This window comes from Manduca sexta, chromosome 24 (genome assembly GCF_014839805.1).
Source record: "Manduca sexta isolate Smith_Timp_Sample1 chromosome 24, JHU_Msex_v1.0, whole genome shotgun sequence".
Classification (NCBI taxonomy): Eukaryota; Metazoa; Arthropoda; class Insecta; order Lepidoptera; family Sphingidae; genus Manduca; species Manduca sexta.
The window spans coordinates 8,162,910-8,307,088 of record NC_051138.1 but is presented as its reverse complement, the minus strand read 5'-3'; the positions used below and the strand labels follow the sequence as shown (position 1 = coordinate 8,307,088).

The window sequence follows — 144,179 nt, the reverse complement described above, 5'->3', positions numbered from 1 at the left end:
GGCCGAGCGGAGATACTTATTCCAAATAAATCAATAGGGCGCGCGCTAGCCACCATACTGAATTAAAACAAATAAATAAAAGAAATCCGACCGCTCAAGGAGCATCACGAAGGGGACATTTCGATCGTCCAGCTCTCAAGCTATTGTTCCGTAAGTATGTGGATGGTTGCCATAGGCATTGGAACTGTCAGGTTATTTAATGCGGTTTAGTGAATTTATTTTCTATAGATCGCCCATTTTTTTAAATTTCTAATTATATTTTCAAAGAGTGTTAATTAGTGCCGAAGGTGTATGAATATTGAAGGAAACTTTTTCTTTGTAATAAGTTTCAGTTAATAGTTCCGGCAATATTTCTTGTGCAGTTTTCCGAGGTAGGATATCATCTATATTTCCAAGTATCCAATTTCAAAAAGGGCTCATCTTGCATGTTTTACATACTTTTTATATTAATGTCATCTAAATACTCCCTTGTGAGGTAACTAGTAGGGTTATGTTTTTGAAGAAAATTAAAAAGAGCTTGGCATTCCTACACTTTTCATAGACTATAAGTATAAAGGACCAAACATTAATTGTTTCACAAATTATATAAAGCGAAAAGACATAAACGCCAGATGATAATGAAACAATGTAGATCTCTATAAACATTCCCACTTTAGCACGCTATTCCCCGACGGAATTATTCATATCTTGTATCTATAATAAAGATTTCCGCGCTGAAACCATAAACTTGTCCAATATCTTATAACTCTTGTTTCTAAAGGATTATTCGCAGATTATCTATCCTTGTTTTCCAAACAAAAGATACCGGATTCTAGCCGATAAACGCTTCCAAAAGCTATTTTGAACCCAATTCATTCGTTTCTATCCCATTGAACTTTAGACAGCTCTTGTATTTTTACACTCCTATACGGATTATATGAGTCATTGCAATGCGTGATCTTTATAAGGAAAATATCAGCTGCGCGAACAAAGACGAATAGTGACTAATTTCCTCACATTTAATAACGTTATATGAACATTTAATATTTAACAAGGGTGTGAATAATTATAAACAAATTCATTTATACCTTTTAATTGTTACAGTATTACAAAGACTTCCGACTGCGCAAAATATACCTGGGTCTAGCAACTTATAAATGTAAGAGGTAGTCATTGTTAAGTGTGCAGTGTAGGGTAGAGTCCGTCTTATTATTTATGACGTCACCAACCTAGTGTCTTTACTATAACCGTCGCCAGACCTTAATTAAATGACGTTTGACATTATAGAATACCTAAACCGGAAAAGGACCTAAAATGTAACCAATTTCACAGTCCAATTACGCTACTAGACCAATATGGCTATCTGACCATAAAATATATTTACACGAAAGGGCTACATACAAAACCTTTACAAACCCGTCCGGAAAAATATCCAGTTCCAACTTATAGTTGGTACCAATATTATACAGGCACACAGTTTGTTTAACTTTTAGGTTAGCTCGGTGTAGGTTTTTTTAGGAATACCGCAACGTTCCTACGTCACGACTATTTGCCATTCTCATTGTAAACAAGTGTAGCGCAGTACGCAGAACCGCCGGAGCCGACGAGGGAGGACAAAACCAACATCCTTCATGCCGCACCGACTATAATCTCACATGACTTCCTGTTTTTTGTCCGAAGCACGTCGCATTTAGAAAAGAAATCTTTTTCAGGTGTTAAATTGAGATTTTGGGAATTTGGAACGAATGTTTTGTTTGTATTTTTTTGTCGTACCGATGACTATCTTAGATGTTTCTGAAACTAAATGTAGCAAGGTTAAATCAAATAATTTGCAATCAAAATAATCTCTATAGGATACTTATTTATATACCAGTTGCAGATTACCAACCAACAAATGAATTCTTGTTAAATCAATTTCAAAACGAATACGTACAGAAAATACTTAACACATGACTATAGGGAATAGTTGGCAAATTTAGCGTAACTTTCAACAGAGTTGCTGTCCGCAACCGCCACTCGCCACTCCTCTCCGCCTACTCGCTCAGGCCGGATCTAGGTTTTACGTTGAGGTTCTTTTATCTATAATTATCTCATTAATAAAAGATATTGAATATACGGACCAAATAGTAAATTCGGTGTTGTTCAAAAACTACGTAGAGCTATATATTGTAAAAAAAACTCATCACTCACCCTCTTAATGACATCTTACAGTTATTGTATTTACACTATAGCATAATATCCCTAAATATGACTCAAGTAAATCTCTCTTATAGAACCCTCTGTGTAAGTGTCCCATTTTGTGTGATATTTGGCTATTTTTATACTTTTCGCCGCCTTTCAGCAGCCGTCGCACCACCCGAGTTGTCAATGACCTAATAATTACATTATTTTTCCCGGGGCTTGGTAGTTTATGTTAACAATTGCCACAAATAATACTATGCGTATATACATCTAGAAGACTGGTTTAAATAACTATTGTCTATGATGCTTATGTTATAATTATTTTTATGCGTGACAACTTCTAATTGCAACAATAAAAAATATTAAAACGAATAATTTTAAGTTATTTTCGAAAAACTTAATTTTTCACATTTACGAACCGAACGACAACCTAGTCGGAAGTGGAACGGACTACTGAGACAAAGATCCGCAAATTCAAAGCCCAAGAGTAACATACCTTTGAATTTTTAAAAAGTAATGTGTGTAATCTTTTTAAATGTAACTTGCTTTAACGGTGAAGGGAAACGTCATGAGGAAACCTGCCCACTTAGAACTTCTCTATTAGAATTTTGAAAGTAAGTATGTTAAGTCTATCAACCCGCACTAGGCCAAATCAGTGGATTAAGGCGTAAAACCTCAGTAGTATAGAAAGTTCGTGCTTAGAAGTGGACAGATATGACCAGATGGGTATTCATATCATATTATTATTACGTGGACATCAGGAACCCATAAGGGTCACCTAGATCCGGACTAGAGCGCGCTGACCACGAAGGCAACTACCTACCGCACGAGTACATTAATGAGATACACCAACATATTGCACTGTGCACAAATTTCTACATAACATAAAAGACCTCGGTAATTTAGAAAAATACTTTCACCAGCATCAAGTAAATCATGTTTCGTGCGTGACTATTTTAATAACGTCTTGGATTGGTCATACTTAAAATTTTACCTACAAGAACCTTTCAAAACATTTTTAAATGTCTACCTTACGACACAGTTAACAAGAAATTGCACAGACAGTCGATGTTGACCTAAAAACGATAAATAACCCTGTATTTACTAGCCATATATTATTTAATTATATGAGAATGGTAATGGTATTGAGAATGTCTAAATTACACTAGGAATCTTAGAAAACAATATCAATACACTGTTTTAACCACTAAATCTGATTGGAATCAATTTCTGTCCGGGTTCCGTTCAATAGGTCAACCAAATAGGACTTATTATTTGTTTTCCTTCCGAGTCAGCGAGTTTACACCAGAAGCTAGGTGCTCTTTCGCAAATTGGCCTGCAATGTAAGTTTGCGAGCGTAAAATGATATCGCGACTTCATAAGACAGGGATTTTGCTGAGATGATTTTACTCGTAGTTTAAAATGCACCTAAAGACGAATGTGTTACAGTCTCTATTTGTTTGGCATATAATTAACTCTGTTACTCAATTTAAAAACTATGGCGGAATCATGTGACCTAGAAACAGATTTTGTTATTTATACCCCGATACTAGGAAACTTATTATTATAAATCCTTTTTTCGCATACAATCATCGACATTCGTCGTCTATAACCTTCTGCGTTTTGTATCCCAGCCTGTATATAAGTTGATTATAATAATTTATATCTTCAATAAATACAACAATGGAGGTCGTTGTGCTAAAAAAAACTACTATCAATTGTGGTTCCAACGCAGCTGTTTGAGTGACAAGTTTCGACATGTTCCATCGAGTGTAAGCTTACAGCACGCGTATCAAAAGTGGTTCATAGACGTAAACATCCTCACTAAAAATTCTCATATAACTAACAGTACACAATAATAGAAAGTTCATACATGGTATAGAGATAGTAGAGGCCCCTACTTACATAATGCATGGTTACTCAAATGACAACTGAAGGAGTATATTTTATAAACACATTTATAATATTTATTGTATAATTTTATATTAGCCAATTAATTAATAAAATTAATTCACAGCTGTACTAACGTGTAAGTATTCTTCAGGAGTAAAAAACTTACGAGGGTGTGTTACCAGTATAAAAGCTGCTTAGGTGTCCAACGCTGGGTCTGGGAAACCATAAATTCTGACTGTTTTTATCCGATTGGTTAATTTTAATAACCAATCTTACGTTGTTAGAAAATTGTGACTCTACTGGGTAGTGACAAGTAAGTATGAATTTCCGGCAGATGATAGATAATTATCAAATAGATATAATGTTACACGAGAGCGTAAGAAATATCACTCCCATTTTAACATTGTCCATAAATAGTTTAATATTCTATATAAATCGCGCAAGTAGAAATAAAACAATTAAATTAGTACGATTATTTAGTACAATGTTACTAAGAACTAGACTATCATTTTTGAAGACATTGAGACCGGCAGATCTTGATGTTTTAAAAAATGATTCACGTTTCCTATGAAAAGGTTTCTTCAACTATAATACGATTTCGTCAACGAACATCCAGAAAATATGCGAGTTACATTTACAATGATAAAAATATTTCTAGTAAAAAATATTTTGACAAATAAAATACTTAAACATATTTCCGGCTCATCGGTAGTGAAACTCAACGTTTCTATAGCATACCTTTTTACATTATTGCTATGAGTCAGTGATATCGCCACAAAAGCTTGTTTGCATAGTGATAAACCACACGGCGACAAAGGAACAAGGTTGAATCGACAGGTTAATACAAGTCTCGCCGCATACCTGTGTGGTGTTCGTGCCTGGCACACATACATATGAGTGCGTACAAACACACGAGACAGGATGTCCCGCACACATTCAAATTCCTACAAAGTGTATGTATGTATGAACTGTTCACTCACTCGTGGGGACTGAGGTGAACCATGTAGAAGTAGTTCGCCGTCGCCTAATATACCAACAAATACTTACATGTATTTTATGTTTACGACAGTTTTAATGGAAACAATGTCGGCATATCTACTAATGAAATGTTAAATAAGACATGCGTAGTGTGTACTTGTACTGTGGGTTGAACTAATGTCAATATTGTATATTAATCTTCTTTGAATATTGTTTCATATCTGCATATCTAATACGAAATACAATTGTTCTAAGAAGCAATACCCTTCGCTTCGAGTAAAGCTTAATTCATTGTTACTACCGCATGCTATATACTTAGGTAATAATATAAAAGTTAACCGAGAAATGCTTTACGGTTAATCCACTCAGTACCTAAAAGAGCTTAAAAGTAAACGGGGTTTGAGACGAATTATGAAATTGTTATTCAAAATATAATCGTTATTATTAAATCTACATATCGGAACATCCAGAAAACATTAAGTAGAAGGTAGTTTCTAGCAACCATATGTTTCATATACTGCAATACTTTTTTATTCTGCTGTCAATAGTTATTTACTTACAAAAACACACGCGCAATATACTCAATAACATATTACTAAGAAATACATATTAGAAAATACTATCGGGCAAATATCTTTGACATGACTAATTACCTGAATTAACAGCTTGCTACAAAGTTTTAAGTTTTATGTTGTAACATTTTTTGTGATTTGACAATATACAAACACGATGTTCCTTATTTTTATTTTAAACATAAATACAGTGGAACTCGTCTAAGACGATTTGAAAGGAACCTAGCAGAAAATCCGTCTTAAACAAAAAAATATATAATACGGGATTGAGAAACTAAAACATAATACGCATTATGTACTAATTTTGTGTAGGTATTAAATTATTTACTTATAAAGTTATAACAAAATATTTATTATGTTATATATGTCTTTTAGTATTATTATTTATATTTACATTAAGTACTTAAAAAAGTTTATATTAGGTCCAGGATTGGCATAGACCGGGATATTCAGTCTCTCTTGTTCTTGTTTCGAGCTATCTTTACATGCTTTGCCACCATGGCATTTTTCTATATTCAAAACATAATTTATCTGGCATCAATTTCATAAATTTTGAGTTAACATGGATATAGACATAGCGTTTTAAACGAGATAACGAATTATATCAATCGTAATAAAATATAGGAAAACACGCCTCAAGGTGAAAAGACTGATGGAAAATGGTTTTCATGTAAGCAATATTAAGGATAATCGAGTGAAGCGAGTTTTACTGTTATATTATTTAGAAATTTATTGAAAATATTCTAAACCTACTCAAAAGCACATAGACTTCATTATCCTACACAACTTTTATTGTCAATTTGGTTAAAATCATGTAATTAAATAAGATGACTGAACAATTCATTTCTAACCACAAACAAATGCTTGAAACAATTATAAAATAAATATAAATATCAGGAAATTATACACGCAACTTTCTTTATAGTTTATGACTTATAGTTTTATGACTTCCTTTTGAAAAAAATGTGGTAAAATGTAGAGCGGATGTCTTTCACTTAACTACATACATATTTTGTTGGTACTTTTAAGCGTTCAATTCTGTTACTGGTGGGAAACTTATACTTATTAGTAATAAAATACATGATTGATTAGGGTAAGGTGATTAGGGTGTAGTAATATAAATAGCTCATAATTATTATTGTCAATTTACCTTCGACACTATACACGCTTTATAATAATATCAGCCCTGTATAATATACTGTCCTATTGCTGGGCACGGGCCTCCTCTACTACTGAGAGAGATTAGGCCTTAAGTCCACCACGCTAGGCTAGTGCGGATTGGTAGACTTCACACATCATATAAACTCAATTTGATACTTTTTTTACAATACACTACCGGGACTTTTATCCCAGAAAACTCCTTCACGTGGGCCAAGCCGCGAGCAAAATGCTAGTATCTCTATATATATAAAAATTAATCCCTATTTCCCTTGGTCACGCCATCACGCATGAACGGCTGGAGGGATTTCACAATTTTTTTTTTGTTTTGTTTGTTATTGTCTGGAGAAGGTTCTTATGAAAGAAAAAAAAAACAATTGCGCGGAAAATTAGAAAATTTAAAAAAACTTAACGAAAATATTACCTTTATATAACTATCAATTGTTTGAAATAGCTGTCAGCGATTGACAGAATGCGCGCTGCAAATTCATTGTTACGACGGGGCAACATCTGTCGGGTCAACTAGTTCTATATAAATGTTGCTTGGATTGATAAAAGTATGACTTCTAAAATATAAGACAAAAAGCTATTTATTTAATTTATAATTTTTATGAACCTTTAAAACTATTCTCTTAAGATAGAATATACCTAGTCTTGCCATAAATATTGTAATAAAGAAAAAAGAAAATTGTTAACTGCAAATAACATTTATTACTTTTACAGTGTGTCAGTTTAATACATAAATATAAAACAATTAAAAATATAAAAAGCTTATTCGAAGTGGTCTCCATTGGCTGCAATACAGTCCTTTAAACGATGAGGCCAGTTATCAATAGAAGCACGCACTCTTTCCATGGGAAAATTCTTCACTGCCAATCGTATAGATTGTTTTAGGGACTCCAAATTATCATGGCGTTTAGAGCAAGCTGTACTCTCTAAAACTGACCACAAATCATAATCCAGCGGATTAAGATCGGGACTAGACGACGGCCAGTCTTCAGCTCTGATGAAGTCCGAAACGTTCGATTCCAACCAAGACTGCGTGGACCGAGCTTTATGACCCGGCGCCGAGTCTTGCTGGAAGGACCATACTTGGTTATTGAACATGGTGATGTTAAGGGGCTTAACTACCTTCTCAAGAATGGTATCTTGATACACTTGTGCCGATGTTTTGATACCTTTTTCACAAAAATATGGCTCAGTCACTCCTTCATAGCTAACACCCCACCAAACCATCACTGAAGTCGGATAATGTCCACGTTGCACTCTGTCGACTAATTGGGAAGCTTCCTTAGAGCTTTGAGCATAAATACGGTCATTTTGTTTGTTAAAATGTTGCTCAATTGTAAAAATTTTCTCATCCGTAAACAAAATTTTTCTGTGACCTCCCTTTGCGTACCGCTTCAGTAGTTGTTTCGATTTTACCACCCTATTCTTCTTTAAATTATCAGTTAAGAAATGGCCAGTGCGTCTCTTATAGGCTGCAAGTCCTAAGTCATCTTTTAAAATACGCGACATGGTTCTAGGTGCTATCTTCATTTCCCGAGATAAAATCTTTTGCTTTCGGACAGGATTTCTTCGAATTCTTTCCCTTACTGCTTTGACCACCTTTTTCGTACGAACACTACGTGGACGGCCAGATCTTTTTCTGTCACAAACAGAGGAGGTCTCATTGTACCTATTAATAGCCCGGTACACAAACATTTTACTAATACCAAGTGTATGGAGAGTTTTAAAAATTGCATTTGGCTCCATACCTACTTTGTGTAATGCTATCACAGCGATTCGGTTCTCTTTATCACCCCACACCATTTTAATATCGCAAAATATTTTACAATGTATTGGCGCCAAAATGAGAAAACACAATGAACAATCGTATAAAAATGACAGATTCGAAATTCAAATGTAATATTTTTTTATAATTAAGTGTAACAGTATTTATGGCCAGACTAAGTACTTTAAAAATTTTTTTATGAAAAGTTAGATTGGAACGATCTGCAAGACCTTTTGTTTGTCTTCTATCTCTTATCAATTGAGATAAAATGATGTCGTACAACTTTTTTTGGAGATTACAGAATATCTAACTAAAAAAGGACCTAAAAACCATTGATGGCGAGGCTAAAAACATTGTAATTAAATTTCCTGAATAACAAAAATTAAACATTACCAATCGTATTACGTAATAAAAATCTTATTTTACCATTTCCACAACTCGAATAAGAATTTAAAACCACTTCCTGTTTAAAATAAGCACTCGTAAACTATACTATCTTATACGGAACTGGGCGGACGCGACAGGTTGATGACTCTAAGTGATAAAATGTTAAATAAATAAATAAAGTGCCGTCCACGTCTGTGGGCCCGGACCGTGAGATCATGCCATTGATAAATACTGGTCGCAGAGTCCGAGTTAAAAGGGAAATTGTGTTGGAATGTGTGTAGCGGTCAGGGCCGGCCTCTCTTCCACCAGCATTACCTTAATAACCCAATCCTTTACTGTTTTTATAGCTCGAGGCGTCACTTTGATTTTGCGATGCGTATTCTATGAAGTCATTCAAACAGTACAATATATATTTTGAACTACATTTTGTTTGGAAGTTTAACCGTCTCATTCGTTCCTGACTTGGCGCTTCATCCAAACCTAGCAGATGGAAAAAAGATTCTATACAACCCGATTCCGACAGCAAAAGCTCTGCCGTTTAACGGGAACGATGTTACATATCATCTCAGATCAAGTGTCATTTGCGCCGGTGTGTTACAGTTATATAACAGTGTAATCGCTTTACAAATAATATTATTATTTTCACGTAAATGTGGGATACATTGCTCGGTCTTTTTTATCAAATAATAGTAGGCTAAGGCGTTTTATATTGTGATAAGTATTTAAGAAGTCGTTCTGCCGATTTTTCGATTTAATATCACACATAAAGTTTATTACAACCACTTATTGTGAATTCCATTACCACACAATTATAACTGTGCGCAGACGGAGTTCCCACGTAAAGTTCCAGAGCTCGTACTCGTAAAGACACTGAAACATACATGTTCTAGTTTCATGATATAACAGTTGTTTGTCTTTCCCAAAATTTTGGGTAACTAATTGTTAAAGTAAGCTTTTGTGATTGTCAAATTAACCATGGGAATTAACATAAATAATTTCGATCGTAGCCACCACCTTCAAATGTAACCGGATTGCAATGTTCTATATAAAATCCCATAGAACATTATAACAATGATGTTCAAATTGTTAAAGATACCTTTCAAGGCCCAGTTGTCACATTACCATACAAGCACGTTTAGATCAAAGAGTGAGGACACTTTTACAATCACCCGCGCTGACTACAACTACTACTACTACTGTAATAAAATGTCTATATCAAACCTTCACAAAATAAAATCTGATGTACAACCAACCACCGTGTCTAGAATATAGTTTTTGCAGGTTAGTTAAATAATATTTTTATATTGTTGCGCTGTAAGTAAAAACATCCACATACTAATTATTAAATAGTACCTAGGTACACAGTCACTTGTTTAATAAATAGAAAATATTTAATTACACTATTATTCACCTTTTACAAATTCTACAGGTAATGCACCTATTATCGTGATGCTGTCGATTTTTATAAAATTAAGAATCAAAAAGTTGTATCCCACCGAATATACTTACATTTTCTTATCATAGCTAATTTATATTTATATCTTTACTCCTTAAAAGTATATTTTGTGGAAAATTACTATACATAAGTAATAGTAAAATACCACAAAAAGTTATATTTTTAATTATAAAAAACATGCGTAATATCAAAAGGAAAAATATTAAATACTGCGTTATTACCTATATATGTATCAAGACACATAACTGTGTATAAAAATACAACTTGTTTCATATTTTGAGGAATACTAAATTTATGTATATTGTGTGTCGTATATACTGAAAACTTTATATATCTTTCAAATTAAATAATTAAAATAAGCAATTACTTTTATGAATGCTTTTATAGCCGTTTTACGTTTAAAGCTCACCACGCAGCTACACCACTTTTTTTTTGTTTTTCCAACGTATTGATGTTGCAAATCTGAACACACGTCAACATTTACGTAAAACAAACATAATGTGAATCCACGGCGATTTTTATGGGTGAACAGAATATTAATCTATAACTTAATTTTCATTCTCCGTAATGTATATGCAAATGCAAAAATGTCTTTTTCTTATCGAGCTGTATTACCCTAAGGTAAGTGTCATTATTATATAAGGAATACAATATGTCGAATAGAGAACATAAACCCTCTACAATTGATTGATAAATATTATGGACTAAAAATCTAATTGTCGCTTAAAATTACTGACATACATAAAAACCGATCGGGCAACACTATGAGAATTTCTTATTTTGTGACGGAACCTTAATAAACATGTTTTGAGAACCAACCACCCTATAATTCTGTAGCGTAAATGTAAAGCCCAACTCAAAAGTGACATTGTCCCTCGCCGGCCGACTTACTTAAATATAAAGAATCAAATTTTTACCTTCATTCTCGGTATAAGCGTCCGTAATCTATATTTTCTATCTATACTTATAATAAATCTGTAGAGAGGTCAATTCTGTACATGAAATATATTTCCAAAATAACTATCAGGGGGTGATTAGGGATCGATACTGATGCCAAAAATGCAATTAGTAAAATTTTTGTCTGTCTGTCTGTCTGTCTGTCTGTCTGTATAACCGTTATAGAAACAAAAACTACTCGACGGATTTTAACGAAACTTGGTACAATTATTTGTCATACTCCTGTGCTGGTTATAGTATACTTTTCATCACGCTACAATTAATAGGAGCAGAGCAGTGAAGGGAAATGTTGGGAAAACGGGAGAAGTTACTCCATTTTTTAAGCTTCCGTCGCGTGTGCAACCTTAATGGTTAAAGCTACGCAGAAATCATGTATGACGGAAATGTTCTCCTTAAAATTATGTAAAAAATATCCCACGACAGCATTATTATGTCTAACTTTTATGGTTGACTCACAACAACACGTGTAACTCCCGATAGCTTAGCAGTTCGAAGCTTTCTCATTATATTTGTCTACTCTTACGTTTATAACACTCTCAGTCATCCCTAATTAAAAAAGTTAACATTATTAAATATTCCATAAAAAAGAATCATAGAAATCGGTATAGAAACACCAAAGTTATACATGAAATACGCTAATAAAAAGCCATCACGCGTGAATACTGAATCATGCTATAAGCTTCCTTCGATTTCACCAGGATCCCATCATCAGACCCTGACTGGACAATCGGACCACCTGCATACCACCATACATTAAAAAAACATCCCGACAAATTGAGCACCTCCTCCATTTTTGAAGTCCGAAATCCACGCGGGCGAAGCTGCGAGCGGAAGCTAGTAAACAGAATAAAAAGGTAAACGTCCAAGCTGAACGATGGCCTTGAATGCAGGATGTTGGCTCTGTAAGCTTCAAATATTTATGACATAACATTATAACAATAAAAGCTATAGCCCGCGACTCCTTTGTATAAAAACTCGATCGTAGAGAATATTTTAAACAGAAAGTCTCGTTAGTCTAGTATGTTAATGCAATGAAATGATGCCTATAGATGATGTAGTGAAACTGCACACTACTACATTTACTTTGGAAACTTCACAATCGTTGGCATATACAAGAAATAAATACCACGACAGAGCGAAAATGTTTTAAAATATACGGTAAAAACTTGAAAAAGATTTAACAATAAAATTTTGTGGCAAAATAAATATACAAGAAATAACCTTTACATTTTTATGAGACAATTCAACGGTAAAATCTTTTGAAATTTCTGTGTGTGTTATAAAAATGTACTGACGTACAGATTAAATAATAAATATTCTATAAGTAGTAGGTACACATAAAAAACTATACTACCTATCTCACCTCCGCCCACGTTACATTCTTGCCGGAACAAAAATAACAAAATATAGTACAAGTCGCTCAGAGGAGGTGTGGTTTTTATGTTAATATAGAAGTTTTAGACTCAGTTTAAAAGTTTAAAAAATGTATATTTATGAATAAACAGACAAATTTATTAACTAATAGCTTATGCTTGCGACTCTGCCCGCGTGAAACGTTTATCAGAGTATAAAATTCCCGCTACATATATGCCCGGGTTAAAAAGTATCCTTTGTCCTTCCCAGAATCGGAAACTATCTCCGTACCAAATTACATCGAAATCGGTTTAATGGTTCAGCCGTAAGGGAGAGTTATAGACAAAGTGTTACTTTCGCATTTATAAGTATGGAAGTACGGATATGACTACCTATATAGTAGTAATAATGTATCTAGATATATAGGTTTGACAGAGATGCAACTAGTGCCTCTACGCCACGGTCAGGTAATTTCCGTTTCGTGATATAAAACTTTACGAGACTGCACTCATATGAAACACAATAAGTACACGGCGTACATACGTGGCGTACATAGTCTGCAATTTTAAACCATATTTAGACAGACCAGTACAATTTGGCGTTTTAGTGAAATTGTAATTGAATTTTGTTATAATACAAAAACTATCTAAGATCAATTATTTCTCAGTGTGTGGAACTATCAAAATCTGCCCGTGCCGATGCAAATATAATTCCGAGATAGATAACATTATTGTGTGTGTATTTTGTATTGACTTCTATATACTTTATATATATAATGTTAGCACTCTACACAACGGTAGGCTTGATGTTATGAAATGCAAATCACATCATGGAATGGAAGTACCTTTAGCCAAATATGAATGAACATTTTCATTGGGCCCCTACCTGCTCATTCGAGAATACAAACGTGACGCGACGGTTTACACACAATGGATTTTGTACCCTTCTTTTTTGTCTACTTACGTCATATATTAATTAGGCGTCTTACAATTCGTAATTTTATCGCAATTATTATGATAATAACAAAAAACAATTATTTTAATTACCCAGGGATTTTTTATGAATTAAATATGTTCATTGTAATACAATGCCCGAAATTATGCATATTTTGTTTAAGAAAAAAAGTATGAAACTTTACTTTAATATATCATATTTATTTATCTTTAATTTCATGATAATATGATTTTATCAATGAAACATATCCAGACTTACTTACGCCAATTTCGAAATAAGTTTTGGATTTGTATTATTTGCCAAAATAAAAAAAAATACTTTGAAATTAAGCTATACATCGTATGTCTACAAAGTATAGATATTGGTTTATGTGACTACATTCAAACCCTACAGATACATTGAAATATTTCGTAAATGCGTTACAGTGCATAAAATGCAGTGACCATTAAAACATTAACTACTTATAACTTAAACAAAACTCATGCATCCGGCGTAGCTTGTCGCTTCAAAGTAACGGAAATAACTTATCAGATACGCCGCCATTGCGCGCACACAGCCGCATTTACATTCAACATTACGCTTGTGTTGCTATGCCGGCAATAAAAAATACTTAGCCACAGACACAGACAGTCGCAGCTGACTCAACCGACCATGCCGGCAAGATATACAAGCCACGAGCCTTTCTGTCGTCCGAGTTCCAACCGACACAATGACGACTAGCCGGGATTATTTTTTATATCACGAACAGGTATGAGGTACTAGTAGGGACGCGCTTTAAATATGTAAAGCTGTCGATTTGCAAGAAATACTTTTAAACTTAATTTAAAAGTCGGCATGGAAATTCGAAATAGATATATTTTACTGTATTACAATCGAATATATTAATAACTGTCTTGTGAATAAAGAGATTATTTCACAATCCGTAAGTTTATAAGTGATACGATCCAAAACCTTTAACGCATCAAAGTCATAAGTGAATGTCATACATAAATAGAGGTCACGATTGCCCTGTGCAAGAAGGCAAGGCATTGAAACAATAGAACGCCTGGTGAGTAATCGACAAACAGTGTTGAAATCTCTAGCTAGACGGCAATATCGCAGCGGTGCTATGTGATTGGCGCGCGCCGTGGGCGGCTGCATAATGAACCGACGGAACCTGGATGTGGGTGGAGCAGGTGGGAGCAGGGGTGAGGTAAGCCGAGCCGCCGCTGCCACCGCCGCCGCCGAGCCCGTGTCTCGACCCTCGTCTCGTTTGACGCTAGATTGGAATCCGTACGAGCTAGTACCTCCTATCGTCAAATCCGTCAACATCTCCGTTCACGATTTCCGGATCGTGACCTATTGTAGCGCTATGTTGTTGACTCATTCATGAATTTGCATTGTTACGCTGTGACTAATTTGTTTTTTGTTACCTGTTCGACAATATGATAAGTACGTAATTAAACATATACAATAAAAGCCTTCTCGACACGGGGATCGAACCCCTGCATCTATTTATGTTTCACAGCTGGCTAGTCGATCCCCGCGTAGTGGGTATATCAACATTTACAGGTCACTGCTCATTGACCAGGTACAATAAAAATATTATATTTCCAATAAATAAAAGATATTCAAATGTCATTAGTAACAATAGTTAAGTAGGCAAAGCTATTTTAAAAACTATGTATTAAACCAAAATGACTGCCTGCAATATGGGTATAAGGTTATGGAAAGGTAAAAAATAAAAAAAAGTAAATACAAAAGTAAAAATTATTTTCTTGTGTATCGTTTAATATTTGAGGAATAAATCGTACTTTTGAAATACAAGCAAAGACCCCCCCCCCCCCCCCAGCTTTTAAATAATATATACATCATAGGGGAACACGGGGCATAACGGGGACGTTAAGGGAAATAAAAAATAAAAATATAATCAGGATATTTTTATTAATTAAATGTAATTGAAACACTTAGGTAACTTATTAAACTAACATTTGGCATATAATTTGGTAGTATAAATAATCAAATAAAAAAGAAAATAATAAAATGTTAAACTCTCAATAAAACCCCATTGTGCCCCAGGGTAGGGGCAGTATGGGGTACTTAGCTAACTACGACATGTAAACTGTGAGGCAAAGTAGCAACTTTGCCTCACAGTTTACTTGGGAAAGGGGAAAGACCGTCTGCGGAACATTATACAGTTGAGAGGCTTTTCTGTAGCCTGCTATTTTACTCAAAACTTCATCAATGGCCAGTTTCATGCTCTTCGCAGACCAACTGCCTCTCGTACTATTTTTTATGTACGTTCGTACCGTTTTATTACCTAAAACAAAATAAATCTGTTATCAAATGAAAATATCATTCTTTCCACTTATTTTCATAACAGCTACGGGGCACAATGGCGTACCCTATCGTACCCCGTAGAGCCATGCCCCGTTATGCCCCTTGTTTAACACTTATTTAAATAATAAACAAAGAAAAACAAATCTATTGTTAGAGTAATTTTGTTCAAAATATATCGTAAAGTAATATCACTAGAAAAACACAATAAAAAAACAAAAGTAGTAGCTCAAGCACTTACCATTTTATGTGTGTCTTCGTATTCATTAAAAAATTAGATCAAATAATGATAAAAATGTTTTTTTGGTGTAAAAACCGATGCGCTCGGTCCTGTTACCTGAAATTGTCAGACTAAAGACTGATGCAAAATGACCATCTTTTGAAGCCAACAACACAACTGTATTGTACGTAGTTACTTGTATATGTATTGACTGCCTCGGTGGCGTAGTTGTATTGCATGTCCGGTACAATAGCGCTCTGAGGTCCTGGGTTCGAATCCCGGGTCGGGCAAAGTGATATTTGGGTTTTTCTGCTGAGTATCAGCCCGGAGTCTGGAATTTGTGCCCGATATGGCGATAGGCTCGCCCCCTATCACATCATGGGACGGAATATACTTGGCGAAAAGTGGGTGCCCTAGTTGCGCCTCTGCATACCCCTTCGGGGATAAATGCGTGATGTTATGTATGTATGTACTTGTATATGTGTGTGACCCCGTCGTGCCTCACGTCCCCGTTATGCCCCCCCTTCCCCTACTTATCACACATAATTCACACTTACTCATCAATAATATCTTAATATGAGCGTCCCAATAAAAGTTCAGTATTGGGTACCATAATAGTTACTAAAAATATAAAATTATATATTCGTCGGCTATAACTATGTCGCAGATACTAGTTAATTGTATATTAAAACTCGTTAAAGTTTTCTATAAATGTTTATGTAATAATAAAAAATAATAATAATATCAGCCCTATATTATATACTTGCCCACTGCTGAGCACGGGCCTCCTCTACTACTGAGAGGGACTAGGCCTTAGTCCACCACGCTGGCCTAGTGCGGATAGGTAGACTTCACACACCTTCGAAATTCCTATAGAGAACTTCTCAGATGTGCAGGTTTCCTCACGATGTTTTTCTTCACCGTTAAAGCGAATGATAAATTCACAAAGAATACACACATGATTTTAGAAAAGTCAGAGGTGTGTGCCCTTGGGGTTTGAACCTGCAGACATTCGTCTTGGCAGTCCGTTCCACACCCAACTAGGCTATCGCCGCTTGTTTATATGTATAAAATAAAATTTTGTTTTTTTTTATATCGGCATACGGGCTGATATCGTGGTCAATACAAAAGTCTTACAAATCCGATTGATATAAACATTAAACACTGATCTGACTCCTTAAACTCATAATTATATATTTCTAGCTTTTGCTCGCGGCTTCAGCCACGTTTAGGAGTTTTCCGGGATAAAAGTCCCGCTAAAAAGTATCCGATTTAATTATATTTATAGCTCATTATTTTGGTCATAGTGGCTTTTACATATATATTTCAGATATATTTCAGACAAACACTCCTTCTGTACATGATCTTTATCTAACTCCAACGGTTTAGGCAGCGTACGCCAAGATAGCATTTTTTTCTTCCGACTTACTTGATATGGATCGTTATATTATGACCAAATTACACAAAATCATTATAAATTGTAGCCTATGTATTATTTATATGTGTAACCTATATTACAGTAAAGATTCATTCAAATCCGTTCAGTAGTGTTTTTGTGAAAGTGAAACAAACATACATACATAGCTATATCCATACATCCACACACCCAAACATCCATACATATATATATATCAATACATCCATACAACCATACATCCATCCACACAGATTTTCACATTTGTAATATTAGTAGGTTATTGCTTTTTCGACTTTACTAAGTCCACACGACGAATTCATAAACAATTATTTTTTCTCCCTTATTAAGGATTTTTATCCCAGTGTGATAATGCAGCTCCGTAACAAGCATTAAAATTATTATTTATGGATAGTCAACATTGAAATACAATCATTGCACGATATATTTATGCGATCCTACTACACAAGCTTATAAAGAAAGAAGAAAGTCGATTAGACAAAACACAAAAAAAAATTACATCTCCTCCTCATATACGAGTACAGGAAATAGTTATTATTCGTACGATGGTAATACTTATTTTTGTAGCGAGTGTAATACTTTTTCCATAATAGTCTAAATAAAATGATGCCAGAAGGACGTACTCAATGATTCTGTAAGGGTTCCTTGTTTTTCTATGAAACCTTAAAAAAGCGAACCCATAAAATGTACGGTAAGCAATTTGTTTCATAATCCACCTTTACAATATTTTTAAACAATATGTATGCTGACTTTTTCATTTTATTTATTCAACGAAATTCAATGCAGTGACATTACATATTCGTCTTCCCAAAATAGGTGCAAATATACTCTCTGACTGGTCTGACTCCGAAAACACCTTTAATGGATATATTTTTAATGTTCTATCGATGTTTTTAATGCATCATATTTTCACATTTTATCGTATCCAAATACGAAAAAACATATGCAAGCTAACATGTCATTATATTGTAGACAAAAAGAAGTATCCTATCTAAAAACTGGACAGTTTCAATGGTATGCTTCTGAGGGTACGCTATTTTAACCATGACGTGACGTCACCATAAATACTGGCCATTTATATCAAATGTCGTCTTAGCAACACCACTAACTGAAATAAGAATAAATAAGACATCTCATAAATAAGAGTAGTTTTTATATTAAAAATACGTAAAAATGTTACAATAAAATATCCCTTGAAAGACGATTATAATTATTACATTTTTCTTCCAAATACTTTGTTCCCACAATTTTCATCCATGGAGTTTAAATCTTCCCCAGGTTGCGGGAAACCTCTCGAATCTGACATGATGCAGGTTGTTAATTTGACAAGTGAGGTTATTACTGGCATTATGAATGTTCTGTAATCTGTATACAATGGTTGCCAATAACTTATATAACCAAAAGATCGAACAAATGGGTTGCTTAGTGACTTTAATCAAATCACAATCATACAAATTTACACTACACACTAACAGTAGTTTCGAATGTCAAAGATGTAGGAAAGATTTTTTTTGACAATATATATAGAAAAGAAAGAATATAATGCTCTTTAGCATAGGTAAAGGTAATATTGCGATTTTTAATTTGATTTACAATTACAATTATAATCAATATTACTTTTGTCGTCGTTTCTGTAATTTTTTGTAGACGGGTCGCAATACGATCAATTACTGTCCAGCCGAAGCAGATCGATAGAGGACCACAATGTGCATCGATTTAATCCTTATATGTTCCCGATATTACGTAGTTTCAAAGTTAATCAGAGTTTTGTAATTATGATTAAGGAAATTTACCTTATTACTGAACTTTAATCAAAGCTTATATCTGGCCCATCCACGTCTTCCTATCAAAAATACTTTTATTCTCTAAAACTGTTTCTCATTTCTTATAATTTTTAATACCTTTTAATTTAGAGCTCCAATCGAGACATTTTCTTTTGTTATACTTCGTTTGCTGCTTGGCTAATTTCACTATAACGTGGTTTCTGTTCACTAATAATGAAACAAACTTTAATCACTTAAAGGACCAAAGAAAAATAATTGAAACGTACCTCCTTACTACATTTCCATTTCTTTTATGGCTTCAGTGTTACATTATTTGTCTATTTTTTAAATATTATTAACGTAGATTACAAACATTACGTGCGAAAGCACCATTAGCAGCGTATTCACGGAATAAATTATTTAATTGTGTATTGTTTGTAAAATATAATTATGATTTCCTTCAAACTTATTTAACTCATAATATTTGATGATAATACAATATTAAATATATAAGTATTTCTTTTTCTTCTACTTTATCAACACTAAAACTATGCACTCATTATTGTATTTAGTACCAAGATATTCAATAAAGCAAATACGAAATAGGACATTAAATATTTTTATCCTGGAAAATAAAAGCGCGACCTCGGAAAAGACCGAAATTTATTAGACCTCCGAAATACTAGCTGCCATATCCAAAAAAGATAAATTTACACAAAATGGCAACGTTTAACCTTCTCACCCGAAATAGCCTTGAGCAAGAACTACAAGTATTTTTTCTACTTTCATGTTAAATATTAAACATATATATTATGGTGCTGTCAATGTCGATAGTTAAAATCTAAGGTGTTTTTATTACAAAGATACGTTGTCCCAGCTCAATATTGGTAAGACCAAAGCAAGGTAATTGCCCCACATTCACTTAGTCTACCTCCGACCACTGTCGCGGCTAGTCGGCTTACAATTATTTTGCCTTTTTATAAATTAAATGCCGCCTTCCTGTGTTTTTATACGATGTACAAATTATACTTCAACTGTAAATGAAAAATACGTTTCATTTCATACGTTAGTAATAAGTATAGATTATGTAATTTATAACTAATAAATGCATTTTATTCGACTGTCATGGCGACGGGACGGTCGACGCTCCGGCAAACTCGGGCCCAATCGGGCTCACTCGGGCCGTATCAATACGAGCTGCTAGGACTGTATAGGTATATGACTATAGTAAATACTGCGCTGTTTTTATGTGCAATTTTGTTAGTCTATTTGTAAAACGTCATTGGTTAAAATAGTTAAAACAGTCACTGCAGTTACGCAGTTTGAATATGTGTCGGTTATGGTTACCGCCAAGCTCGCTTTTCACCGCATCCTACAATCGCATCATAACATCCGTGTCATGATGCTATTATTATTTCCTAATACGCTCGTTAAACTGTGGGTGCGCTGGTTGCAGCTTGTCTACCCCTATAAAACTATTAGCTTATTATATTAAGAGAATCATCTTTTCAATTTCTATATAAAATTTATGTGATACAAAATCAGACATTATTACCGTAATGTAAGAAATAAAAAATTTCGTACATGTACAGAAAATACAGTAAATCGTGTTAAATTTTGTTGAAGTAAGATGATACGTATTATATAAGTATACATGATTGCAGATCTAACAGAAATGCACGAGTGACCGATCAAAGCTCCCCGGACCGAGTTACTTTTCCTCTCGATTGCGGCAAGCATTTCCGGCGGTCTTCCGGCAAAATTCCACACTCGCTTTACATTCTCTATGACTTATAGCGTTAGTGGTTTCTTCCATCTTTATGCTAGATGGTAAAAATTTTAATCCGTTAACTTTGTTGAAGAAAATATAAATAAACATTTAATCTCTACCATAATTATATTCAAATGAAGTTATTTTCATTATATTTTATGTATAAGTCGGCAGAAAAATTTAACATTTACTGATTTTATACTGTCTCGTGCAAGTAATTATGCATCGTAGTATAGAAGTATCATTCGTTAATAAAACTCAACCTTTTCCTCACATTTCTATATATACATCAGTTAGTTACTGATCATTCTACTGATTCTCTTGTTAGACAGATAACGTATTAGATTCACTTCCTCTAACATAACAAAAATATTGAAATACCTAATATAAAGTTTCTATACATAAATAATTAATATTACAAGCCATAGTGGATCTCTCGTACACGGAAGGTCGTCTGGATCAATCCCAGCGCAATGACTCTCAGCTGTGCAAGTTACTTCTGGAATGCATAGAGGAAAATCACACAAACATTGATTTTTATTTATTTAGATTTAAGGACTTTGGGAAAAAATGTTTCATCCGAAGGATTCATCGCTACATTGTTAAATTTTACAGAAACATGTGTATAATTAAAAATACACAAGTTATACTAATTAATCGTATATCATGATTATTGGCCGACTATAAGCTCACAGATTTAACCAAAATCTCAATAAAATACTTATGTTTTATTACTTGCGTTGCGTAAAATAATAAAACAAGTTATAAAATTGGAATGATAACTGCAATGTTTGGTTAAATTGTGGTTGTGGCAAAATTGAATAACATTATCGCTATAGTCTGATAAATAATACTGACTTAAAACATAATATCAGCTTTTGACCAAGGTTTTTTTGTATACTTTTAAGGTGATATACAGTAATATTAAACAAGTCCAAGTCAAATTAATGAGAGAGATTATTAAATAGTTTGCACGATCATATAAGAAGTTATTTTGTCTGTGTGTATTGTTAACACAACGAATATGTAATAACATGGGCTTGCGCAAGGTTGCGGAACGTGTAATAAGTTCTATGCGACTCAGGACGCGTACTCACGACATATTATGATACGTTTTAAAACACTGCAAGGCTACCGAGTACTGATTATATAAATCCAAAAACGATAAATGATATCGTTAGCCAAAATATTTTCCACATAAAGTTACTTCCCTCCCACTCTAAGTATATCCAGTTTAACACGCCCAAAATATTTTAACAATGCTTATTGTGATAAAGTTATGTTTGAATACCAAGAACGTGATGTAAGTATTAGAATAGGAATCTTGATCCAATATTGTTATTTAAAAGGTTAAAAAAGCATTTAACATAGTAGATATTCTCGTTAAGAAGTCTTAGGTATATTCCAGTAAACATAATATATTTTGTGGGAGATATGTCGCTACAGATAATTATATGTATAATAAGATATTTGATGTAAGTTGGCAACCCCGAAGGGGATCCAACACGCGCCCGCCAACGGCTCAATAAAAAATAAATAAATACCCGGCTCACCATCGTCACTAATCGTATTGTATTCGTTATTTATCCCACCACCATCGAAGAGTACAATAACAGGTGAAACTCACAACTTAAGTATATCAATGTTACTTTAAATAAGTATTTGATTATTTAAGTGGAAGAAGAGCTTAAAACACAATTTAGTATTGTCTACTAGTCATTGACTAAATGGATAAGAAATTTGAAGACTAAAAACATTATGTTCCTCATTGGCAGCAAATTCTATAGTCGCAGAAAAATAATTAAGTTTTGAGAACATTTTTGTTTCGAATTACAAACAGACAAAAAAGTAACAGGCTTACATTTTTATTTTAAATCGATAGCTCAATCATTAATGATTCTATGATAATTACAACAAAGTATTTTAAAGTTTCTAAAACTTTCCAAATTAGTAATATAGGTAAGGTATGGTTAAACACACGGTATACGCGGAAGGAGATGTACCCCGAGTGCTCAGTGGTCGTTCGCATTATTGATGATGCCCTAAAGGTAACCGTTGAATAAATAAGCCAAGACCGATAAAAATACCGATAGAACATTCGGAGAATGCGTTACTGACGTATTATACTTCACAGTGCACTTCGTGCATTTAGTGTTTTGAGGAAGTTACGATTTATGTTTCCGGTAAGATGATGCAAATATTTATGACGTTTAACGCCATCTATCGGCAACATTCACGAACCTTCAACATTTGGTATAGCTGGAGCCAGCAATAGGTATACCTGGATTATGTATTGATCGTTTTTATGTTAAAAAAACGATAGATGGCGTTGTATCAATGCAATCCATAATTTATCACTCGTTGTGACGTACGAGCCCGTTAAGCCGTCACTCCTTATACTGTTAAACGCAGGCGTCCTCACCCGAGTCCAAGTTATAAACAGAAATTAGCTTAAAAGCATGTTACATACTTTAACAGATCACCAGCGAAGGAAAATTTGTATACTCATTTAAATCCACCTTAGTCCTTCCGAAAACTATATAACGCTTATATCACATAGCATAATGTCACATAGCATATGTCTAGTATCAGCGTATTACCACTAGGGACTGGCAGGCCCTAAATTCAATTCTCAGTTAGGAATTACTAATTTATAGTATAGATTTCGCTAACGTACCTGATATGCTTTTAACACGTTGGAACTTCCAGATGGATTAACAATAAGCAGACTACCGTTCGTAACACTACGCCAAATCGTTTCTACGTGCACAAACAAGTGATTAGCGTAAACTTCATTTTTATTTAGGACAAGACTACTAGTATAAAACTTATACTGTGTCTAAATCTAATTCCTTACCCAGGGGTATTTCAACTCTAAACTTACCTGGGTAAGAAGCTAGTATGTCTGGGAAATTTGATTTTCGTATTACAGACAGAAAGTTGCTTAAATAAGAATTAGCGGATGACTCATGACACTATTCTTTGACGCTTATCCGGTAAATGGGAAGATCCATCGCGTGAACGCAATAATACCTTTACTATGCGGAAGACCATAGAGAAGGGAGTTGTACTCGTCGTATAAATGACAACATAGACCTTTACTTTTGAAAATTGAAATGATTAAGAAAAATCACTTTCTTTCAAATCATTCTTCAAAAATAGATATAAAATAGAACATGTTCTGTTCAAGAACACAAACATAAAGGTTTACAGTAATTTGAATATAAAAAAACGTTTAAAACCCATTTCTCCGTATTCAACGGATCCACATGGGACAATAAATCCGCGCATGGGTTGTCTGCTCGCAAAACGAGAATTTTATTTGTACACGTGACGTAATTTAAAGACTCGGTCTACTCGCATACGACTGCTTGAACTTTACCATGCTTTATCTAAACCCCGAGCCGTACGCTTTCTTCATTCATCTTTTTAAGAATAAAACTGGACGTAGTCGTCGTGTGCTTACAAACGTAGAGGCCTCTTTAAAATATTCCCCTTTGTAATATGAAGCACAATGAGCTCGCTTGTATAATACACCAATCTTCAACGAAAAATAAGGATTTGGACTTTTTAACATTTAATATCGAGTGAATTAGCTTTTAAGGCTAAAAAATATTTGATTTCTTAACGTCGTTCCATTTCGGTAATGCCTCATTGCAATTAAACTGCAGAGAGTATTCAAAGTTGGCTTCATTTAATACTTTAAAAACATCCAGCTGTAAGCGTCGTTGTTTCTGCGAGCCGCAATAACAGTAACTCTTACAAACTGGGATTATACCATTCTCTGTAACAAGACTTAAATTCAAATAAGCACTTGCTTAAAAATGCTATATATTAGGGGCGCAACGTCAGAGTAAGACTGGCTGAGTTTCAGTTACTGTGGCTGCTGTTAAACGAAAAAGAACTTTGGTATGCAAGGAGCCAACGTAAAGAGCAAGAAGTATGCATGTACACAAAATCTCGGCGTCCAAGAGATTGAGAGACAACTATGTAGATTGTAGTGGCGCGCTGCTATTGTTACCCAAACACTAAACTTGAAAGCAACAAAGTCAAAAAGTAATACTTAGTATATGTGTACATAAACCTCAATACGAATGTGAAAGATCTTGCGTAATCCTGATTTACGGTACTGTGAGTGTATATGATCAAGGATATATATTTATTTCTAAGAGCCTTCCAATCATCTATAAATTTTAGGGCCAGGCAAACAGAGTGTTTCAAAGAGGTATACCTACCTATTTTCCATAACACTCCACTTACCATCAGGTGCAGTGGAATTACTTCGCCGTGCAAGTATAAAAAAATGATTGTTTGATAGAGAGATATTGCTCTCCTTCACGTTCTTAACTTAAATGAACAACAGAACATTATGTAAGAGTTTTATTTTTTTCGTTGATGACTCATCGGAAATAGTGCAAAACACACGCTAAGTAAATGTATAGTTTAAATTAATGGTAACCCTTACCCCACTTTTTATGCCAGGGATTCATATATTACATGCTTCTTTACGATAAAATGGACAACCCAATGATGTTGGAGCGCATCCATCTCTATGTACGAGAGCTATGTGTTCGGGTTATTCGTGGGCGACGGCACCATGGGCTCAAGTTCACTCCCAGTGCATTCCTGCTATCTTTCTCTAAATGCATTTACCGAACAGATCTGGGAGGTCGACATCTTGACACACTTCTTTCACTTATTACAGCAAAAAGTGTTATTTAAATTATACCTATTATTCTTTATTTCATAATACCTAATTATTTATGCACTTGTCTATTTATCTCTGTATCACTTTACGTTTACTGGTTAGTCCGGTCAATTTAGACATTGAACCTTGCAAAAATTCCCAGAAAGCTGAAAATGGGCATAGATGTTAGGGACACCATGGTTATGAAATTGTGAAAAGTCCCCATCGATCCCATGTCTGCAAAATATTTTATTCAAGGTCAAAGGTTGCAAAAATGGGTTTTTTGAATTTTTCAGCGAAACGGTTAGCTTTATGATAAAATATGTCAGACAAAAATTGTAGATCATAAAATTATCTACAAAAATTGTCCTAACGCATTTTTTCATAACACTGACCATTTTTGAGAAAAAACAATAGGGGACCGGCCTATGCTTGATTTTGTACATTATTCTATATGTAATGGTTAATAATACGAAAAAGAAGCACTCCAGCGAAAACTGCATAACAATTGGTTAAAAAATGAGCGAGTAATTCATATTTAAAATATTGTAATGTGCAGAAGTGGGCGCGATGTCCCCACATCGCTTCATCTCTTTTTTTCGCACGCGTCGTAATTCCCGATGACGTCACATGTGGATATTTCGTCTCTTTTCTGTTTCTTGTTAATTACCCCTTCCACCGAAATTCAAAGACTTATAACTTGTTGATTTTTTACCGGATTTTAATAATTCCTTCTGTGTTATAATTTATATTATGTAAATATTTGATAATAGTAAAGAACAAAAATGAGTCCGGTACCCTATTACAAAATTTTCTTACGCTGTATTGTCTATACACGTTTCCACACCACCTATGAGATACTGTACCTAGCGCGTTTTTTTTAATGAAGTTTCCCCGGTAGGCGTATTCCACGGTCTATTACAGTAAAATTTAATTAATGTTTGGTTATTCTTCTTCTTTTCAGTCGTTGTACTCTTGTCAGAGTGCTCGTTGTCGATCAGGTACAGCTCGAGCGACAAGTTCCGTTATACTTGGTTATAAACATATTTTATTCATCATTATCGTCATTAATTATTTCTTCTTCTTCGCCTCCATCTTCTTCTCTCTCTCCATTTCCTTCTTCTTCCTCATCTTCTTGAGTTGACGTAAATTTTACTAACAGCGATACATCAGTTGTTTCATCGTTGATGTGAAAATCTTCTTCTGTTGGAGATTCAATATTTGAACACGATTGGCCTTGACAAGTGGTGCACGCTAGTGAACAAAATAAGCATACTTTTTTGCAGCCGCATCTTTAGTTACACCCCTTTTTGCAGTTGTAAAAAATATAATTAAGGAGGTTTTCTGGTGCAGGTGGAAGAAGCGTGTGGATTGGTTCCAATACATTATTGACATGCTTCCAACCCCATTGTTCTGGGTCTAGTGGATTACCGAGCCACACCTTAACCTGGTAATATACACGATAAAAATGTTGGTGAGCAGAAGCCGCGGTTGGAGGAAGGTAAGCTAATTGCACACGTTTTTTATTACGTGTTTGTTTTGCAAAAGATAAGTAACGTAATTTGTCTATGGAAGTAATTTTTTTTTGGAGCACCATATACAGACAGAAGAAAGCGAATTCAGTGTATGAAATTAAAATTAGGGACTCCGTTTTTTTAACATCATATTTTCAGAATTATCGGTCAATATGAATGCATTAGGCACGCAGACTTATAGTTTTACTTATATTACAAGCCCAATGATATCATAAGCAGCTTAGCCATGCTTATTATGGAGAATACAGCGTAAGAATGTTCTGTAATTGTTTTTTCTCAAAAATTAGTTTTATGAAAAAATGTGTAAGGACAATTTTTGTAGATAATTTCATGATCTACAATTTTTGTCTGACATATTTTTTAATAAAACTAACCGTCTCGCTGAAAAATTCGAAAAACACATTTTTGCAACCTTGAATAAAAAAATTTGCAGATATGGGATCGATGGGGACTTTTCACAATTTCATAATAATGGTGTCCCTAACATCTATGTAAATTTTCAGCTTTCTGGGAATTAATGCAAGGTTACCCCTATTTTTGGGCTAAATTGACCGGACTATGGTAGGAAATACCTATGATATTAAGTCAGTATAAAGTGCAAATAAATAAATAATAATGGTGTCTTGAATGTATGGTATTTCGAGTTGAAATTATGTATTTTCTATTTCTATTCTAACATAAGTAACGGCTTATGTCTATTACGGCTTGCCATTATTTCATCTTGTAAGTAATTAGGTAAGAACTTCTATAGCTTTTGTAATTTTTTACTTAGATTATTAGCACTAATTAGTTCAAGTATTTTAGCAATTTATCAATATGTAAATATTTTGGTTTACACTGTAAACTTCTATTAAATATTAAATTGTAAATAAATAATAATAAGTTACAGTCTTCTAATATGTATTACTAAATTACGAAAAAACGTCAGTCTAAGTGTGCCCTTTTTGGGCGACGAGCCTTCTCCTTGTTGTGTAGAAAAATATCACCTGTGCGTTTTTATACAAATTACTCACTTACAAGCTCCAAACTATAATTGTTTAGATGTAACAATAGAAATAATATGACATTTTTAGGCTAACGTAGGTATTGTCTACTTGAGCCTAAAATGCCGACTAATACTGCGCATAAGCTGGACAGAGTTTCGATCCAACAGCTCAATACTCGAGAAATTGAAAATAAAAAAGCGACTGTTTACAACCGTTATCCGTAGATGTCTCCTGCTCTTCGGTCATGTGGCGCGGAAAAACCCTGACAAACTGGAACGATCTATCTTGTTAGGGAAGGTTAAGGGGAGTAGACAACATGGCCGCAGACTAGGACCATCGTTGGGCTGATCAAATAAGCAAGACGCTAGCCAGGACTATCCCGGAGGCACTGCATCTGGTGGAGGAACGTCATGCCTGGCGATCAGCTGTCCAGAATCGACCAAGTAACATGGGTCACGTTCCTCAGCATTGAGGAAACGATTAAAGAGAGAGAGAGATAGAGGTATTGCCGGAACAGCATATAATCATAACGTTTGTGTTCAGTCACGAATATTAGTTTGTTTTACTACACTTAGTTTATTTAATTAAAATAACTGAAAACCCTGGGAGGAAGAAATATTTTTGGGAATACTAAATTTTATATCCAAAATTCAGAAAATACGAGCTCTTTTTTAAAACTGTTCGCACAGTAATTGCAGATTTTCATAAAGAATGTAAAACGTCGCAAACATATCACAACTAAACGCTTTTAAAATCGAAATATAATATCGTGCACAACTGCGACATAGTAAACTTCCTCGCGAGACTTATTTACAACAATCTCCGCTCACAAATATCATTACCAGAGTTTCGCTTTGCTGAGGTGTACATGTAAACGTTATTCATGTCGTATATCGGCTTCCTGTTGATTGCGAACTCAACCACGTTTCATTTATACTACATTTCAGGATTATAATAAAGCCGAAAATGTTAACTTACAACAGACTCTCAATGATAAAGGGTACAAATTCAGATGGCTAGCTACAACATAGCTCACCTTTCTATAGAAAGTCACGTCACTTCACCACTCTTCTAGAGGCACGTACCCGTTTTACGTATTCACTCCGTTCGATGCATTTCGTGCTCGCTTCTCAGCAGGCTACAAATAAAGGAAATAGCTTCGGTACCTGTTGGTATTGCTTCATATTGACCTTATTCCGATATTATACAGGTGAAAACTTGGGAAAGCTTTCATTTATTTACTATTACACGGGATTGAACGCGCCGGACCGAAAGCTTTTAAGAGAGGGTCGACGACATTTCACTGTTCGCCCGCAGACCAATAGTGTCCATTGTCGTAATGCGAAAGGGTAATGAATATAACAATATCATAAAGCGATGTAGTCAAGTCTAAAGCGGTGATACGTGGACGCAAGCATTTTCGTCATAATTCCGACGAGTTAACGTACTCTCGGGAGTTACTTTCATTTTCACTTAGTGCCACCGACTGCTCCGTAGCCATTAAATCCTCTTGTTTACGGCTCTTCGCGGGATCCAAGCTACTGGCCTGCTCCCCTCTCGCCTAACTTATTCACAGGACCGACTAATCAGTAAACAAGGTGAAAGTGATTCAGTAAAATCTTTCTCGGATGAGATTGTACGCTATTTTATGTCGTCGATGAATAATTTACGGCAGTGTAATATTAGTAACGTGACCAGACGTCCCGTTTTGAACGGGACCATCCCTTTTTTCGGTAATCTGTCCCGGTGTCCCGGTGTGACCCAAAATTGTCCAGTTTTTCGAAACCATGCGAAAATTTAAGAGCCGACCGGGCTGCTACTTTACTACAACGCCTACGAATGTTTTCTCTAATGAATAAAATGCGGACATCTGAAAAACTCTGTTACAGATTCCAGTTCTGAAAACGATGTTGATAACTAAAGTCAATATATAAAAAAACAGCTGTAATAAAACAAATTTGTTCTTCAGACAAATGTAAATAAAACTGAACATTTACATCTTACATAATATTTTTAATTTATAATTATCTAATCTTATCTTATTTTAATAATATTATAAATGCAAAAGTTTGTAAAAAGGTTTGGATGCTTTGTATGTTCGTCAGAAGTAAACGCAGAAACAGCTGAATAGATTTGTATAAAATTTTGTATTTAGATCAGGTTTTGCTTCTTAATTTTATTTTTTTAGTTGTTCGGGAAAACGCGATTTTCCGAGTTGTCATCCGTGCAACGCTCGGCCGCCGAAATACAAATTTTCTAAAAAGCGTGTGTTGTTTTTTTTCCATTGAGAACCTATATTTGATTTAAATATACCGATGTCCCGTTTTGAGACGAAAAATAAATGGTCACGTTAAATATTACGCATTAAAAACAGCAAAAAGATACGTCTTTTTGCTGTTTAAAACTTACTAGTTTTTAACGAGAAATACATAAAAAGTTACGTTTTGCATAAAGCAAAGAATTATGATTCACTTTTTATACATACAATTATGGGCTTTATATGTTTAAGCCCCTAGTGGTTGAGTGTAGTATTATGGTTATATGTTTCGCTACAAGAACATAAAGTTTGTTTTGTCTCTTATGTTTATGCGAATATTAGACAGCGAAATAAAACTATTTCTCGAATTTTATCCTGCTTTTTGTTTAACTTTTACTTCTTATGTTTCGAAGGCCTTGCAACCGTCATGGTCACGGGCGTACTGAACATAAAGTTTTCCAATTCGCGCTTTATGTTTTGAAATCTGATATTCATCATAGGTATTCCTGACATTCCTCCCGCGACACGGCGCCTAGTGGCTCAGATACGGCGAGTTCAGATTGTAGTCTCCGTCTGCAGTTCCTTTACTCGTATCCAACATATAATACAAGCATCGTTTAAAACATGAGGCATCAACAAAAACATACCTCGCGCATGACATTGGCAGAGCAAGGAAGGTGTGTGTGCCGAAAACTGGAAGCAGTTTCACACCCACCAAGTTTTCTTACATTTTTTTCTCGTGATTAAATAACTCAGTAAGAAAGAAGAATACAAATAGAAGAATACACATGCTAACGGAATGGACGTATACTAACGATACAAAAAAACCACGAAAACCAGGTTTAGCAAATTACAGACCTGAAACGGATCCTCATGATTGAAGATACTCATTACTCGCGCATTTTCCCAGTATTTTCGAGCGAGTGTCTTTATGACATGATAACAAATATGTTACTTTATTTTAATTTCATTATAATAGCACAAATAAGTAAAAAAGTAATGGTACAAAACAACATCAGCTTAAATCCTCAGAGCTTACAGTAATTTTGGCATTGTGACATAGAAAGGTATTTCTATCTCATCCAAAATATCGGGCACGTAGCAAAGTCATAATTTCACGATGAAGCACCACATGGGCAGGGTGCGCACCCTTTGCAGTGGCGAGTGGTGATTCACTGCCATGAAAGCCTATATTATATATTCGATACAATATGGCAGTATTTTTTGTACCGTAACCGCCTGTCATAATATTGATCTAATGATAGCGTTCTTAAGCTTTAACGTTGTGGCTTCTATCACCAAGTGGAATAATCAGATTTACATAATTTATGCATACATCATAAACCACGCCACAGTGGTAACCTCTGTAAGGAGACTGCAACTCCAAATATGAATACTCCCTGTACCTCCTTATATAAACCGCTCTCATTTAAGTCACATCCAAATCCTTCATAGTCTCGACTAGCTGTTGAAAAGGATGGAGCCTACAGCCTCCCCCGCTTGAGGCGTAGCCTCGGCTCTGCTACATAAAATAGACAAGCTGCTTTATGAAGACAGTAATAAGCTGAATCTCGAACATATAAGTATATGATATTGATTTTTTTTGTTTTTTTTCCCTGATTCGCCATGTATCAACTTATTGATGATTGAATTCATTGAATTGAGTGTATATTTTCCATAACGGTGAGAAGTAGCAAAAATAATGTTACTGTTATACATTCGATGTAGTGTGTGTACTTACCTCTGCTAATAGTCAATAAATATTTATTCTAATAGGATTATTTACTCTGCCTTCGCTATTCCTATTAAAAGCTCCTCTAAGAAGCTTAAATTTCTTAAGGTAATTACTTATTTCTGGCAAATATAAAAATTTATTATCCAAATAAAACAAATATTCTTCAAAGAAACGTTTCTGCGTTGTTAATAGTATAATATGGTATCCCACAAACATAAAAAAACTTTCCCTATAATTTCAATAATTTAAAATTCACTTTGTCTACATATTCATATTTCAAATATAAGACAACGGCTGGAAAGAAAGTGTCCATAAATTAAGACGCTCTCAGTTCTCGAGAAGCAAGTCTCAGTTACCCGAGAAGATATAAATAATTGGTCGGCGGTAAAATTTATTGCGCAGACAAATTATGACAAATATTTTTCGTGTCCCAGCTATTCGAAAACTCTTTCTACTATTGTATTTTATACTTACTTTAATGAAGAAAATATTAGCTTACAGCTTAGTTATACAACAAAAATTAGGTTACCTTGACTCTCTTCTATTTAAATAGGTAACTACTAGAAATAAGATACTTGAAGCTGGAATGAGGCACGTATTTTTATTTAACAACTACAGCATTCTGTAAATGTCGTATTAAATATTTCGTTTAAATCAATCTTTAATCATAATTTTATTTCTAAATATCTCTACATCTTCGACTGTAGAGACAAAAACAAATTAGCTGCACGCTTCACCCAGAAGACGGATTGCGGTAGGAGAACCATAATGAAAACGGGAACGTATTTTGTTTATCTTGACATTATATTAATTAAGGGCTTTGTTTACAGTTTCAATACGACATGATGAGTCTTAAATACGACCTGCATGGTTGAACTTTTATCACTTTAATTCATTTATTTTTGTGAGTAGAGGGCTCAGAGTAGAGGGCAAATTACTTTGATTGCCATTCCAGTATGCGTAGTAGGCACATATTCTTTTATCATTTCGGCACGAATTTAAACCAAATTAGCTATCCGAAACATCCAGTAGCAGTTTGTCGGGTAAATGTATGACAGTATACCTAGGCCAAGAGTAATAATTAAAAGAACAAGAAAAAGTATTTAAAGAATTAAAAAATCCAAAAATTATTTTTATGAACATAGTGAAAGTAAAGAACTTGTAGAAATACCCCTTAATAATAATACCTTGAATACGATGACACCTCTAGTTTGATTTCTTATAATAATTCAATGTATGGGATTATTTAACACTAAGTATAATTTATTTAGTTCCTAAGTCATCAAACAGTTATAATCTTAGAACTCTTTGTTTGGTTCATATTTTGCAATTTTGCTCGCGACTTCGAAAGCGTAACATATTTATATGTATGCGATATGTATTTTTATAGTAACTACTCCAATTTCGTTTCGAGTAATCGTTAAAGATTAACCACAAATCGAATATTCCTATTTATTGTTTTCCTGAGCAACGATCTCACTGCCGTTTCCATCTAAGATTTTTTTTTTATTAATCAACAGTACTTATTTCATTCATCAATATTTCAACAACAAAAAGTAAAACAATAACGGTGCATAAATACTATTACTGACTACAGGAACACGTTCCTTTTATGTTCGTGACGAGTTAAAAAAAATTACTGTAAACTAAAAATTCAATAACACAAGCTCTTCTTTTTTTTTCACGACAAAATTAAACGAAAAGGATTTTTCATAAACATGGTTTAGTAAATTATGAATATAAAAAAATGTTATGCGCAGTATAAAACCTACAATATTTAATGATATCGGCATACTCTGCTACAGAATTCATATAATTAATTAATTACGCTTTTATTTATGCCTAACGTAGATTTCTTTATCTCTGTGCAAAAAATGACCAGTGTAAATTAGTTGTTAATTTTTCATTACCCTAGGAAAAACAGGCGCCAAAATTCCGCAACGCCGTCGTATACGACAGTGAGATTGATGCATGAGTTCGTGTTTTTCTTTGTGCTCCCGTCATCAATCTTATACATCTATTAACATCCTCTTTAGTGCCTCTGTTAATTATCTGAACAAACTCAATGGCATCCCATGAGATTAAACCTAGCTTAGTGCGAGTAAACACCGACACATTAAATTGTTTCGTACATCACACAGAGCGAAATCAGAAGAGCGTTCCTACATAAACATGACCAATTACTCGACTGTGGGTCTATTTGCAACTTGCATGAAACGACATTATACCAATCCGGTCGAAAAGAAATTATGTACCCTACACATTTTTAATAAGTCGCAGTTTTATCTTTCTTGACCTGGTGAGATCCCTACAAGACACTCCACGGCTAATTAATTTTGAAATGGAAGTAGATATTGTAATTGTGACTTGTCGGATGTCCAACAACTCAGACCGGCCGATGACCACGAAGGCTGCAAAGTGTTCAAAACGTCGAGAGAAAATTGTAAAACAAAAACCGTCATCAAATCCGTAAAATAGTTTTATTAATGTCTAACATTCGTGTAAACATTAGAAATCATTACATATAACTGTATACTTTATCACAGATCGTGCGGGCTTGCTGTTTTAGTAATAATGATTATGTTAAAACACGGACGTCACACTACTCATATCTGTTTGATAAAATTTAAGCACTGAACAAGATCTAAATAATAAGTCGGTTGATCTATGATTGTAAGTAACAAACACCAAAACAAAGTTTCATCGCTGTTGACTCTTTAATCGCCTATTCACAAAATAAAGGTAAAGTGGGCTTTAGTGGCGAAACTTCCATACAACCTATTCCTACCGGCTTCCCTTTTATTTATTTACTAGCTTTTGCCCGCGGCTCCGCCCGCGTTATAAAGTTTTTCAGGCTAAAGTTTTCCGTCTTCTTCTTCTTCCCAGGGTCTCAAACTATCTCCATATCAAATTTCATCTTAATACGTTGGGTAGTTTTTGAGTTTAACACGTTCAGCCAGACAGATGCAGCGGGGGACTTTGTTTTATAATATATTTTTTAGAACTTTTTAAGAGGAACAATCCCGTCATACATCATTGTTGCATAACTTTAACCGTTTACGCAGCGCAGGCAACGGAAGCTCTCAAAACTAATAATTTTCTCCGTTTTTGCAACATGTTTCATTACTGCTCCGCTCCTATTGGTCATAGCGTGATGATATATAGCCTATAGCACTCCAGGAACAAAGGGCTATCCAACGCAAAAAGATTTTTTCAGTTTGGACCGGTAGTTCCTGAGATTAGCCATTACTGCTCCGCTCCTATTGGGTATAGCGTGATGATATATAGCCTATAGTACTCCAGGAATAAAGGGGTATTCAACGCAAAAAGAATTTTTCAGTTTGGACCGGTAGTTCCTGAGATTAGCCATTACTGCTCCGCTCCTATTGGGTATAGCGTGATGATATATAGCCTATAGCACTCCACGAACAAAGAGCTATCCAACGCAAAAATAATTTTTCAGTTTGGACCGGTATTTCCTGAGATGAGCCATTACTGCTCCGCTCCTATTGGGTATAGCGTGATGATATATAGCCTATAGCACTCCACGAACAAAGGGCTATCCAACGCAAAAAGAATTTTTCAGTTTGGACCGGTATTTCCTAAGATGAGCCATTACTGCTCCGCTCCTATTGGGTATAGCGTGATGATATATAGCCTATAGCACTCCACGAACAAAGGGCTATCCAACGCAAAAAGAATTTTTCGATTTGGACCGGTAGTTCCTGAGATTAGCGCGTTCAAACAAACAAACAAACAAACAAACAAACAAACAAACTCTTCAGCTTTATATAATATTTATTTATTTATTTATTTATGTAATACACCAACAGCATATGTACTACATATCCTTAAATATACAAAAACCTTGCGTGTTGACAATTGGCTGATATGCATGCCAGTTACAGGTATATACACAACATTCGCAAAGTAAATATAATATGACTAAGAGAGGAAAAAAAATGTATAAAAACTTAAACATAATAGGAATAAACATTAAACAAAGGTATTAACAATATAAATTATAAATATTTTTTATAGAGATCATTACATCTGTTAGGTTTATTTAAGTTTGGCTTATTTTTTTCTGTTAGATAGACCGTGATATTATCTAAGGCATTATTTTACCTCGGGTTACCTTTTGAAAAAAATTACCCTTCGCTACTAGTAGGCTTTACCGAACTTACACTTAACGAATCACCAAACGTAACTAATAATTATAAGTATTGATTTTTTTATTGAATAACTTGACAAAGGACCAAGAAGGTCTCCTGACGACGGGTTATTTACCAACAATGCAGTGGCGAAAGCTAAAATTTTTCCGAATGGGAATCTGACGCAACTCCTAAGTACTAATATGCATAAATGCGGTCTGTAAATCATTATAATGATAGTTAGATTCTACATAAAGGTAGCTTGCAGGAATCGGGCTACCTTTAGCCACTGACACATGAACACCCATTATTCCAAAAGTATCGTGAATACTCTGCTAGACTTAAACTAAAGTAAATATAAATAGATAAGGATATAGTAGGGATCTATTTTGATCTTTATAATATCTTACTTACCTTACAAAATATACCAGAAATCTGTCACTCCACCAGGCTTTAATGTCATATCATCAGCTGTGTCACTACGTTACAGCTACTTACTAGGTTACATGACAGTCTTATCGTGGTGTAGACAAAATTAATATTACATAATATGTATCTCGCGTTTCGTTTCATTTTCCACGGGCACGGAAAAATGAGCCATCTGTACTTGATGGTAAGCGGAGTGGGGTCCAGATCACAGATAAAGTGTCGATTGGCGAAAGTCAGTCGACACAAGCTTGCCGTCCTGCTTGACTATGTATCTACACGTGGTTCTACAACTTTAACAGAAAACTATTTTTTTTCTAAAGGATTTTGAATTTTAGCGTGTAATAACTTAATGTGCTGTCGGAAACATTCTTAGCCTACTTTGACTACAGTGAATCATACGAAGGCATGTTATGCACGGCCGAGCTCTACCATAAATATGTATGATTTTACTTACCTTTATGCAATCATGGATATTTCTATTATCATATTACTTAAATGTAGATCATACAAATGACGAAAAAAATCATTTCTTACAAAACCGTCGCTTTATTATAATACATAGCTATGTATGTAAACAACTTACACCATAAACGCTATTGTCTCTAGACTGAGAACATTGCGGCAAGATTTATCTACATTTTATAACGGTGTTTACATAGCATTATCTTTTCTCTTTACTTGTACGAAGAGCTACGTAACATCGGTGGGATAAGAAGAATCCATTCTACGAAACTCTAAAATCGTCGTTGCAATTGCGGGGGTTTGTCGCCCAAACAGGCAATAAATGCCGGCTGAATAAGCCAAAACCGAGATTGCCGTTCTACTATTGTCGATACCGCTGCGTTTTACATAAGGATTTATTCTTTTTGTTAACATTTTTTAGTCTGTAATACTTTTATTTTTATTAGATAAAACGTTGCTAGCTTTAAGAACGTTGTTACAAGTTTAATTTGCATACGAGTACCTGTTATTTATATTTATATATTGACTATATTTATTTGAAACAGCGAGTGGTTTAAAAATGTCTTTTATATGGATATTGACCAATATAAACGTATCTTCGTTCAGGTTTGCACGGAATGTCCTATTTTTATATCAGATGAATTAGCAGCCGAACAATTGATATTAGTTAACAGCTTTAATTCTTAATTATGGTAAAAATTCGATATTTTTCTTTATAAACAATTTCTCCAAATTATAGCAAATTAAATGAAACAATTCCATAATCTTATCTTTGAGAGTAATAGTGTCCCTAATATTGTAAGTTAATGTAACTGTTAAGATTTTATCAGAGCTGAAGCCCGACTTTATGTCGACTACTACTGTCTTCCAACCTGTAACACAGTATCTGAGGATTATCTATTCAATTTTGTATTATTAGTCCATGATACTTGACTAACTTAATCTTAACATGGCCTGGTGGCATAATTGTATGGTTTGCGCGATACGAAACTGCTTTAAAGTCCAGGATTCGAATCGGGTCGAGCAATAGTAATAGTTTTTTTATGTTCCATATCAGCCTGAAGTCTGAAGATCGAAGTGCCCTCTCATGATGAATTAGGTATTGTTTGTATTTTTTGGTCGGAAAGGTGGATCTGGATGGGGCCGATTTCTGGCAGTAAAACTCTATAGTCTGTGCTTTTCGCCCTAAAACTAATACACCAAAAAGGTCCACCAGAAGGTATTAGTTAGGGTTCAAGAGTAAAGAATTTGATATTTTACTTTACTAATTAGAGTCCTATAGAATGTAATCCTAAATGCACATATTGTTGATTCTCGAAAAAATTATACCTAATTTTGAAATATGTTAAAGACAGGAAAGTGCCATTGTTATGTTACAAGTAATAAAGGTAATGATGGCCCACCTTATTATAAAATGGTTCCATAAAGAAATAACAAGAAAAAAAATATGATAACATAATATTTAATAACTACTGTACAAACAAAAACTCGTAGTGTGTTTTGGCATTATAACACTAAATCAGGTTTTCGAATAACATAGACGGTGGGCCATGTGGGAAACTTGGGTGCTCAACATGGCCCCAAAATCTATTTTCATCGAAAGATGTATCCTATCGCCATTTAAGTATTACTATCACTTATATATTTTGGTAGTCAGCTGCATTTAAAAAAAACGATATATAGTGAACCAAACAATAAAAAAGCTTGGCCGTAGTTTTCTAAAGAAGTGTCCAATATTAAAATTGCATGTAAACCAAAATAACTCGCTGAATTAAAAAATGTAAAAGGAGAAGTGATTGAGAATATATATTTGGTAACAATCTTAGTCCCTACTTCTAGTATTATAAATGCGAAATTATGCGAAAATGTTTGGAAGTTTGTTAGAAGTAAACACAAAAATAGCTGAACGGATTCGGATAAATTTTGGCACACGGATAGACTGTATCCTGGATAAACACAAAAGTTTCTTTTATCTTGGTAATATGCTCCCATAGGAAATAATGGGATTGTATAGATGACGCCAGCGTCATACAGATGGCGCTATAAATCATTACAGTGTGTTGTAGAAACTTTGGTAGTTGGTACCGACTTAAGTGCGGGAGAAGCCACGAATAAAACCTTGTACAACAATAAGCCCGATGAATATTCCGTCATTAAATTTTTATTCTTTTTGGGAAACGTTTGATAGGCCATGAATCAAATACCTCATTCGACATAAGTAAAATCTTATGAAAATATATCAAAAGGCAAAAAATAGTAAAACTTAACTATAGTTCAGTGTCAAACATATTAGGTATGTTGTTACAATATTTAATAGAACACGATGTACTATATTTTATTTTGTTTTACAAAGGTTTACTACATGAAAATAATAATTTGGTCACTTCTGCGATGCACAACGAATAATGCAAGGTATTTTAAATTTGCAGTGCCTTTGGAATCAGTCGCTAATGCAACTTCATCTGTGATCGCAGACGCATCATTTCAAAATAGTTTGATGATATTTTACAAGAATTTTTAAAACTAGACTATGTTTGGCACCGGACTATATTCGGTCACACTACCATACTATTAATTTACTAGAGTATAATAATTAAATTACTGATAGGTATGCGTATAGTGGTATACATATCATATATTATTATTATAGTTGTCCTAACTATATTATTAATAAATTTTCCATTTCGTCATATTAATTTTCCGATTAAGCCTTAAAAACACCATTCAATTTCGAAGCGTAATAATGAAAGGTAAAGGAAAATTTTAAAAGGAAATAAAGATTAAATAAATAGTAGGAAGTTTAACTATGTATAGATTTAAAACTGTATGTATAATATGCAACAACTGTTCCCATACAGAGTAGCTCACCATCCTACGCGAAACTAGCTCTGACCACAGAGTCGCTTGTTGAGGAACGCAATTAATTGAATTCCTCTGTGGCTTAAACATACAAACACCAGTGATAATTGTAATCATCTCATGTTTGGATCCACTAGTGAAGTTTCATTTTACCCAGTTACTAAATATTGTCATCGATAATACTTGATACTCCTACTTTTCAAGTCAACATTTTTTTTCAATATTGGTGCAACAGTTCCCAGCGCCTGCAGTCTTTTTATATTATTTCAATAGATTAATTTAAATGATATATTTAAATTATGGATGCAAACAATATTTAAAATTATCCGTTCAACCTATTAAACCGATTCCCGTTTCACAAGCATTAATAAGGATTATAAAAGCATTTCTCCTTACTTTGAACAAAACGTTATTAACCCTGTTATGGATCCGTCAATCACAACACAACGCGCAACAAAAGCTGTATGGAAAAGTTAAACTCACCAAGTAATTTAAATTATCTTCATTATAAAAGCAGATGGATGACATATAAACCTGGAATATTTACTGTTTAAGCTTCGCATGTCCACTGCTTTTTCAAACATGTAGATAAATATTCTATAGCGCCGTTCAGCACTCGTTGTACATTGCATACCAAGGAAAATTAATATCCATTACATGTATCATGTCTGTAAATTGATCGAGACTGGAATGATATAGTAACATATCTACAGTTCAAAAATATTTAGGAGCTCTACGAGCGGGTTTATGTTAATGTGCTTAAATAATTTATAAATATCTGTAAATCGCTCTAGATGTTTATAATATGTTCCAAAATGTTCGTCTGGATATACAAACTACTTATAAAGCAATTGCTATCGATCTAAGTTAATCATTGTTCGGAAGAGAAGTCTGGGCGATAAAGTTAAATAAACGCAAGTTTCTATAGTAAACTAAAAGCCCCGTGTATACTTAGTCTGGCCATAAATACTGTTACACTTAATTATAAAAAAATATTACATTTGAATTTCGAATCTGTCATTTTTATACGATTGTTCATTGTGTTTTCTCATTTTGGCGCCAATACATTGTAAAATATTTTGCGATATTAAAATGGTGTGGGGTGATAAAGAGAACCGAATCGCTGTGATAGCATTACACAAAGTAGGTATGGAGCCAAATGCAATTTTTAAAACTCTCCATACACTTGGTATTAGTAAAATGTTTGTGTACCGGGCTATTAATAGGTACAATGAGACCTCCTCTGTTTGTGACAGAAAAGATCTGGCCGTCCACGTAGTGTTCGTACGAAAAAGGTGGTCAAAGCAGTAAGGGAAAGAATTCGAAGAAATCCTGTCCGAAAGCAAAAGATTTTATCTCGGGAAATGAAGATAGCACCTAGAACCATGTCGCGTATTTTAAAAGATGACTTAGGACTTGCAGCCTATAAGAGACGCACTGGCCATTTCTTAACTGATAATTTAAAGAAGAATAGGGTGGTAAAATCGAAACAACTACTGAAGCGGTACGCAAAGGGAGGTCACAGAAAAATTTTGTTTACGGATGAGAAAATTTTTACAATTGAGCAACATTTTAACAAACAAAATGACCGTATTTATGCTCAAAGCTCTAAGGAAGCTTCCCAATTAGTCGACAGAGTGCAACGTGGACATTATCCGACTTCAGTGATGGTTTGGTGGGGTGTTAGCTATGAAGGAGTGACTGAGCCATATTTTTGTGAAAAGGTATCAAAACATCGGCACAAGTGTATCAAGATACCATTCTTGAGAAGGTAGTTAAGCCCCTTAACATCACCATGTTCAATAACCAAGTATGGTCCTTCCAGCAAGACTCGGCGCCGGGTCATAAAGCTCGGTCCACGCAGTCTTGGTTGGAATCGAACGTTTCGGACTTCATCAGAGCTGAAGACTGGCCGTCGTCTAGTCCCGATCTTAATCCGCTGGATTATGATTTGTGGTCAGTTTTAGAGAGTACAGCTTGCTCTAAACGCCATGATAATTTGGAGTCCCTAAAACAATCTATACGATTGGCAGTGAAGAATTTTCCCATGGAAAGAGTGCGTGCTTCTATTGATAACTGGCCTCATCGTTTAAAGGACTGTATTGCAGCCAATGGAGACCACTTCGAATAAGCTTTTTATATTTTTAATTGTTTTATATTTATGTATTAAACTGACACACTGTAAAAGTAATAAATGTTATTTGCAGTTAACAATTTTCTTTTTTCTTTATTACAATATTTATGGCAAGACTAGGTATATCTACTGAGTTTGTATATTTTTAATCATTAAATTCTGTCTTTGTGATTATTATAGTGTATTACACTGCGTTTAATTTACCCTAACCACCATTATACAACAATATAAAATATTTACACGTCGCAAAAAATGTAAAAAAGACTAATAAGTAGGAGATAACATGTATGGATGGTGGTAACTACATATACATATTGTTATAGCGATGTATCATCAAAAAGTTTATCTTCGAGCGAACCTTGTCACATATTCCTTAATATTACGCTACCGCTGTTTTATAAATTTTAATTCCATTTAAGTATTTTATGGTAAATTTTACTTTTATAATGTTAGATTGAATTTACAATACAATCTACAAAAGACAGAATAAAAATGGAAGTACCCAATTTTAAATTTCTGTTTATACCATACGAGAAGAATTGTTTATCTCATCATTTCATTAAAAAATATTCGGTCCAGAAATCTGTATTCAAAGCATATACACATATTTGTAAAGGAAAAAGTCGCAGTCGGATTAAGTTGCTCGTCGTACATTATGAGAATATCCGCATTATATTTCACTGAGTGGCATGAATTATGTGCTGTTGGACCGCACCACTGTAAAGTTACTTTGAATCAGGCGGTTGAATATTTTTGCGCAAGTTGTTAACTAATCTTTATAATTAAGCCACATTACATAAAGTGTAACGGTGTATAATTTTTTCAATTAGCTCATCATATGTAACCCTGAATTATACAATTCAAAAAATTTAAGTACTAAACGCAATTCCAATTGGAAATTTATTAGCAACAGCCGAAATAAGTTCCATGTAATGACTAAAATGACCAACACAATCTTTCAAATGATGTAGTTAATTGCGATGCCTACGAAACTGATTTGGGTATGGCGCAATGACTATCATAGGGACTGAAAAAGCCTAGAGTGAAGACATTTTCCCAAGCTCAAGAGTAAGCTGTATCCGCTGGAACAAAACTGGAGGAAATTAGGTAAACCGAATGGATAATTTGGGGAACGAAATTTTATTAAGCGAGGCTATCTTCAAAACGAGTGATACTTTTTTCAATAGCCTGTGTTCTGTGGAATATGAATATAAAGTTTCTGAATGAGACTACTAACGTCATTAAAACTTATACCAATATACGTCACATACAAAGCTTGTAAAGAGCTCAAGTACTATTATAAGGACTCGCTTTTAATCATGTTTTATTGCAAAGAACGCAGACGTCTGTGTTCTGACTTAAATCACGACAGACTTCCTGTCGTCTTTATTAAAGATGCCATATAAGTAGAGCTTAGGTTACTGCAACTACAAACTTTTTGAATATGTATATAAATTGTTCCTGGTTTGTGTGAGTGACCGCATGATGACACAACTTATTACTGCAGGGTGTACGGTGACCATTTATTTTGTCAAAAAACATTTAGATCAGCTAATAAATTCATAAAGCCGTCTTAAAGTAACTACAGTACAGAAGAATTAATGTTTTTTTCAATAAATACGTACTTGTTTACTAAGCCTACATGATATGCATAACATTAAAAACATATTAACTTTGTAAATTATTCACATCGACTCTACATATTTCTCGGCGGACGCCGCGGCCTCAGTAACTCATATAAAGTTCCGGCGTAAAAACGACACAGCCGGACAGTAGTGGGTACTACGCTATGTACGAGTATATTATATTATGGGTCTTTATTTACAACTTGTTTCTAAGGCTTCAAGCGCCTCTCTTACTTCTTACTTAAAGCTTATCGTAAACTTGTTTACAAATAATAATAACTCTACTGCTGTTGCTGTCCGTGTAAATGTTAAATAACAATTACTTTTTCACGTAGTAAAATTGTTAACATTTGACTATTTAACCGCACCTGGTCAAAATGTTCATCACATAATGACAATTGTTAACAATTAAACATTGCCATTTTTGTTATGATATCTACTCTATGATACACCTATAATAGCATAATATTGTAATGTTAAGTGATACGTTTTAGTAGATGGAATGTTGTTTGTACAATTAGTCAAATTTTATTGTCATTTTTTCGTATAATTTGTCTTTATTGCACATAAGTTTTTTGTCCCAAATAAAGAGTGAAAATAAATGTAGAGTATTTTGGCCTACCAATATTAGCTTAATTATCTGAAGAATACAATGCGAAGATCACATGCATACTTTTAATACTTTATTTGAATTATACCACTCAGTCCGTGTACTATAATTTGACTTCATTCCGTTTATAGAGGTGTTAAGGTTTGGAAGCAATAATGTGACAGAGGCACGTTCACTCTATTTCACGCTTGGTGGCCGCGCCCTCACGGAGACATGCCGTTGCATACCACGCGTGACCTGGCATCAAAATATTTTTAAGTGTTTCTTTAATACTTGAAAAATGCTTATATCTCATACTCACTCAAACTAGTTTTAGCAACAAATTCACGCAATATATCTCATAAATAAGATCAATTTATATAATATTAACTGCGTAAATAATATCTGAGTTGGGAAATATTAACTTATAATACCTTAACTAATTATTATGATTATTCACACGTTACCAAAATCTACTATTTTTATGTTTAACTGTGCCAAAAATTACCGGTTTCTCTTTTCTCCATTTGGGAGATTCTTTTGTACTCTTATCCCCAATAAAGATCAATGATTGTCATTTCCAAATTGATCTCACTTACTTAACCTGATACTGAGTACTTACAAAAAGTCTTCTACACGTCACCAACTTCATAAACTCAATTACCTGAAAAGTTTATTTACCTTACCCACCTTAGGTCATAATGCAATGCAATGTAATTAGCTGCTTGTTATTTAAATTAATGGAATTTCGCAAGAAATTATGTAAAAATAAGATGCCTAAAGCATAAGTTAATTACGCTAATGAACAAAGGAAGGTGCGCTCAAAAAATCCACCGCAAGATCACTCCAAAGTCTTTAGAACGATGTTCTTCGCGCAGTTCATTAGCGCCTTCACTTAAAGCCAGGCTTACATAGATTTTTATAAACAAATATATTTTTCCCAAGACGTGCATACGTATTAATCTTCACAGGGGATTTCCCAGGATTTGAAGCATTGAGACCCAAATTTTTTACCTATAATTAGATATTTTTTACCTGAACAGAATTTGTAGTTTACTTGCTAGAATAAATGGTATTAGTGACGCCAATTTGTATGGTTAGGGATTTGAGTGATAAAAAATATATCATTATACTACTCATAAACTCGCAATATAATGTATTGGCTATGTAAAAAAACTGGTATATTATTATTTGTAGTACACGAAACTAGTTAATTACCGAAAATAAGCGACTGGCGACAGCGTAACCGTAACTGAACACATATTTGAAGAAAAGAAAAACAAAAATACTATGCTATAAAATTAACCCAAAAAAGGTTAATTTTTGGTCAATGACAACAATGGCCCATAATTTTGATTTTCCAGCATCCGTTAGTCAATTCATACAACTTAAAAGTTTGTACTAATATGCATCCATTAAAAAATGTTTGTTATGCTCATTTAGTATTCATTGATGAATGTCAATTTATGAATTCTGATCTACATAGTATATGGGGCATTCCACGTGAAGCGGGCACGAAAAAAAACTCGATGTCTCAGATTTTCGTAATATTTGATTATGTTATACCTGTATATGTCCTCGATCCAGATACAAAATATTATTAAAGTATAAAGCCTGGTTAGCGAGTTAAAGGACTTTGAAGTTTTGATTGGCCGGCTGGTATACGCCACTTCGAATTCAATTATCAAGTTTTTAAACGTTACAATAAAATAAATAAAGCAATGAAATAAATACTTCATTCAATGAACTTTTTTATTGTTTTTTGGAAATTGAAAAATGATTTTTTCTTTGAAAAAATGTGTTTGAAAGTTTCAAACTTGAATTTCACAAAGTTGGCATATTTATATATTTTTTATTTTTTTTTCTAAAAATAGCTACTATTGTATAGATAATCTCTGCGAAGTTTCATAATGGGCTGAGAAGTCGTTTAGGAGCTAGACCGATTACAGTGCCGAAGCGCGGCGGTCGCCAGAAAGAGCGAAGTAATGAAAACTTTCAATTAAACTAAATACTTTAGATCAGATAATTTTATCATGTTTTGCATTGCTTTAAGGATTCAATTACATCGGATTATAATATTAAAAAACATATTTATATTACTGACGGTGTACAACAACATTTTAAAAAGATTTAATTGTATTAACTTGTTATATTTCAAACAGGATTGTGGTAAAGATGCAGAATTTCATTTTCGTGCCACTTCACATGGCAGAAGGGCAATTTGACGGTCTCGGTGGTAACCTAAAACGCCTGGAGACACAAGCTAGTTTACATAACGCATTAAACAAAGCCATCACGATACCCGACCGCTTATACATATAGGCTAGAACATCAATGCCACAAACTCATATTTATTATTACTACTACTATTTATTATTATCATTCATAAATATTTTAATGTTTCAAACTTGTATTTCACAAAGTTGGCATATTTATATAATAACTTTTTTTTCTACTAAAATAGCCAATATTGTATATAGATTATCCTTGCCAAGTTTCAAATGTTGTTGTACACCGTCAGTAATATAAATATGTTTTTTAATATTATAATCCGATGTAATTGAATCCTTAAAGCAATGCAAAACATGATAAAATTATCTGATCTAAAGTATTTAGTTTAATTGAAAGTTTTCATTACTTCGCTCTTTCTGGCGACCGCCGCGCTTCGGCACTGTAATCGGTCTAGCTCCTAAACGACTTCTCAGCCCATTATGAAACTTCGCAGAGATTATCTATACAATAGTAGCTATTATTAGAAAAAAAAAATAATATATAAATATGCCAACTTTGTGAAATTCAAGTTTGAAACTTTCAAACATACAAAATTTTTTCAATTTCAAAAATACAATAAAAGTACAAAAAAGTTTTATTTATTCATTTATTTTATTGTAACATTTAAAAACTTGATAATTGAATTCGAAGTGGCGTATACCAGCCGGCCAATCAAAACTTCAAAGTCCTTTAACTCGCTAACCAGGCTTTATACTTTAATAATATTTTGTATCTGGATCGAGGACATATACAGGTATAACATAATCAAATATTACGAAAATCTGAGACATCGAGTTTTTTTTCGTGCCCGCTTCACGTGGAATGTCCCATATGTTACTTACTACCTGTTGTGTCCATAATTATATGCAGGTAGTATGCTAGATTTTAACTCATTCTAGACTTGTCATTTACATATTACGAACAACAAAACATTTTGTACATTTATAATGTTAACTTTTCCTCATACCCCATTATATTTATTTTACTAAAAAATTAATATTTTATAAAACTAATAAAAACATACTGTGTTTACATAATTTATACTTGTATATTTCGGGTTTTTAATTGAGAATTAAAGTATATTTGAGTCAAATAATTCTCAGCATCATGTAACTAACTGTTGAGGAGGAATAGAGTAGCTGGTTCATTAGTGGTCCGCCTCGCAGCAGCAGGATACATACCGCGTTTTTGTCTTTCTTTCTAAGAAATTTTAGTGGAATATCTGTAGATCTCTCGTAAATTCCAGTTTATCGGACTGTGAACAAAGAGTGCTTACCGTTACATCAGAATGTCAAAAAATTAAAAAGGGGTTATCACACATTTTTTATTTTTTAATTAAGTATGTACTGAAATATTCAATAATATTCATACAGTATTCAAACCTCTTAACAGCAATCAGCATTTTATAAATTAACGGATATGGACAAAAGGAGAAGCATACCAATTGACGTATCAGATATCGACATTGTAACATTAAACGTACCTATCAGGTGACATTTACTTCAATTAAGAGGCTAGTATATTACATGTGTACATATTTCACTGCTTGATATTATTTTAAGACGAGACTTATTGGATTACAATCAATTTCAAGTTATACATTGAACCTTTATTAGTTATTATCAATCCCAGATCTTGAATTTTTCGTTGGCGGGACAAAATCTGAAAAATGCCGCCCCCGACCACCTATATTTTTACCTTTTTTATCATCATCATTTCGCGCCCCGCGGGAAATAATTTATGTTTTTAATGTACTGAACGTCTCAGTAGTCAAAGTTGCGTTGATGATGAGATGTGACATGCGTCTGCCAAGTGTGAATTTGCCGCCCGACAACCCCTCCTCCCCGCCTCTAGATCTAGGGCTGGTTATTTCTTAAAATAAACGCCGAAAAAAGATGTTAAGAATTCTAACAATATACTATGAAATTTTGTAAGTTCGTAATCGTGAGCGTTCCTCATTTAATTTATTTCACTAACGCTAGAATAAAATCAGTTGTGACTACGGGTACTCCCTCTAACTCTCGATTAAAGCTTTTATCGGGGGACTGATTAAGTGTCGAGACCAAGATGGATTTATTGTAAAAGTTGGCCGTTCGGTGAGGTTAGTGATTCAAGCCTGCACACTTTAGTCGAATAATTGTCTACGTGATCGGAATGGTGGCTTCCTGCCGCATTTAATAAGATCAGACAAAGAACTTTAGTCGCTCATTTGAACAGGTGCACGCAAGCCTATTCTAAACTCTCATATAACTAATTCAGTTTATAAAACCCATTGTTGTGTATTCTACAAATAAACCCAAAATGATTCCTGAAAACTGTTAAATATTTCACTTACGATCTGGAAAAATCCCAGAGATGTTAGAAATACCATGTAGCCAAATTCACCCATTTATTTATTATTCTTCATTTTTAAACGTTCTTAAGTGCATACATAAGTAGGAACTCTCTCCTTTTGGTTTAAAATTTAAATAGCACTAAGAGCGATGGGGGATAATGTAGGCACCGTATGTTTTATATCCGTTACGGAAATAAACAACAACGATCTAATAAATTTGTAATATAATTGCATCTTAAATTTAATTACGTAATAAATGAAAATTCACGAAAAAAATATATTAATGAAAATGAGACACAATCTGGATTAGACCTTTTTAACACGATGAGATTTACTGTAAGTTGAGTATTCTATAATAATTAAAATAATTAAATAAGAAATTATGTAAGTATGAAATCAATAGAGGAAATATTTTTACTCGGAAACTGTAGATATCAATGATTTTAAGTAATAAAATAAATGTTATTAGCTTTTTTTAACTATGTCAGTATTAACCAAAAAGTAGAGATATTTTATGTTATTGTTATTGTAACCTCTCCAAAAAATATTATGTACGTTATATATTGTATATGTACAATAGGGATAATTGATAATTGACATAATATCAATTGGTAGATGATGACTGACCTATCATTTTTGATGTGTTTGCCTAGTACTGACAAGAATTATAAAAAATAATGTTTGTAAATGTAAAGGAATGCACGCTGTGCACCGTTTATATATTTTAACTTATTTTTTTATTATTTTGTTATTGTTTCGTATTTTAAGCATGTTAAAAAATTAAATAACAGCATAACGGTGCTGTGCATGACGCAGCGTACATATCTAACTATAAAATAGGACTTTGTATATAAATAGCTTTTTTTCCTTATTGAAGTACCTATTTACGGTTTTCAGATTATTTCCTTTATATGTGCTGTAAGACATTGCTTCTTGTCAAATTTTATGATTGTATCGGTCAACGGCATATACCCTATCGGTTTTGATTCCCTAGTATTTTTTTTTAAATAATGAGAATCATAGCGGCGGTAGCCTAGTTGGGTGTGGAACGAACTGCCGAGACGAATGTCCGCAGGTTCAAATCCCAAGGGCACACACTCTGACTTTTCTAAAATCATGTGTGTATTCTTTGTGAATTATCGTTCGCTTTAACGGTGAAGGAAAACATAGTGAGGAAACCTGCATACCTGAGAAGTCTTAGAAATTTCGAAGGTATGTGAAGTCTACTAATCCGCACTAGGCCAGCGTGGTGGACTAAGGCCTAATCCCTCTCAGTAGTAAAGGAGGCATGTGTCCAGCAGTGGCCAGTATATAATACATGGCTGATGATGAGAAACATGCAACATACAATTTTGATTTTTCACAACTGAAAAACCATAGAGTATATTTGATACCCCTACGCATTCCTGAGAAAACGGGTCTTGACAGGCAGATAGCCCATATGTAATCCTATAAAAGTTTCTTTTGAGAAACGGAATCTTAAAAAAAGATGGAAGAGATATTGTTTGACAAAGAAATAAGCCCACAGTTACTTTCTGCCTTGCTTCTTCAAGTATTCATCACTTAAGTAGGTACTGGAAGGCAGGTAAGGTTAACTAGGTTAGGAACTATAATCTTCCTCACCGGTGAAGATCACGACGCGTTTGTCCGGAAAAATTGAAAAACATATTTTGTTTTCAATACTTACATTACATGGAGATATACCAACATTTTTAATTGCTGTTAATATGGCCCTTTACTCGAAGTTATCAATAAGTTTTAAATAAATAATCAGAAACAAGGGCGGATGAGACTAAAACCGAGACATTAACATGGGTCCAGTCCAATTTCCGTCCTGTCTACATTGATATATTAAGGCTCAATGAAAGTTCAACCAATGGCGCCACTAACTGACGGTACATCTCATAAATAGTACCTTTTTTCTCCCTGGAAAATTTTATTGATTTCATTATTGGATTCCAATAAAATTTAAATCAACAAACATTTCATTCTGTTTATAGTTGACACTATCTCATTGTGCCGTTACGACTTTAAGATGAAATAATTTACAAGTGGGAAACACGTTTACAAAAAACAAAGCGTCTAAAGGAAAAATTCTACCCCTGCAACCCAACGAGGTATGAGGTTACCGGTGCCTTAAAAAATTCAGAGTGTACCAACTCGCCACGCTTGCATTTTTCGAGAGTACTAAAGTCTGCTTCGTTTATATTAAAGACCTCTATCTATTCGTTTTATCCACCACGAAATATGCTTTCACTCTCGTCGGCTCTTCATCGTAAGAGCGCCTCACTACAGCTTCCTTGTGAGCAAAATAACGCCGGCGTTATCACAATTTTACTTGCAAGTGCCTAAAGATTATTTTTATCTGATGTTTAGACTTGGGCATACAACGATAAACGCCTTATTGAGAAACATTGCTTCGTTAAGCCTATCTGTGGATTTAGGTGCAGGAATATTATATATTTAGTAATTCCGAACAGGGTCATTTTAACATTGCGTTACTAAATGAAACCACATACTTGGCTTCACCTTTGCTGATATTGTGCCAAAATCGTTCATTATTAAAGATTATTTTCACCAAAAATCCTGATTTTAGTTTTCAGATTTTTTGATAAGTTTGTAGTTTAATGCGAATGTGGCATGTGCGTGAGTGTGTTTCTGACTGAATTTACGACGATGCCGCTGCGATAATTCTCTTAGAGTAGTCTAGTGGTATTAGAGCGCATAAAATTAAAACTACGTTTTATTAATAAACAAAAAATAAATACCTATACTAGATTTTAGTATAAGTATTATATTTAACTTATTTAATCACCTTTTGATTTCTGTTTCAAATCCTGTTTCGGTCGGAAACTATCTGTATATTAGTTTCTTAAAATCACTACTATTCGCCCAACGGTCGTAATTCGACCGTAATTCATAAAATGTGTTTTTCTGCGCTCCTGCTCTATATAAACTTCAATTATACTAAATCTCTCACTCGTCCGTGCATACGTTGTGCTTCGAAAGAGTACAACATTGTTTCTTCATGTATATATTGATCTATTAGGTAAAATTTATGACGAGTCCAGTAACACCTGTTATTGAAATCACGCATATAAAATTTTGTATTTCTGGACTGTACAACATATGCGAAATAAATATCATATTTTAATAGTACTAGTGCAATAATAGTACAAGTATATCTATATAACCACTAATCATGTGGTATTTATTTAGCAAACAAAATAAATTGAATAGAAATCATTATTTTTAATAAAAACTGTATGTACACAGCCTCAAAACACTTTTAATCGCCATGGCCGTCATTGATTGGTTTAATATCACGACACTGCTTATATTAATGTTTTAGTTAGTATACTGAGCGACACTGACATTATATTTTATAAGATGATGGTGCAATAAGTACGCACAATGCAGAACGGTATCAACATTTATATAGTTTAGGTAGGTAACGCTTAGTCTATCCCTACATATAAAATATATAAAACGAAGTCCCCTGCCGCGGTTGTCTGTTTGCACCACAGTCTGAGCGCGATAAACTTACTACTTACTCAACGGATTTTCTTACGGTTTACACCAATAAACGGGCCACAAAGTGATTCAAGAGGAAGGTTTATGTAAATAATTCTTTAATATTTTCTACAAGAGAAAAAAGAAACCATATACTTACCATCAATGACGTTTTACAAATGGACACGTCATAGACTAACAAAATTGCACATAAAAACAGCCTCAGAACAAGGACAAGCACTATTTACTATAGTCCCATATTTGTTCAGACCTAGCAGCTCGCATTGATCCATATCAACTCTCGGGCCATCCCGAGCGACGACCGCCGCGCCGTGGCCATCTAGTTTATTGGTCTCTGGTCGTCATGACAGTCGAAAAAAAGCATTTATTAGTTAAAAATAAATTAAATAGTCTATACCTACTTATTACGAACGTATGAAATTAAACGTTTTTTTCATTCAAAGTTGGAGTATATTTTGTACATCGTCTAAACACACAGGAAGGCTATTTATAAACATACAAAAGTTACTAAACCGACTAGTCGCGACATTGATTGAAGGTTGATTAAGGCGATACCTCAAGGTCCATTTTCATACATTTTGTTTCACCTTTAATCTGGGTAACTAAACAAGTATTGGCAAGTAAAGAATTTAAATTCACGTCTAGTTAGTGATTAGTTCTCGCAGTTGAAAGAAAAACGTAAAAATAATTAATAATCATGGATATTTCTGCCTTTAAAATTTCGTCATATTAAAATTCCTTTAAAATTTACCTTACTTTCGTCTAGTCAATATTGAGCTCGGACAACGTATCTATGTAATAAAAACACCTTAGCTTATCATATATAAAACATTGTCTACAAACCGACGGAGCCGGAGCGAGCAATGTTATTCCAAAATTAGTAACGTGTCGCTGGTTTATACTTACTTTGTAAAAATTTGAAGACTCCTGTACCCATTATGCAATAAAGGAGGCCACCACGTGGTTTTAGTTGGTGTAGGGTGTACAGAGGTGGCCTTTGGGGGAGGCGAACTGGGCAACCGTCCAGGGCCTCGCGCTTACAGAGGCCTAGCGCGGTGCCTCGCAGGACCTTTTTTTACGTTCTTACCAACGAAACTGTTAAACAGAGGAAGATTTTTGTACTCTTCCCGGGGCCTCGCGTCTGTTTCTTTTTGCTTTCGCCTGGGGCCTAGCGTCGTTTAGGGCCGCCAGTAGTGTATGTATATAGTGTTAGGAACTCTGGGTTGGAACTATTGAACCCTACTTAATCGTCCGCCTTATTCCGCGGTTTATTCGTTTTACCGTGCAAAAAATGGTCAAGTATAGTCCAAAACGAATCTCACAATAAATATGAAAATATGTTTTACCAATAGCGTCATTTCCTTTATTTTATGGGTAATTTTCACTATTATATAAAATTAAATTATGTGGGATGGACATCCATACATAAATGAGCATTCTCCTTTATCTTAATTAAAAACATATATTGTCGTACCTCGTAAATTTCGTAACACGTGAAATATTAATTAAGTATAGTAAAAGTATATATAAAACTTAAATATACATCTACTTACGAGATGCTTAGCGCTTACGAGAAACGGAATAAAATCTGAAACTGAATTCAAGACCTTCGACAACGGTGTTTTTCAAAATCAATCTTGAAAATATCAGAATTACTTATTTATCATGGAAAAATATTGCATGTGTCTGAGATAACGTCATTTTGTATGGGACAGATCCCATCCCATCCCGGATCCCATGATCCGGAAAGATCTGTATTGAAAATCTGAGTTCAGAAACGGAAAATAACACCTATGTATAAGCCCGGCCTGTGACTAAGTCAACGAAAATTATAATATACAGGATGTCCCAGAAAGTAGTGTCAAGCGGAGGTCCAGAGATAGAGCACTCCTTGGGGTATCCGAATCACCCCTATGTATGTTCCGCGATTTTTCATAGTTTTCGAGTTATGAATATTTTTCTGAATTTTTGAGAATTTTCGATTTGAATGATTAAATGTTTTCTTTATAATAAAGTAGAAGACTTATTCGAGATTTGTTTATTGCAATAAATTTTTCATTAATTGTATTTTTTTGCTAAAAACAATCAGCCTAGTAACTTTAATGAAAATTATGAAAATGTTGGTGTAAAGTGAAAAACTTATGTTCTATGAATTATGACTTAAATATCCTCTTTAAATTTAAAAACCTAAACATGTGACTTCGTGGTTCTAAGGTAAATCAATAACTTTTCAAGACTCTCAACTTACGTATTCATTAAAAAAACATAGTCCTTCATGGGGGCTATTTTGGCTAAAATCAGCCTTAAGAGACAGCAAGGTGGAAAATTCTTAAAATTTGCCATTAGATTACAGTTATTTTTTTTGACTTCTCATCACTCCTAAGATTAGTTGTTTATAAACTAACCGAAAATTACTATAAGAAAGCTATACGTTAAACATTTGGCATATTCTTGTGTTTAAGTTCAATTAATTTTGCATGATTCGTTCTCGTGGTTTAAAGTTCGTAAACGTGGGTGTAACTCTTTTAACTGCGATTACAATGGGCCGAGGGGATAAAAGACAGAATTATTGCTATCTCTCTCACTCTTGTAGGCAAGAAGGGCAGCGTGCAACCGACGTTTTAGCTGAGTCGAAGTTGGGCCTTGAGAAATGGATGAGGACATCTGTTTGGCCATCTCATCATTCTTAAATAAAATAAAAATAAAATAAAAAATAAAATAGATTCATTAGTTTACTAAAAATGACTCCTGCCGCGGAAGGTCGCGAAATCATTGGAAGCCTGGCAACACCAAAGTGATTATGTGCAGATGTATACATAGATATAGTTAGTATATGCCTATATTTACGCAGATATTGTGAGTATCTTTCACCAAATATAAGTATATTATATCATGAATATTGTCCATAGATAAAATACTATATCGTCTATGTATGTTAAGTGAGTTATTGATATCTCTCTGACTTCAAATAATAATTACTTACCGACTTTTTGTTTTATTTATTTAATTTCAATTCATCTAAAAGAAATAAAATTAAACCTCTAAAGGTTAATTAAATCTTAGCTTTCCTGCAGTCATTTTTAACCTCCAAATGTTTAAGTCATACTTATCTTGGAGTTGTTTTCGCCCGTTTGGGGGTTTGGTGGCGAAAAGGTAAAATATCACGTGCGATGATGTCGCACCTATTAAAAATATAAAAATAGGTATGTTCAATGTGTGTAAGTGTCGGTTATCTCTTGATATAAGAACAAAATAAACTATGTTTAAATCTGCTTCCCGTTTATGAGTAAGGGTATTTAATAAGTTTATCATATAAAGAAAGAAACGAAAGATAACAGCATCATGACATTACCTTGTAATGTTCTGTGTTATACGGACTGTGGTCTTCCAAGACAACATTCCTAGATGACGGCAAATTCCTTATTGTGTCACGTCAGAGAGACCGTTCCTGTTAATTATAAATGAGTATATGACATTGCTTTCGCAATGCCAGTAAGTAGGCTACCAGGACTTATAGAACTGATACTCGATGGTTATCTTGGTCAAGTTTAGAAAAGTAATTTAGTACAAGTTCAGTCTCGTAAATATAAGTTAGAACCAAAGCTTTATATTAGACCTAAGGGTGCCAAAAATAAATATTTCTGCCTTTAAAATTTCGTCATATTAAATTTTGAAGGCCGAAATATCCATGATTATTAATTATTTTTACGTTTTTCTTTCAACTGCGAGAACTAATCACTAACTAGACGTGAATTTAAATTCTTTACTTGCCAATACTTGTTTAGTTACCCAGATTAAAGGTGAAACAAAATGTATGAAAATGGACCTTGAGGTATCGCCTTAACACACATAGACGATATAGTATTTTATCTATGGACAATATTCATGATATAATATACTTATATTTGGTGAAAGATACTCACAATATCTGCGTAAATATAGACATATACTCACTATATCTATATATACATCTGCACATACTCACTTTGGTGTTGCCAGGCTTCCAATGATTTCGCGACCTTTCGCGGCAGGAGTCATTTTTAATAAACTAATGAATCTATTTTATTTTTTATTTTATTTTTATTTTATTTAAGAATGATGAGATGGCCAAACAGATGTCCTCATCCATTTCTCAAGGCCCAACCTCGACTCAGCTAAAACGTCGGTTGCACGCTGCCCTTCTTGCCTACAAGAGTGAGAGAGATAGCAATAATTCTGTCTTTTATCCCCTCGGCCCATTGTAATCGCAGTTAAAAGAGTTACACCCACGTTTACGAACTTTAAACCACGAGAACGAATCATGCAAAATTAATTGAACTTAAACACAAGAATATGCCAAATGTTTAACGTATAGCTTTCTTGTAGTAATTTTCGATTAGTTTATAAACAACTAATCTTAGGAGTGATGAGTAGTCAAAAAAAATAACTGTAATCTAATGGCAAATTTTAAGAATTTTCCACCTTGCTGTCCCTTAAGGCTGATTTTAGCCAAAATAGCCCCCATGAAGGACTATGTTTTTTTAATGAATACGTAAGTTGAGAGTCTGGAAAAGTTTTTGATTTACCTTAGAACCACGAAGTCACATGTTTAGGTTTTTAAATTTAAAGAAGAAAATTTAAGTCATAATTCATAGAACATTAGTGTTTCACTTTACACCAACATTTTCATAATTTTCATTAAAGTTACTAAGCTGATTGTTTTTAGCAAAAAAGTACAACTAATGAAAATTTTGTTGCAATAAAAAAATCTCGAATAAGTCTTCTACTTTATTAGTATTAATCTAAGGTACTGCGTGACAAGCAGCGTCATCGATGGTGATGTTGCCAACTTAGTAGGTTTAAATTTGAGATTTATATAATCTTGCCATTTTGGTGGAGAAATATCTGTTTTAGTGTCAGGTGGTTTTCTGTGGTTTTCATTTTGGATTAATTCATAACAGTTGATTTTTGAGAAAAACACAAAAACCATTCACGTTTTGTAACATAACATCCCTATTACTTATAATAGTAGGTATTCGGCGAAAACATCGAAAAAGAAAACAAATTAAAACTCGCTGGAAAACTGGGATAAAGATTTTTCATGTACCAAATACAAATAACATATGCATGTAACAAGGTAGCAGCACAGTTTACAAACAAAAATAGCAGTTGTTGGGCCTAAAAAATATGGTCGCGGGAACTAAAATTAAAACAGATTTTTCATGTTACAATTATAAGTATATAAGTAGCTACAGTTTATACGTCTCATTCTGAGGTCTCAGTAACCTGGCTAGTCTATGAACCTGGCAGCACTGAACACTGATCCGTCGTTTGTGTCTACTGTCTTGTATTCTAGTTTATTGGTCTCTGTCTTGTATTATCCTTGTGTAGAAACATAGTGATTATAAAATACTCTTTAGTGTTGTTATTATGTTCCTGTTTATGCTAACAACAGAGAAATATGTTTTCCAATAATTAGAATGAAGTTAAATCAAATCCTCTAATACTGTAAGCTAACAGATTTTAAAGCGTAATAAAGCCAGTTATATTTTGATGTGATACAAAGCGAAACTTTCCATATATATTATAATTCTCTTTGAGCTAAACTGTGTAACATATTGACACGATGGAACTTATTCTAAACTATAAATCGTAAATTAAATTAAAGTCAAAATGAATGATAACTCACCATTTATGACCACATGCCAACCGCTAAAAGAAGAATTCATTAATTTAAATAAAGTTATTGTTACATCCGAGGAAGTAAGTTACTAACTTTAGTATGTTTCTGTAAAAATAAGTTGTCTGTGATACAATCTGATAAGTACTTAGAATCCATATGGACGGTGGAGTTCTACAAAACAGCTGCCCTGCCTATCTTAGAAATCTAAGCATGTTTAAAAAATATCGGATAACCTAGTATTATAAAATGTGCCTGTATTTATAATTTATGATAAAGTAATCATGTTCTTAAACCATTGTATGCATACATAGATCATAAATATATTTGTGATAATTTTCTTATTGATTCATTCTATCAACAAATATGTTTCAGTTTACATTAGGAAGAGGAAAACAAAATTCTGCTGTAATACCATTCCTATCAATATCAAGAAACCATTGTAAGTTTAAAAAGAATAAATCACTGGAATGGATTCTTGAAGATTATAGTACATTTGGGATTGAAGTTAATGGCATCAAAATTGGGAAAGGATCAAAAAGAAATTTGTGTGATGGAGATGTTATTAAGTTGGAACCAACTGGAGAATTTGTGTATAAATTTGTTATACCTCCCAAAAGTGATGAATATGAAATACCAAGAAAACGGATAAAAGTTGAGCATGACACAGGAAATAATGATATCATAAACAATGTTAAAGTCAAGTTTGAAATGTCACAAAACTATGAGAGATCACATATTGAAAAAAAAATCGAAAGTGCAAAACAAATGGTTAATACTACAATGATGTTAAAGCAACAACTGCAATCAGATATGAATAAAAAATTACAACAACTTGAGACTGACTATGCTTTACAAATAGAAAACTTGAAAGGAGAGAAAAATGAAGTGGAGCAACAAACTGCTAGGTTAATCAAGGAAAGAGATGCCCAGCTCACACTAGTCCAACAGGAAATGGGAGGAAAAATTGTTGAACTCATGGTGAGACCATCCAACATTAACAAAATTTTGTAACAATCTTTTTTATAACATAATTATCAATTATGAATTTAAATGAAATTCATTTACATAAAAGGGAAAATATACAGGGTGTCCCAGAAAATAGTGTCAAATGGAGGTGCAGAGATAGAGCACCCCTTCGGATATCTGAATCACCCCTATTTATATTCTGTTAGTTAAGAAACTAATTAACCTTAGGGATGATGAGACATCACAAAAAATAATTGTAATCTGATGGCAAATTTTGCTGTGTTTTAATGCTGATTTTATCCGAAATAGCCCCTAGGAAGGACTATGTTTTTTAATGAATATGTAAGTTGAGAGTCTGGAGAAGTTTTATGACCTACCTTAAAACCACAAAGTCACCTGTTCAGTTTTTTAATTTAAAGTAGAAAATTTAAGTCACAATTCATAGAACATAAGTTTTTCAGTTTACACCAACATTTTAGAATTTTCATCCAAGTTATGATGCTGGTTGTTTTTGGCAAAAAAAATACCACTAATGAAAATTTTGTTGCAACAAAAAATATCTTGAATAAGTTTTCTACTTTCTAAAAAGAAAACATTCAATCGTTCAAATCAAAAATTCAGAAATATATTCATAACTCAAAAACTATGAAAAATCGCAAAACACACTTGAGGGTGACTTGGATGCCCCAAGGGGTGCTCTATCTCTGGACCTCTGCTTGTCACTATTTTCTGTGATAGCCTGTATAAGAAACTTATGTCACAAACAAAAATTAGCTTCATTACACTTTGGTTAGGAAGAAAGTTAGACACATAAAGTAATAAACAATTAGCTCTTTCACACTAACTCAAAATTTGTATTTTAGGAATTAAATGTTATTCAATATTTACAAAAAAAAAACTTATTTTTAGGAGCAAATTAAAAAACACAATGAAAATGAAAAACAACTATTACAAGAAAACAATTTATTAAAAGAAAAGTTGGAAAAAGAAAGAGAAGTATTTTTGGGAGAATTGTTAAGAGAGAGTTCTTCTAAGCAAGATATGTTGGATCAATTAGAAAAAAAGATGAAAGAACAGGAAGAAATAATGAAAAAAGAAAAGGAAGAACTAGAAAATATGCATAAAAAGGAGAATGAACAGTTAAGATTAGCAAAGGAAAAGGTAATTTTTTAATGATTAATCTTTTTACTAAGAAATTAAAAACAGTAATGGAAAATTATTCCTTTGTGCTTTACAAATGTTCTGAAATAAAAAAGAACCTTTATTTAATCCAGGATGTGGATGATCTATGTATCAAAATGTATCTATATTATTTCTAACACACATCCAAATACTGTCTTCAAAAACTATAGTGTTTATAAGATAAAACAAATTCATGTCATGTGGTATAAATAGGAACTAAAAGATCTGGAAGAACAAAAGAAACGGAGGGAAGCTGAATTGAAAGAGCAACTTGAGATTATTAAGAAGAATCTAGAAAAACAAGTTGAACAAACCGAGGAGCAAAGAATAAAAGCAGAGCAAGAACTCAATGAAAGACTAAAAGAGATGCAACAACTTAGCAATATTGAAAAGGTTAAGGTGGAACAGTTGGTAAGTATTATACTAGCAGCTCCAAGTACGGTACAGCCGAAAATCTAGAGGAAAAACAACTGGTTGAATAACAAGTGATAAAAACAAGCATGCAATATGCCTTGTGAGTTCTGGAGCATTGTAAGGCAGGCACTATGTTAGTTCTAAAACAAAGTTGTGATCACAGTTGGACAATTACAATGTAATACATAATGTGGACATGGCTCAGTCTTTTATTAAATTTTATTAAATAAATTTGTCTATATCTCATAATAACAGAAGCTTGTTGTTTTCGATGGACACTTATATAAGTAGGCATCATGATTGATATACACACATCCACCCAAATGTAAGTAGAGGTGCAACTCTGGCAGAGACTTTTCGCCATGTGTGTACCGTTCCATGATGTGGTAGAAGGCGAAACTATCGCCCATATCAGGTACGAATTTCAAGCTCCAGGCTGATACTGAACCTAAAACCTAGTAACACTGCCCAACCTGGGATTCGAACCCAGTACTTCAACGGTATCATACTTCGCACTCAATATATGTACGCCACTAATGATAATGTACTATATCTAGATTCTTGATAATATTAAGTTCGAAATAATAAAATTGAAACAACCAGATTTGTTTTAATTAACATGTAAACTATTGTCTTCAGGAACAAGAAAGAGAAGAACTTAAAAGAAAATTTGGTGAAGCACAGACCACAGCCGAAAAATCTCTTGAAGAATTAAAGGTAAGTGTCAAATTAGGATTTTTAAACAACTTTGTAACATTTCTTGCGAAGCAAATGCCTAATAGTATGTATTGTTGCCTTCTTTTCAGATATCATTAATCGTATGCATTATAACGAAAAAAATTACTTAGTACTCCTAAATTTTATGTAATGTCTGCATACTATTCGTACTAGACCTGTTAAATACTTGTTAAATATTTATAATATTCAGTTATTTAAAAAGAATAATACCTGCATGCTATGTGCTGCAGATTAAAAGAGATTTCTATATCCAGAGTCTAGATGGACTGTTGTCTCACATAAGACAACAGTGTAGTTAAAAATATGAAAAGAAAATTATTTAAGTATTATGAAGTCTAAATAACTTTTGGTGTTTTATAGGAACATGTCAGAAACAGAGAAATTGAACTCGCGGCTTTAGCTGCCGATAGAATCCAACAACAGGCAGTACAATCAAGTGAAGTGATTCAAAACCTACAACAACAGCTTGAAAGGGTAAATGATATTTCGTCAAAAATATCTTTATTGTTGTCATACGAAATCTAACTAATGCTGGGCACTTATCCTTAGTATAAATTAACACTGATGATTACAATTATTATTATGACTAGCTGACCCGACAGACGTTGTCCCGTCTTAACTGTGGATTTGCAGCGCGCATTCTCTCAATCACTGATAGTTATTTCAAATAATTGACAAAATTAAATATTTTCGTTAAGTTTTCTTAAACTTTCTTATTTTTCGCGCAATACTTGATTTTTTTTTTTTCATAAGAACCTTCTCCTGACAATAACAAACACAACAAAAAAAATAGTGAAATCGGTCCAGCCGTTCACGCGTGATGGCGTGACCAAGGGAAATAGGGATTGATTTTTATATATATAGATTCTATCTAGAATTAATAATGATTCAAAGTGTAAAATTAAAAATAAACAAATTACAGAGGAAATAAAATAACCCTAGGACTCTTGGTGAGACTAGCCAGTTGGCTAGGGCAGGCTAGGTATTAATAAGACGATAATAGATTTAATTTTATACTCATTACTTTTTGAAAGAAAGCTCATAAATCAACTGCTTCTTTAAGCAAATAGTTTTAAATTAAATTAAATCACTAAAAATTGTCAGCTATAATCTAGTTATTCATGTATATCGTTAAGTGTGTTGCCATATTAAATATGTCATTACCCATCCTAGGTTCAAAATAGACTGCAGATTGTAGAAGCTGAAAAGAGCACAATTTTGGAAAAAAGCTGCCTGCTGGACCCCATAGAAGGCACATCCTCAAAACAATCCACTTTGACCGAATTTGGTGAACTCATGGAGAGTGAGTTACAGTGCAGTATCTGTGCTGAACTCTTTGTTGAAGCAGTGACATTAAATTGCTCGCACACATTTTGTAAATATTGCATCAGTAGATGGAAAAGTAAAAAAAAAGATTGCCCTATCTGCAGGTACAGAATCCTGTATATACTTAATAATCTAGAAAATCTGTTCTAAAATGTTCAAAAACTTGCTCAAATATCTTCATAGAATCAAAGTTTGCATTAACACTCTGGACCTTAAAAGCAAAATGTGACATACTACTAAACCTAAATGGCAGTGATTTAACATTTATTCTTACATTTTAGATCACCTATATTAACAGAATGCCGAAGCTTAGTACTAGACTCATTTATTGATAAAATGGTACAAAACCTTTCTGAAGAAATGAAAACGAAAAGGGAAGATATGCTCAATGCTAGAAAAGGTACATGTCCTATATGTTTATATAATATCATGTAAACAATACAGCTTCACATTTTTATTAAAATAATATATCTTACTATAATGGCATATTATCTCAAGGAACAACTGTATATGTATGAGGATACATATTTTATAAAATATATTTTAAACTATTGAACTTATTAAACAAGCTGTGTTGTATATATTTTGCCAACCATGAAGCAATTCTACAACATAATTATATATTCATAATCAGTATCTATGAATGTAATTTAAAATGTAACATCTAATTTATTCAATTTATGAAGCTGTATTGTTTACAGAATTGGCCCAGCGGTGCAGCGCTGTGAACAATCGGTATGCATATTTTGTACTAGCTTTTGCCCGCGGCTCCGCCCGCGTTATAAAGTTTTTCAGGCTAAAGTTTTCCGTTATAAAAGTAGTAGTTTCCCGGGAGCCTATGTTCTTCCCAGGGTCTCAAACTGTCTCCATACCAAATTTCATCTTAATACGTTGGGTAGTTTTTGAGTTTACCACGTTCAGGCAGACAGATGCAGCGGGGGACTTTGTTTTATAATATATTTTTTAGAACTTTTTAAGAGGAACAATCCCGTCATACATCATTGTTGCATAACTTTAACCGTTTACGCAGCGCACGCAACGGAAGCTCTCAAAACTAATAATTTTTCCTCGATTTGCAACATGTTTCATTACTGTTCCGCTCCTATTGGTCATAGCGTGATGATATATAGCCTATAGCACTCCAGGAACAAAGGGCTATCCAACACAAAAAGATTTTTTTCAGTTCAAACCGGTAGTTCCTGAGGTTAGCCATTACTGCTTCGCTCCTATTGGTCATAGCGTGATGATATATAGCCTATAGCACTCCACAAATAAAGGGCTATCCAACACAAAACGAATTTTTCAGTTGAAACCGGTAGTTCCTGAGATTAGACATTACTACTCCGCTCCTATTGGTCATAGCGTGATGATATATCACTTTGAGCACTCCACAAACAAAGGACTATTCAACACAAAAATATTTTTTCAGTTCGAATCGGTAGTTCCTGAGATTAGATATTACTGCTCCGCTCCTATTGGGTATAGCGTGATGATATATAGCCTATAGCACTCCACGAACAAAGGGCTATCCAACGCAAAAATAATTTTTCAGTTTGGACCGGTAGTTCCTGAGATTAGCCATTACTGCCCCGCTCCTATTGGGTATAGCGTGATGATATATAGTCTATAGCACTCCACGAACAAAGGGCTATCCAACGTAAAAAGAATTTTTCAGTTTGGACCGGTAGTTCCTGAGATTAGCCATTACTGCCCCGCTCCTATTGGGTATAGCGTGATGATATATAGCCTATAGCACTCCACGAACAAAGGGCTATCCAACGCAAAAAGAATTTTTCAGTTTGGACCGGTAGTTCCTGAGATTAGCCATTACTGCCCCGCTCCTATTGGGTATAGCGTGATGATATATAGCCTATAGCACTCCACGAACAAAGAGCTATCCAACGTAAAAAGAATTTTTCAGTTTGGACCGGTAGTTCCTGAGATTAGCGCGTTCAAACAAACAAACAAACAAACTCTTCAGCTTTATATAATAGTATAGATTCTTAATGAATATGCCTTTAGTAAAAAATATATATTTTCCGTGCCCACCTTGAGCTACTGATCCTAAAACATAAATAATATTCTACATTCATATAGAATTCCTAAAAGTGAACAGTGTATACTTACTATAACACAAAATGTTGTAGTAAGTATAATATTGCCACACTATTGCAGGTCTGTCACCATGTATATGATACTAGCTTTTGCCCGCGGCTCCGCCCGCGTTATAAAGTTTTTCAGGCTAAAGTTTTCCGTTATAAAAGTAGTAGTTTCCCGGGAGCCTATGTTCTTCCCAGGGTCTCAAACTGTCTCGATACCAAATTTCATCTTAATACATTGGGTAGTTTTTGAGTTTAACACGTTCAGGCAGACAGATGCAGCGGGGGACTTTGTTTTATAATGTATTTTTTAGAACTTTTTAAGAGGAACAATCCCGTCATACATCATTATTGCATAACTTTAACCGTTTACGCAGCGCACGCAACGGAAGCTCTCAAAACTAATAAATTGTCCCCGTTTTTGCAACATATTTCATTACTGCTCCGCTCCTATTGGTCATAGCGTGATGATATATAACTTAGAGTACTCCACAAATAAAGGGTTATTCAACATAAAAAGATTTTTTCAGTTTGGACCGGTAGTTCCTGAGATTAGCCATTACTGCTCCGCTCCTATTGGGCATAGCGTGATGGTATATAGCCTATAGCACTCCACGAACAAAGGGCTATCCAACGCAAAAATAATTTTTCAGTTTGGACCGGAAGTTCCTGAGATTAGCGCGTTCAAACAAACAAACTCTTCAGCTTTATATAATAGTATAGAAGTATAGATAAGACTTTTCTACATACTAATAAAGCACAAAATATATTAGTCTCCTTTCACCTTCACCGAGTATATCCCACCGGGGCAGCGCGCGATACTTTTTACTCTGACATTGTCGATTGGCGATTGCCCTAGGTCATCGTTATAGTGGCGTACGCTATTTGCATTTTCTTTATAAACGGAAAACTACGAAGAAGTTTTATATAGTCATGAGAGGCCCAAATCTTGTATTTCTTCTATTTGAAGTCATAAATTGTCTCATACATTTTTGTTCGCAGCTCAGGTGGAAGCTATGAATACTCCGACAGTGAATTCCACACCAGCGAGGAGGAGGAGGAGGAGGGGCAGGACTTATACGAGGACTCGTAAGTACTAGCCTTATACTAAGAAAGCGACGCTTCTTTGTACAGAATATAGACAGATTCTAGCAGGTTGGCTGTCAATTACCATCGCCGCCAATATGAACATGATGAAATTATTGTTCCTAAAAAAATTTACACCATCGAAGCAATATAGCCTTTAGATATGTAAATAGAAATGATTCTAGCTCCATATTATATAAGTGGCGATACCACCGATATGAATAGCCTAAAGGAATTTCATAATTCTAGTTACTAAAAATGTATTGCAGCGACATCTCGATCCAGAGCGGAGATTCATCCTTCTTCTATATCAACGATCGACTTGACCTGGCTTCCGATGCAGACCACACCATTGAACTCAGTGACAGTGGAGACGATGCAGATTCCGACGGTACAGGTAATATTTAGTGTCCTATATTTGAAATTTCAGAGTCGATGTTTGCATATTAGTTAGATGCGACCTAAATATACACCGAATGAATTACGAATTTTGAGTGCTGGTAAGTCTCTCATATGTTAGAGTCCGCCTGGGTGGTTACCACCGCAATGTATATTTCTGCCGCCAAGCAACAGTGTGTAATTATTGTTGTGTTCCGGTTTGAAGGACATTGTAGGCAGTATAACTACTGGACATAATGAGACTTAATATCTCATATCTCAGGATGGCGAGCGCAGTGGAATACCAAACAATACTTTGTAATTCAAGGTGTTAGATGGTGTTTCTACTGTTTATGGGCGCTCATATCACTTACCATCAGGTGAACAGCAAGCTCACCTCGTCAAGCAATAAAAAAATATGACATTTAGAACACACTACATACATACGGAGACTTTATGTTGTATCTCAAGAAAAACTAGTTAACGCAGCTGAAAACATAATTGTAGCCGGAGTACAAACTACGAAATAATGCACGCCATATTTCAACAACTTTTACGAATAAAGAAAATAATCTTGTGTAAAGTACCTATTTTGAACTGTGCTTACAATATTTAATAGATTAAAATAAAAACAGGTACAAACAGGAGGCGTGTCGCGGGTCTCCCGGGCGCCTACTACGGCGGTTACGGCAGGTGCTTCAGATGCGGCGCAAGAGGACACTGGGCACCTGGATGCCCACTTAGATAACTTACCCGTAATTTTTATCTAATTTACGCTAACATGTAGATAATTTGATTAAAAGATCAGGAAAGTACAGAATATTTCTTTGATTGTTGGAATGACTAACGAAATACCTCAACATCTAAAAATTGGGAGTTATCCCCATGTATAATTTTTATTTTTATTATCCACATTTTGTTATAATCCTAGTCACCCATGGATAGGAAAAGTTATTGAGCACATTAGTGTGGAATTGAAATTTTATCACAACAGAATCTCTCTAGTGCGTAACGGACAACCACGTGGTCCCCATATTTTTGCGGCCCTCATCAAGTAGTTCAACATTTTTCAACTAGTCAACTTTTAAATTCATTAATTAATTTAATCACGACTAATGTAGTTAAGACTAATTTATATAATTCTATTCATCGTAAACCAAACTTTCCACTGCGATAGTTCAAGTTCTCCGCCAACGATATTGGTGGACGTTGAACAAAACATAATTTTTTAACCATTTCATTGTTTTATTTTATTTTCTGATCCAAATAATAAGTTTGACTTTACTCCTTAGGTCTACATGGAAGCCTTTCATCAATGTTTTTTTCCAAAAGTATCCATAAAACCCAAGCTTGTAATACCTTGTTAGATAGCTATTGAAACATAGATATTTTTAAGCACATCTGCCGAGTATCTTTCATACATTCATTTTTCAATATTTCAAATAGATAAACTGAAAAGAGTAAAGTCGTTACGGAATTATTTATATTTTTTATAATCAATCGTCTGCTACAACGCAGTCGGTTCATGAATCTAAAATTTTAGTGTTGATAATAATAAAACAACTTGTCTCCGACACAATAAGAGCCAACAGACGTGAATCAAATGATAGAAAGTAAAAAAAATATAGGTAAATAGAAAAAATGACTGGATTTTCTAAAAAAAACGTCAATGTCCAATATCTTGAAAACTGTTCATTTTGGGATATGGTGTTTCATAGTGAAAGTAGTCAGAAATGATGGAAAGTATAACCTCTTAAAGGATCTAGGTCGAGTTAACCTGTAACCCTGTATATATTAAAGCAAAACCATAGTAAACCAACATTTTTAAGGATATACTATAATAATTAATTTCGTAGAATATTTTAATATTATTGGTATTGTCAATTGTTTTATTTCTTAGTGTGTTTTATTTCGACACTAGTAAAAAATTAAATGAAATAATCAAACATGACTGATTAAAATTTAAACGAATCGATCATTAGTCACCACATCGATTCGTTATAGTCATACCTGCGGCGGCGTCGTGTGACGGGTCGGCCACTTCCCTAGAATATGGTTGAAGAGGCCGATGGCTGGCACATGCGTCATACTCGTGAACGGGTGCTGCTTGTGTGGACTGTTCTGCCCATTTTGCTTACATTTCTAATTTCTAATTGCTAGAGGTACTGGGAGGAAATAATTATAAGGATAATAGAGAATGTTCATGATTCCTGAGAGGGTTGTGCAGTCATATAAAAAATTAAATTAATTTATTCCTTATTTCACGAGCCTATAAATGAACTGCTCTAAACTTTTTTTGTTTTTTTTTCTTCTTACTTTATCATGTAGTCTTTACCCTAAACTGATTGAAAAGAGCAACACCAGAGTTTCTTGTCCGTTTTTCTCTGGTGAAAACTGCTTTCCGAACTGGTGGTAGAGTTAATATTGACGGAATCTAAATAATGTATAACATTTTACAGATTCAAATAAATCATTTCATTTCATAAGGAATCCATTATGATTCACATGTTGAATCATTAGCGAATTAATATTGCCATCACTGACATCAAGCCGAGCTAAGAAATCAGTATTTTTTAATCCGAATATTATACAAAAAAGAACTTTAAACCAAACAAATCGTTTTATTCATAATTTATCTAAAACTATTCAGCAATAAATGTATATCAGTTATTGTAATAATAAACAAATTTAAGTTGTGCTCTACAAATTCATTTTACACAAAATGTAATCAATGAACAAAATCAAATTTTGAAATTTAATAAAATAGTATAGAAATGTATACCTAATAAAATCTTTAAACTCCATATTTTAAAATATACCATTAATATGTGCTTGTTAATAAATATTGTACCTTAATGCAAATTGCAACAATAAAAATATTATTATGTATTAATATACAATTACATACTATTATAACTTCGTGCTGGAACATAGTATACTTTTTTTGTAAGAAGCATTTCTCAACATTATGAAATTAATCTAAACTAAATATCATAACAAAATTTGTATTGACAATCTATATTTTTAAAAGTAACAATAATAAGAATCTAAGACCTTGAATTAATTTGAATAATATTATAAGTACTGCATAAATATTGATAAATATTATGTTGCACAAATTAGGGCGCCTTTGAATTAACCGTGTAGCTGCAACGCGGCGGTCGCGGACATTAAATCAAATAAAAAGACGAACTACCTCGCGGCACTTAACGGCAAATCGAAAGCACTCTTAGGTCTTTTACTTCAGGGCGTTTCATGTTGAGGTATAGATTTACAAAACAGCGCTGCTACCGCGCTGCAGCTACACAATTAACTTTAAGGCGCCCTTAGTCCAAGCAGCTTGCCAGCGTTTATTATTATTACACACCACAATTATTAACACATATGTGAAATATAATATCAGTATAATAGATACAATATAAAGACATTGCGTTTTTTCTAGACTAGAGCAACATGTTCTATGCATTTATGACTAATATTCACATAATATTATTGCATGTAGAACAGAAATATTTAATTAAATTTATATGGAATGAATTTATGAACACATATCAAAAGGATAATATGCCTTTTCTTAATTAATATTTAAAATATGAGGTTTTCAGGATTTATATTTGGGTACACAATACTCAACAAACCACATAATATTTGAAGTTATAGAATAGAACAACATACAATATAATACCATAAATAAATGTACAAATACTATCACACCATTTATAAAAATGGTGCAATCATATGACTATCCCAAAATTACTACCAACATAATGATAATTGTTTTCTGTTTCCCCTAAAAAATACAAATTATAACACACAGCCTTTATTTGAAGCAAGTTCAAAATGTAGATTGAATAATTTTTCACTGAACTGACAGCAGTAATTCTGAGGTAGCCAAAAATCATTAAATTAATCATTTTTCTTATCTCCGGCTTCTTGTTCAGATTCAGTAATAGCTGATGTTCCATTTTTGGCAAGTTTCTGCTGTTCTTCCATTTCTCCAGAGAAACCAAACTCATTGACACGTTTGTGATCCACCTTGTACATCCAGCGTTGATATAAGAATATGAAGAACACAATATCTGGAATAAAAAAAAAGTTTTTAAAATTGTGAAATCCCTTTATGTTGTATGCAAAAACATTGAAGTGTATGGTTTATGCAACAATAGCCTATTAATTTATAAAAAAAAAAATTGTCTCTACAAAAAAGAAAATGCTTCATTAAATTACTTTAATTATGTCTTAAACTATTTTAAAATTGGAAAAGTTTTACTCACCATCTCGGAAACATCCTAGCCTATACATTGTTGGCATTTTTATAACAAATGCAAATATATCATCAATAAATGTGTTAAGGAACTTATATGTCATCATGCGCCATGGAAGATGAGCAACTGATTTAAGCTTGTAATTGATAAATAACTGAGGAGTCATCATTATAAATCCAAAAGTCAATAAATATCCATACATCATATTCAGTATAAATGAATACCATCCCTTGTGCTCTTGGTATAGTAAGGAGTAAACACCATATCCAATTAGCAATGGGAAACAAGCCCAACTAAGATATTGGAAAGCTAACATGTCATATTGTTTGGTACTAGATTCTACATAAGATCCTTTGTCAGTAAATGTTATTTTTGGTATTCCAAATACACGCTGTTCTCTATTTATCTTCACATCCATTACTTTATTAATCTTCCAGATTTCGATTATTAAACCAATGAAACAAGATATTCTAACCATAACATTTGTTTCATTGTCAAGAACATAAAGAAGCACTACAGTAGACTGAAAGACATTGAAAAATACTGATCTCACAGACAACCCTTCCAAAGATTGCCTATTATTCCAAAACTGAATATCATTTTTGAAAGCCAATAGTTCAAAAATAGAATGCAGAACAGAAACTGTGATAGTTAATGCTAACAAGTATGGAGATGTGTCTAACAACAACTCTTTAACAGTATCTTGCTCTTCATCTTGTTCTTCAGCACCTAATGCAGAGAACATACTAAGTTTATCTCTCATAGCTTGTGCAGTATATAATTGCCATTTAAATAAACTTAAGGGTTGGTATGTGAGCTGGAGTTGGAGGTTAGTTGTAGTCTTATTTATAGGGACATAATCACGCATCATGTTCCAGTAGTCATTTAAAAATACAGCAGGTTTGTACTGTTTGCCTTCAGGTAAAAAGTAAATAAATTCATCTAAGGGTGGTGGTACACTTCCCATCATCCAGTTGGTTTGATCAGTTACTAAGTTTATTGTCAAATTTGGGTGCCAATGTGACACAATCTCCTCTTTCAGTGTTTCAGCTTTCTTTTATTTCCTCCTCAGACTTTTCAGTTTGCCCAGTTAACAAATTATGTGTTTTAAGATAGCGTAATTTCTTGTATTTGTTTAACATTTTTTTTCCATATGCAATTCTTGGTCCAGCATAAAACTTGTCCTTAGGGTTAGGTGATTTTCCTTCTTCTACTACAAATACATGTAGGTACATTGAACCATTGTTCCTAAGAGCATGTGAGGGAGTAATTTCTGTGGAAAATGTAACAGTGCCATCATTATTTGGTCCTGGAAGTCCAGTCACCATATATTAAGCCATTGTGAGTCCAAATCAAAGTCAATTTGTCAAATTCATCATAAAATTCCTTATCTGATAAATAGCAGTATAAATCTAGGTTTGTTCCATTTGGGAACATATTAGTTGCAGGCACACGGACACTTCCAGACTGATTGCTAAGATCAGGCTTAGGTGCAGATGGTTGCCTGAACATTGATGTGATAAAGTATACAACTAATGCCCTTATTATAAGGGACTTAGTTATTGCAAAAAAAGACTCCAATTTAGTTGGTTGCATTCTACGGCGCTCTTCGTCGACTTGCGCATTGATCTAAAAAAAAATGAAAAAAAAAATTGATATTGTACTATATTTTTAAACAAGGCAATAAGTAAGTAGACTCAATTTGTGCGAGCTTATTCAACACTAAATAAATACGACTAACCTGTTTCGACCTTTATAAAAAAGAAGTTTTACAAAATGTTTTAATTACTTACATCCGTACTGGCATCAGCAACCTCATTGCCCTCGGCGATAGCTACAGTATCTTCACTGGGATTATCACCTGAAGGATTCGAGGCCATGTTGCCTTAAAAATCTTTATAACCAATGCTTTACGTGAATTTTAGTATGAATTTAGTGTGCTTTATTAATACTATTTAACCATTACAAACACTTTTTGTATGTACCAAATTAAAATAACTTTACATTTGTCGTATTGACCATGTATTTAACCAACGAGTAAAAATTTAAAGCAATGATGTAGGTATGACTATGGGTATTATAATTCTCTTTGCTATGGCCCTATGGGTCGACAGGGCCAGAGACAAATAAACCAGTGTTGCCAGGGCCCTTGAGTCGTAAGCAGGGATGTTATGGATATGCAATTTCGGATATGGATATCGGAATAAAATTATATCGGTTTCGAATACGGTTACGGATATGTAATTATTTCGGATTATCCGGTAGTTTCGGATAGTTTCGGTTACGGATATAAGATTAAAGTAAAATAAAAATATTATGTAATACAGTAGGGCGACGATTACTAACTATCGTTCGTCGTCATAGTCGATTATTCATTATCGATGAACTAATTGGGGACATGGGTGTTCGGAAAACCTCTGTGTTTTAATTTGAGATGAAGTTTCAGTGAAGTAGTGCCACCTCCTTTCCGTGAAAAGTTTTTATCACACTGTTTATATTTTGCAAAATAACCTTTAACTTGATGGACGCATTTTGTTCTTATAAATCAATTTAGTACGTAATACAACACTTTTCCTTTACTTTATTAAATTAAGTACCTACGTACTCTCAAATGAAAAAAAATACTATTTATGAGTTAGGTTATGTTATGTTACCATGCCAAGCTACGGCCCTATCTCCATCAAATGCTGAACAAGGCCTTTCGCAATAACTCGTTCAAAGAGCTTGCCCATCTCGCCCAACAGAACTATTGGGCGGTAAGCTGACGGAGAATCAACAGCGCGCTCCTTCTTTCCTCAACAAGACCAATTTTCCCGATTTCCAAAATCGCGGATATTGGCCTCGCTAGAGAAAGGTAGAGAAAGTCTTCTTAGTCGAAGCTCGATGGCTTCCTGAGCTGGTTATGTTAGCGGTGTTTCTTGATATCGCTAACGCTTTTAACTATTTGCCTTGGAGTTGCATAAGGGAAGCACTTCAATACCATGAAGTGCCAACTTACCTATGCCGCATTGTTGAGGCTTACCTGTCGGAAAGAAATATCACCTTTCCCGTCCGCGAGGGGTGGAAGCGGCATGACATAGGTATGCGGTGTTCCACAGGGATCAGTCTTAGGACCTCTGCTGTGAAACATTGGATACGATTGGTGTTGCGAGGTGCATTCATAGAACACTTCCAGCGGCTCGCCCCCAAGCTTATGAGCACCGCAGCGGCGCTTGCGCGGCTTCTGCCTAATCTTGGAGGGCCTAACTCCGCCTGCCGGAAACCTTACGCAGGGGTCGTACGGTCTATGGCCTTATACGGGGCACCAGTGGGCTGATCACCTGACAGCCCGCAACATTGTAGTATTGCCAAGACTATAAAGAGCGATGGCCGTCAGGGCTATCAAAGGGTATCGTACGATCTCCTACGAGGCGGCCTGCCTTCTGGCCGGATTTACCCCTTGGAATTTAGAGGCGAAGACTTTTGCGTCATTGTATCTGTGGCACGAGATGTTGCTTGCACGGGGCTTTAGATCAGCGCCGCAAGAAGTTGCTAATGAAAAAACCCGGCTCCAACAACTCTTAGAGGCAGAATGGGAGCAACGCCTAGAATATTTTAGTTTTGGTACGGTGACAATTGAAGCCATTCGGCCGATATTCGCGGAATAGCTTTGGAAGCGGCATGGCAGTTTGACCTTTAGAACGACACAGATACTTTCGGGTACGGATGCTTCGAGAAGTACCTGTGTAGGATTCGTCGACAGCCGACACCAGGATGTCATCATTGTGAGTGCGAAGAAGACTGAGCTCTGCACACTTTGGCCGTTTGTCGTGCATGGGATTCACTACGCCAAAATTTACTCACGACTGTGGGCGGCAACTTGTCGCTTACGACAGTTGTGGCAGCCATGGTCGAGAATGAAGATGGTTGGAACTCCGTTGCCACTTTTTGTGAACAAGTCATGTCCGCCAAAGAGGCGGCGGTGAGAGAAAGGGAGCGTTCTATAGGACTTCCCTTTCGCAGCAGACGTCGGAGAGACGACCTCCGACCTCCCTAAGCTTCGCTTTAGGTGGCGGACGGGTAGCCCGATATCGGGTAAATGATGCTCAAGGCTTGCCTGCTATATTAGATACCTCGTATGATTTTACCAAGGACCCATTCCTTGGATGGTGAGAGGCCCTGCCCAAGAGCCGAATCCTGCGAAAGTTGCGGTTGCATGCACTTGCACACCCCGCGACCATTGATATTAGGGAGTGAAAGTCGAATGGCGGGGTTTTAGTCACTAGGACAGGTTATACCGGCGAGTCCGGCAGAAATCCATAAACGGATTTCCCCGTGTTAAAAAAAAACGGTTATGTTACATCTAAAAATAACAAACAAACTGTACAAGATTCACGTGACGCGTGAGCGGTGAAACAAAAACCTGTCGGAACATATTATCCGTAACTTATCCGAAACTTTTATATCGGATACGGTTACGGTTACGGATATATTTTTATTTCGGATATCCGATAATGTAACCAGAGGGACATTAGAACATTTTGTGTTATGATGTTATGGGTGCTTTCTAAGAATGACTACGTATCTTAATTCTGTTAAATAGAGTTTAGTATTGGTTAACAAAACTGAAGGTTACATCTAGTACCGCCATAATAGACCTAAAAATCAAGAAAGTATGTTGACTATCATGATAGCTGAAATTGGCCGCCATTATTGGGCCTAGATTTCTCATCGTTAGACTTAATTTGCTAATTGTTTATAATTGCAATTTTATTCAATAATAACTTAATTTTTTTGCCGAATATGTTGAGTTAAGCATGTTCCCCCGTTTCGAGAATATTTTTCTATATTTCTGTCGTGTGTGCTTACAAAATAGTGTCTCCGAGATGTTGACTCCAATTGTGTTTACATTTATGTATTTTATTTATTTTGTATGCTATAATGGAAAAAGGACAAATAAAAAGGCACTTGCGAAATCTATGAATTTGCCTTTGAAATTATTGTTATCATAATAATTGTTGACTGGACGGAAAAAGATCATATCTGTAAAGTATTATACTAATCAATCTCTAGAAAGAAATTAAAATAAATAACAGAAAATTGGACTGTAATGATTTTTTGAATAAGAAACCTAAGCACTACACTGTTGTGTATTTTGTAATAATAATTTGTTATTAAATAAAGGAAATTATTTATAATTGTAGACGTTTTACTTTTAATATTCCAAATTATACTCATATAATTTATATCTAAGCGTAAGATTTATAGTTAGCAATTTTTACCGATATCAAATTATCGATAACATATTATCGATCGAGAAGAGGCGGCGATAGCCTAGTTGGTTGCGAATCGGACTGTCGAGACGAATGTCCGCAGGTTCAAATCCCAAGAGCACACACCTCTGATTTTTCTAAAATATTATGTGTGTATTCTTTGTGAATTATCGCTTGCTTTAACGGTGAAGGCAAACATCGTGAGGAAACCTGCATACCTGAGAAGTTCTCTATAGGAATTTCGAGGGTGTGTGAAGTCTACCAATCCGCACTAGGCCAGCGTGGTGGACTAAGGCCTAATCCCTCTTAGTAGTAGAGGATACCCGTGCTCAGCAGTGGGCGAGTATTTAATACAGGGCTGATATTATTTATTATTAAGGAACGTCCCTAAAGAGGAGCAGATTTATGCCGGCGCCACACACAAACAATTATTGGAACAGACTTTGCCACACATTTGAATACAACTCGATTACTCTGAACGCTTCGATGTGTGATCGAAAAACCGATACCGAATGGTAAATACGCAAACATACAAAGTTTGTATAAATACGCAATACCCATGCCACACATGAGTTCAAACAAGCGTTCAAATAACTGTTCAAATATTTTTGCACCGACATAAAGTAATTTGGCAGCCTTGCTTCTTTTTTATGCGTTACGATGGTATAAAATCCTACCTAAACTAAGCTTTAATTATGTGTGTGTGAGCTCAAAATCAACATATTAATTGCCGCCTCTTCTTACGTAGTATCAAAGACGTAGTATATTGCCGGAGTATTGTAATCTTCTTTAATCTTTGTATATTACTTACTGTATGACATAAGTATATATAGAAAACTAAAGTCAAGGCTTTTAACCAAAGCTTATGTATAACTCAGAGCGCTTATGAACGTGACAATTGACGGAGAGCGCTAGTCGCTACCGCTACCTTAAATGGTTATATTCTCTTTGAGCGCTACTAAATGTTCCGAGTTACAACAATTAAATAATCTCCAATTTTTATAGAATAGGGTATTAGTGTATTTGAGAAAAAATCCAAAAATACATAATTTAATCAAATCAAGGATAGTTTAATCAAAAACCAATCGGAAAATAGTAGTTTCAGTTCATAAAATTATAAATTAAATTTTTAAATGCAATTCAAAGTTTTGACTTTTTTTCATCTCTTTTCAAATATGCGAAACTAGTGCCGCCATGACATGACGTCATCAAGGCAGTAAACTGCCAAAGATAATATAACTACTACGTAAAGTAAACTGCTTGAAGTGTCAATAAGCGTTCACTATTTCTAAATTATCGAAATATACAAATTTTTTAGTCCACCACGCTGGCCTAGTGCAGCTTGGTAGACTTCACACACCCTCAAAATTCCTATGGAGATCTTCTCAAGTATGAAGATTTCCTCAAGATGTCTTCTTCACCGTTAAAGCAAGCATTAATTCACAAAGAATACAGACATAACTTTAGAAAATTCAGAGGTGTGTGCCCTTGGGATTTGAACCTGCGGACAATCGTCGCGGCAGTTCGTTCCACAAATGAAGGTTATTATTGAAATTAAATCAAACAAAAGAATGATATTTATCATTTATTTCAAACGCAAAATGTAAGATTGATAGTTAATCGGACCCAAAATGCATTCGGAAACCTTACCTTAAATGATTAGATTCCCAAACCATTATAAAATTAGTTCTGGCAACATTAAACAAAACATAAAAAATAATTACTAACAGCAATTCACTTCATAAAGTTTTCCTAGAATCTACATGTAATACTCAGATTCTGCATCGCACAATATGTTGATGTCCAACACTAGTTTCCATCACAGACATATCATTACTTACATTTGATGATTATTTAAAATCATAGTAACATTCTATTTATTCTTCTAGCAACATAAATTTATGCATATTTCCTGCCTATTATATTACTGAAGGCGCAGAACTATCTTGCACTTACAAAATATACTTTCACTTAATGACTTCACATCTTCCACTAGCATTCATCGCCTTGCAGTGTTCCATGCGGTCCTCTGTACATACTGATAACATAACTAACATGATAGAATGATATTTTACAAGTGCAAGATACAAACATACCAAAATGAAAACAGTTCACCTAATGTCTTAAAAACTAAAAATTGTTAGTATCATTGTGTAAAAAGAATCCAAATTTTATATTCCCTTTGAAATTATTTATAGATAAAAAAATGTAGTTTTCTTAAGTATCCACTTACTTGACAATGTTACCAACATTTGAGTCCGCTGAACTGATTCTTAATACTAGCGCAGTAAATTAAAATCTGTCAGTGAGTAGCAATAAACATTTAGCTATGTTTGAAAGTAGTTAATGTAAAAACATTTCTAACGTGATTTTCACAAACCAGTTGCCACTGACAGTGCCTACATGTCTATTATTTTATAGAATTGTGTCTGTTATGTAAATGTCCACAAAAATATGTTTTTATAAGGTATTTATAGTTTTTGTAATGTGAACATTTAGTACCCAAAGTAACAATTAAAATTTTTTCAATTGTAGTTATAAGAAAATTAAAGAGGATTTAATATTAGTGTACGAGATATTATCGGTGAATTTGTCGTTCATAACTGTTAACTTATGTGTTACTTTAAATTAAATTTTGTATAGAAATATTCTATAAAATTACTTAGAGAAACAAATATTTACTCTATTAAATACACCCATTGTGAACAACAAATAGGCATGCAATTTTTAATTTAAAATATTTTAAAATGAAAATGCTTTTAATGAAAATAATTGTATATTTTGTCATTATCCTCCTTTACTTATTTCATAACTAAATTATATTGTTTAGATGCTTATTCAAAACGCAAAATCGGTGTAATTCCGAGTCTATCTATAAATTGCACCATAGCAGCAAAAGGAAAGTAGTATAATAGCAACATAAATTATTCCTAGAGTTTTAAAGGGAAACAACATACTTAATACAGTTATATTCCAAAGTATTTTACCAACCTGTTTATTAATTGAAAATCATGTATTATAATATACTTATCGGTAAATATTGGGTGAACTGTTAACATTTTTAGACATATCAATTGTTCACTTAATCTTGCATCTCTTCTGGCAGCTCGTGTGGATTTAGGATACCCGGCACTGATAGCTGTACTCTTCTCTTTTCCTCCTGAGCCTGACGAAGCACGAATAAACGCTCTTCCAAATACAAGTCGCTATCATCTTCACCTGTGTACTCCTGTAACATGGAAACAGTTGCAGTATTTTAAAACTACGTAAAGAGTATTGCATAAGCCAAGTACAATGTATGGAACGAGCTGCATAGTAAAGAAAACCTATATTAAAACATGTTACATATTCTAAGGGACCAAAGCCTCCTTATTGAAAATAAAACATTTTAAATGTTTTGTCCCAATACACTACTTTCTATCACTACTAATATTACAAATACGAAAGCTAGGAAAGCTAAGGAAACTGCTGAATGGATTCAGATAAAACTTAGTGCATGGATAGATTATGACCTGGATTAGTATACAGACGAAATATTTGATTTGTTCAATCTGATCATCTGATATGTCAAAAACTGGCTGCATATATTTTGCATGAATTAAGGCAGTTTTTTTTAAAAAGAAATCAGAAATATTTTGAATCTAGAGAAAGGTCAACTGTTAATCTTAATTAAGTAAATAAAAAAAACAAGCCTATAGTCCCAATCCTTTAGCTTTAATTATGAAGTTTAGTGGCGACCTAGACTTTCATAAAAAATATATACAAATCTAAATTACTTTTAAACTACACAATTTAAGGCAACATACATGGCGATTAGACCGATGCATATTGAGGTGCTCAATCAATCTGCTTCAGTTGGTAGTGGGTTCCGTTACACTCAGTATACTTGTATATTATTATGTGCCTCATGGTTGATTTTATCAAACTTAAGACGATATTTATCGGAAAAATATTTTGAAGTTTGAAAAAGTTTTGGACAGGATGCTACAGAAGTAGGGCATGAGTAATAACTCAGCATAAAGACATTTTAAGCTTATTGATATTTAACGTATAACTGAATGTTTTATTATCAAAATATAATTTAACATACCAATCGTAATTTTTTTCTAAAACTGGTCAAAATTAAATAATTATACCAAATGTTATATACCTGTGATTCTAAAATATTTGCTAAGTTGTGGATTCGTTAAGACTGCCTCTTGATTAATGCGATATTTAATAGGGTACCGGACTCATTTTTGTTCTTAACAATTATCAAATATTTACATAATATAAATTATAACACCAAAGAAATTATTAAAAATCCAGTGAAAAATCAACAAGTTATAAGCATTTGAATTTCGGTGGAAGGGGTAATTAACAAGAAACAGAAAAGAGACAAAATATCCACATGTGACGTCATCGGGAATTACGACGCGTGCGAAAGAAAGAGATGAAGCGATATCCCCACATCGCGCCCACTTCTGCACATTACAATATTTTAAATATGAATTACTCGCTCATTTTTTAACCAATTTTTATGCTGTTTTCGCAGAAGTGCTTCTTTTTCGTATTGAAAGTCATTACACATAGAATAATGTGCAAAATCAAACATAGGCCGGTCCCCTATTATATCAGACGTTATGATGAGGTCACGTTGGAATTAATATTACCGCGTATTACCACATTAAAAAGTGTCAAAATACTGCCAGCGAAAGCAAATATCAATTGCGCACCTAATGCTGTCAAAATATAGCATTAAGATATACTTATTAAGTAATCCCCATAACATGTATTAAATAATGTGTGTTTAAAACCTATATAAATAAACCATGATGTGTAAGATATATTAAGCTATTTTTAGGATTTTATCGCGGCTTTAATTATTTTAATTTTAACCAGACGTTTCGAAGACTTTGCAGCCTTTGAATAATTAAAACCGCGATAAAATCCGAAAAATATATCTTACACGAATATCTAACATTCGTGTAAGATATATTGAAAATAAAAAATAATGTTCGAATTTACGAATAATAAAATATGAAAACTAAAGATACTTACTCTTACTTGTACCAAGAAGTCTCTCAAGTGATCCTTAAAAGCCGGGATGTCTTGGTCCAAATTAAATAACCCTTGTACTGTGATTTTTATTTGATTATCTGTTAAGTGCGGGAATGCTGTTTTGAGGAGATTAGCCACGTATTCCTGAAATAAACAATAATATTTCATTTAATCTATTTCTTATAAAATGGAATAGGTTGGTTGCTGTTTATAATGCCGGCGCCACACATAGCAAAAATATTTGAACACATGTGTATCACGGGTATTTGCGTATTTGTGCATAGTTTGTTTAAATGTTTGCGTCTTTGGCACTCAGTATCAGTTTTTCGACCACAAATCAAAGCGTTCAAGTTAAAACTTTGCGTATCCTGCCACACTTGCGCAAAGTACAAAAATATTGTGAGCGAATTTATTTGCAAAGCCTGTGTTCAGATTTGTTTCAAAGTCTTTGTTCAAATATATGTTTGTGTGGCGCAGGCATAATGGTAAGCCTATACATAAATAATTGCAAAGCTATAGTTGTACAGTGCTTGCCGCATGTATCGCTGAATGGAGGGTATCCAGCAATTGTAAGAAAATCACTTATTGTGTAGGTATCTAGTATAAAAACTAAAATAATATATAATAACTATTTACTCTCAATCAACTGTGTATAGTATGAAGGGTCAAAAAAATAAATATCAAAAAGGTATTTTTTTCAAAATCTATCAGAAAAAGAATTTTCACAATCCACGCAATAATAAGTAAGGTCAGGAGGGCCAAATGCGTCAACGGAGTAAGTGCACCTGCCCTAAAAATCTAAAACTATTGATGTGATACAATTACCGCAATCTTAAATCTGTGCTACTAACTGAAATACAGTTCCACTGAAAAACATAAATGGCTCTTCTGTTCATTTTAATAAGATTTATTCGCCATTTTATTTTAAGTGTCATTTAGACGTTAAACAGACATGACCCTGTGAAAGATATTTAACATCAAATATTTCAAGATATTTAACATATTTCTGTAAACCAGTAAAGTGAGTATATAGTTTAAACGTTTTATTTTAACTTCCTGTCTGAATTTTATTTATATATACTAAAATAAAGGATCATTTAGCAATGCGAAAAAATGTACCCCAAAATTGTCGAGTAGGGCAAGTGCGCCACAGTTTATTGTCGTATGGCACGCTTGCCCCTGAACCATATATTACCAACCTTTTTTGAGAATATGTTTTACTGACCCGGAAGAAACAGTATTCCAATTAATGCAACTAAATGACGAGATGAACATGCCGCTCGCCTGATGGTAAGCGATACCACTACTCATAAACGGCTGCAACATCATACTGAACTTTCAATGACAAAGTACTGCTTGGCACTACACTGCACTTGTTACCCTGAGACAAGTTGTTAGTCCCATAATGCCCAATAATTGCGCTGGCTACAATATCCTTCAAATCGTATCATAACAGTGCGGAAATATTCACGCACTGTTATCCGCAACATATTTGCACACAAAACTCTCATATTAATACCTAAATACAGCAAAAAACATTGTAAAATGTTTCGAAGCCCTGATTTACAAGTATATTGCGCACTTGCCCCGAATCTGATTTGACTGCCGTAGTTTGTTATAATATTGAGTGATTAAAAATTATTCAAGAACAACGAGGGTAAAACCCATTTTTCTATGGACTAAAATAAGTGTTTTCTTTATAATGGTTCATATTGGCGTTTTTTTACACAGGTGCACATCCCCCATTTCCGGAGGCAAGTGCGCCTAACATTTTTTTTACTCTGAGCAAAATTTTATTAAATTATTGTCCTATGTCCTTAAATAGCTATAGGTTGTTATCACAAAATTCCAAATATTCTTAAATTAATAAAATTACATTTTTAAGTCAGCACAAAAAGAAATTATTTTGCAATGGATCCAGCTATGATTATATGGCGCATTTCCCTCGACGGACCTTATGTTATAAAGGTTTAAAATTTGGTGGAAAGGGAAGCTGTCAAATTACAGTAGTAGTGAAATGCGACGTCACCCAGTGAAAACGGCCATAAGGCTGCGTGTGTGATTAAAGGACATCGCGATAGCTTCACCACGTCTCCAATTTTGCTCACAATATTTTAAATATGAATAACGGCTTTATTTTTCATTTTTATGCCGATTTCAAAGAATTTCTTTTTCAAATAATTTTCTGTTACATATAAAATAATACACTAAATCAAACATAGGAACCTACCATCTTGATTTCAATAAAAAAACAACAAAATATTTTTAAACATTTTGTGTTACCCTCATGCCGACCAATAGTTACGCCACCGACAGATTGGGTAAACAGGATCGCCACATATTAAAATCTAGCAAATGTGACGTCCTCGATATTAACCCATAATATCCAGGATAAGTTCTTCACAATATAACACATGACCTCGATTAATATCCAAGACATGTTCTACCCGTGTTCCAAATTTCATTCAAATCCGTTCAGTTGTTTCTGCGTTTACTTCTAACAAACATCCAAACATTTTCACAAGCTCACTTTTTTAATACAACTACGATAAATGAGACTACTACGATAAGTGATCGCGAGCGACTACGAATTGTGACAAACTACACCTAACGATTCTACAATCTACACACGTTGGCGTTCGCCTAACTCGCTAGGTTTCCTCTGCTGACTAGGCAAACAAAACCTAGCGATGGCAAGGCTCCGCCAACATCTATACCGAAATAAGAAATGTTACTCCCCCTGCGAATGTAATCCAGGACCTACCTGTTAATATAATCTGTTGTGAATCTCTGTTTTATGTATTAGGGTGCTAAACAAAGTTTAATAAGGTTATAAAACAAATTAATTAAATAAATAAATTATTAAGAATACACAAAAGGCGTTTTTGCGATACAGAAGTTTAGAGAGATACATAACGATATTACGCTGCAATTCTATCCCAAGGATTCAAAATAGTGTTAAGCGATTTATTTATTTATTAGCACTGGCACATTGTACATGCGATGATCAATTTTAGATTGTCAGTTTTGTTCTATTGATTTACAACTCTTGAAGGCTTAATGGCTATATGACAATAATGATCCAGGGCTTTTAATTATTTCAAAATAGACGAAGTTGTTTCTTTAGACCTTAATATTTAAACAACATTCGTGTATACATTGTGTCGAAAGTTCATAGTACAACATTTACTCAACACACATTCTGACACTTCTGTTGCACTTAATAAAAATATTTATAAAACGGGCAAAATTTATTACTTTTAAGAGTGTCCATCACGTGCGCTGCGTAAACGGTTAAAGTTATGCAACAAACGTGTGTGATGGAATTATTCCTTTTAAAAAATCTAAAAAAATATATTTTAAATCAATGTCCATGCTGCATTTGTCCGAATCATTTCGATTCAAATTCTAATTCTATTATCTCATTCAAGAATTGCCTGAGCAACTTTGTCACCCACTGCAACTATGACATTTTTTTCGAACGTGCGAGTACCGTAATTTTTTAATATCTCTTTAAAAAAACTTTTATGCGATAATTGCTTAAAGGGGGAGAGTTTGGCCAGCGAGAGCGAAAATTCTGTCGCCATTGCGCTTGTTTAGACGGGATGATTTTTTTGCTACTTTCAAGAGCACATGCAAGGTGAGAAAATTGTTTAAATTAAGCTAACGAAAATGTTGACTGAAGACTTCATATTTTAAGCAAGTACTTGGAAAAGTGTTCCATTTTGATAAAAAATTGACAAAATCAATGAAAAATATAATTCTTAATTTATTAAATACATACATGAAATATTTTTTAAAGTAAACTGATGTACACAATATACAACACAGATGTAGTCTTATAAATTGTCTAGTAATTTTACAGCTTTCTCTAATATCATTTTATCAGTCTATTGCTGTGAATAAATGCAAATGTTTCTCACCCTGTGATTGTTGTAGATAACATTGTAATAATAATATAAAAAAGAGTACTTTATTATAAGTGAGTATAAATTGAATGAAAATTACCTGAATGTAAATAACATTGTCTGGTGCAGGTCCAAGAGGTACTGTAACTCGGCCCGTCTCCACCAATGAGAACATGTGTGCTAAAATAGTTGCATGCATGGTGAGTCCAGCCCCATGTGACGTGTCAGTTACTACACTGAACACATGCTCCAATATGTCACAAAAGTAAGTTTGGTAAAAACTCTGTGCTGCTTGCGGATGTTGTTCAACATTGTGCAGCAACCTATACAATATTTGTAGGCCTGTATCTGCCACATTTCTCATAGTGTGCTTAAATGCCCAAATAATGGAATCCAACACTAATTTAAATTGTGCTGGTGGTATGCTCAGGAATGCCTTAAAGCAATTTGTATTCACTGCCTGCAATAACAAGAAAAATTCTGTTCTATGTTCAGGATATTCTTCAAAATCTTTGTTTATCATCTCAAGTGTACATTCAAAAACTGCATCAAATATTTTTGGTACTTCAGAAGTGATCTGTCCTCCAAGTTTATAGACAATAGCTGCCATACAAGATAACACTTCTGGTTCTCGTGCATCAGGCACTGCTGTTCTTTGGTAATCTAAGAGGACAGCATCTAAAAGGGGCGGAATAAAGTTCTCCAAAACCATGCTGTTATCAGTTGACCTTGACACCCAGCTAGCAATCAACTTCAGTGTTTCTTTTTTTATTATCCTCATATTCTTGATAAGGGGCTGTTTATTAACAACAACACCATTAAGTGCTATAGCCTGGTTAATATTTTCTGACATGACTTTGTAAACATTTAGCATATCTAAATATATTCTTCCCAGTTGAACAACATATGGATGGCCTAATGCACGACAAGCACGCACATTAGTTTTCAAAATGCTTACTAGCTGTTTGACAGCCTCTGGATCCTTAAGAATGTCAACATTATGTGATGCTTGAGATATTATGTCATCCCACACTTGATTTGGCAATAACATGTACTTTTCGATAAGTTGCTCTTGAGCAACTTGATCCACTTGTGCACTGATCATGTATCCCACAGCTTCATAGAAAGTATGCACTTGTAATGTTTGCAAGTCACAAATAATAGAACTAATTGTGCTTAAAATTTCTTCTATAAATGGACATGCTTCCCCGACTTGAGTGGTAACAAAGTGACGACGACACTTCAGAGCTATTTTTATAAATGTGTCACAGGCCATGTCCTGAACACCTTCATGAGTTTCATGCATAAATTCAAATAATTTATTTACGACAGTTTTCAAAAACTTCCAATGAGCCCTTAAAAAACGTGGGTACTGTCCAACCACATACATTATATTACTAGCAATGATAGCTTTATTATCTTTACCTTTTTTCTGTTCACACAAACCCAAAAGTTCTTTGATGACAACAACTAGGAATCGTTTTTCATCTTCTTCTGAAGTAGCCCCTGAAATAGATCCAATTGCCCAACACAATGTATTTAGATTCTTCCATGACCATTCTGTTCCATTGACTTGATTTTGCAATTTTTCTGTCATGATACGTTCTGTATCTTGGTAATCCAAATGAGTCAAATATACTAAAGTTTCCCTCATATTTTTGTACAAATTGATTGAATCTGTATCCTTCATGAATTCTCTTACAACCTCACCATTTTCATTTTCTACCACCAACACTTCTTCTGGCTTAGCCATTCTAGAGATCATAATATAGCGAACACTACTAAGGACATCTGAATACAATGTTTTCCTGCATATACTTTTTCCCAAAGTATAGTTGGATAAGTGTGCACATGGTACTATTTTATATAAGTCCGCCGTCAAAGCATGCCAGAACTCCAAACAAATTTTAAACACTTCTACATCATCCACCTCAGATATCAGCACAAGATATCTTAAAACATTCATCAAGGTGTTTGTGAGCCCTCTTCTTTCTATTAATGCACCATGTTCTTTTAAGTAAGTGCATAGAAATAAAGCAAGATTTTGTATAAAGACTTGTTCCTGGTCTCTGCCTGCAGCATAAGCTTCTCGTATATTAGTGGTTAGAGGAAGCATAACCTCCAATTGTTCCATGGTTTGTACTAACAAAGCAACAAATTGATCTTCATAATTGCTTGCAGTCACACCTGCAATTTCTGTTAAGCAGCTCAATGTCACATTACGGAACATTGGTACATTAAGAAACTTGAAAATTAATGTACTTATTAATTTCATTTCAAAAATATAACCAAGAGGAATCCAATTTAAAAATTTCAATAGAGTGTGGAGAGTTGCATCCACTAATGGTGCGTTTTGTGAATTTTCAAGCACAAACTGACAAAGTTGGAATATTTGATTGAACTCTGTGCACATGGTATCCTTAAGATGTTTTGCTTTAGTCTGAGTGAGTTGTCCTGTACTAAACACAAACACTTCCTCACTTAGTAATTTTAAAATAACCATATTATTTTGACACAGACTCTCATTAGTCTTTGATGCACCTACAATGTCACTTATGAATGTCTCCCAGTTGTGAGGCCATTCTCTCTTCAAAACTTGGATTAAAATCATGTTCAACTTCTTTAAAAATACTTTATTGTTTTCCATTGTAACAGGATCAGACGAGTTCTTAATAATAAGACCAACAATATATTTTTTAATACCCTCACATTGGTTTCTTGGTAATATTTTCCATCTTGTTTGAATAACCTGTTCTAATATTTGCAATGCGTAATATTTTGTCTCCTGGTTCTGGGAGTACTCAAGTATAGTGTCAACACGAGTCCAGGCATCAGGATGTTCTTTTAGGGCAGTCAGTATATCCTGAGCGATTCGCTGTTGTTCCCCGACCGTTGAGTACAGGCATCCAACAATGTTATCTAGCAAGTCGATGTCTAGTTTTTGGTTAAAATCCAAAAGTTTAGAAGCTTGTTGCTCCAAAGTTGCCATTCTGATATCCTTATTGTATATTCAAGATTTGTTCCCTTTATTGAAAGCCAACTTAGATCAATTTATACACATTCATTCCTCACCATGTACAACACTGAAAAAAACAAAATCTGCATTAGAAGAAATTGGCTCTAACCTCTTTCACAAAATAAAGATTTACAGTAAGATTGCCATGAAGCCTATAAGTTACCTTGTTCCGAAATAAAGTTATTAGGTAGGAATTTGCTAAGATTATTGTAAGAAACATATTAGTACATCGTTTTGTAGTGTTTCAAAATATAGAGCACACACCCCGCATAAATTGTCAACGACGTTAATATTCTAGAATCACTCATTTCAGTTGGAAATATAGAGGAAACTTCGGTACCAGCATTGTGAAAGAGTAAAATGTACGCCATTAAACAATAAATAATGTTACTTACCCGAGAATATAATTTGCGGCGCAATCAATCTAACGCACTACCATACATACTAATCCGTTGTTTTCATGAAGCTTGAAAAAGCTTACATACACATTGTCTATGCCAAAATATTTATGGCTTTCCAAATAATATTTATATACAGTACATATTTTCAAAGTAATTTATTTGGGTCAATTTTATGACTCAAATTTTATTAAAATATTAATTTTGTTATAAAAACACCTAGTATACAATTATAACAATAAAAAAAAAAACTTGTGTGAACGCTTTGTTATTTATTACCAACCGAATAACATGAATGGAATAAAAACTCTGTGGTACTAGTATTTTTTCTACAACTGAAAATATTATATTTTTTTGTAATGGTTAAACGGGCTGTACGGCTGAGAGCCTTTGCCTTCTCTTTATGGAGTAAACCAAACCACAAAAAAAAAATTACCATTGTTAATTATTATTCTGTTGTAACTTGTATGGAGGGTAGAGGTAAGGAGCATCGTGCTCCCGTGATATGGAGGGGAACTCGAAAAAGTGTCCAGCATTTGCTGAAAATAGAGTTTCAAGTACCTCCCACAATAGCGCTGGCGTACGAAAAACTATGATACGAATGTGGTTGCTTTAATAGTGAGTGAAGTAAGCCAAATGAACAAATTAAATCTTTTCATGAGTCAAGTAGTCAATAAAATGCCAGTATACAGAATCTCAACTGCTTGCGTAGTTGTAAGTAGTTTTGTCAATATAAACAAGAAACTGCAGTGAAAACACGTCCTTAAAATTTTATCCTATGCGATCGCAGCGCCATCCTTATTTTCACTGTTTTGATGGACACTTTTTGATACACTGAGACGGTGCTCCTTACCTCTACCCTCCATATTCTGTTGAGAAAAAAAAAGTGCGGAACCTCTAAAACGAAAAGGCGCAATTTTAAAAAAAAAATATTTCGGTTCTGTGCCTATGGCCTGACCTCTGAGATTACCTCTCCTATTTACGGTCACGAAGTGGGTGTGTGTGCATATTACCTATCCTTTTCTTTCCCTAACTTACCTAGTTATCGCTGTCTCTTTCTTATGCTGTGCTTGGCGGCTAGAGTCGGGCCGCACCGAGGCAGAAGGCCCGCCTAATTTCTTCAGTACGCTTTTGTTCATTTTGTTTACGCAAGCGAGTGGTGTGTGTTCAAATAAAAAATAAAAAGTCGTATAAACGTTGAGTAACGTTCGAAATAAATTGTTAAGGTGAGTACACTAAAATGCATATTTTGTTTTTCTCAGATACTTTCTTCGTGCACATCTACCGCGTAATACCTACCTACTAATCTCGGTTTCCAACCAGATGTAGGTGAACATGTAAAACTCGAATGAGTTTTCCGATCTCGGGTCCTAGCCCAGACGGGTTATCAAATCTCACATTACGTAACATGTACGTAAATGACCAGGAAGAAAACCTGAGTCGACCGGGCCTGGAGTTTGGCCCGACTGGACCAGAACTCTTGGTCCGACCGGGCCCAGAGTTTGGCCCGACTGGACCAGAACTCTTGGTCCGACCGGACCCGAGCTTTGATCTGACGCGACTGTGTCGGGTGGCTGATCCGCCGGGCCCAGTGTTTGGCCCGACCGGACCCGGAATTCGGGCCGACGCCGACCGTGTCGGGCGGCTGGTCCGGCCGGGTCCGGGGTTTGGCCCGACCTGCTCCAGATTCTGAGCCAGTCCGACGTGGAAGTCGGATTACGATTATTGTACGGCCCCTAGTAACATTTATATATTACTAAAATTTAAAAGTTCCAATTTTTACCAATCGACAGATGGCGACTTCGCAAAACCTCGTCACACTGGGTGAACTATTTCATCGGGATTGTGAAGAAGACGACGAAGAACTCCTTAGCAAAATTAAAGTAATCATCGAAAACAGTCTTCCAGAGGGTTGGAGAGAATGGGAAGTTGTCGATTGGTCTAAAGAGGACCTTTTAGGAAGCAAAATGGACTACAAAGTGTTTAACAAAATACGGTTCGCCATTCCATCAATAGAGCTGGTCCAAGCATTCTATCCTGAAGCAGATACAATCGGCGAAAAATCCTACAAGACTATGAAAATTAAACTTTTAGAGTGGGACATTGCAGAGCTCTAATCACGAATCCAAGTTTTATAACAGCAAGGAGGTGGAGGCCAAGAGGGCCTCCTTACGGCGAGCCGCCGTAGAGGAGTGGCGTCTCAGGCTGGAGGCCCCGTCAGCGGGGCTTCGGGCCATCGCGGCAGTGCGTCCTGTCTTTGCACAGTGGCTGGACAGGCGCCACGGCGCGGCAACATTTAGATTGACACAGGTGCTCACCGGGCATGGGTGCTTCGGTGAGTACCTGTGTCAGATAACAGGGACGGAGGTTAGCGCCGTGTGTCACCATTGTGACAACTGCCCGCGGGATACGGCCCAACATACGTTGGAGTCTTGCCCAGCCTGGGACGATGAGCGCAGCGCTCTCGTGTCAGTCGTCGGAGGAGATCTCTCGCTGCCGGCTGTGGTCGCTTCCATGGTCGGCAGCCAGGAGGCCTGGCGTGCGAGTGGCCCACTTCTGCGAGGCGGTCATCTCGCAGAAGGAGAGCGCCGAGAGGGATCGTGAGAGGGCCGATCCCTCCCGCCGTCAGAGGAGACGTAGGAGACGCCGGGTGGACGACTGACCGGCGTCTCCCGCCCTGTGGAATGGGGGCGTTTGGAGAATACCACCACGGTAAACCCCTGCCTGTCGTAAGAGGCGACTTATAGGGGCCACGAAGGGGTCGTCGGCGGGCAGCAGGGGCTGTCCGCCCTAGTGCATTTTTGTGCATTTCTTGCACATTTTCGGTTGACCCCGGGATGGACGGCAGTGTGCCGTTGACCTCATGCTGCCGTTGACGCTGAGAGCGTCCTTCGGTGCGAGGGGGCTTAGGAGCCCCCCCACATTTAGGAGACGGGCCGCAAGGCGGCACCGCGCAGGGGCGGCCGCGGACGAAGACTCGGACCTGCTGTCTCGGGGAAGCCCGCAGTCGTCCCTTATGCGCCGAAGAGGGTCAACGCGGAGTTTTAGTTGGTAGGCCGTTGCGTAGGGACTTAGGTTAGGGTCATTGGTTAGGGACTCGGCCCGACCGCCGCCCGAGGGTCCCGGGCTGCTTCAATTGTCGGGTCGTAAGGCAACGGTTACCCCAACATAACCGCTCAGTCGCCCCCCGCGAAGACTGGACGGTAGTAATAAGGGACTTTCTCCGCGAAAACAAAAAAAAAAAAAAAAAAAAAAAAAAGTTTTATAACAGCAAAACTGCGCGGGTCAATGGCAAAGGCAGAATTATTTAACAGAGCAGTCGAACCAATAAGAGCATCTGTTTACTCCAGGGAACAGATCTCGGATACTCTTACGGAAGAATCCCACCAAAATAGGATTAGAAACCGATCTAGATTTGATTCAAGAAACAGAATGAGCCAACATTCAGCTCGCAAAATGTCAAAAACAAAACAAACAAGAAAACGACAAAGAATTTCATCATCTTCGTCGGATGAAAATAACTCCCAATACCCACAGTCACTTGACAGAAATAAAGGCTACTCAACACCATCCTCACATGCATCAAAAAGGAATTCCACTGATTCGAGACTAGACCGCATGGAGGGAATGATGCAGAACCTGTATGAGATGGTGTGTGCAAATAAAGAAAATGAAAATAGGTCAGAAAACTTGAATTGGTATGCTCCGAGCCCAGTGCTAGACATACCCCTAAGTGACCACATTAATGAACCGAACAATAATTGGGACATTTTTTCACCGGCTACAAAAGAGAGCGAGCCACCAGTTCCCAGACCAAACCCTATTTTGGAACAACAAGGTTTAAAATGCCAAAGGATGGGAGAGCCTACATGGAACAAAATCCGTTACGCTGATTCCCAAAAGAAGCTCCAATCTTCGCCCGTATTCCACTGCCTACGTGTTAATTCATCTCTTTATCAACACTCTCAGCCTAGTCAACTTAGAGATCTGCTAGGAAAATGCGACTCTGCTTACGGCACTATAACACATGGTCTTTTAATGCAAAGGCTGCGGCTTTAAGAGGCCCTACAAAAAATTACAAGTCAACACCCTGAAGCCACTGAAACTTTAAAAAATATGTTAGTTGCAGATAACGAATTTCGCTCAATATCTGACGACTTACTCCAGTGCACTTGCGGGAAACGTGCTGAAGTAATCGAACTCCGGCGAAAATCATATGAGCCAAAGAATAATTACTACAGATCCATCCTTAGTGAGATCCCTCCTTCTGGAACCCATTTATGGGATGAAGCTAAGCTACAAGAGGCCATTAAAACTCATGGCGTCTCGAAAATTGCTCCGCCCCCTCGTCGAACAATACCAAATTATTCTGAAAAAGACAACAAGAAAAAACAACACCGAGACGTTACCTCTGTCAAAAAGCTGCATCAAAGTAATAAGAAATATAGAAAAATGGAATTCAAACAACCCCAGAAACTACAACCTCTAAAGGACCACAAACGTCAAAGTTTTAAAGAAAGGAGAGGGGGGGAGAGGCGACGTTATCTTTGACTACAAAGGTTTCCGAGCGGGACAACTAGCCGACTAAGTATTAGCTTGGAAAAATCTGGGTGCACCAAAATCCATCATAAACATCATAAAAGGCTATGTAATCCCGTTCTCGACAAAACCACCAATCACACCTTTCTTACCAGTATTATTAAAAAGATTCCAAACACCAAGTTCTCTGCCGATGGACAAAGAAATTTCAAAAATGATCGTACAAGGAACCATCCATGAATTAAAATGCAAGACCGGCTTTCTGTCAAAAATGTTTTTAACACCAAAGCCAGACAAACAATGGAGACCAGTCTTCAACCTAAAAAGGCTGAACAAATATATACAATTACAAAAATTTCGGCTTATAAACCATCGCAAACTACAATTCTTCCTACAAAAAGACGACTACATGACCAAGATAGACCTATCACAAGCATATTACCATATTCCTATAACAAAAGACACTGGCGTTACCTAGCACTACATTATCGAAACTCAACCTATGCACTGACAGCACTGCCTTTCGGCCTGAGCTCTGCTCCACAAATATTCGCAAAAATAACAAATTGGGTGGCCAAACTTCTCAGAAAACAGAATATGCGATTGGTTGTATACCTAGACGATTTTTTGATTGTGAATCAAAACCCACAACAACTAAGCAAAGAAGTATCAAAAGTCTTAAGAACTCTTAAAACTCTGGGTTTTGAAGTAAATTGGAAAAAGTCGGTGTTAATCCCAACAAAAGAAATCACATTTCTAGGGATCAATTGGGACACAAGATTGAACCAAAAGAGCTTACCATCAGAAAAAAATACAATCACTAAAAGTGAATATTCAAAAATTAATAAAAATAAAAAAATGGAGTTGGCACCAAGCAAAATCTATATTGGGAAAAATGGAATTCGCTTCTTTCGTAATACCATTAGCTCGATTACACTATCGAAAAATCCAAAGAACTATAATCTGCTTGCCAGAGTCAAAACCAAACCTACGCCTCAAAATAAAACCAGAAATAATTCAGGAGTTGCAATGGTGGATACAAAATTTACAACAAAAATCAAACATAATCATGAAAGAGCCGGAAATTTACCTAGCTACCGACACCTCGAACACGGGATGGGGAGCAGAATTAGAAAACAAACTAATTTCAGGACTATGGACTACCTCCCAAGAAAAATGGCACATAAACAAAAAAGAAATGTTTGTTGTATACAAAATCTTGTTAAAGTACCAAATAGCACTACAGAACAAAAGTATTCTCATACAGTCCGACAACAAAACAGTAGTTGCGTACTTAAAAAATCAAGGGGGTACCAAATCGGCAACACTCCTAAAACTTGCAGGAGACATATTGAACCTGGCAAACTGCAGAAAGATAGAAATACAAATAGAACATATACCAGGTCAATACAACATAATATCAGATCGCCTCTCAAGAGGCAAGAGCTTACCAGACTGGCACCTATCAAAGTCAATACTAAAAGTAATCTTCAACAAATGGGGCACACCGTGCATCGACTTATTCGCAACCCAAGAATCTGCAGTAGTCGCAAGATATGTAACACGATTCCCATGCAAGCAGGCAGAATACGTAAATGCATTCACAAAGATGTGGGCTTACAAACTAGCTTGGATATTCCCCCCTCCACCATTGATACCCAGAATACTACAGCATCTCAAACAAAGTCAAGGGACATTCCTACTCGTAGTCCCCAGATGGGAGAACGTCTTCTGGCGACCGATTCTCAAGAAAAGAGCCCTAGACAGACCGTTCACAATAAGGAATCTACACAATCCTCTGATAGAGCTTCAAACAAACCATCCCCCCCCCCAAGATACAAAATTTATGCTTGGAAGTATGGAAAGTACGGGGTGGGCCAATTTAATAAAAAAATGGTCATTAGAAGATAAACAAATTTTGATAACATCATGGTGTAAGTCATCCCTCAGTACTTACTCAGCAGCATGGAAGAGCTGGTGCCAGTGGACTAAGCAGAGAAACGTCTCAATTAACGATCCACGTCCTATTGAAGTAGCACAATACCTCTGCTACTTACACTATAGCAAGAAATTGTCTTACAAAACGATCTGTTTACATAAGTCTACAATAGCAACATTTTCAAACCCTTTGAATGCTGAGAAAATTTCTAATGACATAATAATTAAACATACTATAAAAGGTATCTTAAATGCCAACCCTCAGACTATTCGAGCAAAAATCTGGAATATCAATATATTATTATCTTGGATACGCCATAATCCTCCAGATCTAACAAGTCTTTTTCAAGTCTCAAGACACCTAGCAATACTGCTACTTTTGTCATCTGGTAGAAGAGTGCACGACTTAACTCTTTTAAGGATAGATGGAGAGTTTTTAATACAATCAGAAAATGAAGTTGTCTTCTGGCCACAATACGGATCAAAGACAGACAAATTTAATTATTTGCAATCTGGGTGGAAATTAGTAAAAAATGAGGAAGAATTATGGGATATTGTATATTGGGTTAAAAAATACATTGAAATGTCATATTCAAGAAGACAGACCAATGGTCAAGCAGTTCCATTCCTATTCGTTACAACACGAGGAAGAATAGGACCAGCTTCTCGTACAGTAATAGCAGGATGGGTGCGAACAGCTTTAATGTCAGCAGGAATTGAAGCAGGTGCCGGTAGCACCCGCTCTGCAGTGGCCACTTACCGACTTAATAACTGCCTACCATTGGATGAAGTACTGAAGAAAGGAAATTGGCAGGGGCCAAACATTTTTTTTAAATATTATTATAAAGAGATTGATAAATCTCTAGGCTGAGAAAATAATAACACTAAGAACATTGTCACACAATCTTTTGTGCCTTTGTAATACTTACTTATTTGAAATGTGATTCAGTTACTTTTATATGTTGATTTTATATTCGTTAACTAATTATTATTAGCGATAGTAAGGTTTAAGGTAAAATATATTAATAATTAAGAAGTCTGTTATTCCTATGTTTATCAAATAGAAAATTTTATTATGTTGTTCATTTGATTATGTGATCTAAATAAGAAGACTGAATTGATCTTAATTACATAAGGATCTACTTGATTTACATTCATATGTTAAACTGGAATAAATAATTCATTTACTAATTCTATAATGTGATAAGTACTGTTTTGTTTGTTTTTAATTAAACTGGATTTTATCTTTATCTCTATGCTTTCGTTTCTTTTCTGGCCAGCAGCCAGAAACCAATGTTGAATGAAAACCTATTCAATTCTATAAACCCTAAATGAAAAATATCACAGCCTGCTAGCTAGTGGCACAGCGGCGTACTCGCCGCTGTGCCACTAGCTAGCAGGCCGGCAGATTGAAAACATATCTCAGAGGTCAGGCCATAGGCACAGAACCGAAATAGACCAATTTTCCCCCCAAAGGGAAGAAAATTAGTATTTCGGGTCTTGCCGTAGGCCTGACCAAGGCAATTACTTGCCGCCTTATAGTACTGAAGAAATTAGGCGGGCCTTCCGCCTCGGTGCGGCCCGACTCTAGCCGCCAAGCACAGCATAAGAAAGAGACAGCGATAACTAGGTAAGTTAGGGAAAGAAAAGGATAGGTAATATGCACACACACCCACTTCGTGACCGTAAATAGGAGAGGTAATCTCAGAGGTCAGGCCTACGGCAAGACCCGAAATACTAATTTTCTTCCCTTTGGGGGGAAAATTGGTCTATTAAAAAAAAATTGAACACGATTTAAATTACATAATTTTAACAAATTTATATCTTGATACATATTTATAGCTAAAAGAAGGAATTTATCCAAGATGGGGGGGACAAGGAAACGTAAGAAAAAAGCTGAGGCTGGGTTTGATGGGGCGGAGTTGGAGGAGTCAGATTCTTCATCTCACAAATCTGTCGATGCTGTGGATAGGTACAAAACCTTTCAAATACCAAACTACCAAAGAGTGTATGCTGAAAATTCAGGTAATGTTGAATATATTGTATTCTTAGAAAGCTTTGAAAACAACAAGCCGCTGGGGGATAGAGATATAATGTTTCTTGCGAATAATCTGAAAAGATACAATAAAGGAATTAAGCAACTAGTACGTATGAACAAATATAAGGTGGGCGTTATATTTGATAGTGCAACTTTGGCTAATGCTGCACTGTCAAATAAAAAATTCCTAGATATGAATATACTTAAAGCCAGTATACCAGCTGCAGCCACAGAGGCTACTGGAGTTATTCATCATGTTCCTATCGATCTATCGAATGAACAAATTTATACTGCGCTAACAACCACTAAAAATATAATATCTATTCGAAGAATTATGAAAAGAATCAAAATGGATGAAAACACATTTAATCTACAACCAACAAAAACTGTGTGTATTACATTCTCTTGTCAAATTTTACCAGAAAGTGTTGACCTCAATAGCTGGCGTTTTGAGGTCACACCATACATTCCTCCAGTTAAACAGTGTCTACGCTGTCTCCGGTACGGCCACTTAGCAAAATTTTGTAAAAATTCCGAAAAATGTTCCATTTGTGCTGGCAATCACAATTATAAGAATTGCACAATAGCTCCAACTAATGCCTGTTGTATACATTGCAAAGGGAGTCATATTGCTATTTCCCTAGAATGCCCTGTAAGACAAGATAAAATTAAACAAAACAAAGAAAATTTAATTAAAAGATCATTTGTGGATGTTGTCAGTGAAAAATCATTTCCTTCACTAGGTGGCAAGAAACAAAGTCCTAATGAATTATTTATATAACTTTTAGATTCTGATCACTTTTTGAAAGTACTAGTTGATTCAGTTATAAAAATTATCACCATAAGCAAATCAAATGAAACTAGCATTTGTAGTAAAACTATTAAAGATTTTCTCATCCAAAACATACAACAAGAACAAAAAGCTTCTTCTTAATTTTTTCTCTTTTATGGATCATATAAATATCGTACAATGGAATGCCCAGAGTTTACTAAGTAATCAACATATTTTTTCACATTTTCTTTATGAGAAAAGCATTAATATTGCCATTATATACGAGACCTGGTTGAAGCCATATCATCATATTAGTTTCAAAAATTATGAGATGGTGAGATTAGACAGTGGTAACGATCATAACGGCGTTGCTATTTTAGTGCACAAAAATCTTAATTTTAAAAAACTAGACACTTTTAGCGATAATTCCATTCAAAATATCGCAATTCGTTTATATTATGGTAATAATAAGGAACTGACCAAGTATCTCTCTACAGCCCCAAATTATGCTTTCCACCTTTCTCTAAAAATAAATTTAATAACCTAATTCAAAGTTTACCTGAGCCCTTGCTTATTGCTGGAGACTTTAACGCCTTGCATCATAGTTGGGGCTGCATAACTTCTGATACGCGTGGATCTGATGTTTTAGAATGTATAGATATAATTTGTTGATAATTCTGAATGATGGTTAGATGACAATAGTAGGTTCTCATAAATGGCGACAAAATGCTCTTGATTTTACAATAGTTTCTTCTGATATTGCAGTTTCTTGTGATTGGTCCGTGTACGATGAGCCTTTAGGAAGCTATCATTTACCTGTATTACTTAACGAAAGTTTTTGTTAGATATTTTTCTGGTGACAAACAAATTTTATTGCCTGATAGTAAACAATATCCTCAACAACATAACTATCGTAAAATTAATTGGAATACATTTAGAACGATCACAGTTAGTTTTATGCATAATTTTCATTATAATGAAGAAAATCCTTTAAATTCATGTGAAGAATTAATGAATTTGTTAGACAGCTATTCAGTTGTCTATGTCAGTTGGAAATCGTCAGTTAACTCTCAGAGTCAGTCCAGCACTTATTATAATAAAAATAGAAGACCTCTACCTTGGTGGAATGTTAGGTGTGCTTCGGCTGTTGAACAGGCCAAACTTGCATATGTAAATTTCAGATGTAATTCAACTGAATCTAATTATATACATTTTAAAAAGCTGCAAGCTATTAAGAAGTTGACCCTGAAGCAAGAAAGGCAAAAAAGTTGGGAAAATTTATGTGAAAGATCAACAGAACTACTCCTTTATCTAGAACAGCGTTTCCCAACCTGTGGTCCGCGGAACCCTGGGGGTCCGCGAGTATATGTATGGGGGTCCGCGGTGTCATCTCTGAACCATATAAAAATCGCTTATCAAATGCCTCATCAAAACGGAAAATCAGCAAACCGAATTTAAAATTACGATATTTAAAAAAATTAAAAAGGATGTATCCAATGATGTAAGTAAAACACTATTATTAATTTATAAAAAAAAGAAAAAATACATAAATTGGTTTTTCAAATTTTGTTTTGGTTTTCCTGTAAAATAATGTTATTTGGGATTGCGTCCCTTTTGCATTTAATGAGCGAAATGCTTAATTTTTCGAAACGCTGGTTGAAACCAAATGACTCCGCTTTGGACGAAGCAAATGAAAAACCTTCGACTTCAAAGGTTAAACGTCGTAAATTTTGCGACGAATACTTAGCTTTCGGTTTCACAAGTACCAATTTAAACGGGAAGACAGATCTCAGAGTGTCATATGCTATGAAGTTTTGGCAAATGAGTCGATGAAAACGGCCAAACTCCGACGTCATTTAGAAACAAAACACCAGGAATATCGTGAAAAATCAAAAGCTTTTTTCAAAGTTAAAGCCTCGCAATTGGAATAAAGCAAAAAAAACAATGACAAAGACTGCTACTGGGACCAATAACGAAAGTGCTGTATTAGCTTCCTATCAAGTATCCTTCCTAGTTGCAAAAAGTGGTAAACCCCACACCATTGCTGAAGACTTAATTTTACCGTGTGCTAAAATCATGGTTTCTGCTATGTTAGGCGACAAAGCTTCAAAAGAATTGGACGTTGTATCATTATCATACAACACAGTGAAGACGAGAATTGAAGAATTGTCGGGAAATGTTAAAGAACAGCTGATTTTCTACGTTAAAGCGAGCAGATTTTATGCTTTGCACTTAGATGAGAGCACAGATATTAGCAATGATGCAAACTTGCTTGCATATGTTCGTTACGAACACAACAACAGCATAAGTGAGGATTTTTTATTTTGTTTACCTTTACCTTCGCACACTACAGGTGAAGCAAATCATGAAATTACATGGGACAAGTGTGTGGCAATTAGCAACGACGGTGCTCGGGCTATGACCGGGACACGAATAGGGCTGCAGGCGCGCGTTAAGAAGATGAATCCAGCTATTATCTGGCATCATTGTTGCATTCATAGGGAGGCATTAGTAGCTAAAAAGATGCCAGCACAATTAAAAACAGTGTTAGATGACATAGTGCAGGTGGTGAATTTGATTAAAGCTAGCCTTTAAATTCCCGTATTTTCGGTATAATTTGTGAAGAAATGGGAAGCATTCACAAGCAGTTATTATTGCACGCTGATGTGCGTTGGTTATCTCGTGGCAAAGTTGTGACGCGTGTTTTTGAGCTGAGGGATGAGATCAGAATGGTTTTTTGAAGAATTCTGTACACGGGGTCAGCATATATGCTGATAATTTCAATGATTTTGGATGGGTTACAATGGCAGCATATTTGGCTGATATATTTAGTGCCCTTAACGAGTTGAACTTGGGTCTACAAGGGAGAGATACCAAAATCTTCCAAGTCGATGATAAAATTGAAACGATGCTAAAAAAGCTTGACCTTTGGATAAATCGTACAATTCAAAAAAACTATAATCACTTTCCAACACTGTCAGCGTTTTTGGACTCCTCTGGTGAAGCAATATTGCCAGTACAAGTACAAGATGAAATGGTGACACATCTCCGCACTTTGAGGTCTTCGTTTCGGGATTATTTCATTTTTGCTTTTTACTATTATCAAATATTTACATAATATAAATTATAACACAGAAAGAATTATTAAAATCCGGTAAAAAATCAACTAGTTATAAGTCTTTGAATTTCGGTGGAAACGGTAATTTACAAGAAACAGAAAAGAGACGAAATACCCACGTGTGACGTCATCGGGAATTACGACGCGTGCTAAAGAAAGAGATGAAGCGATATCCCCACATCGCGCCCACTTCTGCACATTACAATATTTTAAATATGAATTACTCGCTCATTTTTTAACCAATTGTTATGCAGCTTTCGCAGGAGTGCTTCTTTTTCGTATTATTAACCATTACATATAGAATAATGGACAAAATCAAGCATAGGCCGGTCCCCTTTCCGTATATATTATAACTAGCTTTTGCCCGCGTCTCCGCCCGCGTTATAAAGTTTTTCAGGCTAAAGATTTCCGTTATAAAAGTAGTAGTTTCCCGGGAGCCTATGTTCTTCCCAGGGTCTCAAACTGTCTCCATACCAAATTTCATCTTAATACATTGGGTAGTTTTGAGTTTACACGGTCAGGCAGACAGATGCAGCGGGGGACTTTGTTTTATAATATATTTTTTTGAACTTTTTAAGAGAGATAAGGTGAGTCGGGGGAAGTGCGCCATAAAATTTTCATAGCTGGATTCAATGCAAAATAATTTCTTTTTGTGCTGACTTAAGAATATAATTTTATTAATTTAAGAATATTTGGTATTTTGTGATAACAACCTATAGCCATTCAAGGAAATTGGACCATAAATTAATAATATTTTGCTCAAAGTAAAAAAAATGGAAGTAGGCGCACTTGCCTCCGGAAATGGGGTAAGTGCGCCTGTGTAAAAAAAAACGCCAATATGAAACATTATAAAGAAAACACTCATTTTAGTCCATAGAGAAATAAGTTTTACTCGCAATGCTCTTGGATAATTTTTAATCACTCAATATTATAACAAACTATGGCTGTCAAATGAAATTCGGGGTAAGTGCGCCATATATATGTAAATCAGGGCTTCAAAACATTTTAGATTTTTTTTTGCTATATAAGATTTTTGCTATATTAGAGTTTTGTGTGCGGATATGTTAAAATAAAAAAATGGTAGCCCTAATATAAAATCCATTTTATTTCTAAAAACTAAAATAACATACAAAAATGTAGAAATTAACAATTTCGAATGCATTATAACTCAATTACTTAGAATTTGGCCTTATGACATTTGATATGTTTTAGCTGCATTATATCCAGATAACGTGCCTGATCGAACAGTTGGAACCTATTCACGTAAAGTTGCTCTAGACCAAGGTATTTCAGTTTTTCTTTTGTAAAAACGAATTAACTAATACGCCCTTTTATTTAAGTCGGCTCGAAACAAAATACCTTGAGTACAAAAAAATTCTGCTGTTAAGTATAACATTTTTATAATAATAATTCATATTAGTAAAACTTATTCTCAAAAAAGGTTGGTTATATATGGATCAGGGGCAAGTGCGCCATACGACTATTAACTGTGGCGCACTTGCCCTACTCGACAATTTTTAAGTACATTTTTTCGCATTGCTAAAAATCCTTTATTTTAGTATATATAAATAAACTTCAGACAGGAAGTTAAAATAAAAGGTTTAAACTATGTATTCACCTTACTGGTTTACAGAAATATGTTAAATATCTTGAAATATTTGATGTTATCTTTCACGGGGTCATCTCTGTTTACAGGTCTAAATGACACTTAAAATAAAATGGCGAATAAATCGTATTAAAATGAACATAGCCATTTATGTTTTTTAGTGGAACTTTATTTCAGTTAGTAGCATCTATATAAGATTGCGGTAATTGTATAACATCAATAGTTTTCGATTTATTTAGGGTAGGTGCACTTACCCCGTCGGCGCACTTGCCCCGACTGACCTTAATCCCGTCATACATCATTGTTGCATAACTTTAACCGTCTATGCAGCGCACGCAACGGAAGCTCTCAAAACTAATAAATTGTCCCCGTATTTGCAACATGTTTCATTACTGCTCCGCTCCTATTGGTCATAGTGTTATGATATATAACTTAGAGCACTCCACAAATAAAGGGCTATTCAACATAAAAAGATTTTTTCACTTCGAATCGGTAGCTCCTGAGATTAGCCATTACTGCTCCGCTCCTATTGGTTATAGCGTGATGATATATAGCTTATAGCACTCCACGAATAAAGGGCTATCCAACGCAAAAATAATTTTTCAGTTTGGATTGGTAGTTCCTGAGATTAGCTATTACTGCTCCGCTCCTATTAGGTATAGCGTGATGATATATAGCCTCTAGCACTCCATGAACAAAGGGCTATCCAACGCAAAAAGAATTTTTCAGTTTGGATCGGTAGTTCCTGAGATTAGCCATTACTGCTCCACTCCTATTGGATATAGTGTGATGATATATAGGCTATAGCACTCCACGGACAAAGGGCTATCCAACGCAAAAAGAATTTTTCAGTTTGGACCGGTAGTTCCTGAGATTAGCGCGTTCAAACAAACAAACAAACAAACAAACTCTTCAGCTTTATATAATAGTATAGATTCTCTTTGCCGGTCCCCTATTGTTGACAGTGACAGTGGCATCCCTGTTGATGATGTTGCCATAACATTCTCGGACTTAAAGTTAATAATAAGAGAGTCTATTCATAACGAATAGAAAGAATATTGGCTGAATACGTTAAAAGTAAAAGGCACTCATTATGCAGCAATTAATATTCATGTGGGTAAGTGTCCTTGGTTCTGTCGATCCAATTTCAACAAGCATCGAAAATATTACACTATATTCAACCGACTCCGGTTTGGGCATGGTTGTTTTAAAGCCCATCTTAATCGAATGCGTATTGTTTCGTCCCCCATATGCACAGATTGCGATCAGAATGTTGACCAAACAATTAATCAATGTTTGAGTGCCCTGCCTTTAGTATACAAAGATTCATATTTATCGACAAATTAATTAACATCTACTGCAAATCTGAGCTTGTTCCGCGCTCTATAGTAGAAATACTAAAACGAACGGAGATGTACCAAGCAATTTATGAATATATCAGCAATACAGTAATTGATATATAAGGAAAAATGAAAAGAATAAACTTATGACTTGGCTTTGGCCTTATTTATATAATACTTAATTAAACAAGGAAATAATATGAAGACTTGGCTTTGGCCTTATTTAAATAATATTAACAAGGATATAATATGAAGAGTTGGCTTTGGCCTTATTTAAATAACATTAACAAGGAAATAATATGAAGACTTGGCTTAGGCCTTGTACTGAATCTCATTGAAAGCACTATTAATGACGAGGCTGTATGGGCTAGAACCCTTTGCCTTCCCAATAATAAAGGGAAAATCAAAATAAAAAAAAAATATTATTCTGTTATATCTGAGGTTATATCCCAATTGGGTATTTGACATAGTGAAGAAATAAATAAAGTTGGTATTGAAAATTATAGAATTTAAGGTGTTAATTAAGAATATTTGACTTAAATTACAAATAAAAATTATTAAATATTTTATTTTCCTAAATAAAAATAAGACTTTTTGAATCTGTGCATCATTTACAAGAAACGGCTCAAGCGACCAAGACTAGGGAACGTGACGTCACGATGTATTATATGTACTGTGTTGTCCATTGGTCTTGTCATTCCGAAAAAGATTTTGGCGCGTTTTATTCTCAGATTTCATTAATATTTATTTGATTATTTCGTGTCCAAAGTGCACTTTACCGGAAAAAACATGGAAATTGGTTTTATTAAAGCTGACAGTGCAAATTTGCCAAAAATTGATTCTTTTATGATCGCAAACTTCTTTGCCTTAAACCCGGACTTTTGTTCTTCAGAATTTAGGAACGTGAAAACTTCATTGTAAGTATAAAACTATCCTTTTCTGATATTTAGTTCAATTCATAATAGATTACAGTTTGATTTATGTACTTAGCCTTATATTTTTTGCTATAAAATAACCTTTGTATCATGCATATGATAGGTACATGTTTACTTTGTAGACTATAAATATAAATAATATATTATTACGTTACCAATAAAATCGTAACTTATGAGGAATCTTACTCTGATTAAGTACCTGTTATTCGTGTAAAATCTTTTCAACGAAAAGTTTCTCGTATTGTGGCTATCTGTGATGCTTTATTTCTATTTTTACAGATCATCAAGACAGTCGTATGGTGATGATGCCATTGGGTACGTCCAATTGAAGCGTGACGCGACTTTGTGCACTGTGAAATGTAAAATATGTCCTGAGCACAAAGTCCGATGTCCATCATATTCTGTGAGCTTGGTAGTAGAAGAAAAAGAGGGCATAGTTATAAGTGTCCAGTGCCATAACTGCCCTGCTTCACAAGGAGGGATGTAAACACGCGGTAGCTTTCCTTATGTGGGCACATCGGAGGAGTGAGGAACCACCATGTACATCAATAAAATGTTATTGGAAAAAATCAAAGTTAGCAAAAGTAGGAAGCACCTTGAAGTACACAACAATTAAAGAAATGAAGGGAAATTCTTCTTCAACATGTAAAGAGTTTGGTGATGTAGTTTTAGAGGATTTTTTGGTTGAAAGCAAAAGAAGGAATTTATGTACAGCTCAAATCCTAAAACATCAAGCTGATTACAAAGTGCCCGACATTCTTCAGTTCTCAATGCATTATTTAAGCATCAAACATAAGAAAGGAAGTGACTGTGAAACATTTTTAGCCAAAATTAATGATATTTTTACACAAGAAAATATAAATTTTGTGGAAAGTCTGACTCGAGCACAACACAAAATTCAAGCATGGCATGAGTTAAGGTATTATTTATTTATAGGTATTTGATAGTATTTTAAATGTGATGTTGCCCTTTGAAATGTGATTTGATACTGTAATGATTGAACTAATAAGATATCATTTAAAATCAATGTTCTAGAGCAAAATTCCCAACCTGGGGTCTGTGGACATATCTTGAGTCAGCTGATTTCAATGCTAATGTTATATGAAGTTTCAGGTTGTGCTTAAAAGAGGCATTTTAATGACATTTAAGGAGGTCTGTGGTGATCATCTTTGCTCATTTAGTGGTCCACAGCTAAGAGAGGTTGGAAGATGCTGTCTTAGAGTAATATATATTGGAATTATATGTTTCCATGTGAGATGCAATGTCAAAATCTAAATTAGTCTTGTAGCTTTACTAGTCTTTGATGTTTGAGTTCATAGTCATAAGTGTTGGGCACCCATTCTACAGGACATCCTAGTGAAGATATAAATGTATATGTGGCCACCAGGCAGTCACTAGTTTAACATTTTAAAAATATTGTATTATTTTCAGGTATGCTAGAATAACAGCATCAAAAGCATTTGATGTTTCACGATGCAAAACAACTGATGGGTCCTTGGTTGCCTTAATAATGGGAGCTAAAGTACCAGATACTCCAGCCATGAAAAGAGGAAAATCATTAGAAGAAGTAGTAAGAAAGGAGTTGGAAAAAAAATATGGCAAGATTGCAGAATGTGGTTTAATTATCAGCCAAAAATTCCCAATGGTAGCTGCATCACCAGATGGTATTTTAAAGGGTGACACAGTTATTGAAATTAAATGTCCAACAAGCCAAAAAAGTTTTATATCTTATATATGTAACAACACAATAACAGAAAAGTTTGCAGCCCAAGTTCTTTTGCAAATGTATGTGAGTAATTTAAAAAAAGGTTTATTTTGTGTGGCAGATTGGGAATTTGAAAAGAATAATAAAGTCCATGTAATACCAATAGAGTATGATGAGATCAAAGTAAATAATATTTTATCTAAAGTTGTAAAGTTTTGGAAGAATAACGTTTACAATCTATTGTAAAAATATATTTTATAACTTAATATAGGAAAATAAAACATTTTATTCTAAATGTTGTTTTTATTCATCAAATGTTTTTAATTAAGGAGCTTTGTAAATTTATTAAGGCACATGCAATAATAATGCAATCGTCCAACAACTTAATTAAATTTGTATTAACAACCGAATGTGGTTTTAACATTGAGAACTCCCTTATACGTCGGATGACTCTTTCAATGTGTATCCGTAAACTTGCTATCTCCTTAGTTTTTCGAGCTTCAACTTTGGTTAAATTGGACTTAGCTGATACACTTGGAGGTCTCACTAAACTACATCCCTTTTGCAATAACAGTTGTTCAATATGCTTGAATCCTCTATCAGCTAGTATAATCGCACCAGGTTCCAAATGATCCAAAAAGTTGCAACTTTCAACCAAACACACATCGCTAATCCTGCCACTATAACCAGGAGAAATGTAGTTAATAACACCATCAGGTGTGCTACTTATAAGGTATTTTATTGTATTGGCCTTTTTATATTCCGACCATGTTAGAGCCTGATCAACAGATTTTAATGGCTTTTGGATTTCAATTTCCAGACAGTCTATTATGCAATTAATGTTTCTGTATTTATGCCTAAAAGCAATAGGTAAGTTCAGTTCTATGGCAGTTTTATCAGATTTTATAATAAAACAATGTAAAGCTTTTGCAATAATTGGCACATTCTTCTTAAAGATTCTGCTGGCGTAAGAAACTGACATACCAAACTGATTAGCAAGTTCAACAAATTTTGAGTCCAATCTTATTTTTTTTAGGCATAACAATATATTTTCAACAGGAATAGTAGTGTGTTTTTTTATAAGATCTACTAAAAAATAACATTCTTTTAGTATGCCAATGTAAAACCTTGGATTATCTTGTATTAGTCTCAGAGTATTTGCAAGAGATGATTGGTGAAATTCCTCCCATTGTTTTTGTTGTCTTATTACTGTTAGTTCACACTCTACATTTTTTTTATTTTTGATCATCACTGTCCGAAGTCATTTGAAAAATTGAAGACTGAATAGATGGTGAAGAATCAGTTTTAAGTTGCGATTTTGATGGTGAAGATTCCTCTGAGCTTGCCAATGTATCTTTAATGGTAAATAATTTTCTTTTTATTTTAGTATGACCAACTCTTGAAGGTTTAACATGAATTGGAGATATTGCAACAGATGAAAACTGTATTGCTGTAGATGTTGCTTTGTGTTTGCTGAAACTGGTAGTCTGTAAGCCCTTGCTTCTATATTTTGGTTTAAAATTTACTTGGATTATTTTACTTTCAGATTCCGGACACACTTGGGTTGATTTATTTTGGTTCATTTCAAAGAGATCTGACTCTTCATCCATTACTTGTGAATCTGAAAGAAAAATTGTTTATATTTTAATGAAATTGTAATATTCTTTTATTCATATATACATATTGGTTAGTACTGAATTTTTTAACGGTAGAGGCATGAATTAAGCATTCAAAAACAGTTGTTCATGTCTTATCTTAAGAAGTTGATTAAAGTTCTACCAACATGAATTATTAATTTAGCAAAATACTTCATGATTCTCATAAATATTTCCTATGAGAGTCTATGTTATACCTCCAGTCCCTATGTTGCTAGTGGATGGTGTATTGACAGTTTCTGTCTGTACAAGTATTTCTTGTATTAATGATGCACGCTGTCTTTTTTACTGCCACTGGCCGAGGTCCACTTTTGGTCGTTCTCTTCAAACGATCAGGTTGACATTCAAATTTAGAAGGTAAACAGCAGGGTTTCATTCGTATTGCCGACACAGAACCCATAATACTGTACTCCATGTAGTTTTCCATGTCATTGGGCAGCTGCAATAGAGACAAATCAACGATAAACAAGAAATTAAAGCATTTAAACACAATATAAATAAACCACTTTGCTTTAACCTCAAAATTGTACCTTTAAAGGAACTAAGTACAGTTTTACTGAACTATCAATATTTATAGATATTTTAAAGTATTACTACTCACATCAAAATGATCCTCGCAAAAATAAATTGAGGATTTTGCTGATACACTGGTCGGATCACGTCGTGCTAACTGCAGCCACTTTACACGAAGATTTTGCGGTTGTGGCACGTGAATAAATAATTTAGAAGGGGTTTTGATACATGTATTTTGACACAAAGGAACGGCACATATTCTATAGGACTTTGAAGCCATTTTTTTAAAGAATCTTGAATAATAAAGGTATCTCACGTATTGTTTACATTAAGACTATTACATCATGACGTCACGCCCTTTATTTGTCACGTGACTTAGCGTTTCAGCGGGAAACACGAAGTGTATTTATTAAAACTGTCTTTTGGCTATTAAAATGGCTCTAAATATAAAAAAAATAATTTTCAAGCGTATCTTTAGTGACTCTAGAACATTTTAAAGTACTTTACGAAAATTTGTCAAATACCCAATTCTCTTTGGTTATATCCTTTCCATATACACCGTGACTGTAGTCGTTTTGGAACCGAAAAATTTGAATTCTATATCAATAGTAGAAGTGAAAAAAAAATACCAGTTTAATAAAATTAAAACATTTTTTTTAACATTAAGGCGATACCTCAAGGTCCATTTTCATACATTTTGTTTCACCTTTAATCTGGGTAACTAAACAAGTATTGGCAAGTAAAGAATTTAAATTCACGTCTAGTTAGTGATTAGTTCTCGCAGTTGAAAGAAAAACGTAAAAATAATTAATAATCATGGATATTTCGGCCTTTAAAATTTAATATGACGAAATTTTAACTAATCACTAACTAGACGTGAATTTAAATTCTTTACTTGCCAATACTTGTTTAGTTACCCAGATTAAAGGTGAAACAAAATGTATGAAAATGGACCTTGAGGTATCGCCTTAAAATGAATACTTGTTTCCTAATAATAAATGAGAACTCGTGGTAACGCCACTACAAACACTACGATCGGTCCCATTCATAACTAAGCGGCAAAATATTCTTCAAAAAAATAGGTACAAAGAGACCGCCGCGCCACGTCGCGTCGTCGCCAATCACGCGCACCCCCCTGATGTAGTAGGTCTACTACCTATACCATGGCACGGCGAGCGCATACACTCCCGCGCTCCTCCGCCGCGCCGTCCTACAGTCAGTAATGCGACAACACGCGCGCGATTAGGCTATTTTGATTTCGTAGCCATGCGAAAATGAGTCGTCAGTATTCAATATTCAAACGTGGAGTATTTGTCAATGGTTCATGTTGCTAAGTAAGTACAATTTGGAAGAGGTTAGGCGGTTGTACTCCCAGCTGGATCATTTGAATGCGCTGCGACTTCACAGGATCGAAACTCCTCAAGTTCAATTCACTCCCACTATCTTGGCTGCACCCCAGCGCCTCTTCCACGGATAATTCTGCGCGCCGGCTCATGTGCAAGGCCGGAGACGGCTGAATAACTCGCCGGATAACGACAGTTTGGAATACTTTGAGTGGGATCCTCAGCGACGCATGAGAATGGCGGCACGGAAATTTAATGTTAGTATTTGTGTGGGAAACATTTAATACCTACGGATTACACCCGTATCATTTCCGTCGGGCGCACGCAATTCACGACAATGGTGCACTGGTAATGAACATTACTGGACTCTCATAAATCTCACCTCACATGATACAGGAAGACCACTACCAAGTTCGGTTCAGTGTCAATGTTTGGGCCGGCATTATAAACGACCAATTAATAGGGCCTATTTTTATTAAAAGTCATCAAACGTGCAACTCGTATTTACAAATGTTAAAAACAGTAATATTCGAATTATACGAGGAATGTACTACCAGCACGATGGCTGCCCCTCTCATTATGCAAGTACAGTGCGTGCCCACCTCAACAACGAGTTTTGTGACCTATGGATTGGCCGCGGAGGCCCCGTGGCTTGGCCGGCGAGAAGCCCGGAATGAGCACCCCTTGATTTTTTCTTGTGGACAAAAATAAAAAGACCCGTGTATTTCCGGGAACACAAAACATGTGACGAGTTACGTAGTGCGATAGTGGACGCCTTTAACCGAGTGAAAAGTGACAGATACATAGCGAAATTAAATACAATAACTTAAAACGTGCACGTTTGTGTATCGAACGCGGCGGATTCCATTTCGAAAGGTATCTTCGTTACAATGTAGTGTAAATAGGTAATTTGTAAATAAACTGTTTAGGTATGTACGTTGATTATTTTGTAAATAGCTCCAATTTTTTAAATACGCCCGAAATACTCATAGTTCGCTCGCGCTGTTTATTTTTATTACTGAGACAATAAATTAAGTAGGTATTTTATTGGAAAGTAATGCTTTCATAAAGTAGGTATTTCCGACGGTCCTAAGCCCGTGTAAAGTATAAAGGAGAAATTGGAGTATCCATTTACTTATTTAATTGTGATTTTGAATAAATTTAATAATGCTTGTTCTTCCAAAGGGAAAATGAAAAAAACAAAAAACAATAGGGGACCGGCCTGTGTTTGATTTTGTACATTATTCTATATGTAATGGTTATTAATACGAAAAAGAAACCCTCCTGCGAAAACTGCATTGAAATTGGTTAAAACATGAGCCAGTAATACATATTTCAAATATTACTATGTGCCGAAGTGGGCGTGAAGTGGGAATATCGCTTCATCCCTTTCTTTCGCACGCGTCGTAATGCCCGATGACGTCACACGTGGGTATTGCGCCTCTTTTCTGTTTCTCGTTACTTACCCCTTCTACCGAAATAGAAAGGCTTATAACTCGTTGATTTGTTACCGGATTTAAATAATTCTTTCTGTGTTATAATTTATGTAACGTAAATATTTGATAATAATAAAGAACAAAAATGAGTCCGGTCCCCTATTGCGTTCGTGCCTCGGATCAACTGATTCAAGATGTGAAATAGGTACAATCGGACAAGTTGGTGCTAGTACACTTCCAAACACATTTTGCTTGACCGGTCTAATGTCCCGAGATATTTAGACACGCCCCTGTCTCATATTTCACCAATTACGACAGTTTTGGAGATGTGCGAAAGGAACAGCAGATAACTATTATTGTTTACTTTAGTTGTATTTTACTGATTGACGACGCGCACGCAACTATTGAGTACCAGTAGTATTTTGCTCACAATTATTTTTTTCGTTTACGGACACCGATATCTTGCCACTACGTAGACTTATGTTCGTTTACTGGACTCTTAATTACTTAGTCGCCGACCCGTCATGTGACTACTGCACCATGGATTATATATTCCGGGAATTAAATATTACAGTAAGTAAATCAGTCATACTATACTAAATAATATTTTAATATTAATTTTAACTAGTGGACGTTAATATGCGTGGGAAAAATATCGTCAGGGCAGAGAACTAATAATTAAAATTTTGCAGTTTTGAGAAAATCGCGGTTTATGGCTTTTTTTTATTTATTGGTCATCATAATTAATTATATTTAAAGCCAACATAGACCACCTTTTAAGCTCTTTTAAATATAATTATAATATTATTGAGTTTTGATGAATACTTATTCCTTTAATTGTGTAAAACAGACTTCAATATGCTACTTATTATATTTTATATTAATCCTTAAGTTATCCTATCTATCGTAGGGTCAAATATCATTGGTCATTGTGTGTTTTTTTGCCAAAAAATTAACATAGTGCTATTGATCATACTTGTAGTAATCTATGTAGTATGTTATTTAAGTTGCTTTACGAATAATCAAATGTCAAAATATTGAAAAGAAATATAATTGGAAAACTTAAAAGTACTCAATGCAAAAATAAACTACTTCGACGGGTATACTCACTATACTTATAGGTGTTACCTATCTTTTCTTGATCTCAGTTAAAAATTCAGAGTTTTCGATATTGAAACAGCAGTAGCATTAAGCGTAACTTTTACCGTCAACTTTTAATAGTAAACTCTAATTTAATGTTGGGAATATATTAAGACAGGCCGGTAAGCCTTTTAGTCCAGTCAATAAGCTCAAAAAGGTGTCAATTTATGTATTATAAAGATCCAAAAATATGAGTGATAGCTCATTCGATTTGGATAACATGACGTCTAGAAAAATAATCTTTAGTGTTCATTGGCACTTAAAAAATACAATTGTTATTAAGAGGATAAAGAGGTTCTTCGATAACTTAAAAAATAAGAAATAAGGAGGAAATTTCCAATTTAAATCCTCCTTATTTAAGAAATAAGGAGGAAATTTCCAATTTAAAGAAGAAGACGCCCGAAATTCTATCTCCTTTATTAATAATTTTTATTTAATGCCAAAAATATAGACGAGTATAAATAATTTATGGATAGGCGATAATTTGTTTTTATTACAGTAATATTGCATAGCCAACATTTTTATTGCTGCACATGTGCAGTTTAAAAAGTGTAAAGATTTCACATAAAAAGGGTCTTTGTCAGAGGACGACATTTTTTATGTTTTTGTTAACCCCGGTTCCATGTCGACGCCTTTATCGGAAAGCGGCGTCCATTGTTTATTGAATTTAGACGAGTTTAAAGATTTTAAGTAGTGGTAATATGATTTCTTACTAGAGTAATTAACTATGTCGGCGCGTTTGTAAGATCCGCTTATAGACGTTTAAGTCCCACCCAGTTTAACCCAGAGGTTTCTGTTATTATTGTTTCTTTTACAACTACATAATATGTAGCACTGAATTAAAGTAGAATTACAATCCGATTTAATGCAAATTTGGGATTTTTATCTCAATAAAATGTGTGCAATTATGGAAAACAGAGCTGATTTTTAATTACTTAATTTGGATTATTTCGTACTTGACCCACGTATTTTGTGTCGGCCGCACTGGCGTTCTGCTCCCATATAAATTTTATTATTTTGGCACTGTAGTCATTACGTTAAAATATTATTAGAATAATAGATTTTAGTAATTAATATATAATTTAATTGTATTACAGAGAACCACTGTCCCTCGATGTATAATACACTAGGATGCGGATGAGAGCTTCATCGCCAACCGATCCAGAGCGCACACTCTACTCAACCTGCCTGCTGAGCGTATCAAACTTGTAATGAATACAATTAAATCATATCACTGAAGTAACAAAAAATGTGTTTTATTTACATAGACTTTCTACGAAATTTCATTTTACATGTGTATCTCATTATTTATTGGTGTTGCAAATATATTATCTACTATATTCGATTTTAACTTTTGATAATTATATATCGTAGCGATATGTGCGTGAGCCTCATCGACTGGTTCACAAAACGAGCCTATTGAAATAAATCATTTTATTTGAAAGATTTGATTGTGAGATTTAAAAAATTATTTACTTTAAATATTACACTTAAAATGAACTCTGCAAATATAAACGTTATTACATTTGGAAGGCATCCCGAAAAAGTTAAGTAATCAAAAATCTTGTTTAGTTATCTCTGAAAATAATTACTTACTGCAAATATTTTTTTCAAATTTTCTTATTTTTAAAATTTTTCCCTTTATATCCGTAAATGATAATAATAACACTTACTTATGTAAAAAAAAAACAGGTAGTTATATCTTTTGACGAATCGTGAAATTATTTGTATGAATTACTCAGCCATGACTTTTCTTTCTTATTTTTCTTATCAATGAAGGGTCTAAAATTATTATTTAATGACTCCAAGTTACTAATTTTTGGCACATTATTATTCAATAAGTTTGAGGTTGGTTGGAATTTATTCGAAACATAAAACCAGCGCCCATACAAAAAACGGACATGTCCTTTAAAAGTAAATAAAATGTTCAAAAAAGCATAAAAACAATTGAGAAAAAATATAATATTTTCTAATAATGAAACGAATAACAATAATTTATGATTATGTGAATGATTTAACGAATTAAATAAACTGTTTAAGTAATTTATATAATTCAAAATTCAATCATAATATGCAGCTATTAAATCGGTAAAAAATCAATAACTGTAAGTTGATTATAGACTTTGGGTTTTAACTCAGCGAAAACTAAATAATTGGCTAAAGAAAGTAACTAAAATTTACAAACTGGACATGTGCAGCAATAAAATGTTAGCCTTGCAAATACTACTGTAATAAGAATTCAAATCTACGCCTACACTTATAATCTTTAAATGCCTCTAAATTCAATAGCATAACAATCGACTCAGTTTAACGATAAATGCGTCCACGTAAGACCGGTGTCAATACAAACATTGATAAAAATGCGCTCTTTAACAAACCATTTTTATGTGATATATTTATTCTTTTCAAACAACATCTGCAGCAATAAAAATGTTGGCCTTTCAATATTACTCTAATAAAAGCATATTACCACCTACACATAAAATCTTTAAACTCGCCTCAAATTCAATAAATAATAATCGCTGCATATCGATAAATAGTCCAATTAACTACTTCAAAAAGGTGTTAAATAGTTCAAATTAGGATGAAAAAAAGGTATTTCGTTATTAACTCAAAAACTATTCATATTTAAGATAAAAAAAGATCATTAAGAGGAAATAAAAAACAATATCTCCAAGAAGCTAATAATTTTAGGTCAATTATTTTAACTTTAATGTTAATACATAATATTTGTAAATACAGAGATTGGAATAAAATGTTATCGTCTAAGTTTTTGAAATAAAATAAAATAACAATTCAAATAATGAAATCTATTAACTATGATTTATTATTATAATATGAATTATTGAACGAATTGAATAAACTGAACAGTTTAAATTTTTACGATTCAAAATTCAATCATAATATTATGCAGCCATTGAATTTATTTAATAAATTAATTATAGACTATGGGTTTAAAGAGACCGAAAACTAAAAAACGGCTTAAAAAGTAGCTAATCATAATTTACTAACAAAATATAGTTGTGACAAATATGGCGGAAATTGCTTTAAAATGATTATTTTTTAATACAACATAAAGTTTGGTTTGTTAAAAGTTAAAAAGAAGGTAATCAGGCATATAATATGATATAAAATAATTAACATAATGTCGTTTCTTATTTATTAAAAAATAATGCCAAAAAATTTAACAATATAAACACTGTAAATCGCGATTGTCTCCAAACTATAAAACTTTTGTTATTACGTTCCTTACGTCGACGATATGCATCTTACAAGTATAGGAATTATCGTCATAGCATAGACGTGCGCGCATCAATTTTAATTTCGTTTTCTATTATACACTCAGCAGCGGTTCGGTAGTGTTACGTAACGTCATTGCAGGTAGCCAGCAGACTTACGACTGATATCGATCTATGCAATCGATCCCAAACCCCGCCTCCCAAACGTAGTAAAACAAATTTGCCAAGTTATTTTGACCCTTAGGGTGGTCGACCGCCAACTTTGCTGATTGTACATAGCGTAATGATTTGTGATCTGATATTATCCCTAATACAATCAATACCATCACCATGATAAAGCACTTAATTTAAAGGTGGTAGTGTAGGTACTAGTTTTTAAATCAAGGGACTCGGGAACCGCGTGCGCGTCTTATCGGTCTTGGTAGGTATCAGCTGACACACGTTGGTAGTGTGCGTCGTTTGTGAATAGATCGTCGCGGCCTTACTATAAAATCATTATCAAACTCGAACGAGTGAAAAATATTATTTGGATTATTTTTTTTATTATAGACAGTAGAATTTATTCACTATTTTTTCTTGGTTCTACAAACTGTTCTAAGTAACCACGCTTCGGTTCCAAAACGACTATAAAGTCACGGTGTATATTATAATTCTCTTTGGTTATATCCAAAATGTGGCATAAATGGTCATTGTGTTTCGTTGATAAATGGAACGAAAAAATGGGAAAGATGTCTTTTAAAAGGTGCTAATAAACAATAATTTATGGTAAAAACGGTGGTTTTAATTTGAATCTGTTTTTTTTTTTTATAAAATTTGTGAGTATTACTTATATATTTTAGAAGTCATTTTATGGTAACGTCCAATTCGATACCATGATTGTAGTACATATTTGTTTACATTAGACGTTTAGCGCACCGAGGGTTTTTTTTATGAACATTTATAAAAATTGACGATTACCTGAAATTATTATACTGTCAAATTGTAAACATTTTGTCTCAAAATGATAAAAGAAGCAAAGTGAAGGAAGCGGCGATAGTTGAGTGTGGAAAGGACTGCAAGACGAATGTCCGCAGGTATAAATCCCAAAGACACACCTCTGATCTTTCTAAAATGATGTGTGTTCTTTGCGAATTTTCCCTTGTTTTAACGGTGAAGGAAAACGTGAGGAAATCTGCATACCCGAAATATGCTTTATAGAAATTTTGAGGATGTGTGAAGTCGACGGCTACCAACCCACTGTAGGCCAGCGTGGTAGATTGAGGCCTAATCCCTCTCAGTGGTAGAGGAGGCCCTTGCGCAGCAGTATATAAGTAATACAGGGCTGATAATATTATTATTTTACGATAAAAACAAGGGTTTTTTTGGTCGGCTTTGGTGAGCGCTTTAGGCGGCCGTAAACCTTATGAGAAAAGGTATTAGTAAAGGTAAGTAAAATCTTCTATGGTGAATGCAGACCAAATAAGCAAATCAAACTATTTGTTTAATAGATAATTTAAAATGTTTCATATGATATTAAATATGACCTAAATAAAAATAAAAATTTATTCAAAGCTCACGCTTCGTAAATTCGAAGAAATTTTAAACAAGAACGGACAAATTTTATTTTCGGTGCTGATTCAGAGGAGGCCTGCACGAATTTTACCTATTGTGCAGGGTGTGCACTATACACAGGCGCTGTGTGGTAGGGGGCGCCAAGCGCCACTCACGACTCCTTCAAAGAGAGATGCGTCGCTCGCGACACTGGCGCTCTAAGGTGCGCGCCAAACAGAAAAGACTTGGGGCGAAGACGGGGCACAGACAGAGCGCGAACGGGGCGCCGCGGCGTCGTCATCTTTTAAAACATAGAAAAGGGACGGGGCATGGACTTGACGCTGGGCGCCGCAAGAGATGACGGTTTTCAGCTGTCCGACATGATAACGTGTCTTCTCACGAAGATGAAGATGTGTTAATAGCGCTGGTGTATCTCGCTAATATACTCTTGTCTATTATAATTATAGAGAACTGGATGATTTTCAATGAAACCACAAAATTGAACATTGAATTCGTAGACGTCCCGCGTTTTCACTTAATATACAATGATCTTCCGTCTCTAAACACGTCGCAACGACTCAAGAACATGGGCAGTTTTGTGTAACAGCGACGCAGGAGTGCCGGCAACTAGCGTCCCAACCCGCCCGCACCCCCATCCATCAGCGCCCGTGTCCGTGCCCGGTTCTTTCTCTATGTTTTCCAATAGTGCGCAGGCGAGAAAGCGTCGTGTTCGCGCCCTGTCTTTTCTGTATGTTTTGCGTCGCGACGTTTCTATACATATTGTATGAAAAAGACATGAGGTCAGTAGGGGAAAGTGCGCGATTCAATGCAAAATAATTTCTTTTTGTGCTGACTTAAGAATGTAATTTTATTAATTTAAGAATATTTGGTATTTTGTGATAACGACCTATAGTCATTCAAGGCAATCAGACAATAAATTAATATTATTTTGCTCAAAATAAAAAAAAATGGTAGTAGGCGCACTTGCCTCCGGAAATGGGGCAAGTGCACCTGTGTAAAAAAAAACGCCAATATGAAACATTATAAAGAAAACACTCACTTTAGTCCATAGAGAAATAAGTTTTACGCGCATTGCTCTTAGATAAATTTTAATCACTCAATATTATAACAAACTATGGCTGTTAAATCAAATTCGGGGCAAGTGCGCCATATATTTGTACATCAGGGCTTCAAAACATTTTACACATTTTTTTGCTATATTTAAAAAAAAATAAAAAAAAATGGTAGCCTTAATATGAAATCTATTTTATTTCTAAAAATTTAAAAAATAAACATAAAAAATGTAGGAATTAACAATTTTAATGCGTTATAACTCAATTACTCAGAATATGGCCTTATGACATTTGATATGTTTTAGCTGCATTATAATCAGATAACGTGCCTGATCGAACAGTTGCAACCTCTTCACGTAAAGTTACTCTAGACCAAAATATTTCAGTTTTTCTTTTGTAAAAACGAATGATCTAAAACAAACAAATATACGACGAATTAACTAATACGCCCTTTTATTTGAGTCGGCTTAAAACAAAATACCTTGAGTACTTAAATTATGCTAAGTATAACATATTAATAATAATAATTCATATTAGTAAAACATATTCTCAAAAAAGGTTGGTGATATATGGTTCAGGGGCAAGTGCGCCATACGACTAGTAACTGTGGCGCACTTATTCTTATGCTTCCCGATAGGATTAAAAATTAAACCACACTAGACAACAATTCGGGTGCTATTTGCACCCGAAAATAATTCGGGTGCAAATAGCACCCGAATTATTCTGCCTTTAAAATTTCGTCATATTAAATTTTAAAGGCCGAAATATCCATGATTATTAATTATTTTTACGTTTTTCTTTCAACTGCGAGAACTAATCACTAACTAGACGTGAATTTAAATTCTTTACTTGCCAATACTTGTTTAGTTACCCAGATTAACGCCGAAACAAAATGTATGAAAATGGACCTTGAGGTATCGCCTTAAATGTGTTTTTTGACACAGAACTGCTCTAATAATTAATATTAATTTATACGGGACGTTGTTACTATCTTCCAGCTTAACGTTTACAGATTGTTTAATCGTTAATCATAATGGACCGCAAAAAATATCGTTGGTGCGTCGTACCTGAATGTAATAATACTTCTATATCTTTACCAAACAAATTATTTATTGATGTACCACGAAAAACAGATAAACGAATAAAGTGGTTGCAGTTAGCAAGACGAACCTACGACGGAATGTCTGCAGACTCACCGATTTAGTTCTGTGAGGATCACTTTGATGTAGGTAAATAAAAAATAGTGTTTCGGTTTAAAAATAAATCGATGAATATTTCAATTAATTAAATCATTTGTACACCCAGGGAGGTTATGGTTATGAGATGTATTTATTTATGTTTTAGCTGCCACATGATATGGAATAGAATATTTATTTATATAGAATTCTGGTTGTTACACAGTAACCTGAGATTGCCTGAGATTAACACGGTCTATGCAGTGTTGCCAGATCATAATTTCTCTTTACCCCAGGATTATTTGGAATTTAAAATTTTACCCTTAAACCAATCATAAATAATTCGGTACTTTTTTTTCTGTATTCTTATCTATGCAGACGCCACTTCTTTCTTCACTTCCACTTCAATAATTATTAATTTAATTATCTCATTTTATTAGGAACAACTAGCTGTACACGAAAATTGTATCGAATAAAAAATTATAATTGTTTCATGGCCTACAATTTTTGTAGGAAACATCTGTCGCGAAAGTTCGCGAAATCATTGAAAGGCTGGCAACACCAAAGTGAGTATTTGCTGATGTATACATAGATATACTGAGTATGTTCCTATATTTACGCAGATATTGTCAGTATCTTTCACCAAATATATTATATTATGAATATTGTCCATGGATAGAATACTATATCGTCTATGTGTATTAAGTGAGTTTTACACATTTTTCTGTTGAGAGTACCGCGTACAGAATATATCTTACATGAGTGAGTGAGTGGTTTACTGTAGTACCAACATTCCCTGACTATAGAGTTACAATATGGCCGAAAGTACAAATGCGCGCCATTTAAGTAGAACTTTTGAAGTTGTGTTTAACTAAAGATCTAAACATATAAATGTGAGTTGGCTTTTGTTTCACTTTAGATTTATAAGTGAGTGAGTTTATGTTTTACTAGCTATTCACACATGTGAGTTGGTTTAAGTTATCCTTTTATTCACATTACATTCATTTCACTTTGATTCATGCAACACTGAATGCGGCACATAAAACTTATAACATTCTAACTTGTTTGCCGTACAGTGAATGATCATTTACTTAGCTTAATTTACCTGTATACAGAATTTACCGTGTAAACTAGACATCTACCCGCTGTAAGCGTGTTAATGTCTCCAAACTGAGAAATTACATATGACTAATTTGAAGGGTGTTTATACTTACATTTACATTTGAGACGTCGTGTCGTTCCAGAGTGATAGTATGTCCGTATATCTTGTAACTTACCTAAATGAATATCTTGCCGTATGTTCTCGTCTGGAGAGATTCCGTGTGGAGAGAAACTTACAACCACGCCCTCTGGGATCTGATGCTCTGAGCGATTCCACTTACCTACATCCTTATTCCTTACCTACCTACATCCTTATTCCTTACTTTCCTACATCCTTATCCCAACTTACCGGAATCGGTACTCCGATCGATTCCACTTACCGGGATCGGTACTCCGATCGATCCCACCTTACCGGAATCGGTACTCCGATCGATTCCACTTACCGGGATCGGTACTCCGATCGATCCCACCTTACCGGAATCGGTACTCCGATCGATTCCACTTACCTAATGGAGTCTGATGCTCTGAGCGATCCCTTATGGTGGGGAATTTACAGCCACAAAGCGGTGATCCGTGAGTCATCCGGCGGGAGGCGACCAGCAATCGCCCGGTACTTCCCTCGTAGAGTGGGGGAGGATCCGATTTAATTGTGCTTTAACATTAGTAATCTAACTCTGAGATGATGCCGAAAAGGCGCTATAACAATTGCGGCTTAGTTTATGCACTTACTTAATGTACCAAATCAGAACCTGGAACGTCGCGTTACCTGTTTACTATTTTTGGCACCCTTAGGACTAATATAAAGCTTTGGCTCTAACTTATATTTACGAGACTGAACTTGTACTAAATTATTGTTCTAATCTTGACAATATAACCATCCAGTATCAGTTCTATAAGTCCTGGTCGCCTACTCACTGGCATTGCGACAGCAATGTCATAGACTCATTTATAATTAACAGGAGCGGTCTCTCTGATGTGACACGATAAAGAATTTGCCGCCATCTAGGAATGTTGTCTTGGAAAGCCACAGTCCGTATAACACAGAACATTACAAGGTATGTCATGATGCTGTTATCTTTCGTTTCCTTCCGACATATGATAAACTTATTAAATACCCTTACTTATAAATGCGAAGCAGATTTAAACGTAGTTGATTTTGTTCTCATATCAAGAGATAACCGATACTTACACTCATTAAACATACCTATTTTTATATTTTTATTAGGTGCGACATCATCGCACGTGATATTTTACCTTTTCGCCACTAAACCCCCAAACGGGCGAATACATGGTGGAGATGCTGGGATATGATCCCATAATAAAAAATAAAATTATTGTCGGAAGGATAATGAATGGCATCGTTGACATATACCTAAACAAAAACAAATCATTGCTAAAAAGAAAAAAAAAAAATTGTTTTGGTATTTGTTTATTATCATCCAGGAAAACCCTCGCTCACTCGAAACCTATAAAACTCTTATACAATGTGGTGTTACTTGAAAGAACTGTAATTACTTCTACGTTGTCTACAAAAGGAAAGTAAGAATTTACTTTAAAACATCGAGACTTCCTAGCGTCATGTATGTGTTGTGTGTCAAATTCACCATTAATAATAATACGCGTCTACATATGGCGCGCATGATGAATAACAATGGAAATTATAAAAGTCCAGATAAATAATATTCAATGTTACATTATGTATGTTAAATTTCATGAAGTTAGGAATTTTAGGTAGGTAAAATTATAATTGAATTTGTCAATTTAGTTTAGGTACAAAGTATTTTTTCGCTTAAGCGTCGCGTTTTAGATTCAATATGTAAATACTTTACTTCGAAAGATTATTAGAGAATAATACTAGTATAATTTATCCGTTTGAATTTTAGGTTACAGGTAGGGTGATAACCATGAACCACATAACTTTTACCAAAATTGTGATGGTTCAGAAAACATTCTATTGACCGGAAATGCTCGATCAAAATGCGCACTAGGGATGTGCTTGTGGGCGTTTTGCATTTATGACCGAATTTAGACTATGTTATAATTGAAAAGTTTTGACGATCGCATTAAATTTTGAAATATGTAGATCGGACAGACAAAATAGTATTTGTTTAAAAAAAAAAAAAAAAAATCTGTAAATTATGAATGCAACAATGTCGTAATACTTGATTCAAGTGAAGAAATCTATTAAAATATCTTAGGTATGACTTAATAAGAACAGGAATGAAAACCTCATATATTATAATTTTATACCAAAATTAAATTTTCTCTTTTTATTTCCTTATATGACTTGTGTAATAATTCTAACGGTTTGTTAGCTTATATTTACGCATTCCTTTCTAGAACAATATTTTCCGGTACTATCTGGAGCAATATTTTCATATTTTAACGCAAGCGTAACCGTAAAGTTTCTTTGTTCTACAAATATATAAAAAAAAAAAAAAAAATGGGGTGGCATTTATTGTTATATAGTCATGATATAATATAGAAAGGTTGAAAATTTAAATTAACTGTTTGGACAACATTCATAAGTAATGTTTTGTGTAAAGGGAAAGTATCCTTAGATGAGAGATAAAGTAATTATATTTTTTTTTTTCATATTCACGAAAAACAATTCGATCTTTATACGATTATCGATTTTCGATTTTATTTATTTACAAACTAGTGCCACATCTCTAAAACCGCGCGCTTACGCAGCTCGCTTGAAGCGGCCATTTTGTGCGGTTTGTGTTTCGATGTGCCTAGTAAATCGAAAAAGTTTACAATAATAATTATTGTAGTGCCTGCGTGATGGTATATGTGAACAGGATCCATAGAAACTTTTGGGTATTTACAAGTAAGTAAGGTATTTTCATTATGTTTGGTTCCAACTGCTACAACATAACAAAGCTACTTCGAGTTTTAAATTAGGCTAAAATTGGTGTTATGCGTGAACTGCTTGAATTCTATATTGCACATACGTTATATGCATTGGATTAACAACAAAGCTATATTATGTGATACACATATATTCTAGGTATCGCATGTTTTTTGTTTGGCATCTTGGGTTTGGTTATTGCTATTGGGTTGGTACTTGCACCTAAGCACCTCATTAAATTTTGCTATATTCATCAAAAATCATTTCTCTTTTTGCTTATCCAGGAAAACTACCTATTTGCACATAACTATTATTTTCTGTATTTAGGTATACACTAGTAATTATGTTTCCTAAGTTAAAACCAACCATATACTATAAACTATACAGGTATCTGCCTAAGGCGTTTTGGTGAACTGATGGTGTAGATACAAGTAGGGTTAATAAATATTAATTTCTGTGACCTCAAAGTATCATTTGTAGGCATCTGTTTGTAAATTAAAACTTATGTCCATTTTGGTGATATTTACTTACCTAATACTCTGCACTATATGAAATATTGTTTAATAAATTTTCCTAAATTGCACATAAGATATTTAATTCCCTAATACTCTGCAATATGTGAAATATTGTTTAGTAAATTTGTCTACATTTATAAGGTAATTCAATAGTAATCAAAGGTACTTATGAGTAACATAAAATTGATTCAAAGACATGGTAAATGTTTTAATAATTGTAAGTATATTATTAATTGTTAAGATTTAATTCTTTTGTTGAATTGACATTTGTATGAGAATAATATGTTAATTAAAAACATAGCTTTAAAAAAAAAATATTAAGTTAATGATCATACCTTAACATTTACTTTGAATTCAGAATAATACATAACGTAAAAATAAAATATATAACCTTTTGTATGTCTAGTACATTTCATGGGATAAGCATATTAATATAAATTATATACATAATTAAAAATAAATGAATAAAATAATTATAATAGTGCTAAGTATTCTTGTTGTACAATACTTAAAATGACAATACTTATTGTGATGTCTGTCTAAAAGGGCTTATACATAAAAATAAATAATAAAAATTATCTTACTTACTTAAGCTACCTTGTGACACATTAAATAATGTTATGCAATATTTAGGGAAACTATTTGTTCTCAGATAAAATCTTATACAAATGGACCAAGTATTAATGAATCGCTTATTGCTAATAAGTGACGAAATTAAAATATTAACAGACTGTGCTCTCACACAAAGTGCTAGTTACAATAACGATGATAAGACAAAAGCCTGCATTATCGTCGCTAAACTAAAAGCAATGTTGGGTAAATTTGGTCATGAATTGCATACTTACTTTAATACCTCTCAAGAACCAGATATAGATGAAGTGTCTACACTCACTAGCATACAGCTACATGGAGAGGAAGCATTAGTAGAGCTAGAAGTTAAAATTGAGTCAGGGGCTATATCACAAAATGAAGCTTCAACAAGCAGTACATGTGCCGTTTTGTCCAGTAAACTTCCAAAGCTATCCTTACCGATTTTTGAAGGCAACATCCTTGATTGGCATCAATTTTGGGACCAATTCAGTTCAAATATAGATAAGAGAAACTTACCTGATGTAGATAAGTTATTGTATTTAAAAAGTTCCCTCACAGGCGAAGCTAAGAATACTCTAGAAGGATTGGATGCTACTAATAAAAATTATCAAATTGCAGTAACATTACTCAAGCAAAGATATGGTAAAGAAAGTCAGATTATTGATGCTCATTACGCAGCATTATACAAAATCGAACCAGCAAAAACGAGTGCAGATGGAAGGAAGACACTCAACGAAATTGAAAGGCACTTACGTGTATTAAGCTCTATGGGTGAAAATGTAAACCATAACCATTTACGATTCATTATCATGGAAAAGTTTCCAGCAGATATACTCTATGATCTTAAAATGAAGACGTCAAATGAATCAGTTGAAGAAATAAGAAACAAATTAGAAGTCATAATTGCAGCCAAAGAAGATGTGGCAAAAAATACCAGTGATATTATGATGTCAGAGAATTCTACTCATTATACTACTGAAGCATTATATGTGAATGATAAACAATTTGGACACAGAAAAAACCAGATGATAAAGAGAGGAAATTTATCTTTCAAACAAAGAACAGAAGATAGCAGGCGATCAAAATTTTATCCTGTAAGAAAAAGATGCATTTTCTGCCAAGGGGCACACTTTAACGATCAATGTCATGAAGTGAAAGGTATCGAAGAAAGGAAGGCAGTTATAAAGGATTTGTGTTTTATTTGTTTGAAACCCAAACACCATGGCAAGGCCTGCTCCTTTGAAGTAGAATGCCCGCACTGTAATCAAAAAGGAATCCATAATAGAGCACTGTGCCCAAAGAAATTTCAAGCATAAATGTAAAGTTGTGTACAAACTACGATATAGTTTTTTATTCTTCCGTCCAAATAAATAAATAGGCAACAGTTATTATTATTCATTATTGTTATCTGGTTAAATAAAGCTAGACAATATTTTTTTTAATTGATAGAATCTAATTTGTATAAATACCATCCGGGAGTATTCATGAAAGACCTGTATAAATGTTAGCAGTCATAATATATTTTTAATCATCTGTTGCTACTAGATTGAGCTTACCAGATCTACCGGTGCGTAGCGCGAAACTTCAATTGCTATGGGATTTAGAATCTATAGGTATTACACATCTTCGTAATGACAGTCTGGAAGAATAGGCGGTAGGATAGTTTAATGATTTAATTTAATTTTGAACTTTAATTTCAATGTTTGAAAAATCTGTTAAAGCCCTTAGATTCAAATTCATTGTTGTTATATGAGCCACATTTTAAGAATTGACCTTGAAGAAAGAGTTAGTACTTAGTATGGAGTTGGTATTAGTAGTAGTAGTAGTCTCAATTTATGATCCATGCGAATATGCAATTCCAATAATACTACCAGATAAAATATTACATAAAGATTTATGAACGTCTCATGAAATGTGCGGTTAAGTATCTTAAGTTTAATAATATAACTCGACAATATTTCTGGACATATAGTCAAAGGACTAGATTTTTTTAAGAAATATTTGAATGATTGGTTAATAATAGTAACGATTATAAATTCTTGTTTGGCGGGGGAGGGTCTCGCGAAATAAATTTTAGGTAAATAGTTAGCCTCTAGACACCAAACAGCCCAAGTAAGAAAGGGACATGTCTAGCTATTAGAGCCATACATTTAGAAATAGTACACGATTTGACAGCAGAAGAAGGCTTACTTGCTCTTAGAAGAATGATATCGACTAGAGGGGTACCTACAATCATAACTTCAGATAATGCGTTATATTTCAAACTTATATCATAAATAGTATCAAAACCGTATTGCATCCAGAATCAAATCCAATGGAGATTTATACCAGAACTGGCTCCACGGTTTGGCGGTTTCTATGAAAGATTAATAGGCTTGGTTAAGCACTGCATGAAGAGGACGTTTCAGAAACACTTACTGAAGGATACCCAGTTGATGACAGTAATGAAAGAAATTGAGGCAATATTAAATACGAGACCATTAATGACTGTAGACACTAAAATGGAACATGTTCTCACACCAGCCGACTTCCTTACAGCTGGTAGATGTATCACCTTAGTAGACTCGCAGGAAAAATGACTACTAGAAGGTGCAGCTACAAAGGTAGACCTAGTAAAGAGCTGGAGAAAAGTTAAAATAGTTCTAGAGGAGTTAAAAGAAAGGTTTGTAAACCAATAGCTTCCGAGCCTGAGGGAACAATATTGGAATTTTCACAAGGATCCCAGAATATTATCGAAGGAGTTACCTAAAGTAGATCAGATTGTACAGATCAAAGAAAATAAAAACCGTGAAGATTGAAGAGTTGGCAAAATAGTTTCTCTTATTAGAGGATCTGATAGTCAATGGAACTTAGTAAAAACAATTCTCAACCGATTAACGAGATTGAATTACCTATTGACAATGCAGAGTCGATCAGAGGTGATAGCACAGTTATAAATGAAATTAGCAATAATTTAGATGAACAACTAGATAAAATACCACTCCGTATAGCGAAAGTTTAGGCGCTGAAAAAGATAAGAGAACGGACGAAGTTGTCAAATCAATATCTCTTTCCTTTCGGGCGGGAGTGTCGCGAAAGTTCGCGAAATCATTGAAAGGCTGGCAACACCAAAGTGAGTATTTGCTGATGTATACATAGATATACTGAGTATGTTCCTATATTTACGCAGATATTGTCAGTATCTTTCACCAAATATATTATATTATGAATATTGTCCATGGATAGAATACTATATCGTCTATGTGTATTAAGTGAGTTTTACACATTTTTCTGTTGAGAGTACCGCGTACAGAATATATCTTACATGAGTGAGTGAGTGGTTTACTGTAGTACCAACATTCCCTGACTATAGAGTTACAATATGGCCGAAAGTACAAATGCGCGCCATTTAAGTAGAACTTTTGAAGTTGTGTTTAACTAAAGATCTAAACATATAAATGTGAGTTGGCTTTTGTTTCACTTTAGATTTATAAGTGAGTGAGTTTATGTTTTACTAGCTATTCACACATGTGAGTTGGTTTAAGTTATCCTTTTATTCACATTACATTCATTTCACTTTGATTCATGCAACACTGAATGCGGCACATAAAACTTATAACATTCTAACTTGTTTGCCATACAGTGAATGATCATTTACTTAGCTTAATTTACCTGTATACAGAATTTACCGTGTAAACTAGACATCTACCCGCTGTAAGCGTGTTAATGTCTCCAAACTGAGAAATTACATATGACTAATTTGAAGGGTGTTTATACTTACATTTACATTTGAGACGTCGTGTCGTTCCAGAGTGATAGTATGTCCGTATATCTTGTAACTTACCTAAATGAATATCTTGCCGTATGTTCTCGTCTGGAGAGATTCCGTGTGGAGAGAAACTTACAACCACGCCCTCTGGGATCTGATGCTCTGAGCGATTCCACTTACCTACATCCTTATTCCTTACCTACCTACATCCTTATTCCTTACTTTCCTACATCCTTATCCCAACTTACCGGAATCGGTACTCCGATCGATTCCACTTACCGGGATCGGTACTCCGATCGATCCCACCTTACCGGAATCGGTACTCCGATCGATTCCACTTACCGGGATCGGTACTCCGATCGATCCCACCTTACCGGAATCGGTACTCCGATCGATTCCACTTACCTAATGGAGTCTGATGCTCTGAGCGATCCCTTATGGTGGGGAATTTACAGCCACAAAGCGGTGATCCGTGAGTCATCCGGCGGGAGGCGACCAGCAATCGCCCGGTACTTCCCTCGTAGAGTGGGGGAGGATCCGATTTAATTGTGCTTTAACATTAGTAATCTAACTCTGAGATGATGCCGAAAAGGCGCTATAACAATTGCGGCTTAGTTTATGCACTTACTTAATGTACCAAATCAGAACCTGGAACGTCGCGTTACCTGTTTACTATTTTTGGCACCCTTAGGACTAATATAAAGCTTTGGCTCTAACTTATATTTACGAGACTGAACTTGTACTAAATTATTGTTCTAATCTTGACAATATAACCATCCAGTATCAGTTCTATAAGTCCTGGTCGCCTACTCACTGGCATTGCGACAGCAATGTCATAGACTCATTTATAATTAACAGGAGCGGTCTCTCTGATGTGACACGATAAAGAATTTGCCGCCATCTAGGAATGTTGTCTTGGAAAGCCACAGTCCGTATAACACAGAACATTACAAGGTATGTCATGATGCTGTTATCTTTCGTTTCCTTCCGACATATGATAAACTTATTAAATACCCTTACTTATAAATGCGAAGCAGATTTAAACGTAGTTGATTTTGTTCTCATATCAAGAGATAACCGATACTTACACTCATTAAACATACCTATTTTTATATTTTTATTAGGTGCGACATCATCGCACGTGATATTTTACCTTTTCGCCACTAAACCCCCAAACGGGCGAATACAACATCTTTCTCTAAGCTCAATATTTATTACAATACCGTGAAACAATAGCTTTAATACCTTAACTCGGAGAATTACCCCAAAAATTACCATAAAAAAAATACCCTGCTGATTCAGTTTTACCCTAAATCTAGCGTAAATAACCCTAATCTGGCATTATTGAATCACTGTTCAAATGACAAGACTTGTCAAGTTGCTTTATCCACGTATGACGTCACACGAGACGAAATGACATAATGTAGCGTTTGCGCGGGAATTATAGCTATTTAACATTTAGGCATGGTTTTATGTACTTTTTAAGCTTTATTTGTGCAAAATACTATTTTTCTTGGCTATTTATATCCACAATGATCAATTTAAAACACCTTCTGAAAATTTGTCCGGTCCCTTATTGCTTTTGGTTTAGCTTTTTTTTACATGGGGATCAGGAGCCTGCTCAAAGCTCGCTCGGATGGCGCTATACTTAAGAGTGTCGAACTTAGGCCATAAGACCTGTAAAATTAACTTAACCGGTACAGCCCCCCCTCCTGATAGAAGCTATAACGCGTCTTGCCCTAAGAACAAAAGTGTTGATCCCTTACAACGAGGTACAATCTAATCAATGTTAGGTGGTACGTAGTCACTTATAGGATCTAGTAGGATGATAAATATCTTTCTTGCATAGGTGCAGTTTAGGAGCGGGATAGTATGTGCCCAGTGTCACTCTAGAGTTGCATGGTGATGCATCTATCAAATGATTAAGTCTGCAGTCTAATGAAGGGTGCGTTGCTGCCGCAGAAAAAATATTACAGAAATACCGTTCTAACATCAAATGCATTTCGAAGTACTCTACTTCAATGCTCTCTTATTACATAATTATGCACATTGCACAACCTGTAAACCTTTTCCCGCAAGTGCAAGCAATAATTTAACGAAGTTTTATCGCCATCAGATAAACGGTATAATATCAGCCCTGTATTATATACGTTCCCGATGTTGGGCACGGGCATCCTCTACTACTGAGAGGGATTAGGCCTTAGTCCACCACGGACTGGCCTCTCACCGGCCTAGTGAGGATTGGTAGACTTCACATACCCTCGAAATTCCTATAGAGAACTTCTCAGGTAATCAGGTTTCCTCACGATGTTTTCCAAGCGATAATTCACAAAGAATACACACATATTTTTTTAGAAAAGTCAGTCTGTGCCTTTTAGGATTTGAACCTGCGGAATTCGTCTCGGCAGTCCGTTCCACAACCAACTAGGCTATCGCCGCTTTCAAACGGTGTGGCAGCGCATAAACTACGAACATTGTTTTTTTTTTACATAGGGTCAAGACGGCAACAGTGAGTCATTTTTTGTTTTCCCTAACCTGCACTAGAAATGGAAGGGTGTTGCGTAATTGTAAAAGGATTAGCATATAGAATAACTAATACACTTTCATTATATCAATTGATTTAGTTAAACAAAATAATATACTAGGAGATAAAAATGGTTTTAAAAAAAATAATTTGAGCCACTGTGTACTGGAGGTCGGATACAGTGAATAGGCCCACAGTTCACAGTGAACCAGGTACAATCAGCAAAGTTGGCGGTCGACCACCCTAAGGGTCAAAATAACTTGGCAAATTTGTTTTACTACGTTTGGGAGGCGGGGTTTGGGATCGATTGCATAGATCGATATCAGTCGTAAGTCTGTTGGCGACCTGCAATGACGTTACGTAACACTACCGAACCGCTGCTGAGTGTATAATAGAAAACGAAATTAAAATTGATGCGCGCACGTCTATGCTATGACGATAATTCCTATACTTGTAAGATGCATATCGTCGGCGTAAGGAACGTAATAACAAAAGTTTTATAGTTTGGAGACAATCGCGATTTACAGTGTTTATATTGTTAAAATTTTTGGCATTATTTTTTAATAAATAAGAAACGACATTATGTTAATTATTTTATATCATCATATTATATGCCTGATTACCTTCTTTTTAACTTTTAACAAACCAAACTTTATGTTGTATTAAAAAATAATCATTTTAAAGCAATTTCCGCCATATTTGTCACAACTATATTTTGTTAGTAAATTATGATTAGCTACTTTTTAAGCCGTTTTTTTAGTTTTCGGTCTCTTTAAACCCATAGTCTATAATTAATTTATTAAATAAATTCAATGGCTGCATAATATTATGATTGAATTTTGAATCGTAAAAATTTAAACTGTTCAGTTTATTCAATTCGTTCAATAATTCATATTATAATAATAAATCATAGTTAATAGATTTCATTATTTGAATTGTTATTTTATTTTATTTCAAAAACTTAGACGATAACATTTTATTCCAATCTCTGTATTTACAAATATTATGTATTAACATTAAAGTTAAAATAATTGACCTAAAATTATTAGCTTCTTGGAGATATTGTTTTTTATTTACTCTTAATGATCTTTTTTATCTTAAATATGAATAGTTTTTGAGTTAATAACGAAATACCTTTTTTTCATCCTAATTTGAACTATTTAACACCTTTTTGAAGTAGTTAATTGGACTATTTATCGATATGCAGCGATTATTATTTATTGAATTTGAGGCGAGTTTAAAGATTTTATGTGTAGGTGGTAATATGCTTTTATTAGAGTAATATTGAAAGGCCAACATTTTTATTGCTGCAGATGTTGTTTGAAAAGAATAAATATATCACATAAAAATGGTTTGTTAAAGAGCGCATTTTTTATCAATGTTTGTATTGACACCGGTCTTACGTGGACGCATTTATCGTTAAACTGAGTCGATTGTTATGCTATTGAATTTAGAGGCATTTAAAGATTATAAGTGTAGGCGTAGATTTGAATTCTTATTACAGTAGTATTTGCAAGGCTAACATTTTATTGCTGCACATGTCCAGTTTGTAAATTTTAGTTACTTTCTTTAGCCAATTATTTAGTTTTCGCTGAGTTAAAACCCAAAGTCTATAATCAACTTACAGTTATTGATTTTTTACCGATTTAATAGCTGCATATTATGATTGAATTTTGAATTATATAAATTACTTAAACAGTTTATTTAATTCGTTAAATCATTCACATAATCATAAATTATTGTTATTCGTTTCATTATTAGAAAATATTATATTTTTTCTCAATTGTTTTTATGCTTTTTTGAACATTTTATTTACTTTTAAAGGACATGTCCGTTTTTTGTATGGGCGCTGGTTTTATGTTTCGAATAAATTCCAACCAACCTCAAACTTATTGAATAATAATGTGCCAAAAATTAGTAACTTGGAGTCATTAAATAATAATTTTAGACCCTTCATTGATAAGAAAAATAAGAAAGAAAAGTCATGGCTGAGTAATTCATACAAATAATTTCACGATTCGTCAAAAGATATAACTACCTGTTTTTTTTTTTACATAAGTAAGTGTTATTATTATCATTTACGGATATAAAGGGAAAAATTTTAAAAATAAGAAAATTTGAAAAAAAAATATTTGCAGTAAGTAATTATTTTCAGAGATAAATAAACAAGATTTTTGATTACTTAACTTTTTCGGGATGCCTTCCAAATGTAATAACGTTTATATTTGCAGAGTTCATTTTAAGTGTAATATTTAAAGTAAATAATTTTTTTAAATCTCACAATCAAATCTTTCAAATAAAATGATTTATTTCAATAGGCTCGTTTTGTGAACCAGTCGATGAGGCTCACGCACATATCGCTACGATATATAATTATCAAAAGTTAAAATCGAATATAGTAGATAATATATTTGCAACACCAATAAATAATGAGATACACATGTAAAATGAAATTTCGTAGAAAGTCTATGTAAATAAAACACATTTTTTGTTACTTCAGTGATATGATTTAATTGTATTCATTACAAGTTTGATACGCTCAGCAGGCAGGTTGAGTAGAGTGTGCGCTCTGGATCGGTTGGCGATGAAGCTCTCATCCGCATCCTAGTGTATACATCGAGGGACAGTGGTTCTCTGTAATACAATTAAATTATATATTAATTACTAAAATCTATTATTCTAATAATATTTTAACGTAATGACTACAGTGCCAAAATAATAAAATTTATATGGGAGCAGAACGCCAGTGCGGCCGACACAAAATACGTGGGTCAAGTACGAAATAATCCAAATTAAGTAAAAAAATCAGCTTTGTTTTCCATAATTGCACACATTTTATTGAGATAAAAATCCCAAATTTGCATTAAATCGGATTGTAATTCTACTTTAATTCAGTGCTACATATTATGTAGTTGTAAAAGAAACAATAATAACAGAAACCTCTGGGTTAAACTGGGTGGGACTTAAACGTCTATAAGCGGATCTTACAAACGCGCCGACATAGTTAATTACTCTAGTAAGAAATCATATTACCACTACTTAAAATCTTTAAACTCGTCTAAATTCAATAAACAATGGACGCCGCTTTCCGATAAAGGCGTCGACATGGAACCGGGTTAACAAAAACAAAAAAAATGTCGTCCTCTAACAAAGACCCTTTTTATGTGAAATCTTTACACTTTTTAAACTGCACATGTGCAGCAATAAAAATGTTGGCTATGCAATATTACTGTAATAAAAACAAATTATCGCCTATCCATAAATTATTTATACTCGTCTATATTTTTGGCATTAAATAAAAATTATTAATAAAGGAGATAGAATTTCGGGCGTCTTCTTCTTTAAATTGGAAATTTCTCCTTATTTCTTAAATAAGGAGGATTTAAATTGAAATTTCCTCCTTATTTCTTATTTTTAAGTTATCGAAGAACCTCTTTATCCTCTTAATAACAATTGTATTTTTAAGTGCCAATGAACACTAAAGATTATTTTTCTAGACGTCATGTTATCCAAATCGAATGAGCTATCACTCATATTTTTGGATCTTTATAATACATAAATTGACACCTTTTTGAGCTTATTGACTGGACTAAAAGGCTTACCGGCCTGACTTAATATATTCCCAACATTAAATTAGAGTTTACTATTAAAAGTTGACGGTAAAAGTTACGCTTAATGCTACTGCTGTTTCAATATCGAAAACTCTGAATTTTTAACTGAGATCAAGAAAAGATAGGTAACACCTATAAGTATAGTGAGTATACCCGTCGAAGTAGTTTATTTTTGCATTGAGTACTTTTAAGTTTTCCAATTATATTTCTTTTCAATATTTTGACATTTGATTATTCGTAAAGCAACTTAAATAACATACTACATAGATTACTACAAGTATGATCAATAGCACTATGTTAATTTTTTTGGCAAAAAAACACACAATGACTAATGATATTTGACCCTACGATAGATAGGATAACTTAAGGATTAATATAAAATATAATAAGTAGCATATTGAAGTCTGTTTTACACAATTAAAGGAATAAGTATTCATCAAAACTCAATAATATTATAATTATATTTAAAAGAGCTTAAAAAGGTGGTCTATGTTGGCTTTAAATATAATTAATTATGATGACCAATAATTAAAAAAAAGCCATAAACCGCGATTTTCTCAAAACTGCAAAATTTTAATTATTAGTTCTCTGCCCTGACGATATTTTTCCCACGCATATTAACATCCACTAGTTAAAATTAATATTAAAATATTATATAGTATAGTATGACTGATTTACTTACTGTAATATTTAATTCCCGGAATATATAATCCATGGTGCAGTAGTCACATGACGGGTCGGCGACTAAGTAATTAAGAGTCCAGTAAACGAACATAAGTCTACGTAGTGGCAAGATATCGGTGTCCGTAAACGAAATAATAATTGTGAGCAAAATACTACTGGTACTCAATAGTTGCGTGCGCGTCGTCAATCAGTAAAATACAACTAAAGTAAACAATAATAGTTATCTGCTGTTCCTTTCGCACATCTCCAAAACTGTCGTAATTGGTGAAATATGAGACAGGGGCGTGTCTAAATATCTCGGGACATTAGACCGGTCAAGCAAAATGTGTTTGGAAGTGTACTAGCACCAACTTGTCCGATTGTACGTTCACATTGATTGATCAATAATGCAACGCAAATAATAATGCACATTTTTACTTTTAATCAGTCTTTATGTATTAATGAATTAAACAAAGCAGTAAAGAATATAATTGATCGATTGATTCCTTCCTAACCGAATTTCGGCTACGGCGGCCAATCGCAATACACAAGCACTCTCTGTTCCCTCACTCTCAGTCCGGTGAGACGGCAATCAGACATGAACGAAGAGAGATCAGGCGCAAGATCAACGGATTTACGTGCTTTCCGAGACACGGGAGTATCACACCAACAACTTCTTTACTCCGAGCTGCGACTGAGTTATATTTTTAAGATGGAAAAACCCAGTCAACATTATTTTGGCCCGACTCGGGATTCTAACTCAGGACCTTAGCGCGGTAGTCGTACTCGTACCGTGTATAGTTACAACTACGCCACCGATGCAGTCATAAAGAATATAACGAATATAATTTTATTTCAGTCTTACAATTAATAATCTGGTAACTTAAAATGACTACTTCAGTCTCAAGAAAAATGACAAAAAATTTAATCTCATATGTCAACTAACTTTCAACACTTAAAATAAATAATAAACAATTTGGCTCTTGATGTTCTCCTATGTTTGTAAAGCTGTTTTCATTACTGAGCTGTATGTTTTCCGATTTTACGGGGATTTGCAGAACGAGCCATCCTGAAAAAAAAATAACGATAATTATAAGGTATTTTAGTAAATTTTCTTAGATTAAATTTATGTGTCAGTATCTATGATTATCAGGGTAGTACACATTGGCTTATAAGCCACTGTGTACTCAAGTGATTTGAGCCACTGTGTACTTAACCACCATTTTGGATTTAACCTCTACCACATACAACAGTTTTGCATAAGTCGAGGTGCATTATGCGACAAAAGGACCTCAATTGAACTTATTTCTTAACAAAAATATTAGGTAATCAATCCATGTAACGAAAGGTTAGTGAACAAACACAAAGTAAATCTTACCTTAAAATTCATGATTTCACTTACTTACCAAAACAAAAAACTACTCACAACACTCCCTAATTACATCGCTGACGCGAGCGAACTAGTTGCATCACGAACATATCCCGAGACCGTCCGAGGAGTGAAACAGATGGAAAGTTATCCCTAATACTTCCTTAACAACGACCGCTGCGCCACTGTTGCCGCTATTACCACTGTTTCCGCCTTGACCCTAGGTAAAATTACTGTTTTTTCTTAGGCTCTGGGGCACAACACGCGGCTTTTCCTTGGAATATGACTCCAGCTTCGGCCGTATTTCCTTATAACACTCTTTGTGCAAGACGTACATATCACATAAAGCGAGACGACGTTTCCACGCATGCGCAGTCGGTGTGTCGAGTGAAACGACAAATGCAGGGCGGACAACGCGCCTCGCGATCTCGCGACTGAGATATTGAAGCCGCAGTGAAGTGACTTTGTATAGACTTAGTTAAAGGTTTTACTATAAATAATATGGGGTAATATTGTAAACGGGGACATGACCTTCATCTTAGTTTAGTAGGAATTAGTGTTTTTAGGGCCCTTGCGCGTCGTTTGTTAGCAAATTTTGTATGTTTTTAGGAAATAACTTTGTATGTATCGCACTTAGGCGTATTTTTCTAATGTTTAATTACAGGCATTTGTATTACCTGTAAAATGATGTATGATTCGTATAGAGGACTCAAAAGGTCCGGTTATTATTTGTAAAATAACGTAGTATATATAGTGAAAATTAGGCTTCGAAGAGACTCTATGTTTGGCGACTCTCCCTACGGGATAGCCTTGGGGTATATAAGTGGCTCCAAATTTCAACACAGCGTAGTTTGAGCCAGCAGCACAAGGAAGAAAGAAAACTCAAGAAATTTTAATTTAACAATATACGATTGTTACCACCTCTCAAGGCTTTATTGGTGCTGGATTGTGGTGCAGCATTGCCACCTTCCCTCACACAATCTAGCACCCGCAAGTGGAGACGGGAAAGCGTTTTGGTGCGATCCTAGCCCACACACTCCCATTTATTAATTATACATGACAAATTAATGTGGTAAAAGAAAAAAATATATTTTTCGGAATAATTTTATAAAATAATTATTATAACTTAGTTTTGTTTTAAAAATACATATCACAACGTTAGGTAGAATGTAAGTACAGAATATACCTACTGATTATTCATAATATACAACAAATTACATGCTTTCACTTCATTATCATCAAGATAGCCGACAAAGAAGGGTTGGACAAATTTTTATTGTAAACACAAATAAAAATCTACAATTGATTAATTTCAGTTAATTGTGACCATACGAACTATCAATTATTGATCAACTATACCAAATTGTAAAATAAAATCAATTAGCAAAAGATTAAGTTTTGATTAAGTATAGTTTTTGTACTTAACAAATAATCAGTTGTGCATGTTTAGTTGTATTTACAATTAATATTTGTTTTTATTGTTATTTGCATTTAAATAAATAATAACAATAAAATTAAACCCTGGAGTTTTCGGTCATATATTGCGTTAAAAATGGTTTGTTAAGCTTACAAATAAATCATGTAACGAGTTCTTTTATATAACAGATCTACAACATAAAAACATTGCACGAATCATCGATAAATATGTACTACGTACTAGATTTGGTGTTCCAAACATTCAGTGTTCAACTAAATTGAACAGCAATCCATTCAAACTGGCTAGTATAGTCAATATTGACAGCTTGTGATTATGTACGGAGTGGCGCTTATGATTTAAAACTCAAGTCTTAAGTATAAAACTGGATTTAATAAAAATATCAGTGAAATAAGTAAAATTATTTGTAGCTTAAGTGAATAAATAGTTTATAACAGTGTCGTTTTGGTTGCCATTTCAGTTCAGATTTTGAACAAATAATTATATGGAGGTTCGTGTCTATAGAATATACATCAATGACACGAATTAAATACACAAATAAATAATGCATAATATTATAATACCTTTATTATAATAAGATTATGCATTATTTATTTGATATTCTTTTTTTTATCGATTAGTAGTATAGAATTTTATAGAAAGAATTTCCTAAATTTTGCAACCTTCAATTGATTTCCACAAAGATAAATATTTATTTATTTATTTACACTTCATACAAGTAAAGGCGGATCTAATGCCGAAGACATTCTCTAGCTGTCAGTCTAGGGTGGTGCAGAGACAAAAAACATAAAAGATGCACAAAATAAATTTTAAGCAGTGTTGATACAGTTAATCTCGTAATATGTAAACTATACGTAAATAAATATAGTATGTAGCGCGCACATTTGAACGGGGAGCAAACTCTCGCTTTTGGCCTGCCGCTCCACTAGCCAATCACGACCCGTGCCGGCGACGCGCCTCGGTACGGCCGGCGCCCGCACCTCGGGCCCCCCGCTCGTCCTCACATCGGATTCGGCGCACATGTTACACAAACGCCCCGTAACGCGACCGCAGTACACCGTGGACTGTGCGGTGCGCGGCCCCCACGTTTTTTGTATTACATTATATAGTTGTATTACGTTATAAGTAGGTATTAGCTACAAGTATTATATATATGCAATACTAGCTTTTGCCCGCGGCTCCGCCCGCGTTTTAAAGTTTTTCGGGCTAAAGTTTTCCGTTATAAAAGTCACGTTATATATTTTCCCGGGAGCCTATGTTCTTCCCAGGGTCTCAAACTGTCTCCATACCAAATTTTATCCTAATACGTTGGGTAGTTTTTGAGTTTAACACGTTCGGGCAGACCGATGCAGCGGGGGAGTTTGTTTTATGATATATTTTTGTAGAACTTTTTAAGAGGAACAATCCCGTCATACATTATTGTTGCATAACTTTAACCGTTTACGCAGCGCACGCAACAGAAGCTCTCAAAACTAATAAATTGTCCCCGTTTTTGCATCATGTTTCATTACTGCTCCGCTCCTATTGGTCATAGCGTGACGATATATAACCTATAGCACTCCAGGAACAAAGGGCTATCCAACACAAAAATATTTTTTCAGTTCGAACCGGTAGTTCCTGAGATTAGCGATTACTGCTCCGCTCCTATTGGGCATAGCGTGATGATATATATAGCCTATAGCATTCCAGGAACAAAGGGCTATCCAACACAAAAATAATTATTCAGTTCAAACTCCTAATTTCTGAGATTAGCCATTACTGCTCTGCTCCTATTGGTCATAGCGTGATGATATATAGCCTATAGCACTTCACGAACAAAGGGCTATCCAATACAAAATGAATTTTTCAGTTCGAACCGGTAGTTCCTGAGATTAGCCATTACTGCTCTGCTCCTATTGGGTATAGCGTGATGATATATAGCCTATAGCACTCCACGAACAAAGGGCTATCCAACGCAAAAAGAATTTTTCAGTTTGAACCGGTAGTTCCTGAGATTAGCCATTACTGCTCCGCTCCTAATGGGTATAGCGTGATGATATATAGCCTATAGCACTCCACGAACAAAGGGCTATATAACGCAAAAAGAATTTTTCAGTTCGGACCGGTAGTTCCTGAGATTAGACATTACTGCTCCGCTCCTATTGGATATAGCGTGATGATATATAGCCAATAGCACTCCACGAATAAAGGGCTATCCAACGCAAAAAGAATTTTTCAGTTCGGACCGGTAGTTCCTGAGATTAGACATTACTGCTCCGCTCCTATTGGGTATAGCGTGATGATATATAGCCTATAGCACTCCACGAACAAAGGGCTATCCAACGCAAAAAGAATTTTTCAGTTTGGACCAGTAGTTCCTGAGATTAGCGCGTTCAAACAAACAAACAAACAAACAAACAAACAAACTCTTCAGCTTTATATAATAGTATAGATTTACAAAAGCGATAAATATACATACCATACATATACATAATATAATCATATAAATATATTTAATAGATATATAGACATTATCAAAGTTGTAAACTAGAAATGGAGATACCCAAACTTGTTCCACTCTTTAAAGGAAATGTATAGTCTTTAACTATAATTTATGTTATAGTTTTAGCAAAAATTTATTTTTCACTATCATACTAAATAAAAATTGTGGGATGGACTTCATACACAAATAAGCAATCTCCTTTGCGATTATTCAGTCAATTCACCTGCAAGTAGATCTCTGACTTTAAACCCTTTTTTTTTGTTTTCGCGGAGAATGTGCATGACTGAGCGGTTATGTTGGGGTCACCGTGGCTTACGGCCCGACGTTGAGCCACCCGGATTTGATCTTGACCTTCGGGTGACCGCCGGGCCGAGTCCCTAACCTATATACAACGCACGGCATACCAACTAAAACTCCGCGGTGGCCCTCTTCGGCGCATTAGGGACGACTGTGGGCTTCCTCTGACAAAAATGTCTAAGTTTTCGTCCGCAGTCGTCCCTGCGCGGTGCCGCCTGTTGCAGCCCGTCTCCTATGGGGGGCTCAGAAGCCCCCGCGTAACCGAAGGACGCTCTCGGTGTCAACGGCAACATGAGGCCTCCTTTCCACGCTGCCGTCCATCCCGGGGGTCATCACAATGTGTGTGATGTGCACAACGTACACTAAGGGCTGACGGCCCCCAGCCACCTGTCGACGACCCCCCGATGGCCCCTATTAGTCGCCTTTTACGACAGGCAGGGGTTACCGTGGTGAAATTCTCTGACAATTCGTAGATATCCTAATTCCTAGAGGGAGCGAATTCGGTGAAGTACAGATTGGGCATAGAGACGGTCGAGTTTCTTTGAGATGATCTGTATTCAGGTCAAGATATTAGATACCCTCATAATTAATTGCCGAAATGATTAATGATTGCACAAGCATAACTTTGATTTGGTTGGAAGAAAGTTGTCAGGGCGATAAAGAGTTCGCACAAGAGCGAGCCAGTTACACAACCCTACCCTGTCTAAACTCACATATCGTCGGCTAAGAGTGCTGAGCTGCTAACTCCATTTTTACCGAAAATGAGATTTCGATACCATCAGATAGAGCGAGCAAAACTCTACAAAATCGTAAAACATACCAAGTGCCTCTAACACACGACAATGTCACTTTTTGAGCCTCAATAATATCTGACAACTCCTTGGATGTGAAATTAACTCGCGTAAAACTAGCTAACTCCCTCATTTGGCGCCATTTTGTGGGCAAATGTGCAGGTCAAACTCCCGCGGCATGGCACCATAACTCCTATATGAAGAAGAACTACAATTTTACGTCGTGTGTGATATTATTGAATAATGGTGATTCTTGCTTTGAATTTTTCTATGTTTATTTTGTCTTTTGAATTGTGTTAATACATAAAAGCTTAAAATTTTGCATCCTCTTGCTTGGCTTGGGAGTTAGCCCATTTTATTTCTTAGAAATAAGTCTTGTTAAAGGAGTTAGACATAATTATTTTTTGCAATTCAATACCTTTCTATGCTTTAATAACACTTGTGTAAATGTTTTAACTCAAAAAACATAAGTAATACTTATGTTATTTATATCATGAATTATATATAGTTGGTATCCACGGTTAAAAGAGAAAATTTGCGTGGCCAAGTAATACAGTAAAAGGTAGCCTAGTCAAACTGCGATGTAAATATATAAATATTAAATTTACAAATAAATCAGCAAATTTTGGGTATTTTATACCGCTATATCTAACGATAAACATTCCACATTGATTGATTGTTGGTGAAATCTTTGGGAAAGTATTTCTGTAGCCAGTGATAGTTCTCTTTATTTTAATCAAAATAAAAGACCCCAACTTTCAAAAGTATGATGGCATCCATAAAAAACGAGGGAATCCTTTACGAAGTCAGTCACTCGAAATTTTCTATAATGTTTATACATATTTTGTAACCTAAGCCGACAGATTAAAAAAAAATAAGGATTAAAATGTAAATAATTATCGTAAAAAGCAACAGGAACGAGTGGAAAATGCCACTGGAAAGTTACTGAGTACTTTGGAAAATATATTAAACGAATTCGGTACTGAAACACAGAGGTTAACAGAATTTTCAGTGGTCAAGTTACTTGCTGAACACAGGCACACTATGTTGTGACTGCCACCGTATCACCGGATTTTAATCCAAATTAAAATATGTGGTCTCGACTGAAGGGCTATGTAGCCGCTAGAAACGAGGATATGAATTAGATTACGGTAAAAACAATATTCATTGAAAAGTAAATATTACCGGGGCTGAAGAATGGAAATAGGTTTGCGATCATGCAATCAAATACGAGAATAAATATCTAAGAATTTAACACGACGTAGACGATTACACTGATAAACTAGTAAATAATATGGCCGATATCTCCAAAACTGTTCAAAAGCGTACTGTAGGATTTGTTCATAACTCTGGTGATTACATCTCGCACTTGCAATTCGCAGACGACATAGTGATAATGGCAGAAACACTGGAAGAGCTGCAACAGATGCTGTGTTCAGCCTAGCATCAGCCTCACAGCGAATAAGTCTAACAATGAATCTTGATAAGACAAAAGTTATGATCGAGGACCGTTTTATCGTTGTCAATGGCCACCTTCTCAAAGTTGTTTCCGAATAATTTTACCATGGGCAGATTCTGCAATTAGGAACAAACAGTTTTGAGAAGGAGGTTAAAAGGAGATTCCAGCTGGGCTGGGCCGCATTTGGTAAACTACGTCGGGTTTTCTCGTGGTTTCTACCGCAATGTCTGAAAATTAAGGTTTTCATCCGATGCGTCCTACCTGACATAAACTACGGTGCCAAAACGTGAATGCTCAAAATGGCTGGTCCACCAGTCCAGGGTCGCTCAGCGAGCTATCGAACGTGCTATGCGTGGAGTTTCTCTGAAGGATAAACTTCATAACGAAGTCATCCGTCAGAGAGCCAATGTCACCGACATAGCAGATAAGATTAGCAAACTAAAGTAGCAGTGGGCAGGGCATATCTGTCGAAGAACCGATAACTGATGGGGTGAACGAGTTCTTGAGTGGAGAGCATGACTCTGCAAACGTATTTGTAGGACGCCTTCAAGCAAGGTGGAGTGACGATCTACAAAAGGTCGCTGACAAGAACTGGATGCGACAGCCCAAAGACAGGGTAAAATGGCGCATATTTGGGGAGGCCTATGTATATCAGTGGACAAAGATATAGGCTGATGATGATGAGAATTTTGAGAATTTGGATGATTAAAAGTTTACATTTAAATGTTATTTTAGCAATTATGTGTATAATGATTAGTGTTTAATATGTACGCTACATGACGAGTTACTTACCAAATTATGTAATCGTGTTAAAAACATTTTCTTTTTTTTATTTTCCCTAATCAAAAACAACACCTAAATATTTTAACAGCACGTAATAAACACGGGATTCTTAGTGTTTTGTGTATCCAAATGTCGATGTGCAATATTTATCGTCGAATACTTATAACGACTTGCAGGTGATAAAGCAGACGTTACCAACAAATTTTTGACTTTTATGAAAGTTTTATTTCACTGCTAATCATAATTATTGAATAGGTACTAATAGTAATATGCATGTGTTTAATATATTTTTTTTATAAACGCGTTCTACTTAAAATTTAAGATTATTTATTTAATGTGATAAAATGCAATATAAATCTAATTTTCTAAAACGAAAAATGGCTAACTCCATT

The 144,179-nt window shown here is 34.6% G+C and overlaps 5 protein-coding genes, 5 long non-coding RNA genes and 1 pseudogene across 18 annotated transcripts; 4 read left to right on the top strand and 7 right to left on the bottom strand.

Moving 5' to 3' along the window:
- Positions 1-26,909: 26,909 nt before the first annotated feature.
- Positions 26,910-27,432, bottom strand: LOC115448082 (annotated as a pseudogene).
- A 17,239-nt stretch (positions 27,433-44,671) lies between these two features.
- LOC115448080 lies at positions 44,672-45,264 on the bottom strand. Of its 2 annotated transcripts, none has more exons than XR_003939076.1 (2): positions 45,222-45,264; positions 44,672-44,857 (listed from the first exon to the last, which is right to left on the bottom strand). It is a non-coding gene; the product is annotated as an uncharacterized LOC115448080 (long non-coding RNA). The 2 variants fall into 2 exon arrangements; XR_003939075.1 differs by having other exon boundaries at positions 45,108-45,258.
- A 2,632-nt stretch (positions 45,265-47,896) lies between these two features.
- On the bottom strand, positions 47,897-52,919 carry LOC115448079. Its single transcript, XR_003939074.1, has 2 exons — positions 52,879-52,919; positions 47,897-48,125 (listed from the first exon to the last, which is right to left on the bottom strand). It is a non-coding gene; the product is annotated as an uncharacterized LOC115448079 (long non-coding RNA).
- Positions 52,920-57,630: 4,711 nt separating this feature from the next.
- On the top strand, positions 57,631-67,410 carry LOC115448077 (E3 ubiquitin-protein ligase RNF8). 3 transcript variants are annotated; one of them, XM_030175377.2, is made up of 12 exons: positions 57,631-58,481; positions 58,774-59,379; positions 60,277-60,528; positions 60,763-60,960; positions 61,603-61,680; positions 62,062-62,175; positions 62,875-63,131; positions 63,309-63,427; positions 63,729-63,762; positions 66,129-66,215; positions 66,482-66,609; positions 67,226-67,410. In XM_030175377.2, exons 1-12 carry the CDS (start codon positions 58,392-58,394, stop codon positions 67,336-67,338), a joined length of 2,076 nt encoding a protein of 691 aa, XP_030031237.1. In that variant the 5' UTR covers positions 57,631-58,391; the 3' UTR covers positions 67,339-67,410. The 3 variants fall into 3 exon arrangements, with proteins under 3 accessions (XP_030031237.1, XP_030031241.1, XP_030031239.1); XM_030175381.2 differs by lacking the exon at positions 63,729-63,762 and having other exon boundaries at positions 66,134-66,215; XM_030175379.2 differs by lacking the exon at positions 63,729-63,762.
- A 1,784-nt stretch (positions 67,411-69,194) lies between these two features.
- On the bottom strand, positions 69,195-72,991 carry LOC115448076 (cleft lip and palate transmembrane protein 1 homolog). The gene is given in 5 exon segments (XM_030175376.2): positions 69,195-70,669; positions 70,865-71,903; positions 71,905-72,165; positions 72,167-72,484; positions 72,649-72,991. Coding segments are annotated over 5 exon segments (1,878 nt in total). The 5' UTR covers positions 72,736-72,991; the 3' UTR covers positions 69,195-70,496.
- Positions 72,992-77,679: 4,688 nt separating this feature from the next.
- LOC115448075 (exportin-1) lies at positions 77,680-88,597 on the bottom strand. 2 transcript variants are annotated; one of them, XM_030175375.2, is made up of 4 exons: positions 88,467-88,597; positions 85,156-88,138; positions 81,148-81,291; positions 77,680-79,336 (listed from the first exon to the last, which is right to left on the bottom strand). In XM_030175375.2, exons 2-4 carry the CDS (start codon positions 88,042-88,044, stop codon positions 79,190-79,192), a joined length of 3,180 nt encoding a protein of 1,059 aa, XP_030031235.1. In that variant the 5' UTR covers positions 88,045-88,138; positions 88,467-88,597; the 3' UTR covers positions 77,680-79,189. The 2 variants fall into 2 exon arrangements, with proteins under 2 accessions (XP_030031235.1, XP_037298225.1); XM_037442328.1 differs by lacking the exon at positions 88,467-88,597 and adding an exon at positions 88,235-88,432.
- A 15,747-nt stretch (positions 88,598-104,344) lies between these two features.
- On the top strand, positions 104,345-106,643 carry LOC119190418. Its single transcript, XR_005112914.1, has 3 exons — positions 104,345-104,737; positions 105,035-105,674; positions 106,187-106,643. It is a non-coding gene; the product is annotated as an uncharacterized LOC119190418 (long non-coding RNA).
- Positions 106,644-106,748: 105 nt separating this feature from the next.
- LOC115455167 lies at positions 106,749-108,998 on the bottom strand. Of its 2 annotated transcripts, XM_030183850.2 has the most exons (3): positions 108,717-108,998; positions 108,313-108,554; positions 106,749-108,081 (listed from the first exon to the last, which is right to left on the bottom strand). In XM_030183850.2, exon 3 carries the CDS (start codon positions 107,707-107,709, stop codon positions 106,771-106,773), a length of 939 nt encoding a protein of 312 aa, XP_030039710.2. In that variant the 5' UTR covers positions 107,710-108,081; positions 108,313-108,554; positions 108,717-108,998; the 3' UTR covers positions 106,749-106,770. The 2 variants fall into 2 exon arrangements, with proteins under 2 accessions (XP_030039710.2, XP_037298458.1); XM_037442561.1 differs by lacking the exon at positions 108,717-108,998 and having other exon boundaries at positions 108,313-108,671.
- An 11,094-nt stretch (positions 108,999-120,092) lies between these two features.
- Positions 120,093-123,357, top strand: LOC119190487. Of its 2 annotated transcripts, none has more exons than XR_005112935.1 (2): positions 120,093-120,130; positions 121,625-123,357. It is a non-coding gene; the product is annotated as an uncharacterized LOC119190487 (long non-coding RNA). The 2 variants fall into 2 exon arrangements; XR_005112934.1 differs by lacking the exon at positions 120,093-120,130 and adding an exon at positions 120,157-120,457.
- On the bottom strand, positions 120,554-129,114 carry LOC119190486. Its single transcript, XR_005112933.1, has 3 exons — positions 128,653-129,114; positions 121,073-121,171; positions 120,554-121,009 (listed from the first exon to the last, which is right to left on the bottom strand). It is a non-coding gene; the product is annotated as an uncharacterized LOC119190486 (long non-coding RNA).
- LOC119190485 lies at positions 123,422-129,424 on the top strand. 3 transcript variants are annotated; one of them, XM_037442467.1, is made up of 2 exons: positions 123,422-127,737; positions 129,232-129,424. In XM_037442467.1, the coding sequence occupies exon 1, from the start codon at positions 124,703-124,705 to the stop codon at positions 125,939-125,941; it is 1,239 nt and encodes a 412-aa protein (XP_037298364.1). In that variant the 5' UTR covers positions 123,422-124,702; the 3' UTR covers positions 125,942-127,737; positions 129,232-129,424. The 3 variants fall into 3 exon arrangements, 1 of the variants encoding a protein (XP_037298364.1); XR_005112932.1 differs by having other exon boundaries at positions 123,435-123,498; XR_005112931.1 differs by lacking the exon at positions 123,422-127,737 and adding an exon at positions 127,764-128,064.
- Positions 129,425-144,179: the final 14,755 nt, after the last annotated feature.

Bases quoted from the DNA above. Each gene is read 5' to 3' on its own strand.
- LOC115448077 (XM_030175377.2), top strand. From the start codon at position 58,392: ATGAATGATAACTCACCATTTATGACCACATGCCAACCGCTAAAAGAA. The intron at 61,681-62,061 runs GTAAGTGTCAAA...GGTGTTTTATAG, and splicing joins AATCTCTTGAAGAATTAAAG to GAACATGTCAGAAACAGAGA. The intron at 63,132-63,308 runs GTACAGAATCCT...CTTACATTTTAG, and splicing joins AAAGATTGCCCTATCTGCAG to ATCACCTATATTAACAGAAT.
- LOC115455167 (XM_030183850.2), bottom strand. From the start codon at position 107,709: ATGATCAAAAATAAAAAAAATGTAGAGTGTGAACTAACAGTAATAAGA.
- LOC119190485 (XM_037442467.1), top strand. From the start codon at position 124,703: ATGGACCAAGTATTAATGAATCGCTTATTGCTAATAAGTGACGAAATT.
- LOC115448075 (XM_030175375.2), bottom strand. From the start codon at position 88,044: ATGGCAACTTTGGAGCAACAAGCTTCTAAACTTTTGGATTTTAACCAA. The intron at 81,292-85,155 runs GTAATTTTCATT...TGTTTATTTCAG, and splicing joins ACAATGTTATTTACATTCAG to GAATACGTGGCTAATCTCCT. The intron at 79,337-81,147 runs GTAAGTATCTTT...TCCATGTTACAG, and splicing joins ACTTCTTGGTACAAGTAAGA to GAGTACACAGGTGAAGATGA.